This window comes from Zosterops lateralis (genome assembly GCF_965231275.1).
Source record: "Zosterops lateralis genome assembly, chromosome: 1".
Lineage (NCBI taxonomy): Eukaryota > Metazoa > Chordata > Aves > Passeriformes > Zosteropidae > Zosterops > Zosterops lateralis.
Window position 1 is genome coordinate 46,697,386 of NC_139762.1, and position 104,805 is coordinate 46,802,190.

At 40.8% G+C, this 104,805-nt stretch overlaps 3 protein-coding genes across 4 annotated transcripts; 2 read left to right on the forward strand and 1 right to left on the reverse strand.

Annotated features, from left to right (window-relative positions):
- Positions 1-42,277: 42,277 nt before the first annotated feature.
- KIAA1143 lies at positions 42,278-53,890 on the reverse strand. The gene is made up of 3 exons (XM_083867382.1): positions 53,777-53,890; positions 52,153-52,312; positions 42,278-44,740 (listed from the first exon to the last, which is right to left on the reverse strand). The coding sequence occupies exons 1-3, from the start codon at positions 53,882-53,884 to the stop codon at positions 44,529-44,531; spliced, it is 480 nt and encodes a 159-aa protein (XP_083723508.1). The 5' UTR covers positions 53,885-53,890; the 3' UTR covers positions 42,278-44,528.
- A 153-nt stretch (positions 53,891-54,043) lies between these two features.
- On the forward strand, positions 54,044-89,704 carry KIF15 (kinesin family member 15). Its single transcript, XM_083866842.1, has 35 exons — positions 54,044-54,078; positions 56,982-57,024; positions 58,187-58,370; positions 59,462-59,538; positions 60,675-60,712; positions 60,848-60,945; positions 61,331-61,510; positions 62,189-62,398; positions 62,497-62,622; positions 63,979-64,101; positions 64,839-64,962; positions 66,642-66,733; positions 67,544-67,753; positions 68,809-68,986; positions 69,380-69,521; positions 72,497-72,638; positions 72,972-73,160; positions 74,005-74,112; positions 74,775-74,880; positions 75,401-75,566; positions 76,394-76,544; positions 77,539-77,624; positions 78,001-78,076; positions 78,345-78,431; positions 79,391-79,495; positions 80,328-80,450; positions 81,897-82,043; positions 82,998-83,102; positions 83,274-83,438; positions 83,907-84,013; positions 85,891-85,963; positions 86,578-86,615; positions 88,231-88,396; positions 88,757-88,888; positions 89,203-89,704. The coding sequence occupies exons 1-35, from the start codon at positions 54,060-54,062 to the stop codon at positions 89,287-89,289; spliced, it is 4,203 nt and encodes a 1,400-aa protein (XP_083722968.1). The 5' UTR covers positions 54,044-54,059; the 3' UTR covers positions 89,290-89,704.
- Positions 89,705-90,668: 964 nt separating this feature from the next.
- TMEM42 (transmembrane protein 42) lies at positions 90,669-100,438 on the forward strand (the record flags this gene model as incomplete). 2 transcript variants are annotated; one of them, XR_014591132.1, is made up of 4 exons in its annotated part: positions 90,669-90,779; positions 95,424-95,570; positions 96,389-98,767; positions 98,857-100,437. XR_014591132.1 is itself a non-coding variant. In XM_083871541.1 (3 exons), 3 exons carry the CDS (start codon positions 90,669-90,671, stop codon positions 96,527-96,529), a joined length of 399 nt encoding a protein of 132 aa, XP_083727667.1. In that variant the 3' UTR covers positions 96,530-100,438. The 2 variants fall into 2 exon arrangements, 1 of the variants encoding a protein (XP_083727667.1); XM_083871541.1 differs by having other exon boundaries at positions 96,389-100,438.
- Between the last annotated feature and the right edge of the window lie 4,367 nt (positions 100,439-104,805).

The window sequence follows — 104,805 nt, forward strand, 5'->3', positions numbered from 1 at the left end:
CTGAACACAACTCCTGCGTGCCTGACTTTAACAAGACTTCAATAAGACCTTTGCACCAAAACACACTCTGACCTTGAAGCCAGGCCTCTTCCAGACCTGGACCTAACACAAAGGGTTGCAGAGGAGTGAACTGTGAGACCTCTCCAGCATTCCTTGCCTCTCTGCTGCACTGGAGATGATGTGCATGATGTGCAACCCACTGACCTTGGTGCCAGATCCCATCCTCTGAGAACACAACAGACACAACCCTGGAGAGACACCTCTATTGGAAAACACACAAAGAAGAGTATAAGCATGCCACAGATATCCCTTTTTTCTTTCCCTCCATGCCTTTCCAGCCTCTGTACATGACACAGCTAATCATGATTGCATCCTTTGACAGCCAATCAGTGATTTGCATTCTTTTGGTAATTATCCCATCACCTGCACAGCGCAGATAATTCTGTGGCCCTGCTGGTGCCATTCAGCAGCTACATCCCCAGGTTATAAAGTGAAGTGCTGAGTGGAAAATTTTAATGACTGGGGTCTGGTAAAATCTTAAATTGATGGCAATATATGGTGAAGTCACTTAAATAGTGTGAAATGCCCTTCTGGCTGGAAAGGGCTGGATGAAACTGTGGCTGATAAGTCGTTAAATTACATCCCATGGCTGGCTGCTTGTCTTGGGAAGGTACCGGATGATAAGTGCACAAATTATCATTACTGCACGGAGCGAAACTATTTCCAGCAGAGATGATTTGATAAAAGAGAAGTTATTTATCATGATTAAAACTCGTACATTTGTACTTCTCCACATTGAACAGATCCTAAACTGGCAATCATCTTCCTAAAAGGTACCTGAGCCTGATTTAAAGGGTTTTATGACTGTTTTAATGGATGGGGGTTTCTCTCATGGAGAAAGAAGGCTTTAATGGCTAAATTGCTGTGTTTCTCAGAATTATTTTCCCTCTCATTGCAAGCAGCTTGATTCCATCCTTTTTTCTTCATACTCCTTTGTCATATTTGACTTTTCCTAAAAAGACTCCAAAGTAACATTCTTTCACAAATAAGGAGTAAACAGGCTGCTACACACAATAGTAGCAGAAGAGAGCTTTGCCTTCTGCACCTCCATTTCGGGCCCTGCAGAGACAGAAAAGACTTAGATTAATTTTCAGTGGTTGGCTGCTCAGCGATGGAGGGGATTAGGTGGTAAAGTCAGTTTTGGTGCAAGAGAGAGAGTCAGGTAGGTCCAGCTATCACAGCTGGCAGATAACCATTAGTCACCACCCAGAAGTGGCCTTTTGAACCTCTTAGGAGGTAACTCAAATGGACTTCATATGAGCTCCTATGACCTATCATATGAAAGCTTCCCATGAAAGCTATCATACAAGGTTCCCACACAGCTCTCCAGGGTACCACAGCTATGCTGGGCAAGGTGAAGTAGGCAGCATTCAGTGAGATCAATGGATAAATGAAGGGTGCAATTCTCCAGTACGATTACTGGCAGGATCTTTTCGATCAGGTCAGTTAGGTAGAACTAACTATGGAATACCAGGACTGCCAACAGAAGGTGGTGAGATCCATCTCTAGCACCATTATACAGTAGTCCTTTTACAGGGAAGTGCCCAATCATACTGCCAAACCTTTCCCTTTCTCATACCTGAGGTCACAAGGGACTTGGCCCTGTTTTATTCCTTGTAGGATACTGTTAAGCTGATAGTCCACCAAGATAGTTAAACATGGCTCAGCCAGGAGACAAGAATAAGTGCTACACCTTCAGTGGTATTGCCAAACTTGCACAGAGTATGTGAAATCTAGTTTGCTGGACTAAAACCTCTTTCCAATATTTCTTGAAGTCCTCTGAGGAACACATCATTGTTGATATCTTGGCATCAACTTAGATGTTTGCTATGTCCTATTAGTTCAGCAGTGCCTGGTTTAGGCTTGATTATCAAATCCCCTAATCTAACTTCCTGTCTAATATGGGCCAAGGAATAACACACTTGATACATTTACCCTTCTGCAGTTCAGCCAAGCTTACCTGTGTCTGACTACAGTTCCCCTTCAACACAGTCTCAGCCTTGCCCTGAAGTCTTCCAGAGAGATGGTTCAGGACCAGTGTAGGCATCTCAAAAAAAGTACTATTTTAAAAGGGGAAAGAAATTCCACATATAACTATATCATGATAATGCTGCCATATTTACAGCACCAGTGCTTTCCAAAGCCCTGCTAACACATCACCAAAGGGAAAAAAAATGTCACCTTGCTCTGACATGATCCCTTCTGGCAAGATGCACATCCAAGGACTTTGAAAAGTTTTTCTCCTCTTGGATTACAGTAGTTGAAATGCAATTACATATTACTCATTTTGGCAATTTTCTTTCTTTCTTTCTTTCTTTCTTTCTTTCTTTCTTTCTTTCTTTGTTCATTTATCTATATTTCAATCCAATTCTATGCCCATCAAAGTTAGACACTCTTTACGATTTTCTGAAATCTCTGAACAGGTTAAGCCCCAACAACAGTTTATTCACAGGGAGTGTGTTCAACAAGAGAGGCTTAAAAGAGTTGAAATTAAAGATCAGTTAGAGAAGTAAAACATTTTTTCTTTAAATTTTCATGCTTGCTAGACAAACAGGCACAGGGCAGCAGTAGGATTTCATAACTAGCTCACAGGGCTCCTCTCTCTGCTCTGACAGAAGACAGCATGGAATACGTGTCTTCAGCTGCACCTCAGTATCAAACACAGCTCTATCATGCCTCAGCAGAGTTGTGTCTTCTTTATTCAGGAACAAATTCGGCCAAGACTCTCCAGTGAGAGTAGCACATAGATAGCCCTGAGCAAAATTCAGTCCTGTCAAAATGTCTGTTTTCCATCTCCATTAAAAAATCATGTCCCAGTGTATAATCACGCAACTGGCAGAATGTGGATCTGCTTTAGCATGCAATTCATCAGAGACCTGCTCCTTCTGTCCTGACCTCTTTTATTTACAGTGAAGACCAGATCTCTCAGCTCACCACTGGCATACCTGGGGTTTGTGCAGGAGCAGGACGTCATCACTGAGCCTTCAGTGTTACATGGACCAAAGGATAAAGTGGTACCCAGGCCTTGCTGCCCTTCCTGACATCACCAGGAAAGGGGGTAGATGCTAAGAGCAGAAATTGTTGTAGGGACATTTTTGGTGATTTCTATGTTCTGGGGAAGCCCAAATGCTTCAAGGCAAATTACCTTCCATGAGAAAAGTTGAATGGGAGAGAAAATACTTGGGAACTGTCACAGACTAGATTAAGTCCTCATGTGTAACAAAGATTGCACACGAGTATTGCACATGAGTATATTCATGTAGTGGTGAATAAAAACAAGTTGGTGTCAAGCAAGAATGTGCTCTCTTTTGAGAGACACTAAACAGTGTCTCTCAAAAGAGAGCACATTCAACATTGTCTAAATTAGGTTTGGAACAGCACTGCTTACCTTCAGCTATGCCCTTGGGAAGGAAAAGCCAGGATCACCCACACAGCTCTGGACAGAAGTCAATAACTCAATAACCTAGCTGTCCTTTGGCACTTCACCCAGGCACATCCTCATCCACCACCATCACCATGTTGGATGGGAAGAAGGAAAACAAATGGCAAAACACAGAAGCTGCTCTAAAACTGTAATTTTCCTCCTCCAACTAGCTTAAATGAACTAATGCTTTATCAGAGTATGGCTTCCTTACAAAGACAAGACTCAGAAATATTAAAATAACTCCAATATTTTTTAAATTCTAAGAGTGATTGGAAAATACACCTAAGTCTGGTTGAACAAAGGACTCCCCAGCTTGCTCAGCTTGACGTGTGTCTAGAGGACTGGCCCTGGATGAAAGAACATGCTTAAAATAACACATCTGTATAACTGTCTTGCTACCTTGGCATTTTAAAGTTGAAAAGGTCCTTTTACAAACTCATAAAGAAGATATGACTCTGGTTTTCAACAGTAACACTAAGTGTAATTGCTGTCCAATATTTATGTCTGGTGAATATACATGCAGCAAATAACCTAAAACTGCAAACTCTATACCATGAATGGCAGTTTCAGTGTTCATGCACTAATAAAAAATCTTGTCCTTCATTTATGTTTCTGGTCCAATGTATCTCCCTTGTAGTAACTCAGGTCAGAGATGGCAACCTAATACCTGCCCCAATCTGCTAAGATTGCCTTTTCAAGTCCCCAGAGCAACAGGGCAATTCTTGGCTACCCTCTGCATTAGTGTTTCTGCCCCCATGCGGGATGAAAGTGGCTTTCCATTGTCTTTACTCATGGAGATAGAGAGGAAGGGCCTTGATCTCTGCCCAGGTGTCTGCAGTGCTACCTGCAATAGAGGGAATGCCACAGAGCCAGAAGCACTGGCTATGCAACAGAACACTCTAAAACAGATTAAGAAAGGCCATATTGCATCAAAACAAGGGTTTGTTTAGCCCAGTATCCTCTCTCTGACAGTGGTCAAGCAGATGTTTAAAAATAACAGATGCACGTTTTCTGTACAAAGATCTTTCCCTTCTGAAGAGCCCTCACAGCTTCTGCTTGTAAACAGTTTAGGCACTCTCTGGGTCTCAGGTCGTATTTTAGGCACCAGTAGATCCCCTCATCCCACTTCTGTGCTGAATTTTGCTAAAACCATATGCACTCAAGGCTGCCACAGCAATTGCTGACTGTAGCTCCATGAGCCGTTTCTGCTGTCACTGAGTACTGGAATGTGAAACTGAGGACTGTGTTTCACCATTTCAGGGAATCCAAAAAGACCAAGTTTACAGGCTGAAAGCTGAAGTAGCTGATCATGAATGAGCCAAACAAAAGGTACTTGCTGTTTATCCTGTCAATGTGTTACCTCTTCATTCTGCTAAGTGACCTTTGCTGAGCACCTGGAGTCTCATGCTGATGTCTGTGTTCCTCCAGGCCTTTCTCTTCCTCTACAGGATCTTGTGTCAGCTTGCAAGGTCCTGAGCATAGAGAGAAATTAGTTGTAGTCTGAGGGTCTAACAAGCTTCTGGTATCTGGAAAAAGTTAACTACTGATAGACATCTTTAGTCTGTGCAAATAAAATGTGCACAGCTGTCTAAAACTCACCCATATTCTGCTAGGAAATTTACTAGAGATGGTTAACAACCAGCATGTAAATATCAGTTACTTTGTTGTACACGAAAGGCACGTGAGTGCTTAAGATATTGATGAACTGGACTATAAGCAGATTATCCCAATGCTATAAGTGGAGACTAATTTCCCAGTAGAAAAAGCCTTTTGAAATACAAGACAAAATGCCAATCCATTTACTAGTCACATATACTTGAAACATTTGGCTTGTTTTGCTCCCTGCTACTGACTCTCAGCCTTCAAATGATACAGAACTAAGAGGAATATCCAGCATTTAAACAACACATAACTTTCAGATGATCTGCATCTCAAGATCTGGAAATATGGGATTTGGTGAAAAAGTAAACACTTTGATGTAGTTCCATAGTGTATCCAAATTCCCTCCAGAGTCTAAAAGCACAGTGAGCTTTCTCTTGGAGATGACTGCTTCAGGGCAGGAGGATTTCTCCTGTAGACTGATGGAGTAATCCAGGACCTGCTAGCTATTGAGGGCCTCCTATTTTATTCAAGTGTGAAATTCCCTTTGATTTTTGTGTGACAAAGAGAATATGCAGCATGAAACTCTTACTGGAGGGACCTCATTACTTTCAGTTGAAATATAATGGCCAAAATAAAAAATAAAATCAAACTGGAAGGAAACTGTGGAAAATCCCTGGTGCAATTGTAAACGTGTAAAAGTCTCTGTTAGAAGAAACCTCTCACAAATGCTTTGTGGAGAATTTAGAGGGATTGCCTCTTCTTTGGGCAACTCACAGCTCACCTTTGGATCCTATAGGAGGATCACCCAGGCCATGGATTCAGCATCTCTGCTCGTGAGGTCACACACTGGCCACTCAGACCAGGTTTTACCCTTCCTGAAACCCTGCTGCTGGGCAAAGAAAATTTCAGGGTTCAGGGCCAAAGAGAGCACACAGCTCTGGCCACTCCAGTTATATTATCTGCATGCGATGGGATAAAGTTTCTGGTGCTAGGACTGGTTCTGTGTTTTAGCAAGTGACCCTTTAATTTAAAAGAATAGGTACTGGAGCAGAACCCAAGGCACCGTGCTCTACAATGGTACAGCCACTTTTCAGCAAGAGCCTGGGCTGTCACAGGCCAAAAGCCAGATGGTTCTAGAAAGGCACTGAAATCACACAGGGAGGGCTGAGCAAAGGAAAGTCTGACCTGGGGAATTTAATGGGTCTGCTCCAAACTCCAAAATGAACTGAAGACCTGGGGAATATTTCCACCTATGTCTTTGGGTTAAGATTTGGGAGACATTTCAGGAAAATGCATCAGCACATAATAAATCCAATTGAAGTTGATGACATTTAATCACATCCTTAATTCTGACCTCACGCTTACATACATACTTGTATAGGAGGCCAACAGCAGCATTCTCACTAACTTTCACTTTTCAAACCTTCCAGATGATCAGATCCTTACATCACCAGGATTGCCTAATGGGGCTGAACAATACACAGGTTGCCTGTTTAGACATAAATCTATTCCATTCGAAAAAAAAAAAAAAAAAAAAAAAAAAAAAAAAAAAGACGGAGGGGGAGAATAAAAGAAGGAGAGAGGGAAAAATTAAATTCTTTAAAGTGATTTTTCACATCCTTTTCATACCTTCAAATAATGTAATTTCACAGCTGATTTTGGGTTCTGGTTTTAGTTTTGCCAACAAAAGCAGATACATTATATTTAAAGCCATTTAAAGGGCCCCTCTGAGGCAAAACTCGAGTTGCCATGCTGGGCTGCCATCCTGGAGGATCGGGCTCGCCAGCGGAGCAGGTGGTGTGTGGGTCATCCACGTCTGTGTGACAAACTGTGATAATTGGATTGTTTGAGGAGCGGGGGAGGGATGTGACCGCTGTGTACAAACCTCAGAAGGGAATTAAAAGCAAGTCTGCATCCCAGTTAATAGTGCTCTATAAAAATGCAAAGTGGCTAATGATAAGCAAAGGAAGTTCCATTAAGCCATGTGCCTGGCGCAAAGGGGCATCATTGACCCCGCAAAGGATATTTGCTGGGAACAGTCAGGCAGCAGAAACAGGTGCAGAAATAAAAGCAAACTAATGGCTTGTTTTAAACTCCCCAATCTGCAATGTTAATGAACGTGCAAGCCAGGGACAGCTAAAGAGTCTAAAGTGGCCAAAGCATGATTTTTCATACCCATTAAAGTCACAGGCGTGCTCAAAACCAGAGGAAAACTGGGAAATGGCTTTCCTAGCCCTAGCCATTCATTAGCCCTGCACAGTGGTATGCTGTACCAAGCCCTTGCTGAGGTTATTCAGAGTGGAGTGGGATGGAGGGCAGGAAAAGAAACACAGGGAAAAAAAGTTCCCCTCAGCCCCAAGCACTGTCAAACTGCAATGTGGTCAGTGGGGAAAGGAACTCTCCTTGGGCCGATAATGAGCTGTCCTCATTATAAGCTTAGATGCCAGAGTGAACAACACCCTCTTAATAATGCACACATCACTATGACAACCACAGAGTTTGATACCTGAGGACAACTTTATTGTGCTTGTGAAATTTCCTTGTTTTAAAAACAGTATTTATAGGTATCAGACATCGAGTTACCATATACAGCCTCCTCCTCATCCCTTTGCCTTCCTTGTTTCCAAGGCAGGATCGGCCAAAGTGTTTATGTGCAGCTCCTAAGGTTAGCAAACTGCTGTCAAGTATCAGTGCTGGAGTCTGCTGACATAATTATCCTGCTAGCCCATACATAATTAGTAAAGCTAAGCCCAAACTATATTAATACCAGGATTAATTACGGTGGAAGCATAAACAAGAATATTAATGCTATGAAAGTAGCAGTGTGGCTATTCGACAGCCCATATGCTTGTCTGTAGGACCACTAGGGATTGTGTTGAATCGGGAGCTGTGCGGTGCCCTGACTGTAATGAGAAATGAGAAAACTGCTGAAAAATTGATGCCGCCTGCAGATTGCACAATCCGCTGAACAGCAGGGGGTCGGCTTCTTACATCTCCCACTCTCGGTACAATATGCTAATTTCTGCATGCATACGAGTGTAAAAGGAAAGAAGAAAAGATTTCACAAAAGGAAAAAAATGCAAATGACAACCACAAAGATCACTGCAGAGAAATCCATGAGCTTTATATGGATTAACTGTGTTGGAGCTAGTGCTCGACTGAGTTTAACTCTTTCTGTCCTAGACCCATTGGCAGGTCCTTTTTGTGGTGCAGAGGAATACTTGCAGCTCCTTTGTGGGAAGGGGGCCAGGGGGAAGGGCAGTGGGAAGCTGAAAGGAGGGAAAAGATCTTTTTTGCTCTTTTCCATGCTCTTTTCCATTCCTCTTGCTTTAACATTGACAAGGAGGTAAGGGTCTGGAAGCAGAGAAAAATGGACTGGGAGGGGAGTTGAGACAAGGAGACTAATTAAATGTTGGTAGTGTTTGAGAGAATACCACTACCGCCCAGTCTGGTCCAGCTTTGAGTGTGGGGAATGACCAGTAACAGACCCTCCCTAGTCCTTCAAGAGCTCCTCTAACTCCAGGTGCCTCTCAGAGTGTGACTTTGCAGTATGTGGCCAGGAAAGTCTTCCTAAAAAACCCCATACAAAATCCTTATCAAGAACACAGCTTCCCCGTAATTATTTTCTAATTTGGATTCCTCCCCTCTTCCTCCCAGGCAAAAGGAGCAGATGTGCTGTCTGCCTGATGAGCCCATATCTCCTCTGGAGACAGCCAATGTGCTGGTGGTCCTGTGGCTCCCCAGCACACCCAGAACACACAGCACACCTGCAGACGAGTGGGCTCCAGCAGTGCCCAGACAATCCTGCTGCCATTTGCATTCTCCTTGCTCCTAGAGAGAGTCTAACCCTGCCCTCAGCCTGTCCCCTTTGCTGTCCATGGGACTCAAAGGAATTCACCTCTACCACAGTTCCAGGGAGCAAACTGGCCCCTCTGCCTTGCATGTAGTGCTGACATTGTGGGATAAAATCCATAGGTGCAAATCCTCACATAGATAATGGAACAGTAGGTATCCATACAGTTCTGCTCTTCTTTTGGGTGCTGCCAGTGGAGGCCACCCACCCAATGGTTTAAGCCCCTCACTCGCAGCAGAACAGGAAGGCAAAGAGTTTCTTCTTCCCAGCCTGCAGGGGGGAAAATATATCTATGTTTCTGCAATAAGAAAAATCAAAGCCTTAATTTTTTTCCAATAATTAAAGAGATTAGTTGCTCTCTTTTTAGTAGCAGCAGGAGCAGCAGCAGGTGCTGTTACGCTTGGTCCAATGTGTGCATAATGTGGCTTCTGTAAGCAATTGCTGTGTCCAAGCATGAACAGAAACCTCAGGAAATATTTGTCATTAAAAAGTTGCCACTGGGCCTGTGTAACACGGGAAGAGCTTGTGAAAAAGAAATTGTTTGTTTATTTGTTTTAAATAGTTCTGGCAAGAATTTAGCACTCCTGGAAAAAATATTACTACTCTGGCAGCCCAGAACACAAAGACCAAAATGCCTGTCCCACATCCAGCAGGAAGAGAGACGTGCATCTTAGGATGGTCTGACCTGGATAGACATTTGTAGTGAAAAGGAGAGGTGATAGAGGAGAAAAACATGAAGAAGTCCATCCTCCCTCTCCATCTCAATGTGGCAGAGACTGTGATAAAGAAGGAAGACAAATATTTGGGGGGGGCGGGGGTATGTTGTGGCATAAATTTACCACAGTGGGACAACAACCAGTGAACACCCTGCAGATTTCAGTAGCTATCTGAATCTTCAACCCCCAAGTAAAAATATTTAAAATATTTCCATCCCACTGGAAAGTCTCCTATCACCTTCTGAGAACTTCCATCCAACCTTCTGTCTCAATATGTCAGCTCCTCTCCTCCTCCAAGCCTCTTTTACCCCCAGCACTGCTTACATTAATTGCTGATTTGTTTTCCCCATTGAGACTTATCAACTTGATTTTAACCTTTGAATCTGTGATTGCTTGTACACACTTTTCTTCCTGTACCAAGTATTCCTGTCACCAAATGATATCAAGTCTCTTCATTGGTCTGATGCTGGAACATATAAAATCAGGAGAGTTCTCACCTGGGAGACTTTCACAGCAGATCCTCATTCCCATAGAGTGGATAATGCCTTGTAGATCCTGCTGGTGACCTACAGAGCTTCATCACCTAACTCAGCAAGCCAGAAAGCTCTCACCCAGGTCACATAGTAATTGTACCCAATTCAAGACCTCTGACTCTGTAGCAATAGGAGTAATAGCAATAATTGATGAAGAAGAGCAGTTGGAAAGCAATGAGAAACATGCATTTCTTGTCTTTTCTCAGATACTTTTCCTTGAAGTAGAACAAGGGCACTGGTACAAAGAACATCCATTCCTCTAGTATTTGTGCAAGAAAAGTCTCTTTGGGTAGAAGCTCAAATAGCAAACAAATAAGTAAATAAAGTATGAGTTGTTGTTGAGTAGTCATCAGTTGGAATAACAATAAATATTTTAAAACAACATTTCTACTGTATTTGATCAACTCTGCCATTACAATAACCATTCTGAAGTCACACAGAAGTCTAGGATGGCACTAAAATTTCTTTTTCTATTGCTCCGCTTACAGCAGCCTGACAGACTTAAGAATATGAATGCCAGGCTTTAACCTTGTTGGACTTAAAAGTGTTTGGGGAAAGAAAGAAGGAAGCAGTGTGTTCACAGCAGAAAGACTGTCCCCCTAAATGACAGAGTAGCACAAGAAGATACATAAGAGGGAAAAGCCACAACAAAAAATCCAGGCTGGTAGTAATTTGGAGCTGCTACATTTCAGGAAACAAAAAGCTGCCCACTCCTGAGATCCCCACACCAAAGCTGTTAACCAGATCTCACCAGCTGAAGAAAATGTGGAGAGTGCAAAGAGCAGAGAAAAATACCAAGCCAAATGGGGCAAGTGAGAATCCACCTGCCAGGTGTGCTTGTATCACCCACACATGGTATCAGCACCAGGAGCACATGGATTCTGCTGGGGGCAACAGCTCTCAGCACATCTCATCCCCCACACAGCACAGCAGTGCCTGTGCCAAAGCCACCACAATCAGTTCAACTACGTCAGATTAAAACAGCTCATTAAATTGGCCTCTCAGATTTATAATGAAGGTTTTTCCTTTATATGAGCTAAACTGCCACCCTTGGACTATACACCCACTTGATTTGAAACAGAAAAAATGCCTAATTCTCCTATCTGCACTGGTGTGGCTGATGAGCAGTTTAATTTCGGCTCCTACTGCAATTTAATACTGTGGCAGCAAATTTCAGTCTGTCATTTTTACCTCTCTTTTTCTTCTTTCCATCCCTGCATTATCTATGGGTAAAACTGTTCGCACTGTAAAACCAACCTACCTTTTTTTTATTATTTAAACTTGGATCAGGTCATTAACATGGCCAAAAGCCCAGCAGCACAAGCTATCAATCTAAAGGAGAAGCACAGGTGCAGGGACAGAATGCCTGAAACTAAACATCACTTAAACAGGGACTGAGAAGAAAGTAGGAGGAGCCACACATCATCAGAGTGTTCTAGAAACACCAAATCCTGTTTTCACTGGGGAAACTGGTATTTTAAAATCTGTGGCAGGGCAGTGCAGGACTTATTTTCATGAGGGCATGTCCATTTGAATTTGTGCTGAGCTCAGGAGGACCAGGTGAGTTTGCATAATTAACAACCTGACCGTGCAACCTGAATGCAAATGCAGGTCCCAGTGAAGTCAAGGGGAAATTGTTGTGTGTGAAGAAAACAAAGATCTTATATGAGCTTCATATGTGGCAGTGATGAATTCTGCCCTAAAAATACTTATAGGATGGTGATATTTCTTTTCTTTTTTAAAAGCTTCTGAGGAATTTGTGATGGCAATCAAGTACAGAAAGTCAGTGACCATTCCTATGGCTACACTTTGCTGCTGATGCAAAAAACACTCATAAATAAGACTTTTGCAGAGCACTTGTGCTACCACAAGCCCCACTGAAGGCTTTGAAGAAGAAAAAGAGTGAGAAAATGGCAAGATCCCCTTCTGGAGGTTGTGGCAACAACTTGAGCCATGTAGAGACACAAGCCCTACCTCAGATGTGCTAATCTGGCTTCTGGCTCCTATCCAGGGAAGCTATGGTACCACCAGGCCTCCCCTGCCCTCCCTCTTGCCCGGAAAGTTGTGTAGTACTGCTGCATGTGCTGTCAGACAGATGCCCCTTGCTGCTCCAGCCCAGGGAAGCTCTGCATGGCATGGGGATGCGTGGATGTGCACAATATGCTTCTGGCTGTCACTTGGCTGTGGTGTTGCTTTGAGCAGGGGTTTTTTTCTGGATAAAAGGAGCTCCACAAACATAAGTCATGGTTGCTACCCTGGACTGCGTGCAAGCCCTCTGAGCAGGACTGATGTGTCATGGTGGGCAGTTCACTGTATGATGTGACCCAAAGTAATTAAAAGTGGCCCAGCAGGCTGGTGCCTCCCTCCCCCATCTTTCCTCTCTCTCCTCTCACTCTGTTTGCTGGCATTTACCCAAAACAACAGTGACTGATGGCTCTGTGAGGGCTGTCGCTGTTTTCCCTGCCATGATACAGCCATTGATCCTGCAGCATCTGCCAACTCTTCAGTGCTTACACTAATTCCCTGCCTCCAGGTTTGGGGGTTTGTTTCCTCCATTCCCCTCCCCACCCTGAGGCAATAATTGCTGGGAAGTAGAACTCCCTTTCGACCAGCCCAGTGAGATCCAATTCCCACCAGGTCAGCACTCAGCCTTGGGAGTGCTTGTAACCACACACTGACCTTAATCGAGGATGTTCAGCAGAGGGGTAGCCACTTAGTTAGTTCAAACCCTGAGTGCCCCTCCAACATCAGGAACCTGTCTCAATGTTAATTCATGGTATGACCCTAAATATTTCATTTCTCACCACAAACGAGGGAGGGGGGAGAACCACATCAACCACCAAGATGGAGTTATATTCTGGGATTGCAACAGTTGCACCAAGGTCTATTACCAAGAGACTGAGCATGGCCTTTTCTCAGTGCGTGAATGAACTCTCAGGCAAGAAGCACCTACTGCAGCGTCAGAGGTGTGAAGTGGGTCTGCCCTGAGTCAGCTCAGGGTGTGCAAGAGAGTGTGAGCATCTGCCCATAAATTTTCGTGGTAGCAAAGCAATTATCACTATTGGAGCCAAAAGAACAACCACCACCATGGACATGCTACCTTTCACATGGTCAGTTTATCATAAATTAAGCTTTAGACCTACAAGTTACATAAGCAGTATGAAAAACATAATATGAATTGGCCTGGCACCAAAGGACTCATGACAGCCCCATGACAGCTCCCAGCTCATGGGAAGCCCTGCAGCTTCTGTGGACCAAGAGCATCCAGGGGATGCAGAAAACACAGACAACACCATGCTAGTCTGTTTTTGAGTGTCCAAGAGTACCTTTTTTCCTCTCTTCTCTTTTAATGCATGATTGTCATGGTTTGAAAGCAAAATGAGTGAGAGGCTCCAAGTCAGAAATACAATTTAATAAGAAAGGTAAAAAGGTAAAAATAAAATAAATTAAATGCAATAACACAAAGGACCACTGACAGAGTAAGAATACAACCTGAGCAGGATGGTGGAAGCAGTCCAGGTGAGGTGGTCTTCCTGAAGCAGCGATCCTGTAGAAAGGTCTGGTAGCTCTGGTCCTCTGGGAATCCAGTAGGTAAGTGCTGCTTGTACTGTCCCAAATCCCAGGTTATATCCAGGTGAGAATGCTTGGCTCCTTCCCCTGGGTGGAGCATCTCACAATGGGATGATGAGTGTGAAGTGGGTCCTTGATGGCCCATTAAACAGAGATAACTCCTGGAGGGAGTTACCTGTGACTCATGGGCAAGGTGTTAATGGGCCATTAACAGAAGACAGCCCAAAGGCAGGGGGCCTGGGAAGAACACTGTCCCACTTGGTTAACAGTTCATGAAGATGGTGATAGAATAAACACTTTGTGTACATCCTACATTGCAACCCAGGACAATGATATAAATATTGTTGGGAAAGACAGGACAGGAAGGACTTATGAATATGACTGCATGATAAAAAAATACTGCAGATACAAAACCTGAGTGAAATAGGAATGAAAGCCAGTTTCGAGATGTGTGCATGGCAGGCAGGAAGACGGTGATTAAGCTCACAAAAGGACAAGAATGTTGCCTTTCTACTTTGGCAAAAGACATCCAGGAACAAATGCATAAGAAAGAAGTCTGTAGAGAGTAAAATGACATGGTAATGCAGTCGTTCTTATAGGCTGCATGCAAAGTTTGTAGGTTTTGTATCTCACGTTGGTTGGTCAACGTGAATTAGAATATTCAACAGAGAAAAGGATATATTGTATTGTCACAAGAGGATTGCTCTCTTGTCTTGTCCACTCATCTCCTCCCCTCTCTTGTCTTGTCCTTTCCTCCCCACTCTTACTCTCTTGCCCTCTTGCCCTCTTCTCCTCTCTCTTGTCCTCTTGTCTTGTCCACTCTTGTCCCCTCTTCCCCGCTCTTGCCTTGTCCTCTCCTCCCCGCTCTTGTCCACTCATCTCCTCTCCTCTCCTCTCTCTCACCTCGCTTGCTCCTGCTTTCTCCCCACATTTTTCCTCTGCTTCTGCCCCGTTTTTACCCCATAGCTCTCTTCTATCTCTCTCTCTCCCCATTCTCTCTTTAGGGCTTTGCTCCAGCCCAGGCTGGTGGCTGGAAGCAGAGCCCGCTTTACCCACGACCCTTGTAATAATAAAGCCACGTGTTTCTAGAGCATCTCAGGTGTGCAGAGTTCCTTGTCCCTGCCATCCACAAAGAAAAATCACTACAAAATATTACTGCCAACAAATAACAAATATTTCACTATGGTTTTGAATTCATCACTGGGCTAGACTAACCAGAATCCTCCTTACACTGTCAGTATCCTTTTTTTCCCTATTATTTTTATTCTTCTTGGCTCCTATTTTCAGATGGAGCCACATATGCACCAAGTGACATTGCCTTCATGTCACGTAAGCACACGGGTGACTGCTCCACTACTGGCTACTTGTGCATCCTGGGATGTAACCTGCAGGCCTGCTGGCAGCCTGGTGCTCTCCCACATTGCAGCACACCAGGCTGCTCAGGCTAGGCTCACACACTGCCATGCACTCACCACTTGCAATCACATCTGTGAGCTGCTCTGCCCTAGGGAGAGAGAATGACTTTTACCTTCTCACTAAACATGTAGAAAACTATTTTGGTCCAGGTCTTTCTTTTTCAGTCTCTATTACTAACTTATCAACTCTGCTGAAAATATCTGACCTTCTTGATGACAGCCATTTACATATCATCAACTGGATATTCAATTATCTTGAGAGCACATTAAACACGCTGGGATTTGGGAGGAATATTGCAGCACGAGTTTTCTGCCCATAGGAAGCTCTGTTTTTTCAGAGGGGAGGAGGATCAGGGAGCTTGGTGATAGCTGCTTTTGGCTCTTCCTCCTGTGCCATGATGCCACATAGAGGGGAGGCAAGGAGGTGAGGACACATGTGGCTGCCACATTTCAACCCCACTGGGGGTTTTCACCAAGCACCAGAAGCAGCAGCAGCAGATGCACTCAGGACTGCATGTGGCCCATCAGCTGCACTTTTGTCACCATGCATGGCAGCTCGTGTTGAAAGGAACAGTCAGCTGTGCCATTTTCTTTGGGCTGAGAACGCTCCCTGAAATCCAAACCTCACATTTCCTCCAGATGCTCCACTGCTGCTGCTGAGGCAGGCGTGGTGGATGTGGCTGAGGAGGCTGGCACAGCCCTACAGGCATCCTGCAGGCTCCAGGCTGACAGACCCAAACTGCAGCTCACCCTCTGGGGCAGGGGGTGGGCTGGACACAGATGAGCTGGAGAGGCAGACTGTCTTCCTTTAAAGACCACATGGAGGTCTTGGACACCAGAAGGGAGGGCTCCTGATCAGCACCACTCCTCGATGAGCTTTTTGATGAAAGTTTGAATTTTGAAGCAAATATATAGAGATATACTTAGAGGGGATGCAGGAGAGAAATGGATTTTCTTCCCCTCTCCTCATAGTTTTTTGGCTCTTAGACTAAGCTGACTCACATGCAGAGAGCTCCCAAAAGAGGTGGTGGAGGGTCCTGCCCTTAGCCCAGAATCTGTATTGCCTCCCTTCTGCTCGTGCATGCAGCAGTGAGGTCACACAGAGCAAGGACCTAATCACCTGGATTAAAAAAAAAGTAGTGATGGCTTTTCAACCGAGTCAGTCCTGACAGCAACACATCTCCCTCATCCCAAATGAATGTGGCTGTAGAGGTGTAGAGACAGGGAGAGGCAAGAAAAATCTTCCACGTGCACAACTTGGAAGAAGAGGAAGCAAAGAGCTTTTAAAGAAATCTAGCCATACTTATCCAAATATTTCCCTTTTTAGTTGCCACCCTTTCACAATCCAACAACTCAAGTGGTAACTGTTTCTTAGGATTGCTTATGTGATCCCCTTATCTAGGGATCAAAAGTGTCCTAAGATGGTATCAGTTTCACCTGAGGGGAAACAAACCTTCAATTTATTTTCTATAGCTAAGGCAGAGGCTGCATTTTTTATAAAATTCCCAATGAGTATTTGGAGACATCCCCAGTCTGGTTAGATTACAAGACAAACACTTTGTTCAGAGCCAGAAGAACTCCCAAAATATAATACAGTAATAATGAATAGCAAATGTAGGTCAGATGCTCAGCTAAGAAAAACAATCATTGCTTGTCAGCTCTTTGCAGAGCTCAGGTGGTTTACACCAGAAAGGACCAGGCTTTCTCAATCTATCTAAGGATATCTATAGAAGATTTCTTACTTGTCAGGGTGGCATAAAGCTGTTATTGACATGAATTTTGGATACCTGCTCCACTCATGATTAATGAGGCCACAAGTGAGTTATATTAGTCACTCTGGCATGACTGACATTTGGATTTTTACTGTGCCATATCACTGCCTCTTGTTTATGCCAAGGAATTTACAGGCACAAACCCTAAATCTGAGACTTTATTAAAGTTTTCTTTTTAATGTCTTGATCTATACTGATAATTCGTCTTAGCAGAGACCAGAAAGGGAAAATAAATATAAATGGTGCATTTTAAAATGTCTAAGCAACTCCCTAAACAGCAGTTCTGTCAGTCATTTTGATTTTAAAATCTCATTTTTTCCAACCTGCTACAATTGGTAATCCTTGCTGTGTTCCTCTGGAAATCCTCAGCCATCCAGTAGCAGAAAGCCTTCTTTTCAAGCACTCATAATGATATATATTGATAATTGTTTCTTACAAATGTCACTTTTCATGGGATTTAATATTGTAGGTACAGCAAAACCAGCAAACAAACTAGTTGATTGATTGAATGGTGGAAGCAGGATTTTGTATTAGAAAAAGAAATTTTTGCTCTCAGCCAATGTGCAGAAGCTTAAAGGAAATTGTCTGAGGTATGAAATCTCAGCTATATGTTCACATTTACAAGTAGATAAATGTGTTCTAATTAGAGTTGAGATTTCCAGCTACGCAATCCCAGAGGAATTCATAACCAAAAAGTTGTTCTTGAAAAAAAAGTCTTCTCAAGCAACCAGGGCTAAGGACTCAGGTGATCAAAGGTGAAAAGTTAGATTAAACATATGGGTATATGAGAGTATAAATATGCGCATGTGTGCATAACAAATACCCATATAAATCTGAGAATCAATTCAATTTAACATTTAAAAGCTTGTCTCCACAGGAAAATTACACTGCTATAAATCTAAGTGTGAATCTAAACACTTCCAAGCACTCAGCCAGTGTCCTCTGTGGATACCCTTGCTCGGGGGTTGGCTGTGTACTGCGGCGTGAGTAGTTGCTAAGATTTTTCTGCCACAGTCATTTCTTAACTCTCTACCTCAACTCTAAAAGACAGTTTAAGTGATCTAAACCGCAGGCACAAAACATCTATTTATTTACACTGGCTGCTTCATTTCCACCATGACATGGAGTTAGTTAGGGCTGAATTGAAAAAGTGACCACAGGTATCTCTGGAGATAGCTCAATAAATGTATATCGCTCTCACAGCCACAAACTGGTTTCATTCAGGTGAATGTGCCCAGGAGAGTGGGTCTGAGAACACTCTTGACATTTTCATTCTGTTGGCTAAAGGGAGAAGCTGAAAAAAGAGGTTGAAAAGCCTGAGGAGATGGAAGTCTTGTAAAAGCTGCTTCCAACTGTGTGTAAAATGTTTAGCGACTCCAGTGTCATAACAATTCGACACTGAGCTGGCAGTGTATGCCTGTGTGCCAGTTTCACAAGAGGCAAAGGACAGCTTTCCTTGAATTGCCAAGCCTACTCCAGTGATCAGGTATTATTGAAGAGGTGACAGGGGCTGGGACCGCAGGGCTGGGGGTTTTTTTCAGAGGTAGTAGGGCTGTTTTACTCTGTTCCAAGTTAATGACATCTGCTTGGACTAAGATCCTCATGAGGCTCTTACTCCTGTATATTATTTACAGTGTGCTTCTTTTCCCAGGGCCAAATGTCTAAAGATTTTGTGGTTGGTTTTTTTAATAGAAAAATGGCTCTAGCATGTAGAATAATCTCAGTGAAATGAAGGATGGAAATAGAGGCGAGAAGGGTTAGAAGGAGAGCAGATAGGAAAATATCAAGCATAGCTAATAATAAAGTGAAGTGTCCAGATGATTTATTTTCTTTCTTTCACTGATGCCTTTTGACAACAGTTAAATATCAAAAAAGAAGATAGACCAAAACTTCTGATACAAACAGTTCCTCCCTGCTCCTCTACTAAACTTCAGGGAAGTTCAGATCCAAATTTTGCAGCTTTCTCCTTTTTGATATTAAATAAAAAAATCCTAGCATTTGCCACCAGTTACATTCTTCAGCAAATCCATCTGCTGCTCTGCTGTTTCCATGGAGGTTGAGCTCATCAGATTTTGCACTGTTTTGATGCCCATGCACATTTTCAGCAACTTGAAGGCATACCTGAGAAACTGTAGTGACCTTCTCTTCAGAAAATCTTCTGTAGCTTCGTACCTGCACCCTATAAGGCCCGTTGCAATGCAGAGTCTCAAATCAGTCACTTCAGCTAGAGAAGGGACATGGCAAGGTTACAGGAGTTTAGCTAACAACTTAGTCTTTGTTAATATGCAAGCACATAATGAATTTAGGAATGAACTTGTAAATCTGTAAACTTCCCACCTGCTCTTATTATCAGAAGAGGACAAAAGCCTCAAGATGCTAAAAATCTGATGTGGGCTGTTCTTAGTCCTCAGGTTGGTTTTTTTTTATTGTGTGCTTTAGGGAATGGTCAGCCTGCTGTGATGGCCACTGGCACCTCTGTCCTGCTCTGCTTAGCCCCCTCCGGAGCTCACTTCCCTCTCAATTTTGTCAGCATAACTGCACATGAAAGGGCTCTCTAACCCAACTGCTGAAGTGATGAGAGTTACAAAAATAAACATAGTACTGGAAGTGTTGAGGCTGACCCAGATTACTGTGACAGAACTAGGTTAGGAAGCACCTCCAACCTGCAGTTATGGTGGCAGATACAAAGCAGAGATGATGTTTAGCAGGAAAGGAAAAGGACAGCTGGAACACAGGAGTGCCCTGAAACCGGGTTCATCTGAGGCCAGAAAAGCACATTAACCCCTGCTTTAAGCAGTGCAAAATGCTGTCAAGACAGCATTTCATTTCTTAGTTCTGTGAACCCTTTCCTATGGTACAAGCATTTGAGGAGACTTTTCAGTGATAATGGCAGCAAAGCTAAAACAAGCAATGAAGAGAAAGAAGGACAGTGAGAAGCTGGTTAAAAGTGAAAGTTGTCCTTGTTTTATTATCTACTCAAAAGACTCTTCTGAATTATTTACAAGCAAGAGAAAAGCCCTATTCTTCTGCCAAAATTTTAGAAGGAGATGGGTTGTTCTTTTCAAACCAACAGAAGCTCCAGGCTAGCGATGAACCCAGCCATCCCAGCAAACACCTATGAACTGAGGTCCATCTGCCTACTCCACATCAGCATTTTCCCCTCTCCTTGCACTTGTTACAGCAGCCACTTGAGTCAGTGAATGTTAGACAATTTCACATCTCCGGGCCTGACTCTGGTGTTAGAATAGATTACTACAAAGATAGGAACAATTATTACGAAGAAAATAAGCTTTCAGTTTCTTGGAACCCCCCTTCTGTGACAGGTTGCAAATCCAATGGTATCAGAACTAAATGTTTTTCTTACAGAAAGGGACAAAAGGACAAAGCCTGTGCACTTTCTTATTTGGGATAGGGCTGAGTGGAAGAGCAGGAAAACTGGCACTGGAAATTAACCAGCCACCCACCAAGGGGAAACTATATGTCTTTGGGGAGAAAGAGCATGTATCAGATTCACCACAGAAGTCAAGCTTGGGAGAGGAAGAAAAGATACGGAAGACAAGGCAGAAAGACTAGTTCTATTTTTCAAGAGCATCTGGAGCTTTCCTGGAAGGGTGTGTCTTAAGAGAGAAGCTCAGCCTCGTTCAAGGGAAGTTGCCACAAGCAGGAAATGTGGTCAGAAAAAAAATCTTCATCAGCACTGGAACACAATCAAGACATGATATTAAGGGGAAGCTATTTGCATTTGGTAAACAGGTAGTATTAGTGTAACAAAACCCTGCAATTAGGCTAAATGTTCTGGACATCACCCAGTGATGACTTCTTTGCTATTTCTCATGAATAATGAGTTCATATGGTCATACAAAGCACTCATTTAATAGCAACTTCAGACCAGTTTGAGGATGTTGGTTTTGTAGTCACCCCTGGAAAGACTGGGCTCTGAGTCACATCATAACAGGGTCACTGTGCTGTAACTGGTTAAAAGCACCTCTCATTCTTGGCAGCACTCCCCCAGGTCTCGACTTTATGATTCAGGTCATGAGAGCAAGGTGATCAGAGATATTAATGGACATCACATCTAGCTGGAGGACAGAAAGCTGACTGCACACATGAATGTCTCCCTTGAGTGAGTTTTTTTCTCTGAGCTTGGTGAAAGAACTGAAGTGTAAGGGAGAGAACGTCAGTCTCATTCCCAGTAATATTTTATTGATTTACTTCATATAATGTAGTTCAATAACTCATCCTCCAAACAGATGAAACTCCAGCTCCATATAAATAGGTATTAATCTCATGTAAATTACTGTCAAGTCTTAATTAAGCAATAAGATGGAACAGCCCATATAGTTTGATTAATGGCACACCCAGGACATGCACCAGGGCACAGGAAGGCATAGGGCAAGATAAAGGGCTTCCAGTCCACTTGTGGCATGAAATCAATCAGCAGAACAGTAAACCCAAACACATCCTCAGAGTATTGTCATAGTCAAGGGCTCGACTGTTGCTCCAGCCTTGACCATACAACTTCCAGGAGTTTAAAAGAAAACATGGCAGAAATTGAGTCTCTCCAATTCTTCCAAAGCAGCAGACTCTGTGATTGCATTGCTGTTTGTATCTTTCTTACCCATCCAAATAAAATATGCCAGTAATAGCAGCAGAAGCATGGAAGAAGGTCTATAATGCAAGAAACTCACCGAGCAGAGAGATGCTTTTGCAAACCCCTGGAATAGGCCATGCTCCTCAGTACAAGCCAAAAACAATTCTGCACATTTTAGGGGGCATTGTTCCGACTTTGTTTATGGCACTGTAAATTAGGAGGGACTCTATGGAGGTCAACAGGACTAAAAGACTGTGAAATTGATGTGAGGGAAAGAAAGTGGGAAAAAAAGCTCCATATGTTTCTCTCCCTGCACACTAGTGTCAGAGTCTGGTTCCTGGTTTAGCAAAGCATGCTATAGCCCTTTCTATTTCCCACTAGAGAAGTAGACTATTAGCATACAGCTGCACCTCTTAGGAGAGTAAAACCAGAAAGAACCAGGGTTTTGGTGGAGTGGGGGTTTTCTGTTGTTTTGTGTGTTGTTTTTTTTTTTTTTCACAACAGGCAATACAAAATACACAGAAGAGGGAGAAGTGACAAAGCTGGTTCTCAGCTACAGTAATTCAGTTCATTTAGTCAGTGGAATTACACTGACTTACTGTAGATGATCAATTCACCTCAGTCTGCCCCCACTCCTCTTTCTCTCTGAGTCCAGAGAGGTTGAAAGCAAGCACTGAAGAGAAAACAACATACAAGGCTGAAGAAACTCAAGTGGTAGACAACTTTGTGGAATGAGATTGCATCAATATTAACACTGCAAAGACTACATGTCAGAAAGGGAAAAGGCAGACAAAGGACACTCCAATAAAATTGGGAAAAGTTTCCAGTAAAGAAGGCATTGCAGCTGAATGGTTCTGAACAGAAGGGGAAAACATAGGTTTAAGTGAGTAAATAAGGGAGTCCCAGTCTACTCTAAATTCTGAGATTATGGGTTCATAACAATGTGAACCCATTGATCAGTTTCCCCTTTCCTCCTTGCTCAGGATCTTCCTAGTCTGCTTCATCCTGGGGCTCTGCATGCCTTCATTCCCACTGTTGTCCCTCTGACCCTCCCACCACCACAGGCTGCCTGGCATCTCCTTTTGTGTTTTTTTTTCCTTTCCTCCTATGTTCCTTCACCACTGATTTTGTGTGTTGTGCTTTATTAAGACGGGAGGAAGAAAAGAGCCAATTGGCCATTGATTATTGTCACTAAGGACTTCAGCCCCAAAGATAACTGTCCTTGCTGATTAAAGTACTGGCTGTGGCCATCAAATCACTTTCTACCTCAATAGTACTCTTCCTGTCTGCTCTGTCCACCCTTCTAATCCAACTGAAGGAGTCCAGAGCAGGCAGAAAGCTTTGACACTGAAAATCAGATCTTTTACAGGACTATTACAAATAAAGCATTTGTTGAGAACAATTTCTGTGAATCAAATATGGTTGGTTATTTACTTGGGGCAGCTGAAGGAACAACCAGGTCAGTTGTTCCACCACAGCCTGCTTCAGAGAGCAGTAAGCTCTGGCTGAGGTGAGGTGAACAGGCAGAAGTCAGCAACCTTTTCAGACAATTCCACCAAATCCAACGGACAGCAAAAGTCAGTGGGTCTTGGACATGTCAGGATGCCCTGCTAATTTTTCTCCTAACTTCATCACTTTAGGGGTTTTCACCCAAACACCAGAATAATTAGACCTATTTTTTCTATTGCTATTTACTCAGCACTTCAGTTACCCTCCCTGCACATATACACAGACACACTACACCTCCACTCTCCATCTGAGCTACTGGCAGCACAACTGTGTCCAGGCTAGCAAAGCCCTCTAGGGCAGATGTAAGTAAAACCAGCCAAAAGTGCTTTGGGTAGTGCACCTTTTAGTCTGGTTCACTGATACAAATGAACTCTGTCAGGCAAAAAAAAAGTGTTTGTTTTCATGCTTCATGTTGGTTTAACTGCAGCTGCCATAAAAATATAGCTGAAAATGTCACAGCAGAATCACACCCTGACTGACAGTGAAATAACAGCCAATGTCTCCAGGATAAATCTTGCACAAAGTACCAAGGTTTAACTTCCAGGGCAAAGGGAGGCAGGCAGACCAGGTAGGCAAGACTTTAAAGAAAAGGAAAGAAGAAAGGCACCTTAAAGAGAAAGGCACCTTAAAGAGAAAACAATTCTATTATTAAATAGATATTGATTCATGTACATTAGCAGATAGTGCTGCATCCCATTAGCAGTCACTCTCAAAACAGTAAGAATTTTTCTGTTTAAGGCCTCTGGATAAAGCTGCCAATTGTTGAATGGAAAATGCTCCAATAAAAATATTTCATTTTGGCAGAGACAAGGCCACCTACGAGGCTTTCAATTCCCTTTTTTCTCCTCGTTCTTCCTCTTCCAACCCCCTTGCAGCCATTAATTTACTAGCAGCAGCTGTGATTGTCTGAGATATGCAGAAAAGCATAAGACCATCCTGAGCCTCATGCCAATGCTGTTAGTTCAGGAATATTACAGGATTATTTTTTAAGATGTTCCTCCTCCTGTATGCAAGGCTGGAATTGAAAAAAAAAGGAACTTAAGAGGATTTTCATGAAGCGTGTTTGTTATTCATTTTGTTGTTGCCACAGCATGTGGGATTTGTGTGCATTTAAGATATCAACTTAACTGTGTTCCCTTCATTTCATTACTTCTGTTTGCCAGCTGATGGGATGCCAAGGTGAAGTAACTGAATCAAAGAAGATTTAAAGTAAATACCATTTAAAATTTGGGGCAAACAGTGTAATACTAGTGAGGTGGCTAGGGAAGGAGGAGAGGAGAGGAGCAAAAGGGTATAATGTGCTATTTTAATAGAGGGTGCCTCTACAAAACACTAATGCTGAGAGAAACCAGCTGTCCTGACAAAAATCATCACAAATGTTGCCAGAGAATTCTGTTGTCATCAGTCTCTCCTTTCAAAGGGCTGCTGCACTCAGGTTTTATTTGGCTACATCTTTTACGGTGTTCTGAAAGACTTTCCAATCATTAGTTTTCCTTAGGAGGATTACTAAAATAAACTACTGCATTGTGCTGTAGATTTTGTTGTTGTTGTTGTTCCCTTTGCTTTTTTCTCTTTATCAGTTAGGCTTTATCAGTCCATGACCTTGAGATTTTGCCTTTCATCCTCCCAGATTTTTTTCTTTACAGGTACAAGGAGTGTAAAGACTAAAAACTGGATGCTTGGTGTATAAGCACTGGCTGCTTACTCTGTGCTCTTTCCTCCTTGTTTTGGAGAGCCCTAGTAAGACCATTTGTTATTCACAAGGGGTAGGCATGTGATATAACCTTCACTGTTTTCCAGCCAGGTAGGTAAAACTTACTATCACACACCTATTTAAAAAAATCATTATTTGAAGAGAGTGCTCAGTAGTAGAAGTTTTAGAGAAAGGAATGAAATACCCTGTTCCAGAAATTATTGAAATTATTTGGATCCTCAAGAGCTGGCTTCTATCAGGAATTGTCACTAAGTGCATTTAGGGCACTTCAAGTCTACAGCCAACTATTTTCACTCTTTAAAATAATAAAACTATATTTTGTCTGGGAAACATAGTTTTGTGGAGAATTCAGAAAGTAATCTCTTTAGAGCTCCCTCCTTCCTCCATCCAGATTTTGGAAATGCGAGTATTTATTTACAATGGCAAATTGGAAAAGATACGGCCCGGTGAAGGGGAAAAGCCATTGCTACTCCTTGAAAAAATCTTTTCTGAACAGTTTTAAAACCCATAGACCTGTCAAGAGAGCCTTAATTTGAAAGGAAAGGAACTGCAGCTTCTGGAATCAGATAAATGTCCTGTAAAGCATGAAGAGGAGAGTTACCATGCAAAGGCCCGATTTCAAAATGGCTCACTTGGTGCCCTCCAAAACCTGCTGCCTCCTGAGTCACTGCTCCTAATACTGGGTTTAGCCTTAAAATGGCACCAGAGAGCTGTGACCCTCATTGTACAGCTGGGGGGGTAGCTGAGAGCAGGGAGGAGATGGCTGCAGATCTCCCAAGTGCTAAGTTGGTGTCTCAACCACGAGCAAAACCTCACCTCCAAGACCCCTCTGTGCAGCATGTGCCACCTGGCAGTCCCAGCTGTCACCGTGCCACCAGCTGTGCCCAGCCTGCAGCTCTGCCAATGTACCTGCCCCTCTGCCAGCCAGGGACACCACAGCAGGGAAAACAGGGGCAGCAAGGCACATGGCAGGAGTCAAACCACACAACCAGGATCCCCGGAGTGTTTGTGTGTTGGTTGCTAGCAAATGTTTGAGTCCCGGCAGTGACCCAGGCACAGCTGCTGTCGCCCACACCGCTCAGAGTAATGTAGGCCATGACACAAACACACCTGTGCTCTTCTCTGAGCCTTCTGGACATTGCTCTTGAGTCACTGCCCAGGGGCACTGGACAACATGTTGGGAGACCTGGCTGTACGTGGCTTCAGACAGGTCATTCCACTTCTGTGCTTCTATTTTTCAAGCTTTTACAGCTCTAATAATTATTCATAGATTATCACTGAATCTTTTTGTTCTCCTGTTTACAGTACAGCTTACAAGGATGCTGTGTATTGCTCTCAAGTAGTTTCACTTTTTTAACCTCTACTGTTTACAAAAGCCCACTTAAAAGGCTGAAAATAAAATTTCCTTATTGATTTCTTTTCTTTTTCCATTTGGTGAACATTGATTTTTTTTCCTTGTGTTTCTAATGGAGCTTGAAATTAACATGAATCTGTTTGTTCAGATCCCTGTTTGAATTAGTGCAGTTTTAGTAATAAAGTTAGGTAGCTGTTACCTTGGAAACAGAGATCTCTTTTAGCAAACACTTTAACTAACATTAGGCCCTACACGAAAAGAAGTAGTAAAACCAAATTCCTCAGTAAGAGATTGCTGGATGTTGGTATCAGTATTTACCTTCAGCCCATAACATGCCACCTGCCTGATGGTGACTGTATAAAGAAAGCATTAGCTCAGGGGCTTTGGCTGTTTCACATTCTTCAAGTTTTTGCAAGTGCTTCTTTTCCCTTCCCATCGACTAGTGCCATGTTGTCAGTCAGCATTAAGGATTCCCTGCTTCTCACTATCCCTTAATTGCCAAGCTAATCTGAGCTACTTGGCTTAGCTGTGTGATCCTGTAAAGGTGCAGGCATACCGTGTGTACCTCTGATTCCACAGCAGAATAATATCCAAGGCACTGGGCACGATTGTCACGGCAAGACGGCCGCAGGGAGCCAATGATTAGTTGCAGGGATATACTAAACTACTACAAATACACAGGTTTGAACAGTAGCCCACATACTCAGAAATGTATTAGACCTTATCTTCTGCAGAAGTGCAGGAGGGAGCCTCAAGACAAAGATACTGAAATATATGTGACAGTTCTGAGAGCAGTGGCACAAATGCAGAGGCAGAATATATCCCACAGCCAAAATCCAAAAGCAGTTGTCCATATACAACAATTTCACCTGACAAAACAAGAGACAGAGCAGACTGAGCCAGCTGTGTTAAGCTTTATCGTCTGAAAATTGCTAATTACAGCAATTAGATAACATTCAGTTTTCTCAATTTTTCTAGTTTCCAGCAACATCCAATTGGTGCACCAGGATAGAACTACCCCTCTTCCTTCTCTCTCCCAAAAGAAAAATTATTTAACAAAGACTAAAAGTCCTCTGGAAGAGCAGTATTGTTTCAACACTTCCTTCAGAGGTATGATTCATGTGCATGTGACTTTCTTTGACCATGAGGCTAAAGGTGTCTCAGCAATGCTTGCTCAGATTCCAATTAAAAATAAATAAAGCTAAAACACTGAAGGAGAGATGACATGCTGTTCTGCTGAGGTTTGTTGTTTTATGATCGTTTCTGGCTTCCAGTATCACCTTCAAAAAATCCAAAACTTGTAGCTTTGCAAAAACACCAACTGGCAGGTTACTTATTTAGCTCCATGTATCTCTTGTGGACAGGCAGCAGAACAATGAAGAGGAAAAGATAATGCTTAGTGTAACCTCAGCATTAACATATGCAGCATAATAGATGAGTAGCCACCACATTTGAAGAGCAGTTCATGAAGCAAAGTAGAAATGATGTGTGTGCAGGATATAATTACAGCAGTAATGTAATAACATTCCATGTTAGATTATTAGGGTCTATTCTGCCCTTGACATGCCTACATAACTCTCATTAATGGTAATTGAGGTTATGTACGTGAATCAGCAACTGAGCAAATCACTAAATTAATTACATGTAAAGTACCTGTTTAATTTTTTTTAAACCTGCTGATATGTTTGGTCGGTGCAAACGCTTATAGTCCAGAAATGAACTACCATAGTGTGGCAGAGAAGGGATGTGGGAAAGACTACCCAGATTTTAAAACCCCATTAAATAAAATTAAGTTTTGAAAAATAGGCAAGGGACAGTGGGAATATTAATTCCTAGATAGGTCTTTCTGTACATTCTTCAGAAACCCTGGGACTTGGAATAAGCTAGGAGAGACTCTTGTTTTCTGTAGCACCTCCTGCAGAGGACCGGAGCTTTGGTTATCTGGAGCTCTAGTAAACAAAGGTGTTAAACACTGGCTCTGCAGGCAAAGGCGGCAGCTTTTGTGAGTGCAGCCATAAGAGCAATGACAGGCTTGGATAAGGCACACAGCTACTATTTTTTTTTTTTTTTTCCTGCTTGGCAGTCACAACCCCCACTTTCTGTCCAGGAATGCTTTGATCAAACAGATGTGATGACAAGGATCTGTGTGATGACAAAGTCTTTGCATATGGTGGGAGAAATTTGGGCTTGAAATTCAAAGCGGGTGTTTCACTGAAGGGTCTCATTCTGCCAACATTTATCCCAGAGTTTGAAGGATGGGGATTGTTATACAAGAAACTGAATCAACCTTCTCTCATTCTTTCTTTGCTTCATTTTTGGTTTAAGCACCAAGAATTCTTGATATTTCACTACTCCTGAGCTGCTAAAACTGGGTGCAAAGAACAGAAATGGCTTTGGAGAAGCGGGGTGTGGGGGAGTAGTAAATACCCTCCATCATTTGCATCTCTAGTATTGCCCCCTCCTGATGCTGTAATTAGAACAGAGCTGGGTTGTCAGCCTTTTCCACAGTAGGAACCCCCTCGAATCCCCTTCTCAGCTGGGCAGGATCTAGAAGGGATTCCCTCACCCATTCAGCAACCTGAGAAGGCCCGGATGGTCATAAAACTCTGCCACCTGTCTGTCGTCCCCCTCTGGGAGGGGGGACAACTGCCCCACACTCAGACTTCCTGAAATAGAGCAATATACCCATGATACAACCAACAGAGCCCCCCTTGCTCTAGATTAGAAAGGATGCCTGAGCTTTTTAAACCCCTATTTCACATGAAGTAAACAGCCTCTCTGGTTTCATCTGGAGCCCTCTGAAAGAGCAACTTCTGGAGTGGCTTTAGTTACTGGGATCTCTGCTGCCCCCACAGATAGTTTGGGGCCCAGCTCCCTGTGTGTTTGGGGTGGCCCTGGAGCATGTTGGACGTGCTTAGCCATGTAAAGAGGCCTGCCTTCAAAGAGTTACAATTTACAGGATCACTGCCTGCCAGACAGGCAAAGAAGAACTTAAGTTTCACGTCAAGACAGTGTGGACACAGCTGCTGAAGTAAAGCAAAGCTAACCCTGGTCAGCTGCACAGCAGATGGGGTTGCCAATTTAATTATCGGTAGCATTACTTTCTGTAATTCTTAATAGATATTTATACCCATTTATTGGCAATAATATGCACTTAGGAGTACCTTGTCATCACTGGGGGCATAAAGAGGGCCAATCAGAGGAATATGCGAGGTGAGCAGTTGCCCGAGGAGAAGCAGTCACCTTGGCAGAGAAAGCAGAGTGGTAAAATTCCAGCTTTAAGTGAGATCTCTCCTCGATGGCTGTGGCATCATCCCCGGCCTGTAGTGGTTCAGTGGCAAAGCACAGCTGTTCCCACAGGGCCAATTCTTTGTGAGCTGTAAGGAGTGATGGCTCTGCTGTCTTAGTGTCTGGCTTACTGATGTCTCCCTCACTCAGAGAGGAAGACAGACAGCCTATGCAGAAATTATGCTTCCCAGTGGTAGGGAAATAAAGGTGGAACAGAATAAAGGTGTCTAGAGACAAGATCATGTTTCTTTTTCCTCTCTCCCTGGTCTTTGGTATGTGTCTCACTGTTGTCTGGGTGAAACCCCATCAGCAGGACTGTAGCAGCCAACCATGGGGGTGGGGAAGCTGTGCTCAATGCCTCAAAATGCTCAAGAGACATGGTGCTTAAAGAAAGTGCTCTGCTGAAGAATTGGGGGTTGTCATGGAGAGAGAACTGGTCTTTGCCACGGAAAGCTAAAAAGCTAGCACCTAAAAAGCTAACGAGAGTACAGAGAACAGATACTGAGATACCCAAAAAGATTTTTGATGCTTAACTTCAGACATCCATGTTTAATAATACATATATATTTATTTGCTTGAGAAACTAAATGGCTTGTTCATCCCTTGCTTTCATTCAGTGAAGTTTACAGATATCTTCAAAAAGCGTTCAAGGTCATGGGATTGATATTATAAGGAGGAAAGGTGGACCTTATGGACACAGGGCTTTCTGCCTATGTCTACATTCCTAAGTTTTCGGTTCAAAATCTCTTGGCTGCTCACTTCTATTTTAAAATGCAATTACAAAACAAAGAGAAAACAGCATGTGAAAATGCTCATTGGCAGGTTTCATCATGTTTTGCTAAGGACAGCTATCTTACTGTTCTCGTTTCAAAAGGACTGGGCTGGCACTCAAGAGAAGCTGGGAGTAGTCAGGCAGCCACCAAATGGCAGATTCATTTAAATGAGCTGTTCCATATTGTGTACAAGTTTCATCACCTGATGTGTGCATGGATCCTATTCCCATAAGAGGTCAGATTCAGAGATATCAGAAAATCTTATCACCTCCAGAAGGATTTTATGTCTGCAGCATGACTTTATGTCTCCAGCAGGACTTTATATCTCTAGCACATACTGCCTTTTTAAGATAGCACCCATGCATACCAGCTCAGTAAGTATACACGGTCTAATGATTAAATATCCAGGTATCAAGCATCCAGTAGCTGGAAATTTTACTATGCAATTCCACAAATATTGATTAATTGACCTGAGCTCTTCTGCACTTTATAGCATATTAGAAATCACACCTTGCTAGGGCCACTGCTTTTGCATTACCAATTGCAGTTCAGCCTAAATACTCAACTACAGTTTGTTCTGCTTAATAAAATTCTAGGCACATCTATGCCAGGAGATAAGTGATAAATAATGTGTACAGATAACAGGTCAAGGCACTGCAAACAGAGCCAGCCAAATCAAAGAGAACTTGCAAAGACTCAGATATTGATGATACTCAAATTTCAACAGTAGCACACAGAATTATGCTATGGCTTCCTCATACCCATGTGTTATGGACCGCTCCCACTGAAGCCAATGGAGACTATTCACTTAGTTAAGTTTCCAACTGTGTATATAATAATTTCAAGATATAGCCCATAACCAGTTCCCTGCTTCAGAAAGGAGTCTCATTTCCACTATGGTTTTTCTTCACTGAATTTTCAAGCTGTCTGGCTAAGCTCCATTTTTGCTCTTTTTACTGAGTGCTTCACAGACAGTCCCCCATACTCTTTGCAGTTAATCTCCCACCCATCCCTAACCAACATGAGGGGCCTGACTTTGCCTTACCCATCAGTCAGGTCACTAATCCTGGGTCGTGGTGGTGCAGTGTGCAAGTGCTGGTGTGCCTCATCCCCATCCTCATCCTCATCCTCATCCCGGGGGTCACCAGCCTTTGGGCCCTGACACCCCGGGCTCCAGCTCCTAATGGCACCAGCCCAGGATGGCACAGTGCAAGAGCCAGCAGAGGGGACTGGGAGTGCAGCAGGTGCCCCCAACAAGCAGCCACTGCTGGAGACCTGCGACAAGACCTGAGAGAATGGCCTGAAGTTGTCAGGAAAGGTTTAGATTGGATATTAGAAAAAGGTTCCTCACTCAGAGGGTGGCTGGGGGCTGGACAGGCTCCGCAGGGAAGTGGTCACAGCACCAAACCAGAGTTCAAGAAACGCTCTTGGGCACTTGGTGTGATTTTTGGGCCAGAAGTTGGGCCCGATGATCTTTCCACCTCAGGATGTTCTGCGCTGCTGTGATTTCGTGAACCCGAGAACACAGCTTTGTCACCAGAGGAGAGCATCGCTCTTAACCTGTCCCTCGCAGCACTTCGCTCCTCACTCACGGCAAATCAAACGCAAACCCCAGCAGCAGGTGTTACCCTCGATGTGTAGGAGACAGAGGGGACGAGGAGAAAAAGGGAAAACGGGGAAATAGAGAAGCTCAAACGGAATAACCCTGCCAACCCCGGCTGACAGGGCAGGGCAGGGCAGGGCAGGGCAGGGCAGGGCAGGGCCGGGCCGGGCAGGGCAGGGCAGGGCAGGGCCGTGCTGCGGGCGCCGTTCCGCGGGCGGGCAGCGCCGCCGAGCGCTCCCGGAGCCGCCACAGCCCCGCGGGACGGCCCGGGCCGGGCCCGCCGCCCAGCCTGAGCTGCGGCCGCCACCTGCTGCCGGCCCGGGGCAGCGCCGGGGACGGGCGGCCCGGGGACGAGCGGCCCGGGAAGGAGCGGCCCGGGAAGGAGTGGCCCTGCACGGCCCAGCCCGGCCCGGGTGTGCGGCGAGCCGGGCCTCACCGGGGCGGCTGCGCGGCCTCCTGCCTCTCATGGAGGCAAGGCCTTGGCCAGCCCTCGGGAAGGGTTTGCAAAATCCCTCTCTGACGCTCTGTCCGCCCCCGGCTCATTTCAGGCTTCAATGAAGGCAGAGTCTGGCTACAAGGGAGCACAAATCTCCTGGGTGTCTCTGGGAAAGGAAAACCTGTGGGATAGGCCAGTAACAGGGCAAAATCCACCACTTTTTGCTATTCTTTCCCCTTTCCTTTGCTCTTTACATGTTAATAATACTCACTCTGCAGAATAGATCCCAGGCTGAAGCAAATAACATCACACCACTGTAATGTCCCATCATATGCTCTCTGTTAAACACTGTAGTTGCAGACTACTCTCTGCCGTTCCCAAGGAGACATCAAGGCTCTTCAAGAAGGGATTTCTTTCTTCTCTGCTGGAGGTAACAAATTGATGACAGACAAATAATTATCACCATTGCAGTCAAAGAGTAGACAGAGGCTGTTAGGAGTGAGTGGCTGATGAGTGGAGTATGGGAAGAGCCAACACCAGGAGAGAAGTTTCTCTCCTGATCCTCCTTTGGTAACAAGATGTAAATTATATTGCCCCTCATTGCTTTGTTCACATGTACAGGGGCCAGGATACAGTCCTGTGGGGTTTAGAAAAACTAAATAAGGCTGGAGAGGGTGTTTAGTTGGCTAGAAAATATTTATTCCTCTGTACTGGTATTGATTACCTTTAGGTATGAATGGCAATGGGATTCTTATCCTCCAAATGTTCATTCTAGTCAATAACAAAATTAATTTGTATACCAACAAATCCACAGCTATCCAGGAGGCAAATGAGCTCAGCAGATAATAGAGGGGAGAGTTTTGGCAAAAGGGAGAGGGTAGAAAGAAGACTGCTCATAAGAATTATTGATAAAAGAATTATATGTTTAGAGAATCCAATTCTCTATCTTGAAGCACTTCATACATTCACTCCTCAGCGATAACTGCAACCATTTCAATAATCACTGTTTGCTGAAGAAAATTGATTTTAAAATCTCCCTGATTCATTTACGAATTACTATTATATTTTTGGACTAAAGTAGCACCCCAGAGTCTGTGGCTCAGATTAGGGCTCCTCTAGGGTAGGTGCCATGCACGCTTCTGGTGCAAGACTAAGAAAATGGCTTTCTAAGCCTCACAGTTCAACAAGATTCATGGGTATGTATTTGTGCATGCAGTACTGAATGACTGCACTAAAGTCAACACCTGAGACAAAAGCTTTTATTTATTAGAACCTACACAGGCTCTTAAGCACTGAGAGGTGCCTAAAAAAAGCTTGCATCCACACATAAAAGTCTCTGACTCACTCAAACCCCAAATTCTGCTGGTGTTGCAGCCATCATGGACTCTCTGAACTCCCTAGAGGTGCAGAGAAGCTGGGGAAATTGATAGAGTGCCATTCACAGGCATGATTGGACTCTGTCTGTGCCAACTCAAAGCTGAGGGCAGAGAGGGCAACACAGGAGGTTTGCAGAGGTAAAACAAGATGTAAACACCTTAAACGGGTGAGTTTTGGAAGCAGTCTCACATTGCAAATGCTCACTCACACTGGTTCTGCTCAGGAGGGGCACTGAACAGGCGCCTTCACTCCTTGCAAGGCAGATTTGCTGGATGAAGTGTTAGTCTCTGTGCTGGGGCTGTAGGAGGTAAGAAGAGCTGAAGAGCAAACAGCCCAAGAGGTACATGAAAAAATACATTGGGGCACTTGCAATTCAAATACAGTGCCACCGAAAAGTGCCAATATGGAAAAATAAGGCATTAAGAAGCACTGTTGCACAGGAAACATGATAGGAGCAGGAAAGGATCCTGCCGTGTCTAGATAACAAGATTTACCTTCCTTTCAATTTCAGTATTATCTAGTGAGTGAAATGAATGAAACTGCATTCCAGGGTCAAGGGATCTCTTACCACAGACAGTACCCACAGGGAAAAGGCGTGTGTTGAGCAATGCAAAGCACAAAGTAGAAGCAAGTGATGTGGGGAAAATCTGCCCTCAGACAAAAGCCTTTGCCAAGCCAGTGCACCTCAAGTTGAAACTCTGGGGGCACATGGGTTCTGAAGCAGTGACCTGGAGGTGCATTTTATCCCCCACCCCCCATATGCTACCACAGCAGAAGCTGGGGAATGTGCACACGGAATGCACAACATGGACAAGGAACACCAGAGTATCTGTGGTGTTTGTCCATCTACCTCCAAAACATATGAAGGACGAGTCTTGAGCAAAAGAGATGAACAAACAGCCTGGCAAAAGTTACTCTGGACTCTGATCCAAAGCCCAAGGCAATCAAGAGAAGTCCTCTAGGGCAAACCACATGCAGTACCCACAGCTACAGTGCATATGAACATCTTTAACAATGGAATAGCAAAGATACATAGAGTAATGGGTGTCTAAAAGCATCCTGACAAGCATTTCACCATTATGAGAAACAACTGATACCATCTTTCTCTCTGAAGGATGCAGTAAAACAATTTAATGGCCAAATATCCAGTTATAGCACTACCAGATTTCATGGTATAAGCTGAATTATTTTTTTTCACATGCTGGCTTCTGGAAGCATTATGTGAGTGTGCAAAAAGCCCAGCTTTATTCTGGTTTTAATTTTTACTTCAGTTTTTATTCTCCATGTAGCTGTAGAGAAAAACTCAAAGGTCATGAATGCTGAAAGGCCAAATTCAATCTCAAATATATAGTACATGCATACAGATAGATATATACACACACACACACATGTATACATACTACTTCATGGTTTGACAATGAATTTTTTAGAATCCAAATGCTTGGCAATACTGTGATCATCAATGGCCAGGCATGGCCTTTAGGGATAAAAACACATATGGTTATTTAGCTGAACATGAAGGTACTACCAGTCACAAAAGTGATAGTAACAAATTCTTGGCTGCTAGAAACTGGCATCGTTCCACAGAGTTTCATAGATCAGCAGCTGGGTCATGAACTAAATCCAGAAATCAGGGAAAATAGAAAATCCTGGGAATGCAGACTTTTCAGCTTGCTTCACACCCCTCCATCTTTTGTTAAGCATTTTTTTTATTTTTGGCATTTGCACAGAAAACATGTCAGTGTGTCTTTTACAGCACTCCAAGGAAGAAAATTCAAGCTGCTCTGCCTGATATTAAAAGATGTGGCATTTGGTAATATTTGGATGCAATCCAACTGCTAAACTGCTGAACTGCAGTTTGTAATGCAAACACATCTTGAAGGGAAAGAAGCAAAAGAGATGAAAATGAAATTTATCAACAGGAATAAAAGAACATGTGAGCAGAAAGCAGCAGGAGGGATATCCAGTGTCTGAGAATGGAAAGAAGGATACCAAGCACATTAGCAGTGGCATTAGTTTATTTAAACACAGCCACATAATGAAGCTGAGCATCAGTTTCATGATAAATTGGAGCAAATTGAGTGAGCTTTGGAGTGAGTGAGTGAGTGAGTGAGTGAGTGAGTGAGTGAGTGAGTGAGTGAAAACACAGCAAGTAGCCAAATGTGTCATGGCATATGGGATGAGAGTGACCCACCTGGAACATGTTAGATGCCGAAGAGCACTGCCTGCTACTTACTCAAGTGACAAAAAGAAAGTTGCAATATATAAGATTAATACACTTTACAAGAAACAAATTCTCATAACATTAAAAACATCATAGTCTGGTCACAAAAAACTCATAGTAGTGTAACCCACAAGTATTTAGCTGTTGAGCAAGTCCATCTGGGTTACATATATTCGAGTGTTAGTAATTAAAGGTGGGATATCAACCTTGAGCTGATACTTTTTCCCAGATACTGTCAGTTAAAATCTGACTCTTGCCATCACTATAGTGTGTTTTTGCTTTTGAAAGGAATGGTGAGATCCTAGGAATATGACATCAGCCTTTTTAATAAGAGAACCATCGAAGGTAGAGCTGGAAGGGACCTTGGCAAGGTCATCTAGTCCAGCCCTCTGCCCTAAGGCAGGATCAATTATAGCCAAATCATTCCTGACAGAAGTTTGTCTAACCTGTTCTTAAAAATGTCTGGCAATGAAGATCCTCCCCAGGCAATCTGTTTCAATATTTCACCTCTGTTACAGATGGAAAGCCTGTCCTAATGTCTTCCTTAAATCTTCTTGGCTACAATTTAAATCCATTAGTTCTTTTTGTATTCCCAGTGGACACGGAGAACAATTTACAACTTCTGTCTTCGCAGCAAGTTTTATACGTCTGAACACTGGTATCACATTCCTATTCTTTTCCCTGCATCTCCTTTCTCTAGATGCACTACCCACTTCTTTCAGTCTTACAGTTCACATTTTCTAGACTCCTGATCAATACCACTACTTTCTGTTGGAATTTCCAATTGGACTCTATCCTTCTTTTTTGAAGTATAGTGCAGAAAAGTAGACACATCACTCCAGCTAAGGTCTGAAGCAGAGAATAACTGGGTAAGATTATTTCCCATTTCGTCTCCATGATACATTAACTTATAGAGCTGAATTTCCTCACACCATGGACTGTGTTCAGTGTTTAATTCACAGCAGTCACAAATCCCCTCCTGCAGAATAATGACCACTGAGTAAGAAGCTCCCGCTATTTAGGTATATTGTTGTCCATAGAAATTCAGTGGCAAGATCCTGGAGTGTCCCACACTTGACTTCTTTGAATTTAAACCCACCTGCCTCAGACTACCTTGTTCAGGTTGAGCAAGGAGCTCAGTATCTATCAGTGTCATTTCACTGAAAGCAATGAAGTAATATCACTAAATAATTTAGCCCAAGTTGCCCATCCAGTGTAGAGGAATTGAGCAGTGGTTCTTCCAATTAGTACCATGCTTAGTATATTAAGTGTGAAATAATCTGAAGCACAGTATCAGTTTAGAGGAGTTGGAGCAGCTTAAAATACAGAAAATTATACATGAAAATTATAGTTCAGAGGAGTCCCAATTAGATGAAAGGTCTCCAACCTACCTATATCCTGATGACCATAATGCCAAGGGAGAGGAAAGCTCTTTCAATCACTAATAACACCCAAAATTAGGACAAAATGGGAATTGCATCCTATCAGCTCTTTAGTTATTTTTCCAGAAGGGAAGTTCAGTCTATTCATATCTGTAATGTATGAAATTATATTTGTTCTATTATATAATCTCGAAATGTGCCAAAAGGAACCAGCTACAGTTTCTCTTTCTGCTCTACAGGCAGATCCGTCTCTTTAGCAGCTGGAGTAATTTCCAGATACCATGTGATGCAGACAGAACAAGGTTCCTCAGTAAATGGGGCCTAAACAAGAACCCAAAACCACACTGTCATAAGAAAAGGCTTAACTCTACAAGTGCCAGACTGGTTTGTCACTTGAAGTAGAATTACAGGCTACACATCCACTGTTTAAAAGCATATGAAGCATTTAAATGAAATTTCAAAATTTCTCTAAATTTGACCCTCCTCTAATTTTCATTTTTAACAAGTATTTTAAGCAATTTGGAATGATTAAAAATTTACATTGGAATACTAAGTAGCTCAAAAGAACAAGCCTTCTGACTGCCATCACACTCAGACACATAATGCTCACAGGTGTCTTTGAAAATCTCTATTTTCAATGTTGTTATCCATTGGATAAACAGCTCAAACATCACTGGCTTTTTGCACAAAGTTCATCTGCCTGAAATAATTTATGAAAATCATAAAATTGATTTAAGATCTTCTCAGTGCTCCATAAATTTTACGTAGCCCTTAAATTATAAAGCTGCTGCAGCACTCATCAGAATGATGCTTAATCTTTTCTCTCAAGATAGTTGGCATGTCAGAGGAGAAAAGAAGGGAGTTAGGCAGCTGAATTGTTTGCTTCAATCTAACAGGGCAAAATAAAACAGCCTAGACATCAGGGCTCTAGTTCCAGTGAGACTATGTGCATCAAGGTTTTATTGCAAAAAAAAGTTGTTCTAACCTTCCCCTGCCTTTCATTGGTTTTAAACCAGAAAATAGGTTTCATTGATTTCACAGGGACTCTTTTTGCACACATCATCAGGTTTGTGATACTTGAGATGTTCCCTAATTTACAATCAGTGTGTTCTTGTTCTGATACACGACAATAAAATTCTGCATCTGGCCAGTTACACACAGGTATAAAAATAGTGGGCAAAACTCACTTCATCCTTATCAGATAGTCTCTCACAGACCAAAGCTGTGTCAGAACAGGTAGGATTTTTTCTTTTACTAGGGTTTATGTAGGGTTTTTTTCTTCTACTAAAATCAGAGCTTTTAGGACTGTTCAATTATTTTTTAATCTCTTACCTTCTTCAGCAAAGATTGAAAGCATTTCTGAGACTGTATAAAACACAAGGTCAAAATAAAGTCCTAGCATAGAGTAACTATGATTGAATAGACTCCTTTACTCTTAAATTTGGCCTGGTAACATATTAAAAATGCAGACTGCTTTATTAAGATTTCGGTTTGTGCTACCTGACTCAGATTAACAGTATGCTGCTTTTTCTGGTTAAGTCTCGTCTGGAATAGCCCACTCTTCAGAGGCAGAGTGGTCTGGACTTTATTAGACTCACTCTTCTGGTGTTTCATCCTGGGGATCCAGAGTCAGCAGCTGCTAAAGTCTTTTCCTAAGTACTGACTTTACAGCTCTCTCCACTCTCCTGGTAACATTCCCTTGTCTGTCATTCAGACAGTCATCATCTTTAAGGGATGCATTTCAACCTTTCTATACTCATGCTTTTCTCCCACGTAACCCTGTGAGTTTCATCCTTCCTCGTAGGCTGTTTTTGCTCAGAGGTATACAAACCATCTGTGCCTCTAATACAATGTTCTTAAATAGCCTCCAGGCAGATCTCTATGGTTTTTAAGTACTTCTCTTTGCCCTTCAGCCTGCTGTTAACCATTTTCCTCATAGTTTTATAATCTGCCCTTTTAAAGTTCGTTGTTACTGTGCTGTCCCTAAGGGAACAACTCTTTCATGATATCAAAACTAAAAGTGTGCAGTGATCACCGTTATCCTACAGAGGCTTGAAAACACCTTCCTCTAATAACTTCTGCCTCTTACAAGGTAGCTCCCTCTTGCCCACGGCCTTAACTAATCAGGCACGGCACTGAGGACTGCCACCAGAGTCAAGGAAAAGGAATCCTTTGCCATATGGATTGGAATGGCACCAAAGCCACTTCTGATAAGAGGGAAAGAACTGCTTTACCAGCTGTTGCTTTACCTTCAACAAAAAAAAACCCAAAACGTTAACAGTGAGGTAAATAACAGTAAAATTCAATTTTGTGTAATTTTCCTGACTGGTCCCATTCATTTTTCCCAGGAGGAAGTCACTTCTCAGAGGCTGGCTCTCAGATTTTATAGGTTCTCAGCATCTTGAGGAAGCCTACAGGAGGTTGCAGTCACTTATAACCCTATGGTGTGTCTCCCCTGGGTTTAATGGCTGTCTTTGTGACTGCTGCCTGTGAAATGCTCTCAAGGAAGTGGGGTAGAAGGGAAGATCTACAACATGAAAAATGTCTTTGCAGATTAGTACCTTGCTCTAGGAATGGGAATAAAGGGATGATACTGAAGAGGCCACTGAAACACCAGCCCTTCTGTTTGCTGAATGCACAAAGGATTGATTTATGGCATCTTGCCACAGGAGAGGCCTATAGGTTATTAACCAACTTCAATGGACAAACACTTGCTGAGGCTGCACATCATACCTCTTGTGCTGCACAAAAGGTAATGACTCATCTGCAGGCAAGCCTGATGTCCTTGAGAACACAGTTGGCTCTGCACAGCCAAGTGAAGCATTACTTAGTTAATACACTACAGCATAAGGGAAACAATCAGCTGAAACGATGACATTGCTGCTTCCTGCTTCATTTTAAATCTGCAGCTTCCTAACAGGATTATATACTGAAGCACTGTAAAAAAGAACATTAAGTCCTGTGACGAAACTTAAAAATGTGTAATTAAAACCACTAAATACAGGCTTCTTGTGCTCAGTGCCTGCAAAACAGCCTTTGATCCTCCACATGATATTTCTAGGAAAAGCTGGACAAAAAAACTGTAAGAATAAAAGTGACTCACTCCTTTCTCTTTAGGCTAATGAAATGAACTTTTGCAGTAGAACAAATTTGCTTTTATTTCAGAAATACAACCAAAGGCATGCCACCTGCCCACATGTACATTTTCTTGCTCATTCTATCAAGAATGCAGCATTCTTTATTATTCACCTTGATTCCTATCATTTAGAGAAAGATCCCAGTTCTTCAAAGAAATTAAGGTGACAGAGTATTTCACCTCTCCTACCACCATCCAAACATCTTTGCAGTGAAAAAAGCCTCCATTATAAGCATCTGTTGCTGCAATGCTACTACAGTTCACCAGATTTTTTGTGCCTCACTGCTCAGCTAACACCATCAATAAATGTTTTAGTCTTAATGAACTGGGAAATTTCCAGTATTTTATTAATAAAAACTGTACAAGATTCCCATATGAGGTAACAGACCATATCTGACCAAGATTGCTGTATTGGGTAACAAGCCTCAGCTACTCTCACCTTGCTCCTCCAGGACTGGTCTCATACTTAACTGGGCAAATTCCATGAGAAAATAAATGCATATACATTCTCTACGACAGGAGGGGGAAGGACAGGGAATGGGGGCAAGCAAGAGCAAGAGAGAAGGAAAACCCAAGAAAATCGTCCTTTCCTGTCCTAGCCTCATGTTCCAGGTACTTAACTTTGGCTTATAAGAAAGTTGTGATTATTATTTTCCCATGGCCCATTAGTACAGGTGATTGCTTAAGAGTTTCACATTTCTTTCCTCAGTGAACAAGTAATTGTTCTCTTTAATCACAGGTTTCATGGGGAGTTGATAGTGTGTGTGATTTTCCTGGCGTGTCACAGCAAGAACACTGAATTTTCACATGACTACCTGATTAAAACACTTTTGTGCATCACTCACACCTCTTAATATCTATTCAATTAGTTATTGTTAGGTGAACTGGGAGTGAAAGGTCTCCTCCTGGTCAGTGCACTACAAATCAGTCAGAATAAAGGAAAGAAACTGCGTTTCCATATCCACCTTTCTTTCCCCTGCTGTGTTGCCTAAACAACAATATACCTTTTAATTTGTTATTTCCAAGTAAACTCAATCAATTTATTTGCATTCCAGACATCTCTGGATTGCACTCAATAAGCAAAAATACTGCACTCGATACTTTAAGGTAACCCTCCCTTTAACTGGACTTCAGTCTCCCAAGCCTTTCACTAAAAATGCTAACTTTTGTTTAAATGCAATTACTATCCAGAATCAACAAGATCTCAATCTTACTTTGAACAGGCCAGATCAACTGCCTATTTGTGAGGGTTTTAAGGTAAAACCAAATGCCCTCTGGTCTTTGGCAAGCATTTCTCTTGATAGCCGTGTCCCCTGAACTGTCTCACAGCTCAAGAAAAACGTAAGCAAATATATTTCAGTGCTGACAAACAGAACCAGAAAAGTTTAAGTAAACAGCCAATGGTTATTCTTTCAGATGAGTCTCAGCAAGTCAGAGTATTATTGACATAGGCCCAAATACTCTTTTTGTATGCTGGAATGCTACAAGATTACTCATGGATGTGTATGTATGTATGTTTTTCTATGTATTTTTAATGGATTCAAACAAGTTCTAAGTATACAAAATAAATGGAAATACTAATCCCTGGAAACCTTTGGTTCTGTACTACTTCTTTAAATTTCTTCTTCTTATATATATAGAAAATACAGACATATTATGTATTTACAAATCTAGGATGTCCTCATGGGAATAATCAGGTTGTCACACAGCACCTCTCTCACAATTCTAACATGAGACCAGTGCAACAAAACTTTAATAGGTCTGGTTTCAATTTTCTGAAAAGACAACAGATGTATTCATTTTCAAAGTCAGAGTAACATACTCACGCAAACAGTGTGAAACAGTGTGCAGACTTGCATCCAATGTTATGCTGCAGGAAGCTGGTGTGTAGAGAGACAGGCAGCAGGTATAGGAAGCTCAAATATCAGGAGGTAACAAAAAAATCTCATTTCATGTACTGAAATTTTTATTAAAATATCTTTGGACCACTTAAAAGAAACATAATTTATCATTTACTACCAGATGAACAAACTAAAACCAGCTGTTTCACACAGCAACTTGAAATTTGCTCCTTGATGAAGCTTTACAGGCCAAGTAATTTCAAATGTCCTGTCATGCAGCAGAACTGGTTGCATATGGTTACAGAACACACTATACATCTATATAATTTCAAAGTCACAGGTCACTTTTCCACCGCCTTGTTTTCCCAAATCCCATCAGCTCTCAGTGTCATTTTGACTTTGAGCACATCCTGTTACAGAAAAGATATAGAAATGGTCACTTTGTTTCTACACTCATCTGCCCAAAATTGTTACTTTCCCATTATGACCTGGGAGGTCAGAAGCAGAACCAGAGGGTCTTGCCCCAGGTTCACGGAGGCAGGAGATGCCAGGATCCCTTTAAAATTAGCACAGCACTCACACATGCCACTTTTGCTCCTGCTAGCTACTGAGAAGCTGAGGCAGCACAAGGCAGAAGCTCCCCTTTGTTTTGGTCTCTGGGCCAGGGAGGACTTTCTCTTCAGATCTTTTTTTGTTCCTTTCTTTTTCATTGCTGTCACCTGGGATGGCCAACCATGGCACCACAATGGGAAAAACAGAACAGCCTCTGCTCCATACAGTCACTCCAGCCCCCAGCAGAGCTCAGCTGCAGCAGGAGGCGCAGAGTCCACGCTGCCCCAGGCATCTCCCATCTTCTGCTGAGGAGGAGGCCAAGTCCCTCCAGGACTCCAGCCACTGACCAGTTCCAGCTGCCGCTGTTGATGGAGCTGCTGCTGCCGCCAGGAGAGAGACCCTGTCAGGTGATGTGGAGCAAACGGATCAGCAGCATTTGACTGGTTTTGGAGTCCAGGTTTCTTTTTGCTTTGTCCTTGTTCCTCATTGGTTGTTGTTTGGGAGGAGAGGGACCTTTATAATCACGGAGTTTCAGATGCTGTGGTGGTTTTTTCCCCTTTGTTCTCTCTGCACCACATGGTCAGAAAAGGGGCTTCTCCACCAGCTTGTCTTTGTCCCCTGAACCACGTGGTCCTCTATGGAGGCAAACATTTTGGGAGGGGTTTCTCTGCCATCTTGTTTTCTTTGTTCCCAAACAGTCCATGGGATTCAGCTCCTTTGTATGTAGTGCTGATTACTGTTATTCTGCCTGTTGCTGTTCCATTTTTAGTAAACTGTTATTTTTTCACTTATATGCTCTTGCTTTCATCTCTGCTTATTGGTGAAAGGGAAGCAGTTAAATCTAAAAGGGGCAGTAACTCATTTTGGAGTGTCTGGAAATTGTCAAACCAAGACTCACACAGCTATGGTGTTTCTTCACTTAAATTCCCTGTTTACATCTTCTCAGCTACTTGAAGAAAGCTAAATTAATACTTTTCCACAACTTAAAGATTAAACATATGTTTTAAAACAAGCTGTCTGAGATCCCAAATAATTATGAACACATAAGTAGTCAACTGGAACAAATGTACTTTAAAAAAACCTCCAAAATACTACCAAATCACTGAGCTCATCAGTGTCAAAACCAAAGGGCACAATTTCCAGTGGTTTAGGCTTTTCTTGCATTAGTTGATGCCATCGACTAGAATCAAAATCTTGATACCTTGCTGTCACAACCAATTAAAACGAATTTGATGTTTCTTAGACTGCAATCACCAAAAACAGGATCAAGCCTCCATGACTTTAGCAAATGCAGCCTTTACTGCAAGGCTCTGCAAAGAGCTAATTTTGCAAATCACAAATGGAAAGGTTATGCAAACTTTTGTTAAGCTGTGAGAGAAAACTTCAGTCTCTGTTTCACAGCAATGAAGTGTCTCTCTTTTGAATGTCAATAATTATAGATAAAACCCACAAAACTGTCAACTAAGGCTATTCAATATAGAGAAAATACATTTTAGTAATGGAGGGCATTTTAAAATTGATTGAAAATTTGTAAGCTGAATATATACAGTTATATTTGCTACTCATTTGTGACCTCAAATAGCTTTTATATACATGGTTAAATTCTCTTTTAAAATGAAGACATGACATACAGTACCAACTAACTGCAAAGACTTATTAGCTCTTGCTAATTTTATACAATATTTCTTTAGTTGGACTATAACAAAGTAAAAGAAGACTCAGACATCATGCTTCAATTTCTCAAAGCCCTCAATATTATTCAGGTCTATAGATGGGCATGTAAAGCATAAAAAAATACTACCCCTAATCATCATTTTCCTCATCATCGAATGAGAGAAGACTGCTGTTTTTTACTTGTTTAGCTGTACTCTGAGAAGTAGTTGCTTCCTTCTTAGTTTTCTTTGCTTCTTTCATCTTCTTACTTGAACTTACATTGAAGTCCAAAGACTTCTCTGATGAACGTTTGGCTGGTTTCCTGAACATAATTTTTCCATCAGCAGGTTCTGGTTCATCATCTGTAATAAAGAGAGTAAAGTCAGAACTCATCTGCAATGTTCACAAACACATATAGACCTTGAATTAAAATCAGTGAGACCTCTGAGAGAATACAACAATCATGAATATGTACTTTTTGGCCATCAACTCTGTATCAATGAATGTACTTCATGTACACACACCTGCTCCATGGCAGCCAGCCCTTGAAGACAATCCTCCTGCAGTTCTTATAAGAAATGGGGTTTCACTAACCAAAGCTCTAACTCAGAGGAGACTGTGAGCAGTAGAGCTTTTCCCACACATTCCATTCACATCCACTTACCAAAATGGAGGACAACTTCATAGAATGCTCTCACTCTGCTTCAGTATTTGTAAAATTCATGACAACGAATTTACTTATTTCAGAATTATGGCATCTCTTTAAATAACAAAACAGCATATATACAAGAAAAACTTTCTTTTCCCTAACATGTTCTGTCCTGCTGAGGCCACATGGTAATAAACCTCCCTTTTATTATCATAATGGATGAAAGTTTCAGGGTTTCTTTCTATCTGCAGAATCACCCAGCTATTCCAACTGACTAATTTTGCTCTAGTACATGCAGAGGAGCAGACAACAATCTTGAAAACAGGAGAAGTCCCTTCCATAATTATCAGGCAGAGTGGGAAAGCAACTGCATAAGTAACAGCATCAGGGCAGTATTTCTGGAAGATAAAGTGTAATTGTAAAGTCGTGAATCAGACACAAAGGTTCATGCTGCAGTAGTTTGCAATTTTTATAATGTATATGTGACAGAATGTTAAGGAGCCATAGGTTTTGTGCAAGATATTTTTCCTAAATTACTTTTGTGAAATTCATTACTCAACAGAAATGTGTTTGACAAGATTATGTGCTATTTAATTATAAGCAATAAATAACTTTTCTCTTTAGCAGAAATTCTTTCCTCAATATATCAGCACTACAGCAGAAGACTTAACATTTCAGTGTTATCTACACAGCACTGGCTGAAACTCTCTTCAGTGCATTCTCAAAACAATACAACTAATAAATCTGGTATCTTAGGGGTTGTGTGGTACAAATGAAGACATCAACTTCAGTGGGAAATTTCACTTAAAATGCTTTAAGTTTCAGAGACCCTCTTAAGGAAGAAACCTACCGTGAAAACTAGGCACCAATTCTGTCAATGGCTTCTATGGAATGCATACTTCCAAAAGGTGGATTTGGTGATGAGCTGGAGCACAAGGCTTATTGAGATGCAGCTCAGGGACCGGGGGTTGTCCAGTCTGGAGAAAAGGAGCTCAGGGGAGACCTCATCTCTCTCTCCAGCTGCCTGAAAGGAGGTTGTTGTGAGATGGGCATCAGTCTCTTCTCCCAGGTAACAAGCAATAGGACAAGAAATGGCCATGAGGTGAAATTTAGATTGCATACCAGGAAAAATTTCTTCACTGTGAGAGTAGTCAGGCATGGGAATAAGTTGTCCAGGGAAGCAGTGGAAACATCACCCTTTGCAGTGTTCAAGGAACACGTGGCACTTGAGGACATGGTTTTGTGGCAACAAAGCAGTGCAAGGTAAATAACTGGGGCTCTTTGGATCCTAGAGATCTTTTCCAAACCAAACAATTTCTTGATTCTATGATTCTACAGTAGTTTATGAGAAAATACTACTATGCAGAAAATAAACCAGGTTTGGGGAAAAATATTTCAGTCTTGGCACATTAGAAAAGCATTACAATTATGAAGAATTGGCAGCAATAATAAACTGTAGATAAGAAAAGCATAGTTCTCAATGGATCCATTGTGAACTCTACAGAGACTTTAGGTGTTTAGATGCTGTACATGTGATACAGAAGTTCAGGAAGCGCCTACAGTATATTTTGGGAGGGAAGCAGAACTCCTGAAAGCACATCACACCTAATGAATCAGAATACACCATGCATTATTTTTCTCAGAAGCTGGGCCTCCATTTTTGGGCTCAGCAGTTTAATAGCAAATAATTCCCTTTACTAATTCTTGCATAACTATAGTATTTATTTGGAAACGCAGATCTGCTAACTTAAATATGATCTGAGGAACAATATAAGCCAAATTTTGAAAAAAACAAATCTACAAGAAAAAAAGATCTGTAAGAAAAACGCCCCTTATGTGCAGACAACCATCTATGTACTGGAGCCCATTGGAGTGCCGAGTGTATACAGTACCCACACTGCTGTGGAAATGGCACAACCAGCTACTGGATTAGCATAAGGAGCAAAAAAAAAAAATCAAAGCCCATTGGACACTCTTGAACAAACAAACTATTGCATTTTCTTAGAGTGGTAGATTTAAAAACCTAACCCCTTAAAAATGTAGTTCAAAGTGTAGCCATAAAAGAAAACAGATGAACAGCTATGTATTTGTAATCCATGGAAAAACAGAGAACAGAAATTTTAATTTTACTCACAGCTGTCCTGCTACTCACATTTTGAACTGCACAAAATAATTTCATTTTGCCAACCAGATGGAGAAACTGCTAAGTATGTTTGCTATTTGAATTTAAACATGCAGTAAGCCATGGGCACAAACAGCAAAGCTCAAAAACTCCACAAAATGGCAACTAGCCATCAGAGCCACGTCAGCTCTGACCCCCAGGACTACAATACTATTCACAGGTCATTCTGCATCAAAGGAAATTATTTTAGCTCTTGGCCTGATTAAACACTGTCAAAACTTCATCATATGTTCATGGACATTTCTTTCAGCAGGAAAAGCCCAGACCAGCTTCAGAGAGCAGTGTGTGTTGGCAGTGCTTGACAAAGAATGAAGCAGGTGAGGAAACACAGTAGGCCTAGCCCTACCTTACCTACACGTGGAGACAGTGAGGACAGACTTCACTTTTTGAAAGAATTTGATATAGCAGTTCAAGAATTTTGTGTTGATTTGTTAAGATTGTCTTTTCCAGCTGGTAAAAAGACTTCATTTTATCCTTTGTAATTTTACCAGGTTCTTATGTGTCAGCTCTCCTTTTTTGTTTGCATCAAAGACCTACAAAAAAACTGACTTGTACTAAGAAATGCAAAAAAAAAAAAAAAAACAAAAAAACAAAAAAACAAAAAAACTAAAGGACTAAAGAAAGAATCTCAGTCTTGGTAGTTTTTAAAACAGTGTCCTAATAAAAGACTCTGTTAGTATTACAAATTATGGAAAGCAGCATTTCTGGTAAGCACACTGAAACACATGAAGTAGAATACATAAAAGCATAACAGGAGAAATACTAAGATCCACTCCTGACAAATGAGTCAAAAACTACACTAGCACATCGAATTCCCACTGATCTTATTCTGCTATTTACTGGATCACAAACTTTTACACTAGTTGACCAACATGAGTACAGTCAGATGTTGAAACTCACTTCACAAGTGAGATCAATTTAAGAAGCCACAAAGTCAAAAACTTCTTTTAACTTCGAGTCATATACTACAATAAAAGTAGAAATGAGGGTCTTAAAAAGAAATACTGCTCTTCAGTTTTGAGGTTTTTTACTTAGTAACCATTTGTGTAGTTAGCAGCACCACTTTTCAGCAGTTTCTGTCCACGTGGGTCAATAAGGCAACAAGAGGAAACATAAATGGCACCAAACTGTCAGGAACAACAGGAGGAAGAGTGGAACCCATATACGTCTATTCAAAAACAGAAGGTTAGGAAAAAAATTCCAATAACCTGGCAAATTTCTTAATGGTTTCTAAGGTTAGAAGTTCAGGTCAGCCATTTCAGATGCTGCTTCCAGTGCTCTCTAGACATCCATTCTCTATGCATGCCTTTGGAAGCATTTACTCCAGGATTTCAGCACACTGGTGGTTGGAAGATAAGAAGGCGACCCTTGCTTTGTAGTCAGTCTCAACTGTTTTAAGAGTACTTGGAAAAGTTTCCCTTACTTAAATACAGCAAAATTAGCTTTGATTTAAGTTCCTGTTATTTCACATATGATGGAGAGCAGCATTACCTCTGTGAGATGTATCTGATAGAGCAGCTGCTTAAATCAGAACAGCCTGTGCGTATTCAGAAAAAGGGCTCCAATAGCCGAGACAGCAAAGACTGTATTCTCCTTGTCTCTTCCCTCCACTGTTGTTCCCCAGAACCCAGCATACAGAATGAAACAAAAAAAATATTACAAGGCTTTGAACAAGAAAGGACACTTTTTGCCAAATTTGGTCATCTGCATATGTCTGAGTGTCCCAGAGGCCATATGAAGTAGAAAAGCAGTAGAAAAAAAATTGATTTCACAGACTGTAATGAATGCTGGGATAAACTATCTTGCAGTCATTCACATATTTTCTTTTGTGCAAATTTAATTTTTCATTGGACGATTTTTCTTTGTCTCCGAACAGTGACAATTTTAAAAATTATGCATAAAACATTAGGCAAAATCAATGTTGATAAACAAACTATTTTTTTAAAAGCCTCTGAGTCTGTGCTCAGAGAAGAGAAAAATATTTCAATACAGAAGGGTGTTTTTTCATATAAGAAAGGTTTGGTCCTAAATAAAAAAGATCCCTGTGATTCTACTTGCAAAAGCCAACAGAAAAGCTAGGATTTGTTCTGCCTTAGGAAGCAACTAAGTGCAGCTAGGACATTAATTAGCTGGTTTTACCAAATCAATGAAAAAAACGTTTTTAATCCATAAAAGAAAATGCAAGTCATGGGAACATCTGGTGTCTAAAATTAAAAATAAACAAAACCAAAATGAACAAAAACTGTAGCCATGTTAAAATAGTTATAGAAGAAAACAAAGGAGAAAGTATACAGACAAGATATGGGAAATTCTAGAGTAATATCACAATCCTAAACCTGAAGACAGGTCCTTTAAATGAAGACAATCACTACAAGTATAAAAGAGAAGAGGGGCAGAACCTGAAAAACGAGTACCTCCCATGTTTTGAAAAACTGTATCCACAGCAGATAGCAGCACATTTCTCAGGATCTATCAAAGTGCCCCAGCATTGATGCTGGAAAGGAAGATTATCAGTTGGGAAATTTACTCTCCTATTACCTTTTAGCTTCATGTAATTTCACTAATAATCTGATTTGGGACTACATAGTAAGATCTAATAGCCTTTAAATTAATTTGACTTTCAACTCTGGGATTAAAATCAAAGCAATATGAAATGCAACCAAGTCATGCAGCACCAAACTTTCTTGAAACTTCCCATTTTCAGAACTGACTGCCAAAGGGAAAAAAAAAAAAAAAAAAAAAAAAAAAATTCACTCTTACTCCAAACTCTCTTTATTAAACTGGAAGTAAACAGTTGTCGAAATACCTGCGTCAGGCTAGAAATCAAAATTTAAATCTAAAGGTCAGACTGACAGAGCAAAAATGGCCCAAAATACAAAAAAGCCTTCAGCAAGTTGTAGCATAGTCACACAAACCTCCCTTCATTGAAAATTTCACACTGGCTTCTGTCCGTAGCAGAGGAATACAGTAGCACTCACCCAGTTTATTCCCATAAGCCATAAAAAGGAAAAGGACACGAAGACCTCGCATTAACTGCAAAGGCAGATGAATGACTAATAACACAATAATGCAGAACAGAGGGCAGCAATCCCCAACACTCCTGCTACCTACTTCTGTGGATTTTTTCCTCCAAATGCAAGTTATTACTGAAGGGCTGAAGGGGTAATAAGCAGAGGTGACAAAGTCCTACAGGGACTCAATACTGCTATCCTCACTACATGCGATTATGTCTTAGGAATGTCTTTTTCCACCAAACAAGTTCAGTCACTCTATTCAAATACACTTCCATTTCCCACTGTGTATTCAGCTTGGTAGCTCTTTTGGACTTTTTTCACAGCATGGACTCCACCTCAATAGATTCTCATGGACAACTACATCTTTTTGCCCAGCTTTACAAAATCATTTTTCCTCCTACTGTGATCACTCAAAGTTCAAGTTGCTTATATGAAAAGGAAGCCAATGCTCAGAAAGAACTATGACATTTCTTTCCAATAAGTCGAAACTTCTCCCAATACTAGGAGGGTGAAAAGAAATTTTGTGATGATTTTAGAAACTGTGACACCAAGCATCTATATGCATTACACTTCAATAACAAGACGTCAGGAAGTAAGGCCAAAATTGAGCATGTATTCTCAGAGGAACTGAAGTCATATACCTGCTTAGACCTAACAAATACATATCTACCTGCAGAAAATAGTACCTAGTTTATTTAGTTTCAAGCTAACCTACGTTATTAAAACTTAAGATTTCTCATCAATCTGCTTTTCAAAAAACATAAGATTCTCAACATATTTTCTCCCACTTCTGTTACTGACTTCTCCATTTGAATTTTAACACATACGTCTACACAGAGACAGCACGAACCTGAATTTTCAAATCCAAATGGCAGACAAAGAGAGAAGCCAAGAGTGTCATATTGACAGCCATGTGCTAGGCCTCACAGTGTGCTCCAAATTCAGTTGGCAGCTTTTGTAAATAACCATAATGGCACAGAAGACGTCCAGTTTCTATGATTCACCTTTCTATTTTATACTTGTGAGGTTCTAGTTCCCATATTCTTAATTGTCAAGACATTTCCACTAGAGACAACAGTAGCTACATTCAATCTGTCAAGTCTTCTGTCAGCAAAAGATAAAGCTACATTTCATCACACCCTGTGTGATGATTGATGTTTCTGGATGCTCAAAGCACTTATGTCAATCATACCTGAATGATGAATACTGAGAGAAATTCTTAACATAACTCTATCTATCAGCTGTAGCTTCTCATCCCTACTGTCAAACTGCAGCAGCCCCACCCACATCGTTTCCATCTTTCCATTCTGTGTAATTCTTTGTGGCAGAGAAACATTTTTTTCTGGACTTTCCTGGGTTTTGGCACTCTTATATCATCTCTTTATCTTGCTTAATATATTTGCAAGTCACAACACATACTGGGGTTGATTTTAAGCAAGTAATCACATGGACCAGTCAGCTAAGTGAACATGTTCCCAAGCCACACATCTGCAATTTTTTCCACCAAAGCACAGACCTGAATCCCTCTACCCTGATGCTGTCTTTCATGAACTCATAAAATTACCTTTTAAACAGCCACTCTACTATCAAATTTGGCTGAACTAGTCAGTGAGTTCAAAACTGATCACAGGTGATGGCAAAGACTGTGCACTGGAATAACACAACAAAAAATTAATTTAAGGGAGTATTTAAGAGAGGATGGTGCACAATCAAGAAGCACAGAACTATATCATTATAAAAAGCCAGACAGTCTGAATATGTACTTAATGACTTGAGATTAGGAACCACAAGTGCAAATTATTTAGGTGAAAAATTCAGAACTAATCAAAGGCAGTATTAAACAGTAGAAAGCTGAGCACTTATCAGGCCTGCTATTGTGGGTTATCTCTTTGACTACACAAAGCAAGAAATTAGTAGTTTGAAATTCACCTGATTCTTTTGACTTTAAGGCCTCTTTGATTTGCTGTTTAATTTTCATTGCCTCTTCTGCAGTCAAGTCCCCTTTTTTCAGTGTCACCACTTGAGGCTGCTCATCTTCCTTGTCGCTGCCGTTGTCACTGTCATCGTCTGCGAGCGGAAGCTGCTCCCTCTGGACGAGAGAGAAATAAAAGCCATTCTGATCATCACTCCAGCTGTGGGCCAGTTGTCTTTGGTTTCACTTTTGCACAAGGGTTATTGAGGAGACTTGGCACAGCTGCCAGTGCCAGCCCCTTCCAACACACATTGTCCAAAGGACACTCCAATTCCACCACTGAGACATGGCTTCCCATTGAAAACACCAGCACGGGAGTGTGGGCTCCTTCAATTAGAGATCAGACTAGCAGGAACTTGGAAAGCAAGAAATTCATTCCTTTTCTTCACCATCTTGACTGTACAGGCACTGTCTGCTATGCAACTCTAAGAAAAGCTTTAAATGCATGGTTCCAAATCTGAGCCTCCTATGCTGTACTCAAAAACAGCACAAAGGGAAATGTGGGTCTGTGGTGGCTGGATTATTAAACTTGGCTAAACATACTCCTGTTTCTACTCTCAAACCTGTGCACTGGGACAAGAGAGCCAAATGGGGTAATTTTTTTTTTTTTTTTTTTTTTTTTTTTTTTTTTTTTTTAAATAATAAACCTTCTGGCATGGAAACCTCAGTGCATCAACCTGAAGTTTGGCAATATTAGAAGACCTGAAAACTTTATTTTGTAAGGAAAAGTATAGACAGTATTACTGTAATCAACTGATTATATATTATAATATGCTTATAAAAATATATATTGTTATGTATACATAACAATAAGCTCACTTCTAAGGTATCCTGTAAAATCCTACTTAGAGGAAACACATCCAAAATCACATTGGAAGCAGAAAAAAACCAGTGCCTCGGGGAAGGCTGCCTTTTAACAAGCTGTCTCATAACCTACTGCCCCTGCCCTGCCTTTCCAGCCACCATAACACACACACCATGACCACAGACTACAGCAAAATGTTCTGGATTGGGAGGGACCTTACAGGACACCTCCCACCAGGCCAGGGTGCTCAGAGTCCCATCCAACCTGGCCTTAAACAGCTCCAGGGAGGGGACACGGACAATGTCCCTGGGCAACCTGCCTCACCACCCTCACACCCAAGAATTTTTTTCTATAAAACTAACCTAAACTTTCCCTTTTTCAGTTCGAGCCCGTGTTAACTCCTTCCCATTAATTTTTTTACCGTACTTTTATAACACTGTTTCCACACCGCCCCCTTTCTCCACCGCCCTGGGCTTTTCCAGCCCCGTTCAGGCTCGGCCGTGCCCGCTGCTCCCCCCGGGCCCCCCCGGGCCCTGCGGGGCTGCCCCCACAGCAGCCTGGCTGTTGTTTTGGTCCGCCAACACAGAAGCAAAAACAAATCACATAGATGATTTCAGTCTGTTTTAACCGAGCAACTACGGCTCCCCCTCGCATTACAAAACCCTGGGATGTTGTTTCTACGCGAGAAGGCAGGGGCGAGGATGGGCGGGCACCACGGCTCGGGGAGCACCGAGGAGCGGGCGCTGCTCCTTCCCACCCGCGGTGCAGGGCGTTACCTTGGTGTCCACCGTGGGGCCCTCCCGATACCCGACCTGCCGCTTGAAGCGGCTGAGGAAGGCGGGCTCGGCCGGCCGCACGTAGGAGACCTGGTTCCTCTTGCTCATGGCCGCCGCTGCTGGCGCTTCCGGGCGGGAGAGGAGCAGCCCCGCCCCTCCTTCCGGGCCGCCCCTGGCCAATGGCGGCGCCCGCGCTGGCCGCGCGCAGGGGGCGGGGCCGCGCCGCTGAGCGCCAAATTCAAAGCGCCGCCATTTTGGAGCGGCGGGCGGGCTTGGGGTGGCCATGGCTCCCGGCGTGAGAGGTGAGCGGGGCGGCCGGGAACGGACATGGGGGTGTGCCCGCGGCTCGGGGGGCAGGGCGGCTCGGGGGGCAGGGCGGCTCGGGGATGCGGAACGGCTCGGGAATGAGGAAGGGCTGTGCCCGGGGGAGCCCCCCTGTGCCGTGCCCCGGCAGGGAGAACAGCGGGGCCCGGTGTGACCGTGCCGGGGGAGCTCGGTGTCCCCAGGCCGGCGCCGCCCCGGCGGTGTCACGGTGCCTGCGCCCTTTCCCGGAATCGCAGAATGAGCTCAGTCCGAAGAGACCCACAAGGATCATCGGGTCCAACTCCTGGCCCTACACAGCACCGTCCCCAGGAGTCACACCGTGTGCCCGAGAGCATTGCCCGAATGCCTCTTGAACTCCTGTCAGGCTGGTGTTGAGACTTCTCTGGAGAGCCTGTTCCACCCTCTGGGTGAAAAACATTTTTGTTAGCCGAGGGAAGAACACACAACCGCGAAACTGCGTGCGGTGCTTTATTTCAGAGCTCTGGGAGCAGAGCGTCCAGTTCGGACGACCCAAAATTTCCTCTCACCAACATGCTAAAATGAATACAATTTTATACCTTTCTTGGTACATAAGGATTCATGTTAATCATTAAAACCCCATTGTTCCATTAATTCCATCCCGAGGAACAATGGTCTGTGTGATTTTGCACAAGATTTTGGTTGGAGAAAATAATCATATTTAGTTACCAAACTAATATTACAATTGACAATTCTAGCATGCGTCATACTAATGATTGTATCGGTACAGATCCTCCTGACCTAACTTTATTCTTTTTAGAGCCTGTGCGTTCTACCAGGGTTCCCCCTTTCTCTCCCCCCACCACCTGTGCAAAGTTATACTTTGTACTTCATTTAATTAAAACAATTGCATGGAATAACCTCCTGGTTACAGTAGAGCCGATCCCTGTTCTTGGGCCCTTGCTACTTCAGAAATCAATTTAACCCTGTGCTATCATTTTCATAATATCCCACCCAAACCTCCCCGACACAACTTCAGGCTGTGCAAGTACCTATCGGTCTGATTTCAGTTCTTAAATGCACCCCTTTCCTTGATAACTTGTGCAACTGAAGAATAAATTGTTTAATTAGAGGCTAAAATGTTTCTCAGATGTTGAGTAAGTCAGAACAGCACATAAAAAGCTCATGCAGCAGCCAGATATTTAGGTGGTATGAATGTCAAAGAGAAGGTTTTCATATTTGCACATCATTGTTCATTCTGCTGTTAAAGGTGATCCTCTGACAAAAAAAAAACCTGTGTGCTTGTAAAGATTTTATAAACACTTTATTGTTGGAGTATTTTAAGGCATTGTCTTTCATTGTTATTTTGCTTATTTTCTAAATGCGTTTTTGTTACTTAGTTTATATTTTGACTGTATTATGTACTTTCATGTCAGATTCACCCTTAAGTAAAAAGTAAGTCATTTTATCTACCTGTGGGGTAATATGTGCAATCCCCTTGAGATCTGAATCTGTGCAAAATGAGGCTGAAACTCTCAATCAATGAGGTTGGAAAAGACCTCTGAGATCATGGAGTCCAAGTACTTCCTCCCATGAGTCCACCAAAAACCAATGTTGAAGTAACCTTGGCCAGTGCATCAGGCCTGGATACCATTTGTTTAACCTACTCAAACCCCAAGAAGCCTTTCTCAACCTGCTTAGTCAGTTTACCAGTACACAACTGGCCAATACCAAAAAATGTTTCTCCTGATCTTTCACGATTTATCTTAAATCCCACTAAGGAAATGGGGTGTCCAAACCAAATTTCTCCCCAAAGCACCCTATGAACCTCAAGAATTGGAAGTCTCTAGCTCAGTGAAAATAGAGTTTTGCATAATATTTGATTTTCTTAGATCAAAACAAAGACAAAATTACAGATGACACACCATATCATATCTGGTACAGAAATGTGACATCTTGGTGCCATTTCACCTCAGTCTTGCACACAGCACCCAACCATATCCCTCTGCAGTTACCACAAGGAATCTTTCTCATTTGTGGAGATAGTTTGGCCTGCCATTCCATGAAAAGTAGTCCATGTAGCATTGGAAGACTTGCTTTGTTGACACCTCACATAAAAATGGTAGAAAAACAGAAACACAGAGGAAAGAGGTTCGTCGATCAACATGGACTGATTGTGACGATAACTTTAGAGTTTAAAATTTAAGAAAAACATTAATGGCAGCTCTCCTACCTCAAGCTGCTTCAGGAGCTGCACTGAAACAATTGAATCAACTGAGTTATTAGCTAAGTAAACAATCTTGTGCCATTTCCCTCACACTGAGCAATTTATTAACTGGTGTTCAAAGTGTGAGGCATCCAACTCTGCAAAACAGAGCAGCAATCTGAACAACACCTTGTCAACCAGGCCATGGCACTGAGTGCCATTCCAAACACCTCCAAGCATGGTGACTCCAATACCTCCCTGGGCAGCCCATTCCAAAGGCTTATCATCCTTTCAGTGAAGACATTCCTCCTGATGTCCAACCTGAACCTCCTCTGGCACAGCTTGAGGCCAGATCCTCTTGTCCTGTCACCTGGGAGAAGTGTCTGACCCCAACCTGTCTACAACCTCCTTCCAGGCAGCTGAAGAGTAATAAGGTCTCCCAGAGCCTCCTTTTTGCCAGGCTAAACAAACGACACATTCACAAGTGTGTGCATGTTCACATTAAAGGACTGGAGCTTTCTGTCCCCAGCAAATCTTTCTGTCAAAGGAAGATAATTACCAAATATTTTCATGCCGTTTTGTTCATGCACAAAAGAGATATTTATAAGGCTCTCCATTTATTTCCCTCTGTACTGCTCACAGTATTTTCTATTTAAGTGGGGAGTTTTAAGCACTAATTTTATTTTAATCTTTGTGTGTCTCTCTTTTCTTTTATAGGAGATTTGCGTGACTCTTCAGTATCTTCCTTGAACTCACCTAGGTAAAATAATACTGGCCAGTTCCCATATATTATTAATCACATTGCACAGAAAGTGCAAACAAAACCTGCCATAACTTTGTGAGATAATTTAAAGTTTTTTCTTTCAATCTTCATCTGCCTAAAATCACTGCCTTTCTGTCCTAATATCCTTACAGGCTTAGAAAAAGAGTATTCATAATAAAACTGTTGCACTGACATGTTGAGTTCCTCTTGGAATGCTGCCATGCAATAAATTTTCATTTGTCCAATAAGAGTCCAGCTGGACTCTTAGAGTTTATATGAAGAAATATCTCACTAGGAACAGTGAGGAAGCCCTAAACTAAAACAAAAACCAAAAAGCCCTCCTCCAAGTGTAAACTGTGCCACAACTCAGAATGATGTTATACAATGGGAGGACATTTGGCAAATTAATTTAGTGTCTCTTAAATCCAGTATAACATTTTCCCTTTCCTCTGCCACTAGCCAACTGCACATTTCATTCATGAAGACTCTTCCTTCCCCACTTTTAAAACTGTTCTTTTCCTCTCTCTTGTATACCAAAAGTAAAAATAGCAGTTATAATACCCTTCTGCTAAAACTTTTGGAAAAGAATGAAGTAAATCCAAGTTTGCTACTTCATGGAAGAATTTAATTCTTTAATATTTTATGGATGTATTGATATTTATGGCAGAACTCTTCAGAGCCTCGATGTAAGTCATGCACAGTCACTTACTAAAGCTCATAAATGTGATGAAATTGGTTAGGGATGTTTCAGATGCAGGTACTTGATATGCTTCATTTGATTCATTGATCAAGAATTGATTCTTTTTCCCCTTCTTGTGAGCACCAAAGGAAAATGCTAACAACTTTTTTTGCTGGACTGTAGCATCATCTGATCCGTTTGACCATTAAAACTTCCAGGAATAAGACAGGCATCTCATGTTCACTGTGCAACGTGTTCTTTTAGAGCTAAAATTAGATGCCACAGCAAAATTGCATGTAACTGCATGTTCTTTGTTTTTTAAATCTCCCACATTTCAACCTTTAATGATTTAATCTAAAGGTAGTATGATTTTTGGACAGACTTTTGTAAGATTTTATGTCCTTAATCTGATTGTTGTGATTTAATTTTATCAGACAGCTGATCTATTTGAAATAATCTAACGCATAAACATTTATTTAGTGTTGAAGGTGATGCTATCAAAGTTTTTGTAAGGGTGCGTCCCCCTTCAGAGAGAACTGCACTGACCGATGGAGATCACGGCCTGTGCTTATCTGTCCTTTCATCAAATACCATCCGCCTCCATTCCAAGCCTGAGCCAAAGATCTTCACTTTTGATTATGTTGCAAATATGGAAACAACGCAGGTAATCATTTCCAGAATCTCATAACTACTGCTGTTTTTACCCAAGGTTTGGCAACTACTATGCTAAGCCTTTCTAAAGATGCATTAGGTCCAATTTTTTGCAGTGGTCAGATTGGAAATATGTTGTTATAGTACAGGATGCTGCACTGAATTCTGCTCTCTAACAGTTTGGATGTAATTTTTTTTTAATCTGTTATTTTCTTTAATTGGAGTTTGAACTAAAATCGAAGGGCTTTTTGTAAACATTTTGGTAACACTATTAAGATAAAATAAATCTGTCTATTGAGACAAATGTATAAAAATAACTAGTAGCTGATATTAAGATGTGATATCACAGAATATGTTGAGTTGGAAGGGACTCACAAGGATCATCAAGTTCAACTCCTGGTCCTGCACATTTGTACTCAAGGAACTTCAGAGTTTATATTCTGTTTTCTATATTTCCTTCTTAAAATTTTACCTTTTAAATTGCTCACCTGGGCAAGTAATATTGGAAAGAAAATCCTTCCATTTAATTTCTATAATATGGTGTTTGACATTCTGAACATAATTTTAATTCTTCTAAGACTCCCAATTTCACTTAATTTCTGTTCAAAAAACAAAAAACCCACCAAAACTCCCAAAACCTCACCTGCTGTAGGCTATTATTTGTAGCTAGGTTCTTCTTGCAGATCTAAGAGAAAAATGTGAAGATAGATGAGACTAAGTTGTGTAGGTCTGTTATATGCCATTGTGCAGTGGCAAATGTTGAAAGCTAGATTTTAATAAGTGTCACAGGCACTTGGCCTACAGATGGTATAAACTGCATAACATACTCAAAAATAATGTGTATTTGGAAGCTGTTACTATGATGCTGAGTTGTATTATTTCTCTTTGAGTTTATCAAGGAATACAATTTTTTCAGACAGAATGATTTATGTCACAAAGACTTAGGATATATCATTTTGCTGTGAGAGTTCCAGGGGTCATGGTACATGTCTAACCTTAAGGAATGCATCTGTTATATACAATAAAGTTATGGCATAGGAAACACTGATATAAAAGATACTTTAACAGGTGATGCCAAGTGCCTTCTCTTTTCCTTGTCCCCAGGAGTCTGTGTTCTCAAGCGTGGCTAAAAACATTGTTGAATCTTGTATGAATGGCTACAATGGAACCATCTTTGCATAGTAAGTGATTTTTGTAGCAATTACAGTCATTTCACAGCAATGGAAACATTTAAGGAGATTGTGCTAAGAAGCAGTTGGGGTTTTAAGAGCCAGAGCCTGCCTGATGTTACAGTAAACTTTAAAACTGCTTCCTTACTGCAGCACAGCATAAGGAATGTTCTTGCAATATTGAGTGGTATTCCTTGCCCCTCTTTTGGAGGAATCTGTATGTAGGTGTTATGCTTTTAACACTTAAGGCTAATAATGCTGGTGTAAACTCATTTCAATGTTACTGTTACTTACTTTAAAAATAGGTGTTTCATTGTACTGTTAAAGAGAAAGCTAGTGGTTTTCAGTAGATCTGTGGTGCAATTGAATGAAAGTTGTTTTAACTTGATATTTGGTCAGCTGAATTCTTCAATGACTCTTGGCTGCCTTTGGGAGAACTCATAAATGATAGTTTTAACTTTTAGAATATATTTAAGATAGAAATATATCCATGACTAGTAGTATCATTAATATCATTAATAGTAATATCATTATATTAACTCAGTGTTTTTTCATTTTGAAAACTGAGGAAGCACTTTGGTCAGAAAGTGCTGATTTATAGGGCTAATCTAATCAAAACCTTACTGTGGTTTTTTTTAGTGTAGCACAGCTTTTGCAAAACTGTGAAGTCTACTTCGCTACAATATACAAATGTGGGAAAATGGAATGAATTTGCCCTGAACTTTCTGTAGCATGATTAATAAGTACATTCGAAAAAAAACTAGGAAAAAAAAAACTTTTAAGTCAAATGTATCTTTATGTGCACTGAGTGACATAAAGCTCAAAAGATTGACCCAAAAATTAGTTTTATGTATGTATTTGAAAGCCTTCATTTTAATGCTAACTTCCCTTTCCAACAGAAATGAGAGAGAAAATGGTGGGTGGTAGCAGAGACCAAACGGGATTTATCTAATGGGATTTCTTGGTAAAATTTGCTGTTCTATTTTTATACCTTTTTAGCTGACTGATTTCTCAGCTTGCTTCTATCTCCTTATCTTCAGTTTAGAAATTTTTGTTTGCTTCCTTTAAGCTTTGATTTCTCCTTAAAATATGTAGATTAAAGAAAATTTCAGAATAAAGTTTAATCTTTTTTTTTTCCTTTTTGTCAGTGGCCAGACTGGGTCAGGAAAAACCTTTACTATGATGGGTAAGTGTATGAGAGATTAATCTTTTAGTGATTTCTTAATTTTATTTTTTTTTCTCGTGAGATGTGTTCCTCATGTCAACTGTTACTCTTGAGTACTACTAATTAATTACTTTTTTAATTTAAAAATCTCTTTAGGACCGTCTGATTCCGATAATTTCACTCACAGTCTGAGAGGTGTAATTCCACGGAGCTTTGAATATTTATTTTTTCTAATTGAGCGGGAAAAGGAAAAGGTACATTTATTTTACAGTTACTATTGCAGTAAAGTGATGTCTCACAGTAAAGATTAGCCAAGATTGATAAACTCAGTGTGCAGCCATTAAGTTGCCAAGATTATTGCCATCTTGCCTTAAATGTATTAATGAGAAATGCTTGCATCTAGTACTCTACCAAATTATAGTACAGTTTCTTCAGACACAAGTTTGCTTATATTTTGAGTCTAAAAATGCATCTAGGTTTCTGGATGTTGGTTGTCACCTTGGTATCAGAAATGTAAACTATACAGAATATATATGCAATGTAATAGCTTTAGATATGTGTGAAAAGAGATTTGCTGCCATAAAATGTCAGATTTAATAAAGCCAATCTGTTTATAGTGTAAATTACTGTGTTTTTCAGGCTGGCAGTGGGAAGAGTTTTCTCTGCAAATGCTCATTTATTGAAATCTACAACGAGCAGATATTTGACTTGCTAGATTCTGCTTCATCTGGACTCTTTCTCAGAGAACACATCAAGAAGGGAGTCTTTGTTGATGGTGCTGTTGAACAGGTGTTGTCTTCTGCTGCTGAAGCATACCAGGTATTTTTAGGCACTTTTTAATGCTGGACTATTTATCTTAAATATTATTTGGTAAATATTCCTCTTGGATTAAAGCACATTTTTTTGTTTATTTTTTGTCTGACTCTTTCTCCCCCTAACTCCATACTCCAAAACACAAAAAGCTGGTTTAAGGCAATGTTTCCTGACTATCCCATACCTGTAAGAAATCCAACAAGTTCTGGAGTTTGAAATGCCTGACTGGCAATTAAAGTAATCTTTCCCTAATGCTTACTCTACACATCTCTAAAATAGCAACAGAAAACTATATTTTCTGCTAAGTGGGCTCCATGTGTTCCAGCACTGTCAGGTTTATTTCTCCATGAATGATACTCATGGTACTTGTGTGACTTTAATTTGTTTTTAATTATTTTTGTGTACTGCTAGTGTACACCAGTATGGGGCATGCTATGCTTTCAAACAGCAATGGCATTTTTGGAGAAAAGAAGTTAATATTATAACAAGTTCTGCTACTAAACTTGACTGTAGCTATATCTTTTTCACCTTAAAAATACTTCCATTGAAAAACAGTAAAAAAAGTCTTTATACTGGAGATTTTTGAAAGCTGTTGCATGGAGTTGTGCATATGGCTGCTCATGTCACCTGTATGTAAGGAACAGTCTGACACAGTTGAAACTGTGACGTGTTTTTCATGCTTAGGTATTAACTATGGGCTGGAGAAACCGTCGTGTAGCGTCGACCTCCATGAACAGAGAATCCTCCAGATCACATGCAGTTTTCACTATCACAGTGGAATCCATGGAGAAAAACAACGAGGTTGTGAACATTCGGTCTTCCCTGCTCAACCTGGTAGACTTGGCAGGATCTGAGAGACAGAAGGACACCCATACAGAAGGACTGAGGTTAAAGGTTAGTTCTGCAGTATCTGTGGAATCTTTCTCCTTTCAGATGCAGTGTCCTGTTCTATCCACCGAATCCATTCACTCTTGTTCCCTTCTCTTTTTTAGGAAGCAGGTAACATCAATCGATCACTAAGCTGCCTGGGCCAAGTAATCACAGCACTTGTTGATGTGGGCAATGGCAAACAGAGACACATTTGTTACCGGGATTCCAAGCTCACTTTTCTGCTACGGGTAAATCCTCTGGATTTTATCTGCTACCTGGGATGTAGAAAAAAAAATTTCATTGGGCTTTTTTACTATAAAAAGATGAACTCCAGTGCATTAAAGTTGTTTCAATATTGGGCAAGTGGAAAAAAGATTGAAAATTATCTTCTGAACCTAAACAGATTTCTAACCAATCTGCTACTGTCAACTGAAGACAAATCTATTTATTCTCATAAGCTCCTACTACATATACATATTTGGAAGTTTTAATGAGAAAAAAAGCACATTTTCATCCTTGTAATTTGGGAAATAATGCATATCAAAGTGTAATATTTAGAGATGTGTTGAAACATCTGATGTGATTTCCAGAATTAGCTTATGTGTGCTTACGGTTGGTCTGGTGTTAAAGATTAGTTAAATTTAATCTCCTACCTGAGAGCTTATAACCTCTTTTCAAAAGGAGCACAAAACAAAGACAGAAGCAGTCAAAGATTTGTTGCATGTCAGCACTTACCAAAATTCTGTGAAGAGTACATGAATGTCTGTAGTATAATTTTGTGTTATAAAATGGTATTTGTACACATACAGTATTTGTATTGCAACACAGTATTGTGGTCACAGCAAAATTTCTCAATGTTCCATCACAGATCTGTGTAGATTGATGAAACTCTGAGGAATTACGTTCTTCCAATGCAACACAAAATACATAAAAATTGTAAGAGAATTACAATTTTGTGAGCTGTTACTTTAAGTGGTTATTTTTTTGAGGTGTCTATATGGCAAAGAAGGCCACAAACATGGTCTTCACTACTAGAGAAAGTGCCATTGAGGCTTGTGGACTATTCTGTAGTACCAGAATTCTAGTCTTTAGCTATAAATGCTGCCTTCTGAGATTTGAGAGCTACTTGTTTAACAGCACAAAAACACCTGAAGATATGCATGTAAAAGGGAGATGATCATTTTATATCCTTGGTCAAGAATCTGTTGGTTTGTGATTTTGTTTGTTTGGTAGTTGCAACCAGAAGGAAGATGGCGTGGAACAATCAACAGATGGTGTCAAAAGTGATGTGGAAATAGTAATGCTAATTACCAAAATTATTTTTGCAGTTGTTTAGAATTTTTTCCTCTCCCTGCTGTTCAGGTGAAGAAAGTATCTCAATATAGTCAGGGCTTAGAAGCCCCAAATAAAGTCTTAATTTACAGTCAAATCCTTTATACCCACATTTGAAATAAAATTTGAGAAACTTACCTTCTATGTGGATATTTGTTAAACAATTTTCTTTCTGCAATTTGTTCAAAATGATATACAGTATCTTTTAGATGATGGCTTCCTATTGTCACCAAAAGAATGTAAATAAAACTAACTTCCATGTTTTTAAATAGGATTCTCTTGGTGGTAATGCAAAAACGTGTATAATCGCAAATGTTCACCCGGGATCCAAGTGTTTTGGTGAAACACTGTCCACACTTAATTTTGCTCAGAGAGCAAAGTTGATTAAAAACAAGGTAAGATACTTACTTACTGTCTTTATTGTAGCAACAGACACTTGTCATTTAACTTAAATATCTGCAAGCAAGGTAGATTCACTGAAGTACTCCTGTGCTTCCAATAATTTAACTTAATTTAGCTTATTTGAAAACACTAGATTTGCCTGGGGCTTTGGGGTTTTTTTTAAGACAAATTGTCTTAAAAAATTGTCTTAAAAATTTTTTCTTTTTGAAAAGAGCTTGTTTCCTCTTGCTTAGGAATAAAGGACAACAGCTAGAGACTAACTAATGGCTGCTATTAGCATGTATTCATTGTTCTCAGATCTTCATTAGAAAAGTAAGAAAGTAAATCTATACTAAAAATGTAGACTACCAAAAAAATCTCTGATTCAATATTGTTTCTGTTAACTTTTTCTATATTAATCCTGGTGCCCAAAATGTAATTTCTCATGAGTGGGTTTTTAAAAACATGTTGGCATTTAGCTGAAACTGCCTCTGATGTATACTACTTCGTTGGTGAAAAAGGTGTAGACAGAATTCTGCAGAAAACATTACATTTTTTAACCTCTAATTCTACCTGAAGTGCAACTTGCTGGTTTCTCAGTGAATGGAACTTTGCTGTTCCCATAAATTCTTCCTTTCCTAAGATGGAAAGAGTTCTCAGTAACTTTGCTGGTTTGCATTCTTGGGAGTTTTCTCTTATCATGTAAGATTTTTATTTATACCTGTTCCTAATTTTCTCCTATTTATAAAAGGCTGTAGTAAATGAAGATACACAAGGAAATGTGAACCAGCTGCAAGCTGAGGTCAAGAAGTTGAAGGAGCAGCTTGCTCAGCTTACTTCAGTGCCATCTGTATGCAGTACTTCTGTATCACAAGGTAAGAGTTGGAGGTCAGGGAGAACTTGCTACTTCTGTAGTGCAGAAGGCTGGGGGCCTTCATTAAGTTTCTGAACAATTAATATTTTTGTAGGGACTGACTTACAGGGGTTGCATTTTCCTTATTATGGATCCTTATTTCCTGTACTTGTACCTTCCAGAAATTGTTGATGTGGTTTTATTTTCTTCCTCATAAGTTTGGGTACTGGACTATGGTTTTATTATATGATACCTAGATATTCTTCTACTTCTTAAGAGATATGCTGTCTAATCCTTTAAGTAACCAAAAGTTTGCATGTGATTCCTTGCACACTTGAGTCAGAGGGAAGGCACAGTGTTGTATTCTTTTTAAGCTCAGAACTGGATTTCTTCCCCCTCTTCCCTTTTTTGCACCCTCTAGAAAAACCTAAGAGGGATGCTTACTTTCAACAGATGTTTGATTTCAATGTAAGGTGGAAATAGAGCTTTTAGGTAATCTGCCATAAGCTTCTCACTAGGCCATTTTATCTGCAATACAAATCTCAGCAGAGCTTCCCAGTATGTATGTTTCTCACTGAAATGTGCTACTTGATAATGTTTGATTGCAAGGTTGTAAACTTTGTCTTGTAACTGTTACTGTTTTCATGAGTCAGCTCTTTCCTGACCTTGCCAAGAAATAGAAGATACAGCAGGAGAAGACTTCTGTTATGACAGAAGTTAGAAAGCCTGGTCTAATATAAAGCATCTGGGGCTGAGTTTTCCTAAGGAAAAAGTACTTCTCTGTTAGCATATGTGTTTAACCAGTACAAACAAGTCAGAGATGAGGCAGGGCACTGAATCATGGTTCATAAATACATGAATATTGACAGAGGGCTCAATGATAGAGTTAGACCCATGATAGAGTTCTGAGGGAAAACAAGTAATGATGCTTAAACACTTAAAAAGGAGTTTTGAGAAGAACCTAATATATGAGAGCTCTGTTTGTTCTGTGCAGTTAAATTATGTTTGTAATACTTAATCACAGAAATATAAAATTTGCTTTCCAGGTACTTCAGAAACATGATGGCATTTTAAAATATATTAAATCATGATAATGTAGTTATCATGCACCTAATCACTATGGTGATTAGTATTCCATAAATAAGTAGACTTGTCTGTATTAGAATATTCAGAAACACTATTTTAAATTAATTTCTAAGTGGATTATTAAACCCTCTTTAATCCCTTGTGTGGACACCTTCCTTCCAGATTAAGCCACTAATTGTCCACATAATTCAAGCTTATTTTCCTAAATTTCCTTCTCATAAACCAGTCAGTCCACTTTTAATATGTACAAACTGTACTAATAATGGCTTAGTGTTATCAAATTAATTTCAGAGGGATTTTGCATTTTATAGATATACTTAGCTGAACAGACTGATTCTTTTACTTTAATAAAAGTTCATTGCAAGGCTGTTTAATGCTTGAACAACTTTGTTAATTATACAATTATGTAAATTAGCTCTGTTCTTTATCAGCACTTGCAGGTGACTAGGAATTAATGTCTAAACAGTGTGCTCTGGGTTTGGCACATGATCTTTGTGGAAGAATTACACTGTTTAAAGGAATTTATTTGAATTTACTTTACACAATCGTCATGTTATATATGGCTATGTGGTATTTTAATAAATGTGGCATTTGTTTCTTTGACATCCCATACAGATGCTGTTGAAAAAGGGAAGAACAACATAAATTACATGAACAACTTTCTTGAAGCAATGTTATTCTGGGAGAAATCAGAAGGTGAAAAGAAGGTAAGAAAGCACTGATATTTCTAAGTGCATTCAGTATACTTTCTGGTGAGAGACCAGTGAGGATACTGAAGCTGATTCTTAATGATTTTCCTTGGTTTTGAATAAAAAGACTCTGTCCAAAGATAATAAGGTTAGCAACAACGGAATTTAGTCAAATGACATTTAAGACAACATCTGTAGTGCTTAAGGACAATGGTTTAGTGGTGGACTTGGCAGTGATGGATTAATGGTTGGATTTGATGGTCCTAAAAGTCTTTTCCATCCAAAATAATTCAGTGTTTCTATTCTGTCTTTCAAATTCTGACAAGCCATTGAATAGCTATGAGAGTATATTTAATTTTAAGGAGTGGAGTGGCTTACTGGGGTTTTCTCATTTAAAAAAAAATGAACAGAACAAGCTTTTGTTTTACTTAATTTTGAGTGTTTTAATCAACTGTGTTTTTTGAAGCAAACGTCCCAGACATTCTCATTTTATTGTTCTTTGGTCATGACATAGTTCTGAAACAGCCAAAACGTGTTTTTATTTTTCTAAAGAAAATTAACTGAAACAGGCACTCTAGTGATGTGCATCTGAGGAGCTAAACAGAATACTTACTCTGCTAGATCATATTGGAGTTTCTAAGTACAATTTTTGCAACATGTTGTGTAATTTGGGTTCTTGGTATGAACTCTCTACCAATCTGCTGCAAATGACAGTCTCTGTATTCACAAAATTACTATTAACTGAGATTTTGCATGATCTGTCTACCTGTGCATATGTATAAGATGTGCACCTAAAAAATTCACTAATCTGTATATGTACTTCCTAAGAATTTATTAGAAAAAGTGGCGCAGCTAGAAGAATTGTGTGCCAAGAAGGAAAAATTTGTTCAGTCCAATAAAATGATAGTTAAATTCCGAGAAGACCACATTGTTCGCTTGGAGAGATTACATAAAGAAGCTGGTGGAATTTTATTGCCAAAAGAGCAAGATGATCTACTCAATGACTTGAGGGAGGAAGTGCAGATACTCAGGGAACAGGTAAAGTCTTTGGTTTTTCTTTTCTGGAACAATTTTTTCTGTGAGACAGCTCATGTGTTGTAGTGCTGCGGAGGGTGAACAGGCTTCTTAGGAAAGTCAGGCAGAAAAGCAGAGGATGGATGGTGGGTTCCTTTATAGAAGAATCTCAAAAGCATGTGGTTTCCCTATAGAAGAGACAATGGCTGGGTTTAGAGCTTGAGTTTGCATAAGAGGAGAGTTTAGTAAGGGTGATGTCATGTGGGAGCTTGCCACAGGCCACCTGATCTGGGTTATCAGAGGACCAAGTTTCTTTTCAGCAAGTCAAGAAGTCTCCAAATCACAAATCCTCATTCCTCATTCATATGGCAGACTTCAAGCTCTGTGACATCAGTTGAAAGGGAAAGACAGCAAGATGCCAATAATGCAGTGGGTTTTTGAAGGATAATAAACGTGCCAGATGGACATATAAAGGATGATGGGGTCCTGGAGCTGTCTGAAGAACAGCTTTGGGTTATTCAGGTGTCTGGCAGGTGTGGTATCATTTGTGAGGTAGTTTTGAAGAGCAATGAAACCCAAGAGAGAAGGCAAATTCTTGAAAAACAATTTGCTCCAAGCACAAGTAGGGAAAAGGAGTAGTGTACACTACTCTTGGCGGAGTAGTGTAAATCTGTAGCTCGTAATTGAGCTTCAAAGGAAAGGGAGGAGGAGAAGAAATGAAGTTTAGGACAGTCCTTGATTCACTACAGAAACATTACTATGGCTTGCAAGGATAGCATTAAGAAAGCCAATGATAAAACAGAAAAGGGTATTGAGAGCAGCAAGAACAGCATCCTGCTGCTTTATTACCAGTAAAAGAGTAAACACATAAGATGTAAACTGGCTGTCTTAAGAGTAGATTCCAAGGCAGTAAGAAAATTAACCAAAGAAAAATTGAGTAGTTTTAACCACTGTGGGGAACACCTTTTTTCCTTTTCTGCTACAGTTTAATCCTTATTAAAGGTAGTAGAGTAGCAGCTAGATAGCTATAGCATTGTCTGGAAAAGAAAAACTGTTGAATAAAATATTGATTACCACAGATGGAACAACACCCACGAATTGCAAAGTACGCCATGGAGAACCATAATCTCAGAGAGGAGAATAAAAAGCTTCGTTCTTTACAGTCAGTTAAAAAGGCCCAAGAAATTGATGCTCAGACCATTGCAGAGCTAGAAAAGGCTTTTTTGGAAGCTTCAGCCACAGAGAAAAGTACTGGAGGTAAAAATAAGCTAATGTTTTCCAGCTAAATATGCTTACTGTGTTACTGCTGTGTGCAGCATAGTGTTGAAAATGCCTGTCTTGATGTACTTTTGCCTTCCTCAAAGTGGTACCTGAAGAATGATAAAACAATTTTACTTGTATTCATGTTGGCCTTCAAGCAATAGGGAATTTTGATTTGCATCTTGTGAAACTCACCTTGTAGTCCTTAGTTATCATGAAGACGCCAGTTATATTTTTTCTGATTTTCATGTGGACTGTTGCCACTACCTATTTTTGTCAATCTCAATTGCTGCTGTGCTATTTAAAAGCCCACAAAATGCTTTCATTTTAGTAAAACTTCAGGTATTTGAGCTGCTGTGTGATTTCAGAGGGTCTGTGTTTGTTCTTTAGGTCACCGCTTATATTCCACCACCATGGCAGTGGAAGGCAACTCGCTGGCATCTGTGGAAAGGCTGAAAGCTCGTCTGCTGCAGACCCAGGCTGAACTGGCAACTTCAAAGCAAGAATATGAAGAATTTAAAGAGCTAACCAAGTGAGACAAAACAGTATTGAAATATCTGTAATCAAATGGTTTTAAGTAATTATTCATATCAATTTTTGAAAGACTAAGATTCTGATTATGCCAACTAGGCTTGTTCTTTGCATGTAAGAAAGGGCCAGGTTAAGAATAATGGCATGGACACACAGGGGATGTTCCTGTTGAACCTGGTTATTCACAAACTAGGGAGCAACCATCATTAAATCTGAAGGTACATCTACACTGCTGCAGGTTTCTTTGTCTTTTCCAAAGCCACTCTTGATAGTAAGATGCAGAAAAAATGCTTCACACCATGCAGGAGATGGACATACCCTTTAATTCTGGTAGCCACCTGCTTAACAGCACTGGGAGAGTTTGGCTTAGTTTCCATGTAGAGCAAATGTTTTTCAGTAACTGAAATATTTCAGGTGGAGGCACTGACAGGAAGTAGGAGTTGATGGGGTAGGGAAGAATGAGAGGGAATAGTTGGGGATTTGTTTTTGTGCAACAGTAGTTTTTAATATAATCACTTAAAGTCTGCAAGTTTGAATCACCGTAAATGCAGCACCCCAGAAAAACTCCGTCTGACCTGTTGGTTAATTTTTTATCTCAATTTCAAAGATTTTTATGAAGGCAATAAAACTGTTATCTTGAGTAGGAACATCCATGGACAGCAGGGAGAGGGAACTCTGCAGACCTTAGATACTCTTGAGAGAACATGTGGTTTTATTGCAAGGGTCGTGGGTAAAAAGGGCCTGGCCTTCAGCCACCAGCCTCGCCTGAAGGGGAGTCCCAAAGGGAGAGAGGGGGAGAGAGAGAGAGAGAGAGAGAAAGAGAGAGAGAGGGTAAGAAGTAAGAGAAGTGGGCCAGGTAAGAGAGGTAAGAGCTAAGAGAGTCAGAGGCAAGAGAGCCTTGTTACAATACATTATATCTCCTTTTGTGTTGAATATTTTTATTTACAGTGAGATACAACCGGCACGAGATACAAAACCTACAAACTTTGCATGCAGCCTATGAGAACTACTATATTACCATATCATCCTATATTCTAAACTCTAAAGACTACTTTTCTTATCTACCTTTTCCTGGATACCTTAGTTGGGCTACACCATTGGATCTCTTGGTGTACCTTTGTTATCATTCCACCCATCTTCTAGCTAATTACTGTCTTCCTGCCTGCCATGATCACATCTCAATGCTGGCTTTCATTTCTATTTCACTCACAGGTTTTATATTTTTAGTATTTCTTGCCAGGCAATCATATTTGTAAGCTTTTCCTGTATCATCTTTCCCAACAATCTTGAGACTTGTTATGGGAACAAAGGTTTAATTCAAATCAGAACAAAAACATGGTGTCAGTAGTACATTTATATCCGTTTGCTTTGGCATCTAAAAATGAGGTAAGAGTCTACTCTGCCCTTATTAATGTAGTAAAGAATTTACTGTCATTGTTCTCCTGGAGGGCAGCACAAGATAATGGGAATGGCCTCACTAATGCCTTCAGTGTTCATATGCATGTGAATAATACATGACTTCACTTGATTAACCCAATTTCTGAAAAATTCAGATCTTGTAAGTGCAGATACAAGAAAAATAGCATTTCCAGAAAATGTAATGCAAACCTGGAAGGCAAAAGAGACCTGATTTTTTTTTTTTTCATTTATTTTAATTGTACCTAACAATGTTGCTTTCTGCCGATTTCAGTGAAATTAGAGTATAATTCTAAAAGCATCAGGCACAAATTTGCCTCCCTACTTGTATTTTTTCAAAGTCGCTTTTAATATCCTTTTTGCCCATTGAGGCAATTGTACAAATCTGTATTTTATTGCTAGATTTCTGTCTAGAAAATCCTATGAACTTTATAAATAATAGTATTTTGTTCTACTGAGGATATCAATTCAGCAGTCCACCAATTGTTCCACATCATTGATTGCAGTAGTCTATTTATATTTTGATATATTGATTACTTGATTTTTCTGCCCATTAAATATATTTCTATTTTGTGTATTCCATGTTTTGTGAATGTCTTGCTTTTTGGTAGTATGTATGTATTTTATTATCAATTACCAACATTTTCTTAGTGGAGTGCAGTCAAATGGAAATGTGTTTTTCAGCCTCTGGAGTCACTAAGTTTCACTAAATTTAAACTTGTTTCCATTTTCGGAGTAACTGAAACTTTACATACAAGTGTAACTATATGCTGTAACTGAATAAAAGTAGAGTAAAATAGCAATTTCACAAAAACATGTGCTAATTATTCTGCTGTCCAATTGCAGTCAGAACTAAAGGTCTACTCTGTTCCCTAAGTTTTGCTGCAGATGCCAAGAGTGTGAGGGAAAATGACTGCATTAAACTGCCAAGAGATGAAATAGCATGTTTCCATTTGTCTGTAGACTTTGACCCTACCATTATGACAGTAATGGCAACTATCACAGTAACAGCATGTAGCTCTGCAAAATACCTAGTGAAAATTATTTCTAAATTTCTGCTCAACTGTTGGATTTCAGTTAAAGTACTCTTAGAGGGCAAAATAATCTTAACATAGCAGCACTTAAAAAAAAAAAAAGGTCTTTAAAGGATTTTCTTTAATCCTTGCAAGCTCCAGTTCAGACTTCTCATATAACTGGATAACATTTTTAAAGCTTAAAACCATATTGGTATGGGTGATATCACTTTCTCATAAAAGGAGCTGCAGAGGTCTCAGCTTATTTCTTACCATGTAATGGATTTTTTTTTCTGACATGTTTAGTTATCCATCTGCTTGCTTCATTATGCAGGCACAAATAAGCTGCTTAGCTTTTTAATTTTTTATACGTTATTTTTACTTTTTAATACAGCAGTGGTGGCTTTCTTCTCAAAATAATGCATTTCAGTGTTTGGGTAAAAGTTCAGCTGCCGTTTGCTCATTGGCAATACTGCAGCATATCCTTACTGATAGGAAGGCATACTTGTGGAGTAGTTTTGACAATAGCAAAATACTTCCTAAACAGGAAAAAACAGATGGAACTGGAATCAGAGCTTCAATCCCTTCAGAAAGCAAACCAGCACCTTGAGAACATTCTGGAGGCAACCAAAGCACACAAGCGCCGAGAAGTCTCTCAGCTACATAAGCTACATAGAGAAAGCCTTAAGGTATGAGAATAAGTTTATTTTAGGCCACACATACTTACTCCTCAGTTGTACAAGAGTACAGACTGTCATTTGTGTGATCCCTTAGCCTAACTAGTTTTCTGGAATGTTCTCCATAAGTGATAAACCAAATAGGCTACTTTTCTGTTCTGGAGTATTAACTGAATGACTGCTGCGGTCATCAGATGACAAATCTGAAGAAGTAATAGTAGTTCAGAACTAGCCACTTTAAGCATTTTATGTCATTATTCTGCTTATAAAGAAATACAATACCAGACAAAGTTTTAATTTCATTTTACAGTTAAAATAAAGACTGCTTTGTAATCTTTGTAACAGATCATAACCACTCCAACTAAAGCTTACCAGCTGAGGTCTCGCCTTGTGCCGCGAATAAGCCCAGATTATAATTTTGAAGATTTTCAGCTTTCTGAAGAGATGATGGATGACATTCTAAAAGAGCCAATTCCTCCACAGATGAGTGAACAAGCATGTGAAGCCATTGCTGAGGAGCTCAAAGTAGCACAGGTGAAGGTTCCGAATGAAAAGTGAAGTTTATGTGCAACTTTATTATAAACCAGGCTTTGCCATGGGTACTTCCCCTGCACCAAGTGCATTTTAATTTGCATGGGAAACTGAAGTCCCTCATTAATACTTAACACTAAACAGTTCTCTATACATTGTACTTAAAAGAGGATTTACAAAAACAAAATGCTGAAAGTGATTTGAGGGTTGAATGTCATAAGTAGTTTATTGCAGGATGTTTATAATTTTTTCTATTTAAACCTGGTAACTTGTCTTTGAGGAGTCCACTTTTTAACTTGACAGCTACATTTGGAACAACAGAAGCTTAACATATAATACTGCATTATTTGAAGAAACCTGCCAAATAATGCTTGTCCACCATTATACATTGTCTTGTATCTTTTCTAGTGGGCAGGAAAGGTCTTTTGTCACATAGAAGAGCACTATAAATTTATCTGAACTACTGTCTAGAAGCTGAAACTAACTTCAGGGCCTCTTTGATGCTTACTGTAGTGCAGAGATCCTGTAAGGAGTTTAACTAGTATATGTTTTGAGTAGCTTCTTTTTAAAGCTTATTTTTCCAAGATAAACATGTGTCTGAAAACAAAGTGTTTGTTGGATTCAGTCCTTGTATTTACTGGATTTGCTTGTGTTTTGTCAGTTGAGTTAGAAATAGGAGAAATCATCTACTTAAGATACTGGTTTATTTTTGAGTGTTCTGTTTTCTGTTGGTTCAGGTCACAAAAATAGAAATTTGTTGACTTTTTAATATGCACAGACTGCCACACAGCGTGTGAAAAAAAGTGCAAGATTGGTGCTCTAATTTTGAGTGTCTGTTATGTCACAGGAGCAACTGAGCATAATGCAGACAAAGCTGGATGAAGAGGAAAGCAAGAATATAAAACTCCAGCAGCATATTAATAAACTGGAGCATCACTCTGCACAAATACAGGAGGTGAGAGAACAATGTAATATAGGTCTCATGTAACTGTCATACAGTTTGACAAATTTACATGGCATCATAACTCAGGGCTGTGCAGGAAGACAAGGACTTAAAATCATGGAATAATTTGTTTTGGCTTAAAGGTCATCTAATCCAACCCCCGTGGAGTTGGAGTGAGCAGAGGAGGTTCATTTAACATAATACTGCAGTTTTGAGTTTGGTTTTGTTGTTTTAAAACTTGTGAATCTGAGTCTGCTTGAGCTTAAATATAGGGGTTTATTTCACTGTTGGTTGGGTTTGGCCAACTTAATGATTTCTGGAAAACAACTGTAGTAACAAAGAAATTTTAAACTTTAGATTGCTGAAAATACTTGTGTCAGTAGGAACTACCTATTAAATATTTGCAAGTCTTGTGATATCTATGATATCAGCTCCTAAGCTGTCGATTCCTTTTAAAGGAACTTTTTAGATAAGGTAATGTCTTCAGTTATATAAATTATTTTTTCCTTGGTCTTTGAGGAATTTCAGAGTCACCAAATACTGAATTTAAAGAAAAATGTATTTATAAACAGTTGATGAAATTATTTAGTACATCATTACATTATTGTTGCAGTGTATGACTTACCCACTCCTACATTTCCTTCTATTTAAAAAACTTTACTTTTCTTTTCAAGCTTCTTTCATCTGAAAGGAATGACTGGAGTAAAGAGCGCCAGGAGCTCCATGAACAGATAAAATCACTTGAAAAGCATCTGCAAGAAAGTCAAAACAAGACTGATAGTAAGTCTTTGTAATACTAAAATTTCATTATAAGTTTTGAGGAGTCTTACTGTTTTAAATCAACAATATCATGTGCTGAGTAACTATTTGGGTTGTTAGACATACTGCTTTGATTTTCTTTTTTTTTAACAAAGAAAGCAATTTTTAATATTTGCAGATCATCTTTGCCTAGTCTTGCACAGTATACAATATTCAAAATGGTTCTGTCTTTATTTTAAATGTGAAGATATTTAAAGTATTTAAAATGACAATATTAAATAAAAATTAAAACCTCTGTTGTCTACGGAAATTACAGTGATATTGTCTGGAATGTTTTTGATTCACCTTTACTCCTTAAAGTTAGTGTTTCATTGACCTTTACCGTTCACAAAGCCTTTTTGTGTGTGACTTTTGAGATTAATTCCACTGAAAATGTTCAGAGGTTTGTGAGACTTTCCCAGCAGGTTCTGTAGCACTGTGTGTCCTATATCTAGCACAGTTTTCAAAATAATGTGTAAATTATTTTGGATTTTTTTGACAGTATTAAAAAGTGAAGTCCATGACTTGCGCATTGTCCTGCAGTCGGCAGACAAGGAGCTGTCCGCTGTAAAATTGGAATATAATGCCTTTAGGGAAAAGCAAGAGAAAGAAGTAAGTCAGCTTTCTGGTAGACATATGGATGTACAGTTCCAGCTGGACAGTGTCAGGTATGTTGGCAGTTTGGTACAATGCTTTGTCATCCCTTCTGGGTGCATCCAGTGGTTTAGTCATCCTCTCCTGTATATGAACTTACACTTTATATGTTTTCTTTAGAGTTGTTTTGTGTTTGTCCTTTGCTTGTTTGTTTGTTTGGGTTTGATTGGGGGTTTTTTGCTCAGCTCTTTCATGCCTATTTCAGGCAATATGGTGGAATTATTAAAAAGAAAACAAAATGTTCCTGCCTTAATTTAGCTTTCCTATATCATTTTCTCATTAAATAGGATATATCTATAAACCTAAGTTAAGTGAACAGTTTGTCAGTTTGGTCACATGAAGCAGGTGACATAATGATGCTGTTTTAAAAATACAAGCAAAAGGAAATCATTAAAAAGTAACTGAAGTTTGAGCATCAAAGCCAGAAAAGCTCATAGCCTTCTATGATAATTGCCATTATTAACAGATGATAATCAGTATGGGTTTAAATTACTAATGTAATTTAGTTATATTAGATTTTGTTGCTGGTTTGTTTAGTTGTGCTTTGGTTCTATGTTTTGGGTTTGACTTTTGTTCCTGGAAAACTTAACTGCACTTTGCATTATAGCAGGTCATGTCTTAGCTGAAGTAATTTTGAGTGAGACATTGTAAGACCAGGAACCCGGAACTGAAATTAAATGCTGTGGTTGTATTGGTGTGTTCTATGCTTGCAGAAATGCTGTTTGGAGAGTATTCTTTCTCTCTGTATATTATTTGAATATTTTAAAATACAGTTGATTGGAGTATTTTTATAAGGACACAAACCCTTACTAGATTATTTGGTCTGTGTTTTTTTATGAAGGCTAGAACACGAAAAGATTCTTGAAGAAAAGGCAAGCCTGCAGGATGACTACGACAATTTGCAGGAGGTAGCCAAGTTTGAGACAGACCAGCTGAAGCAACAACTTGAGGACAGGAAGCAAGAAGCAGAAGCAATGAAAACTGAGCTTTGTGTAAGACACTCAAGGATTTTAAAGGACTTGATTATACAGAATCCAGATTGCTTAATTCCAATTATTGTATCACTGATAACATTCCTCAGTAGTAATAGGTTTCTTGGTGATTTCATTTGGAAGATGTACCCAAATTTTTTTTTTCAAACTTAGTGCAAGATTTTTGCAACCACAGGCTATCAGAAATATCCAACAGCATCATGAATAGTAAGTTTTTAGGCTGAAGAAATTGCTCTGGAAATGCTGAGGGAGATGGGTTAATTAGTAAAGGAATAAGAAGCTTCTTTGGACAAGAATCCTGACATTGAAATGCTTTTATCTCAGGGCTAGCCAAGACTACCCTAATTATTCTATCTTTACAAAGCAGTTTCTTAAAAATTTTCATAGTGGATGTGATCTTGTTAAAATGATCTATGGCTTGTGGTGGATCACTGTCCTGCAGTTTAGTTGATGCTGTCCTTGAAAGCCTGTCAGACTGCAGTGACTGCAAAACAGCAGCAAGGTTGCTCAAGGGCTTTTGCAAATAATTTTGCCTGCATTTCTGCAGGGTACACAGTGCCTGCTTGGCAAGTTAGATATAAGTTTTCCTTATTAGTGTTTAAGAGAATACTGACAGATTGACTATTATTGGTTTAAATTCTGTATATTTCAATATTTTGAACAAATATAGAATTTTAAAATGCCCTTAAATCAATTTATAATTGAAAACTCTAATTTTTCCCTTTTCAGCCTTAGATATTGAGGAACATCGTAGCTATATGAAATTATTATTAATGTCAGGTGAAAAGATGCAATTATCTGACATAAAAAGGGTTTACTTTTGAACTTCTTCAAGACAAACTAAAGAGCTTCCAGTTTCCAATTAAGGTTTTGTGGGGTGGTTGGGTTTTTTCAGTCACCTTAAGGATTTGTTTAGATTTTTATTTTGTTTTAGATTGCTCTAGAAACCTTACATTCTAACTTCTTATAGCAAACATATATTTTGATATTCTAGAACCTTTTGCAGCTTCTGAAAACAGAAAAAGAACATAATGAAAAACTAACATTACAATTACAAGAAGACAAAGAAAACAATTCAAAGTAAGTTTTAATTAGCAGTGGGGTTTATTTTCATCTGACCTCATTGGTGCTGTATGTTGTATTCAGATGGAGATCCCATTTGTAGAGGTGTTTTTCTCCAGATGGTTTTTTTATTCAAATCAGAACAGCAATCAATTTTCATTTAAAGGAATTTCATTGTATAGTTTTTCATGTCAAAGATAAAATTCTGCCACTGATAGCAGTGTAAGGCTAGTAACTAAAGTATTAGTCTTTTGTATAGCACTGAGAATGTGATAACTGAGGAACTCTTAAAAAATTAAGTGCAAATAGAATAAACTAATACCACTGTGTTCTTGTTAAAGTTCTGTTACATTTCTAGTGAGAAATATAATCAAAACATGTTTTTATTCACCAGGGAACTCTTGAAAGTACTTGAAAAAGCACAAGTGGAGAAACCATTTTCAGAAATGGTGACACAGTGTGAGCAGCAGGTACAACAGCAGATTTGAATATGTAAATTATGTGTTCATGGCTTTTCTTGGGCATTAATAACAATTTTATTGGTGTACTGACTGTTAGGTTGATTAACAGCAAAATAAATGTAGAGTGCTCAGGCTACATACTGTTTTGTTAAGCCACTGGTTAAGTTTTTTAGGTAAGGTTAACAGCTTTGGGTTTGGGTTTTTTTCATAACTTGGTGCTTTATAAAACACACCAAAGGTAGTGAAGACTCTCCTTCACAAATATTATTTCCTCTAGGAAGCAAAACTGAGGACATTGGAACAGGAGCTGGCTGCTGCTGAAGAGACTATTGCTTCTTTGAAGAAGACGAATGATACAGATAAGGTTTGGGCTTATTTCTGTTACTGATACACTGTCTTGTGGTTAACTATGTTCTGTAGTAGAGATGAAAGACCAAAGCCTTCCTGTACTGCTTAGTAATTTTGTGCTTTTAGGCAATCCTGGCTATATAGCCAGGTAAAATAAATCCTAACTTTTCCCAGCACAGAGTTTGCAGAGAGGTAGGAAACTGGTATGCAGAGAAAAGACAAGCTGACTGAAGGTTAAACAAAAAAAAAAAAAAATTGAAGGTAAAATTGTCTACTGGACAAAACATTCAATGCCTAAACAATGCATAGTTCCCCAGATGATTAATAGATCCTTCCAGTCAGGGCTCTGTTATAATGGGCAGATGGAAAAGGTAAGGATGTAACTGTGTGTCACATTATTAATAAAATCAAAGCACCTCTTTATGTAAAGACTTGCAGTATGAAAGCTTAAATAGCCTGAGTTCTCCTAGTGCAAGCATATGTGCTGTCTGTAAAACAGGCATAAGAAATCACATGGTGCATTTACTACCTGACGTGATGCAATGGTAAGTATTGCTTTTTCCATCATAAACCCAAAAATCTGACATGCATGAGGTTAGAATCACCTGGTGTTGTCAGTGCAGTGGTGTTTCTTCAATGTGCCCTTTTCTATTACAAACAAATGTACCCTTAAATTATAGTAGTTCTGTTTTCCTGTTAGTAACCCATTACAGCCTAAGACTAAATCAGCAGGCCAGTCTTCTCTTCTAATGAACACTGCAGGTTATTTAGTTCTTAGTTTATGTGCCTAGAACAAAAGCCAGCAATTTAGCAACAAATTTTCTGTTTATTCTTCGCATGTGCCATTTGATGACTCATTTTCACCTGATTGATTGAAGTTTGGAATTGCCAAATCATATACCAAAAAAAGTCCAGTAATACATAATATGGATTTTATATGGATTTTATCAGGATTAATTTTTTTTTATGTTGCAGGAAGTTGTAACTGACTTGATGAGACAGATCCAGGAGCTGAGGTCTTCAATTAATCATAAAACTGAGTCCATAGATGGGCTGACAAGAGAGCTCGAGGATATAAATGTATGTTCTGTCATTTTGAAGGACACGGTATTGTTCTTTAGAAATGGGAGGCTATGACATGTCTTATCACGGGTCTCAAATAGTATAATTTGCTGTAGTGTTTTAGAAGGAAACTTCTTTGTTTTGACATGTTGAAATCTTCTGAACATTTTATGCCTAAGGCTGTCTCAAAAACTGAACCCTCTCCACCTGGTGGGTAAAAAGGGTCTCTGAAGGGACCTATTCACATCCTGTAAACTCCACTCAGCTGACAGTCACATTTAGATTTTCTCAGAAATTGGCAATTTAAGATCTCAACAATTGAAGCTGAACTGTTAATTCATTTTTGATGGAATGAATTTTTGTTGCTGGTATTACTATATTCTACATCTGGAAACAAGTATAAAGAACTAAAACCGTGTATTTGAATAACTATGAATAAATATGATGCTTCTGCTTTATTAGAATAGGTCTGGTTTAAAAACTGATGGAGCAACCAACAGAATGCTTTACATAATATGTGTCAACTATGAATTCAAAAGGTTCTATAGAAAAATGTTGATGTTGATTTCTAAATATGGCTATCTCTTTAATAATGGTTTTAGTGGGTAATATGTATTGTGGTGGCTAATTCACATTAACCTTTTTGTATCATTCTGACAACTAATCTCTACAAACAGTTTGTATAATTTAGCAAGTAAAATATATCATTCTGGTTTTAGTCATTGACACTAATTTTTAAATGTAGTTGTCTTCTTAAGATTTGTGATGTACATTTATTTGTCTTCTGTTTGCCAGCTTTACCTTTATGTTTTTCTAAAATATTTTAAATTTAATTGAATGCTTTTTGTAGCACAAGTATAATATTGTTCTGGCTGCAAAAGAAGAAAGCAAGAGAATCATAGAAGATCAGGAAAAAAAGATTGAAGAACTGAAAGAAGCCTTGGAAGGAAGAGAAATAGCTGATAACATTGAGGTAAAAAACCTTAATGTTGGTGTATTATGATTATTTGTTCAACGACACCAATTGGATGTGGTTTTGCTTAAAATGTTCATGTAAAACTTAACCTCATTTTAGTTCAAACTATAGCTAGTTAAGCTGTTCTTAAAAGAATTTTCCATGAGATACCTGACAAATTCTGTTAAATTATCATGTTACTTGACATAAATATTTTATAAGCTACTTCATAAAAGCCTATGCTAAGAGCCTGGTTTAATTTTGTTAAGGCCACTAAGGAATCATCAGCTGAATTTAATGGCAGCTTTAGATGATGTAGCTGAGAAATTAAAATAGGTAGAAGAATATATTATGTTCTGCAATGTCTCTTCCCCCACTGTACTATATTCAGCAGTATCTTTTCTTTACTCATAATTTTAACTAAAAGCTCCACCTGCTGGAAACAGATCTAGGGCACACATTTGATTCAAATGGTGTTTTGCTTTTTAATATTGTATCGTTCTTTAATTCTGCCTTTTCTCTTACTGCTGTCACCATTATTGTTTGGAACATGTCCATCAGTCAAAACACTAGCACCTCCTTACATTTAATTTCTACAAGATCATCTGTGATTAGGTTTGCTAGTCCAATCATATAGCACCAATGAAGTATTCCAGGGAGGTGTGTGTTTCTCAAAGGACATTAAACATAATGGAAATGTGTTTTAAAGTAAACAGACTGTTAATAATCATATCTAAAAGTGACATTCTGAAACCCAAAGCTGAGTTGTCTGGCAAATGGATCACTTTGGGATTTTCAGCTTTTTTTAACCTAAGTGCCAGTTCCTGTTTCAATGTTATCCTTGGGTATATCTGGCTCCTGATAAAATTATACTGTTTCTCCTTTACTTTATACTTCAGTTACTAATTTCTTCATGTTTTCCTAACTGGACAAGAACAGGTGACATTTAAAATACTAAATGAAGTTTCTTCTTACGTTTTAACACATCTGCTTTAGGTATGATGCCCCATCAGATAGGGTGGGAGTATAGATCCTAGAATAAATCCAAAGGTATCTGTGGAATATCAGAGCAATAAAAAAGCTGTAATCACTTCAGTGTGGATTAAAATCCTTACTTTTTTTTTTCTGGTTTCTTATTTAGAGAACTGTGTATCTTTTTAAATACATATTATATTTTAAAATAGTGAGTAATTCCAAAGATCTTGTGCTAGAATCTTAATTGTCACTACACTGAGGAAAAGTTCTCATTTTTGTTCTGCAGCCAAAACCAAGGATATGAAAACATGCTAAAAATAAATTTATAGATGAATTCTTGCTACAATTCATGATGAAAAACTAGAAGGAAAAGGGAGATGCTTGTAGCTGTTATCAATCTTGGCACCATTGACAAAACATCTTGAAACAACTGACTTAGAGCAATAACTTTAACATTTCTTTTTTTACTCATCCAACGACTTAAAATAGAGGGACCTTCTGTGTGAAGAGTTGCGTCATACTGCTGACCAGCTGATAAGTCTGACAGAGGCCTCTAAGAAACACGATGCACTGCTCCAGTGTGCACAGGAAGACATAGCAAAGAAAGAAGCTGTAATCCAGGAACTCAGGGAACAGGTAAAGCTAAGAAATTTTCACAGTTAGCTCATTGAGAGAGAACTGTGGTCAATTGTAGCTTCTGAAAAAGGTTTTGCTTGTCATTTTAGAGTATCTGGTACATAGTACTCTTGGTGAAGAGAAATGCTCTTTCTTGTAAAAGGAAAGTAGTAGCTCAAAAACTTCTGAACATGAATTAGATAACTTTGTTTTGGAAATGTTGTCTAGAGATCACAAAAATGTTTGCTCTGATAGCAGACTAAAATTATCAGTACCTATAAGAGGAAAGCAGCCTCGGGTTATCAGCAGTGTAACCTAGGGGATTACTTTTTCAACACTTATCTACAAACAATATCATTATGCAATAGAGATAACTGGTGAGCTCTATAAATTATGCAGTGGTTCAGAGCTGCCGCAGCCTAAATAGATATGTAAAACCTTTGTTCAAATTTTAGCTACAGTTGTCACAACTATCATACTGCTAAGTAATATATTTGTGTTGGCAAAGACTCTAATAAGTTATTTTTTGAAAGAGGAGTTATTTTGTTAAGTTAGCATATCCTGTTGGGGAAACTGATCAAATCTATACTATACTATCACTAAAATCTTTGTATGAAATAATGTTTTGACCGGTAATGTTTGTTAACCAAGTTCATAATAGTTTTTTTTCTCCTGTCTTAGCATGCCCTTTGAAAGGCAGATTGTGTTACCAAGGCAAGAAAATCAAATACTTACAAGAACAAAATTCAGATGAACAATAAAGTAATAAGATGTATAGGTGCTTTCAAAAATGCTTGTTGCATACAACTATTGAAAGTTTATCAGTGATTAACTAAATATAGAAGAGTGAAGTCTTTGTTAATCTAAAATAACTTGTGGTGTACTTAAGCTTGCTCAAAATAGAGATCTGAGTGCTATTTTGTTTCCTATTTTGTGTGTATTACGAGCTACTTTAATTCTTACTGTTTCTAATAGTTGGACAAAATGACAGAGGAACTGGAGAATAGGAAGAATGAATATGAACTGAAAATGAAGCAAATAGATTGCTTTGTGGACTCATCTTCAGTAACATTTCCTCAGGTATACCATTTGAGAGAAACATTTTCACATAGTTTGTAATTATTGATGATTTGTCTGCCAGGAACTTTATTAATTTATGTCTCCAATGAAGTATTAAAACATGTAATCTATAGGTAGGGAAAACAGTCCTTTACTAATAGTTGGTGTGGTTTGGTTTTTTTGATTTGCCAGTGTCCAAAAACACCTCCTAACTTTGATGTGAATTTGGCCAAGCTTTTGGAAACTCATGAGCAAGAAATAGCTGATCGAAGGGCCTCAGCAATAAACCTGGAGCACCTTGTGCATGAACTGAATGAAGAACGAAGAGCAAAAAATGATGAAATTCTAAGGCTGAAGGTACTGTGAGTTAATCTCTGCTGGCAATTTGTAAGGTCAAAATGAGACAGACTGCAGAGTTGAGTTTTTTTAATGAGCTCTGCTTAGTGATATGTCCATTAAAGCAGGAAGGCAGTTTTTGGTTTTCCTTTTACCTGGGCTGGGAACAAGTGGTGACAACTTGCATGCGATGTCTGTAAATCTCATTTTCCCAAGGACTGTGCTGTTTTGTGTTCATGAATGTCAAATGGTAGCATCATTTTTGCTGCTGAAATAGTTCTCAATATTTGCTGCTGAAACTATTCTCAACAAAGTTTCTAATGCAACTATAGATGGAAGGGTGATGCAGATATTTTCCAGAGAACCATGCTTGTTTTCTGACAAATAATTTTTGTCTTCTATTTTACTCAAAAACATGTTCAACTGGAAATGAAAACAGGAATTGCAATTTGGTCTTCAGATAAAATGTTTCAAATTTCACTTGCTTAGGAACAATTAAATGAGTTGGAGAACTTGCGTCTGGAGATGCAGGTATTGGTGGAGAACAACAGGAGTTTACAGAGCCTTGTAGAAGCTCAGAGACCAAGCAAGAACAGGTAAAGTAAAATAAAAAAATGAAAGATCTCTCTTGAAATAATAAAGTTTACAGGTTTTATGTGAAATACAGTCTTACATTGTTTGCCTATTTAGAGATTGACTCAAACTTTTCTATGAAGATTATTTACTGACTTGTGAACTTTATAGCCCTTTAAATCACAAGTTCTTAAATGCAACAAAGTTTTATACAGGGAATGGAAACAGAATGTAAAATCATTATATGCATAGTAATTCCCGGATATTACATATTGCCAGGTCACTTGTGTAGTTATGGATCCAGTAGATAAGGAATGTCCAAATGAATGCAATGCAAGTTTCAATATAGACATAAGTTAAATTTTAAAGCCTCCAATATACAATTAACCTTTGGTCTATTCAAACCACAATTCCTACCAACTAAAAAGAGCAAGGAATTCTTAGCACATATTCAAATTATGTCCCAAAGTCCCAAAACAGGAATCCAGCAAGTGAGGAACATAAAAGTAATGCTTTTTGTGTGGATGAATTTGGTCTGGAAAACCTACATAAACTGTGAAAAACAAAGCCACAGATTCCTGTGTTCCATGGCATTGTAACCATTGTTGTTTGTCTGTGATTTCCAGTTCAATTCACAACACAATCTCAAATATCTGTTGCAAATTAAGCAGAAAGCCTTAGAAACAGCATCATTGTTCAGCAACCTACCTGATTTGTTCACAAGATTTTAAGTTACTGAAAATAATGGGTTTATTGTAATTTGATACAATTATAAAACTCTTAACCAATTAAGTTTTTCCCATATGGCACACTACAAGGATGAAGTTGGTTTGTGAGTTAATTGTATGTGTTTTCTTATTTCCATCCAATGTCATGTTGATTAAAAACTAACAAAATAAAAATAGTGAGTAGTGAAATAAAAATCAGTGAAGTCTTTTACCTTCTTAACTTGGCAGAACCACTGAGCAGTGATCTTGTAGGAAGTCTTTCTGCAGTCTCTATACACATGAACACTGTGAACTAATAAAGTATGTCCCTCCATCCCAAAGCTGCTCTTGTGGTTTAACCCCAGCCAACAGCCAAGCCCCACACAGCCACTCACTCTCTCCCAGTGGGGGGAGAATCAGGAGAGCAAAATCTAGAAAACTTGTGGGTTGAGATAAAGACAATTTAATAGGGAAAGCAAAAGTCCTGCGCACACACAAACAAAGCAAAACAAGGGATTAATTCACTGCTTCCCATGGACAGGCAGCTGTTCAGCCATCTCCAGGAGAGCAGGGCCCCATCACACAATGGTGACTTGGGAAGACAAACACCATCACTCCAAACATCCCTTCTTCCTCCTTTTCCCCCCTAATTTATTATAAACTGAGCATGATGCCATGGTCTGGAATATCCCTTTGGTCAGCTGCGGTCACCCATCCTGGCTGTGCCTCCTCCCAACCTCCCATTCACCTCCAACTTCTCAGCCAGTGTGGCAGTATGGAAAGCAGAAAAGGCCTTGACTCTGTACAAGCTCTGCTCAGCAACAACAAAAATGTTTCTACATCATCAACCCTGTGTTCAGCACAAATCCAAAATGCAGCCCTGTAATGGCTGCTGTAAAGATGATTAATTCTACTCCAGCCAAAACTAGCACAGCTGTCTAACAAATGGTTGCATATTTAGTAAATGTGTAATTGTTTCCTTAAAACATTAATTTCTCTATACTCTGATGAAAGAAAATGTGTTTAGAAGTTTAAACCCTTCCAGAGTTGTTTCATTATGTTCAGTGTTTTGAGTATGAACATGTATGAAAACAACTGCATGCATTTACTGGTTTAATCTGGATAACAACTGTTTTTACAACTGGTTTCCTCTGTTTGTGAGAAACTTTTTTTCTCATTCTTGAATTTCCTAGTGATCAGAAACATCCTGACGTTCAGTACCTTAAAGAGAAAGAGGAAGAGATTGCTGAAGAGCGACTTGCCAAGGTATATTATCCTTCTCATGGCAGTTGCTGTTGACCTGCTGTGAAGTATTAATGTGGGGGTTTTTTGTTGGTTTGGTTTGATTTTTTTTGTTTTCATGGCAGCAAAACAAACATCAATTTCTACTGAAATTTAGCAGGCACAGCCTGATACTTAGCTCTTAGGATTTCTATCTTGGCCTAACACCAGTGAACTGGGTGTCAGATTGCACAATTAGCAAAAACAGATTCAGATTGCCAAATCTTTCCAACTTCCCCAGAGTTGGAAAGTGAAGATTGTGTCACTTTCTAAGGTCAGGGCTCTGTCAAAGGGAAGTTAATGTCACAGGAGAAGTTTCCATGGATGTCCCAGACAGAAGAGCCCCCTGTTAGAGCTCTGCCATGTGTGAGTGGGCAGAGACATTGCTGTGGGTCAGCTGTGCTGGCATGAAATGAAAAATAAGTGCCTACAGCAAAGAGATGAACTTAAAGTGAATATTAGAGATGTGAACTACCAGGTAGTAGGATGATCTGGAATGAGATATGTAGTATCAATTAACCGACATATTTTTAAACATATATATATATGTGTGTATATTAAACATTAAGACTGCATCTAATATTTTTGAACTTTTACAGAATAAGGCAGTGGAAGAAATGCTGAAAATCAAAACAGAGTAAGTCTAACTATTGTTCCTTGAACTGGAGACTAGTTAGAAACTAACTAATTAGTAACAGAAAAAAAAGATGTATTTAAGCAATAGAAGCCCAAGATCTGAAATGACAAAAGACATAATTTGGAAGTGTTTACACTTCTGCAAGATATCTTGAGTTCTTACTCTTTCTCATCAGTAGGTGGTAGTAGCACCTATTACTACATAGCATTATGACAGGACAATATTTAATGGGTAGAACCTTAAAAACTTAAATTGAAAAGGATGTTTTTAATTGCTTAAAGTTATTTATATGCAGTGAATTGTAATTGCATTCCTTTTCAAATTAAATTGAAATACTGTTCATTTATTTATTACTATTATACATGTTTTATATTTTTAAACATAATGTAATTATTTGGATTTTATGCTATTTAAGTTCCTGTGGTTCAGCTTGAAAAACAAAAAAAAAATTATTATTAGAAGATTTCTAAATTGTGTTTGCACTATTGGGCAGGTAGTCCTCAAAATTCAAGTGTTTCATACCTTGGATGGATAATAGCAAAGAAAGAAAATACTGAATCAGTAGATTAAAATTAGTTTGAAAATGTTTGTCCTGCTGTTCTTTTCCTAATCTGCATTGCTTCAGGATTTATTGTGGCTTAATCTCCTAATATGTGAGTTATTTACATTTGATGAAATGCTTTCTATGTAAGTAACTTCATTTAAGGAGGAACATAATTCTTACGCACACAGTCATTTCAAAAGGAAACTTACTTAAATTTTCCAGAAACCTTGGTTTGAAAATTAGGGATTATATTGCTATTTGATGCACTGATTTTGCATTCCTGTCTGGTCTCCAAAACATACTTTATACCAGTGCTACAATGTGTCATACAAGCAACTAATGGACAAAGAGGGAAAACATTTTCTCATCAAGAAAATATCTTGACAAATGCAGCAAATGAATACTGTTCACAGATCAGGTCTTAAACACCACACTTTAGTAAAACAAAACTGATGACAAAAATTTATTGTATGCAATATCTGAATTGATCTCCAAAATTATTCAAGCTCATAGAAACAGTAGACAGGCATAGTTTAATATTCTGTGACCTCATATGCTGAAAATGTTTTAATTATATCCAAAGTGGTACTCATTCTGTTACCAGGCCAACCAAACAGGCTCAGACCATCTGAACTGCTCAGAGATGTTTTTGGGCAATGAGGCTGTTGAAGGAAAAGCCTCAGACAAACAAGCATTTTAGAGGAAACCTGAAGAGCAGCTGAGTTTAGCTGGAAATTTTACATTCCTTAGGTGAATTAATTCAAAGCGTTCTTGTAGGTGAAGCTTCTGTTTTCAATCATGAGTGGAGTTGTATATCCTGGATTGCAAACAGCACAGTTCCCAAAGAGAAGAACAGCTCAAAAACAGTGCCTAGTTGATAGTATAAAACACAAGAACTGTGAAGCAGAATGAAATTTTTCTTTTCTTTAGCACTAAATTCTAAGGCAAATAAAATATCTCAAAATAATGCTTTTAAAGGAGCCTCCTTCCATGTCCAAGACTGACTTAGTAATGCAGTTGTATGACTGTTATGTTTGTTTTTAATGTTTTATGATTCTTTTATATTGACAGACTAGAAGAGACCAAAAATATCCTCAGAATCCAAGAGAAGGCCTGTCGTGAAATGACTCTGGAGATGGAACGAACAAGGACTTTGGAGCTCAAAGCATTTAATGAGAAAGAAGAAATTAGATCAAAACTGGAGGAAGCATATGAAGAAAGAGACAGGATTGAAAAGGTTACATATACATAATTTTTTGGTCATCTTTACAGGAGAATCTTATTTAGCAGAGATACAGCTGTTTTGTTTTGCAGTTTAGTTGTATTTGTGATGTTCTCTGCACTGGTGAAAGTCTGGATACAGAAATCACTTAGTAGTACAAATCATATGGTGCTCTTTTTTTGCACTTTAGAGTGATCTAACATAGCATCTAAGGAGACATAAGACAAATATGTATTTCCTGAATGAACCAACTCTTGCATCATATGTTACAACAAACTTAAATGTTAGTATGTTAATAGCTCTAAGGAGCTATTACTTCTGAAAAGAGAAGGAGAGGCTACTGCTAAGAGGTACATAATGTATTTGTTATTACAGGAAATAGAATTGCTGAAGAAGCAAGTTGACTCGCTTGCTGAGGAGAATGGGAAATTACTTGGTCATCAAAACCTAAACCAGAAAATTCAGTATCTTGTGAAACTGAAGAAAGATAATGCTAAACTTACAGAGGTAAGTTGCAGTGTAGATTACAGATGAAGTAATGGCCTGAGGTAAGAAAGAGCTAAGCTTTGAGAATGAAAACTAAAATTCCTGCTCTTCTGTTGGAGAGGAATAGAACAGAGATACCTTTGATTTTATGCAGCTGAGTACATCATGGCTAATGTGTCTCCTCACAGGCCCAGACAAGGATCTCCATTTTATTTCCTCAAGTATATAGTATATAAAACACTTTAACAACTCTAGATATTGCTTGTGTAAATTTTTTTTTTAAAGTGAGGATGATTTCCTTAATATACCCATGGTTTTTTTTCTCTGTTTTACAGGAGGCTGAAAAACTACGAGTTGAAAACGCTTTTTTGAAAGAATCAAAAAAATGTGACATTTGTAGGCATTATGATCAGCTGCAATGACTCAAATAAAACTGCAGAGCCATATTTTTAAAGTGTACAGAATAAGCAAAAGTCAGTTGTCAACTCTGACTTTTGTTGTGGTTCTGGAATAATCAAATTATTTTACTTTGCAGATTTTTTTTGCTGGTAATAACACTAAGTGAAGATTGTTATTCCAGCTCTGTGGGCAGCTTTCAATGACATTTTAACACCTTTTTGTAATTTTTCAATTTAAAAAAATAATTTTGTATAGTTGCTGGGTAGATACTTCCTTGAAAATTCTGTACCTTGCCCAGGAAAAGCTTTCTCACTGGGAACACACCTGGATTTTTGTCTCCTTTTGTGCTTTTATTCAGGTTCCTACCTTTTCTGAAATGATACATTTTCCATCAGAGCCAAAATTCAAAAAGCACAATTTCTTTGTGTTAATTTCTTTAGTTCAACATAGGATGATTTCCTGGGTTGCTTAAAAATAATTTTCATATTGAACTTTGTTCAATAAAACATAAATGTGAATTTAGTTACAGGATTGTAAATAGTACTATAAATACTTTTTTGTTTCTGTTCTTTCTTTATTTGCAAATAAAATGCTTTTCAAACCTTTTTTTCTGTTAGTGTAGACTTAGAGTTCAATATTAGCACTGTAGGAAATTCTCAGTATTTTACAACCATTTTCTTATCAAAGAAGTGAAAAATGTTAGGAAAGAAGATGTGAAAATATGCAGAACATTTTAGGAGTACAACGTAAATTCATTTAATCGCACTTAAATATTTCTTGCAAATAACTGAAATGTTTTTTTACTGGAACAAAAAAATGTTGATTTCTACAGCAGTATCAAACTGGGGAGGGGTTTACTGGCACTAATCCTATCATTCTGTGTTCTGGTTAATTCATAGAACACTGGTTTTGACCACAAGCGCTGGGGCAAAAGGAAATAAAAAGGAAAGATGTGTCTGGTAAAGGGCAGGATGTACCTAATTACTTTCTACACTACTTGACCGAGGGAAAGAAGCATTTCTACCACTGTATCTATGAATTTTAAGTTGTAGATTTGTTCCCACTTGAGATTTGAAGCACAGAAATGAAAAGCTGACCTGAACAGGAAGAGGTGTTGGGGTATGAGTCGCGGTGGGAACTAGCACGGACCAAGAGGGATTCATCAAAGATGCTTTAATTAACGACTGCCATGTTCTAGGTTTACAACTCTTCCTTTCCTGTCTGTTTCTGTACTATTACCCTTTTCCTGTGTTGTATGCGGCCCCGGCGGGCGCTGTGCCAGTGTGTCAATAAAGCCTTTGTCCCCAAGCGCTGCCCGCCCGCGCCGTTCCCTGGCTGGCCGGGCCCGCCCGCGCGCGGGGCGGCGCTGTTCCTGCGCGGGGCCATCGGGCCGGGCCGGGCCATGCGGGCGGGGGCCGGGGCGGCGGCGGCGGCCGCGGGGGGCCTGGGGGCGGCGGCGGCGGCCCTGGCGAAGCTGGCGCTGGGCACGGGCGGGGAGGCGGCCGGCGGCTCGGTAAGGAAGGGGGCAGGCGGTGCTGGGCGCCCCGAGCTCCCGTGCGGCCCTCACCCCGCAGGCGGCACTCGGCGCCAGGGCTTGCGCTGCTCATCAAGGCGGTGGAGGGCGAGGAGCGCGCTGGTTCTCCTCCCGCGCTCCCAGAGGCTGCCCCGGGTTTGCAGGGAGAGGGGGCGGTGTCGGGGAGCGGGGCCGTGAGTCACCCCGGGGAGCCCGGCCTGGCGGGGTGACTCATGCAGGGGCCGACGGAACGGCGGGGGGAGCGCGGCGAGTGTGGGGAGCGGGCCCGGGACGGGAATGCCCCGAGCCAGGCCCATCTGCACACCTTCTACGTCAGTGCCACTTTAAAGCAGGATGTTAGTATGACTGAGCATCAAATGCTCATTCGCAGCCCACTGTTTTGCTGATAGCAGCGCACTTCTCCCTTTTATTCCCTCTCTGTTGGGCCCTGACCAGAGCAGAGAGGTGGAGCCCTTGATTTCCACTGTGCTTCTCTTCGGCTGTTCTTTGGTGATGATCTTTATCTCGGTCGCGTTTCACAAACATCCATGTGCTTGACGTGACATGGGGCTGCTGGCCTTTCACCTCAGAGATGGTGTCCTCACCTCCAGGAGTGACCTGGCACAGCAGAGGCGGAGATGGGCCAGGTCATGTGTGAGTGGGGAGAGGAGGAAGGCAGAATTCATGTATCCTAAAAGCCTTTTGGGGAGATTCATTTCGGTCTAGGTTGTTACTCATGTGGCAAATGTGCATTTCGATTTGAAATCCAAAAGGGAACGCACAAGGGAAACTAGATCTGAAACAAATCCAGCCTTGCACCAAGGGAAAAAAAATTTAAAAAAAAAAAAATTGACTTGTGTGATTATTAGAGGGTTAAAAAGGCAAAATCTTAGTACCTGCCAGTCCTGTTGATCCCTTCTGATATCTCAGAAAGGGTGGTAGAAAGGATTGTAAAAAAAACCAAAAAAACTGGTACTTCTCCCCCACCCCAAAAATACCCAAACTGTGCTCTGTACTGCAGAGTGGCAGAGCATGGAATTACTGAAAATGCTGACAGGATCTTTTCTGAGTGTTTTGCTGTGTTGAAATGTATTAAAATATTTCCTATTTGTTTAGGGGGACCTTTTTTTTTCTTTTGAAGTGCTGTGACAAATTGTCATGTCATTGGATAGGAGTGTTGTCAGAAGATCAAGGATGATAATCCTTCCCCTCTACTTTGCTCTAATGAGGCCACACCTGGAGTTTTGGGGCCAGTTCTGAGCTCTGTACTGCAGAAAAGCAATGGAGCTACTGGAGAGTCCAGCAAAGAGTCGTAAAGATGATGAAAGGACCAGAGCGTCCCTTCCCTGAGAAGAGACTGAAAGAGCTGGGACTGTTCATCCTGGAGAAGAGAAGGTTCAGGGGGATCTTTTCAACATGTAGAAATAATTGCAGGGAGGGCGCACAAAGGATGAAGCCAGGCTCATTCTAGTGGTGCCCAGTAACAGGACCAGAGGCAATGGGCACATGCTGAAATACAGGTGGTTCCCTCTGAACATCCAGAAACACCTTTTCACTGTGAGGGTGACCAGGCACTGGCCCAGATTGCCCAGGGATATCGTAGAGTCTCCATCCTTGGACATGCTCAAATACTGTCTGGACATGGACCTGGGCAATCTGCTGGAGTGATGAGGTTGGATCAGATGAGCTCCAGAGGCCCCTTTCAACCTCAGCCATGCTGTGATTCTGTGACTGTTTCTTTTTTCTCGGCAGATCAGTTTCTTTCACTTTTCAGGTCTATTCTAAGTGACAATTATTAATTAAATTGATCAGCTTAGCTGTAAAACACCAAGTTTTGTGTAAATACCATAATCTTTCTAGTAGCTTAAATTGCACAGGATTGTAGATGCATAAGTGTTTCAGAGGGCTCCCTTTGAATACTGCATGCATGTGGCAAAGCCATTTCTGCAGAGCAGCTATGAGGGGACAGAAATTCAAGGGGTTTTGTGTTGGAGGAAGAGCTACAGAAATCCCACAATACGTGTAATAGCAGCTGTCACTCGTGCAGTGTGGAACATTGCAGCAAAAAGTGTATTGACACTTGTAAGAGCTGATGATGCAGGGTAGGAGGATACTCCACGGCACCAGAGGGATGGATTTCCTGGCCAGAAGGATGTGTTGTGGCCCAGCCTGAGAGCAACCTGGCCAGGAAGGGTCATTGCACTTGAACAAAAGTTCTTTGCTTTCTCCGCTCCCCTGCCAGTCGTCATCTAAAATTACTTCTGCCACTTCAGGAGTGATTCTGGATTATCTGAAATGTACACTGAAATTAATCTTTGCTTAGAAAAGCAATCGGAACAGTAATCCTTGACTCATTGGGGTGGCTCAGCTGAGCCCTTAGCAGGGGAGGAATTTATCTCCCTCCTTCCTTGTGGGGAGCGTGTGGGGATGTTCCTGTCTCTCTGTCTGCGTAGCATTACAATGACCACTCTGCTGCCCTGGGCACAGAGGAACTTGACCTTTCTCTGATAAACCTTCCTTCTGGGCATGTGCCACCTGCAGCTGATTTCCCTGGCTCTGCATTAGGAGATCAGAAGAAGCCACGAGTTCTGGGTCACTTTTGAGGGTGGCATAGTTGCTGTGATGGTGGGAGGAGCCAGCTTTACTTTGCCACTGGTGGTCTCAGACTAGCTCAAGTCTGGCAAGATCTCTGGAGGTCTCTAGTCCAAGCTCTGCTTACACATGACCTTCTCCAGTTAAATTTTAAGTACTTAGAAGGTTGGAGAGCCCATGACCTCTATTCTAGTGCTTGATCACTATTGCTTTTCCTTGTAACAGTTTTCATTTGCTCCAAACTTTACTTGTTGCCTCTTGTCATATCCAAATGGACCTCAGAGAAGAGCCTGGGCTCCATCCCTCTACACCCTTGGGCCAATGGTTGAAGGCAGTAACAAGATTTCTTAAGGTTTTTTCTTTACCTCAGCAGCCTGCTCTCTTTCTGATCCAAAATGACACTCAAGATTGGTGAAACATAGAGAATTGTTTTCCCCTCTCATCCCTACGCCCAAGTCTGCTTACTCACTAGAAGTGTCTGGATGTGCATAACTCCCCAAGGAAGGTAAAACTGCCAGGTCATACAGGCGGAGGGTGAAACTGGGAGGCAAACCCCATCCTGTGGTGAGCCCTAACACAGCAGAAGTTTTCTTTTTCAGAGGAGCAGTAGTAGCTGGGCATGGTTGTCCTCCTCACCCACCCACACAGGGTTTGCCAAGGTCAGTGGGAAAACAAAGCGATTTACTGATGGGAATCATTCTGAATCTTTTCTGTTGCCCTGATCAGTTGCAAAAGTTGGAGACCTTTGCTGGAAGTGGGGCAAAATGAGGCCACACACTGGCACCATTCCTCACTGGAGTAGGATTAGCCTTGTAGAGTTTGTGCCAGCCATCAAGCATGAATTTGCTTTGCATTGTTTTCCTTTTAACTTTGTACTTACCGTATCACTTAAAACTGTGGGCTACCCCACTGCTTGCAATTAGCAATTTCTTCTTCTGAGTGGGAGCAGGACACAGTTGGTGGACACCATTGATTAGGGCAGCTGGCAGGAGGACGCTGCAGCCATTCCCACAGGGCAGGTGTCTCCTCTGAGCTGTACTCGTTGGTGGCTTCAAACCTGCTTTTCTGTCTGCCTCAAGACAGATCCCACCATGGACTGAAAGCTGACAGGTTATGAAGCTGTGATTGCTGTGGGCTTAGACAAAGCTTTGCTTTCACTTGTCACTGTGAGAGTTGTGATCTGCCTGCCTGTGTCTTTACATCAACTTGGTGTCTTTACATCAACTACATGGTACCCAGTGCTGGGGAGAGGGCCTCAGCTGCTTAAACTAGGAAGGGGTGTGGGGTACTGTGAATGGTGCTGGCTTTTTAGGTGCAACTGCCCTTTTTCAGACTGAAGTAGTTACACATCTAGTCAGGTTGTCTAAGGAAAGAGATCTTTCTTGAGGCCCTTGAATTCAGAATTGGTTTTATTGATACTAAATGCTGGAGCAGAGACCCCTCAGTAAACCTCACTACTCTCCAGTGAGTGTGCAAAACAAGGCATGAAGCCACCCAGCTCTTCTTTTCCTCCTGGAGATCCTGCTCTACCCTCACTGCAGCAGTAGTGCAGCCAGGTCCTGGGAGGTCATAAGGACAAAGTGCATTGGCACCACGCAGGTCTTGGTTCACATTCACAACAGTTAAGTTCTGGAGCACACACAGTGCCAGCAGGTGCATCTCTGGTGTTTGTCAGACTGAATTTGACCCTTTTCCATACATCACATGCTAAGTGAAGGGCATTTATGGGCATTGTGTGTGGCACAACATGAGCTGGAGAGCTTTCTGCAGTTTGGTGTCTGGCATGGTAGCTGCTGTACATTATCCCAGCACTTCTCAGCTTGTAGTGTGAGGCTGGACTTGCAGCAGGGCATGGCAGGCTCACAGTCTGTCCAGAGCTGTTTCCTTGTTTCCATTTCCTTCTGTGATTTAATATATGCATCTTCATGTAATACCAGCTGTAATTCAGTTTTAAAATCCCACACCATTAGGTATGGCTCCAAAGTGCCCATGAATTATTGAGATTGAATAAGTGGGAGATGAAAATACAGAGTTTTCTGTTCTGTCCTGCAGCTGCCAGTGTTGCTTCGCCTCAGCTGTGTTGGCCTGGTGTTTGTGTGCAATGCAGTGATGTGGACAGTCTTCACAAAAGCCTTACGACTCTCCTCCTCCTCAGCTGCTGCCTCTGTGACAACAACAGCCTCCAACTTCATCTCTTCGGTGAGTAGACCCCTTCCCCAGGTGCTGAAGCCTGAGGAGCACAGCAGGGTGGGAATGGCCACGCTGGTTGTAGCTCATCTCCCAGTGCAACCAGCATTCCTGACCACAAAGGGAGAGTTACAGGCAGATGTGAAATGATTGTGTCAGACCTCAGCTGCTCTGATAATTGTTCACGGCACAGGTCGTGGAAGTTTCCTGAGTGGTACAGGAGCAAGGGTGCTGCTGCCCAGCACAATGCCTTGCAGCACCAACACAGTCTACTGAACTTTTCTAATTGCCAGTGGGAGCTGGAGCTGGGAGCTTTGCTTTATTTTCCTTTTCCTTCGTAGTACCTCACTTGTGACAAGCCAGAGTCACCCTACCTGAATGTGAAGATGCATCACCTCTAGTGACAGCAAGAGTCTTTGAGCCACAGGTTTTTTCCACTTGCTTTTCACTCATGGCAGCAGTCCACCTTGTTTCTGTGCTCCAGCTGGCAGACAGCTTCTGGTGGTGTCCAAAAATCAGCAGTAATAATAAATGTCCAATCAGTGGGAGATTTGGCTCCTGAGAAGTGCTGGAAGAGCAGCAAAGCACATTGCACATCTGCCAAATCTTGCTTTGGGACTACAATATGGCTGTGCTTCCAGGCTGGTGGTGGGGTTGGTCATCTCCAGCATCACCTTCAGCAGCCATTCCTATTGGTCATCCCAGTAGGAGTTTCCTCAACCAGGTTTTTTTCAGGGCTGTCTCTCCCAGAAGTCCTCACAGCTTTGGCAGCTCAAGAAGCCTTGGGGCAGCTTGGCCCAGCAAAGCTTTGTGTCTCTCTTTTCCTTCAGGCTATCCTGGGAAAATTGCTCTTCGGGGAGACGTGGACACCTCTGTGGTGGGTCGGCCTCGCCGTGACAGTCTGCGGGCTCATGCTGCTGCACACAGCTGCACCCCAGCTGGTGCAGGTCCCAGCGGAGAAGAAGGAATGATAGCTGCTGGAGAGGTCACAGTGCCATGCCACCCCTCTCCAGCCTGGCTCGTGACGACATCCCCAGTCCTCAGCAGCCTCTGAACAAATCAGGCACCGAGCTGCTAACCCCTGCCCACTGCTCACCTGCTGACTTGCAAAATCGCTTGGTCATATCGTTCCTGGTGGTGGTGTGGTGGCAGTGACAGCCTTGAAGGGAGCTGGTCAACTCTGAGTCAGTACTGTGAATATCGGGGCCAGAGGCCATCAGCCACTCCTCCTCTTCACACCCTCTGGCTGTGGAGCTTTCCCAGTTTGGGGAATGCTGAAAGTAAACATGGTGGTTTGTCGAAGGTGCTTGTGCATCAGTTTTTTTTCCATGAAAGGACTATCCCAAAATAGAAAAGCAATTAGAATTAGATGCTGACGCAGAATTTCTGCTCTTCTGTTCCTGACTTTCTGTCTCTTGAAATGGTTCTATGACCACTGCTACCTGTAAGGTTGTGGAGACTTTCATTAATTCCTTCAGCTTCCTCTATCAGTTACATACACCTTTTAACTTGCCATTTGTATCTGACATCTAGAATTTTCACTTACCCATTCCTGACATGTGACTCACTGTAAGATTGCTGCTCTTTCCTTTAAGCCCTTACCCAGAATAGGGTTTTGATCACTCTTCCTGCTTTTTGTAGGTCAAACTAATACTGGGACAATTCAACAGGCAACCTGCTTTCACTTGGAGTGTCCATGTTCAACATATCCCCCATCCCCACTCAAGTTGACAATTGCCTTAATGTTTGGTAAAAGGGAGTTTCTCAAGCCATATTTTTTCTACACCTCTGGATGATGCTTGTTCCAATTCTCTGTGTTTCACCTAAGTTATTCCCATTCATGTGATCTGATCAACCAGATCACTGGTATCCAGGTATCTGCTAAATTTTGCATCAGTGATTGCTTCATGTTCAGGTGTCAATTTGGTGAATGTGTCACGAATCATCATTTGTAAGGTATCGGCTTCATTCCCCTGCCCAATTCTTTTTTTTTTGCCTTGGAAATTCTTCAGTTGGAATCATAATTAAGAAATATAATGATGCCTATAAATGTATGCATCATGCTGGTGATACCACTTGTTTGCTCTGGGCTTGCCAGGTTATCTCTGTCATCTTGTAATGACAAAAGGTGAGTCACAGTTGTGGCATATGCAGAAAACCTAAGGACACATTTCTGTGAGCGTCTGTATCAGAACCTGTCAGGTCTGTCATGACTGGTAGGTCTGTGCTGTGTCAAGTGTAAAATAGACTTGTGGATGGAGATGCCACTGGAGTTGGGTTTGTGCCTTTTTCTTCTTTGACTCAGAAGAGTCACTGTCTCACAGAAGAGGCCAAGAGGCGTTTGCAGCATTCCCTGCCATTCTAGCTCACCACATCCGGCAGCCATGTCCCAAGAGGGGCAAAGCCTTTGCCTCTCCCCTCAGTGTGCTCTCAAGTCTTCCCGTCAAAGGAGGGATCTGCATATGTGATGGGGGAGAGGGCAGAGTGCTCTGATGGCAGCAGTGGTAGGGTGGGACACATCCAGTTGCCTGGGAAGCTAAGACCTGATATAGAGACCAAGAATCTCTCATAGGTCTGCAGACCTGACAGTCTGCAGTCAGGAACCGTGCATTTCTAAGTACGTCAGATCTCCTTAGATATTCATAAATTATGGAAAATTAATGAAGCCTGATTTATTTGCCCTTGTTATTAACCCTCAGCCAGCTGTAAGCCATGGTTGCCTTCATGCAAACAGCAGTAGAAGGACTAGGCTCTGTGGTTAATTTGGCAGTTGTCCCATTTCCTTGTAAACCATTTGGAAAGCTTTTTAACCTGGACTATCTCAAAACTGGCATTTCTTTATTACGGTCATTGTTGGAGGTCAAGGTTTAGGAGGTGTTTCTTAAGAAGTGGAAGGTGTGCCGAAGGTGTGAGCAGCACTTTACTTGGTGATGCTCACTTTAAGGCGGATGAATATAAACCAGGGCTGTAAATTCCCTCATAAATACTTGAAGGTGGGAACAGAAGTAAGTTTACCTCCAATTCTCATGGGAAGAAAAGATTGCCAAGAAGTGTTCATTTTATGGCAGAATCCCACCTCTCTCATGTACACAGTTTGGCCATGTCTGCCATTGGGGCCAGGGCTACAAGAAAAACTGGAATCACTGTCTGGTAAAGCAGTGCACTTCTGATAAACCATCCATGTGGGATCGTCTAAAATGTGGCTGAAGGTAATAAAAAAAAAAGTGGGGGGGGGGGAACTTCCAAAATAAAACTGTGTTCAAAGCTCAATATCTGATTTTTTTTTTTTTATTTACAGATATTTTAGACCACACGCACACAAAAAAAAAGCAATGTGAGACTAGCAAATGACCTGGGTTTGACAAGTCTGCGGTTCAGAGGTGGTGAACCTTGTGAGGTGGCTGAAGATCATGGCCAACTCCAAGACTGGTTTACTGGGGCAGAAGGTGGGTTATCTTTATGTGGGAGCTACAGCACTGTGCTTGCATGGATTTTTTGCTCAGTTGAGATGAGGTATTATTAGAGAAGAACCTTGAGCATATGTTTCCACTCAAATTCCAGTGAAATACACTTCTGTGTGCACATCTCACAGAAACAGTGCTATATCTACAGCACTGGTGGATAGGGGCAAAGCCAGGGACATTGTCTACCTGGGCTTGTGCAAAGCATTAGACACTATCCTGCATGACATCCTTGACTCTGAATTGGAGACATGGATTTGATCCTAGGCACACCTACAAGTTGGGCAGAGACACAGAGACATGACTGACAGCAACCTTGTGGAGAAGGACTTATGGGTGGTGGCTGACCAGAAACTCAACATGAGCCAGCAGTGTGGGCTGCCAGCCCAGAAAGGCAAACAAATCCTAGGCTGCATCTAAAGGAGTGTGGCCACTCTGCTCTCATGAGACCCCACCTGTAGTGCTGCATCCACCTCTGGTGTCCCTGACACAGGAAGAACATGCAGCTGTTGGAGCAAGCCCAGGAGGCCACAAGATTGATCACAGGGCTGAAGCACCTGCCCTATGAAAGCAGGCTGAGAGCATTGGGGCTGCTCAGCCTGGAGAAGTGAAGGTTGCATGGAGACCCCATAGCAACCTTCTAGTATCTGAAGGGAATACAGATACTAACAGGGAAGCCAGAGAGGGACTCTCCATCGGGAACTGCAGTGATAGGACGAGGAGTAATGGATACAAACTGTAAGAAGGGAAATTTAGATTCGATAGATGGAAAGAAATCTTTTCTGGAACAGATTGCCCAGAGAAGCTGTGGATGCCCCATCCCTGGCACTATTCAAGTTGGATGGAGATCCAGGTTGGATGGAGCTCTGAGCAGCCTGGTCTAGTAGAAGGTGTCCCTGCTCCAGGCAGGGTGTTTGGAACTAAGTAATCTTTAAGGTCCCTTTCAACTCAAACCATTTCATGATTCTGTCACCTCCCAAGTGCTGGCTGTAATGAGTCTGTCCTACACCTACCTCTCATTCTCAAACACAACACTTAGTTTTTCAGCATCTTGTTCATCATCAGGCATGGGCATACCATGTCAGTAAAAAGTAGAAGAAGCGGGTACATAGTTAACAGGAAGGCTCACAATGACACTCAGAAAGATTTGAATAAGAATACTTGAATTAATGGTGGGAAGCATTAGAAAAATCTGTTGTATAAACAAAGTCCAGGAGTATTGTATTCTAAGGTAAACAATGTCTCATATACCTTTACAAGGAACAAAGCCAAATGAAATAATAGTTTCAGTTGAACCTTAAACCATAATTTGACTGATTAGATAAGGAAATATACATAAAAAACTTTTAAATGTCCCTGTTGCCATTGACAAGGAGGCACTGAAAGTTTGTACAGCATCTCAGACACAGCATATATTGAAATCACTTGAAGGATGGTATGTTTGCCCAGATTATAACTATTTGAAGTAGATGCAATAAATAAGTTTGGTGACTTGTTCTGCCGAGTTTGGTGTATTAAAATTTTTCCAGGAATTTGACTCAGTGCTCTCTGTTGACCCATTCAGAGACCTTAAATTATCACATTGCAAGAGTGTCCCACACACACACATAATTACATGATCTTGCAGACAGTGGGGTATTTTCAAAGAAGGAAGTCCTGTGGTGCAACATGCCAGAAGAGTGGCTCTGACCTTGTCTGGCACAGAAAAAACCATGAAATTAGGAATAAATGGGTACTAATCCTGACATGTTCAGGGTGCTCTTCTGCAGAAGAGCAGCAACAAACCTTCATTTTGGGGATCTGAGAAGTGCAGAGGGAAGGCACATAATATGGGCATTTATCCACAGCAAGTGGTATGGTGCCTGCAGCTCACCTGGTCTTGGAGAAAAATATGAGATGAGCTCAGGTCAGTGGTAGAAGCCTTCCCAGGAGAACCAGGGCTTTGCCCCTAAAAATCAAGTGTGTAGAGTGTTGTACCACGTGAATTTTTAATGGAAAGGATTGGAGAAGACAACATTCCCGAAAATGTCCTCTTCCTGAAGACAGAATAAAGTACTTTAGATTGTAAAACAACACCTAGTTTTAGGCAGATGGTTGTTGGGCTGAGTGTTCCAGTGCCCTTTCTAAGGCAAGTCTTTCTAGATACTTTAACAAAAAACAAAGGTCAGCAATTTGCTTGTAAAATCTGAAATGGGGTCCTGGGCCATGGACAGGGAGGAGGGGGAGGTCCTGTGGGTTGGGCAGGGGCAGCCAGTCCCGGTGGTGCTCTCAGAGTCCTAACATAGTCAGTGGTTCTACCTGGAGTGTTTTTTCCAGTGCTGGACCCCCAAATTCAAGAGGGGTGTAGGAAACTGGTCTGGCTCAAGGATTCCAAGATGGCAGGGGCCAAGGAGGAGATGCTGAGGGATGTGGGCATGTTGGAGACAAGGAAGGCTCACATTGACCCAATTAGCCTTGGAAAGGATTTACAGAGGCAGCATAGAAATGGCTGGTACTAAACAAGGCAACAGGCACAGGTTCTGTCTTAGGACTTTCAAGCTGGCCATTGGGGGAAAAATGTCACTAGGAGGTTAGTTGCCTATAGAGGCAGCAGAATCTCTGCCCATGGAGGTTTTGCAGACTCAGCTAGACGAAACCTCAAGTGACTCAATCTAGCGTTGGTGACCATCCCATCTGGGCAGACAGATGGATTTCCTGTGACCTAGGGGCCAACTTCATGATCACCACCATCTATAGATGTTTCCACTTATAAGTGGAAACTGGTTTGACCTTCTGCCTCCATGTTTAGCAATTCCCGTTAGATCCTGCTGTACCACAAAAAGGAAGTTCCTCCTCGAGGCACCATGCAGACCTAGGCTGCCAGAGGCTTGTATTCCAACCACAGAAACTGTAATAGACACTTGCATGTGCATTCATAGCCTGAAAACAAATTTATCAAAGTAGAAGGACTCCATGATAGCGAAGTGCTTTGTGAATCTGAGCGTTTGCTGGTTGAGGGGATAGCCAGGTGAGTGCAATGTTAGTGATGGCTCACAGGGCTGGGCAGTGCTGACCAGCGGCAGCCCCCCAGCCAGCATGGGGTGCCTGGAGGGATGACGGGGGAGCCTGGACCTTGTGTTACTCCATCCCATTGCTGCATGCAGCACCAGTGACCCATGGCCAGTAGCAGCACTTGGCACACACAGGAGACTGTTTGCCCTGGGAGCAGCCAAACAGCCAGCCATGCTATTCACTCTCCAATGAAGTTTTTTGATTTCTGACTGTTTAATGACATTATTAGTAGTTTCAATTTTTCCTTGAGATTTAAGTAAGTGTGTCTGTGCATGGCTGCACTAATTGCCAAGATTTCCTAAGCAGCTCCCTTCATGCCCTTGAAGTCCTGAGGGGTTGCTTGGGCTGGGTTAAAGCCTGGGGAACTCCTGGGTGGGGCGACCCACTCCCATTTTGCTGGGGGGAGATGATGCACACTCTGCTTAGCCCTGCACTGGTTTTGCACAACACAGAGGCTCCACTGCACCCTGAGGGGATGAATCCATGACAAGGGAAATAAGTGAGAGGGAAGGGCTGCAAAGAGTGGTAATAGGTGGGGCGCTGTAGATGGTGCTACCACTTTTTGTACATTTTGAACCTGTTGCTCAGTCTCACTTGGCTCAGAGGTCCCTGTGAGCCTGTGAGAGTCGGGGCTGGGGCTCGGCCATGTGAGCAGCTCGGGTCCTCCCTTGGCACAAGCAGAGCATCTCTGGTTTTGCAGCGAGAGGTGAGAGTTGGACAGCTCTGCTTGGCACCGTGACCTGCAGTATGCAATGTCTGAACAGCAGCCAGGGCTTCGACCCTAATTGCTTTCAGTAAATTAAGGCAACACTTAGGGAGAAATGAGCAGTGCCCCAGGGAAGGATGAGGCATTACAGATATATTTTCCGGTGCCAGTTGACTGTTTCCTCATCTAGATAGGAGGTAATTTAAATGACTTGTTCTATTCAGGACTCCAGAATTAGGCAATCACAAGCACTGATTCTGCCAGGAACCAGTGTTGCATGAAAATGCTTCCTAGAAAACCCTGGTGGTCATGGAGTGGAGCATCATGAGCTGCTGCGAAGGACAGTAGCCTGGATGCTGTGGGAGTGCACTGGCTTGGTTTTTTTCAGGGCAAATAGCCACAGATCCCTGGGCTCAGTCAGTCCCACTATAGCTGGAGACTGCCCCTTGACGGATGCATCCAGGGATGGGACAAAACCTTTGCACCTGCTGTGGTTTTGGTCTGCTCTGGTGCAGCACATGAGCCAGATCCCCAGCACTGTGCAGGACCATCTCCTCCCTGCAGACCTTGGTCTAGGAAGTTTCTCCCTTCCCACCACGTGACAATTTCTGCCAGTTGCAGTGCTGGCTGGCGGGAATGCGGTGTGGCTCAGTGTCACCTGCAGTCTGTAGACCGTGTACATCTCGATGTATATAGACACACACCCACACAGACAGGTGGGAGAAGCTGTTACACCTCCCCTGCAGAAAAAAAATGTTACTCGAAGACACTGGCATGCAAGTTTCTGTTTTCTCACTTAGACATTTGCAACCAAACACATATCCTGTAGGTGGGAAGGTATTCTTTCAGTATTTTCCTTGTTCTCTGGACCTGTTTTTAATACATGGATAAACTATTTTATCCCTGATTCAATATTTGTGCTGTTGCTTTCCTTGCCCTTACCATTTATTTTTGCAGCCCTCTTTTGCTTTATTTTTCCTCGTACCTTTTCATATTGTTTGCTTTAGGTGTAGGCTGTGGGTATGTGTTCACACTGCAATCAGTCAGTGTGGTCATACATGCAAGCAAGTTCATGGGTCAGTGGCAGTAGGGTGGATACAGCCCTGGAATAACTACACCCACCTTGCTGGACCCTTTCCAAACACACACTCTAGGTTATGGGATGGCATGGTGAGGGGGGTCTCTGCTCATCTGGATGGGATGAAGGTGTGAGGAGGGAGTTAGCAGGCTAGAGCCATTCAGACTGCAAAAGAGACTGTGGTGCTTTGTAGTAGGGGGTGAGAAGGCCTTGAGTTCCATGGAGAAAGTAAGCTGAAATAATGGAGAAAGTAAGCTGTCACTTGTCTCCTCTGCCACGAGGATGGGGGCCACAGGAGAAGCCAGAAAGCATCAAAGCCAGAGGAGCTTCCTCTTTTTACAATGTGTCATTTGGCTGGGGAATCCCTGCCTGCAGGAAGCAGCAGAGCCTAACTGGCTCATCAAGTTCAAAAAGTGGCAAATATTTTTTTTAAAAGCTACTGTATGGAAAAGGTGACGTGATGAAGATCTTTCTTTGTAATTTATCGCACAAAATTCTAAAGTATTTTGCCAAGAAACAGAAGTACCTCATGCTGAGTTATTTTAGACTAATACACAATATCTCAGCACTGGAACATGCATATTTCAGTGTTTCCAGTGTAACAGTTGTACTAGAACTGAGGGTCAAGAAGCTGTAGTACTGAAATTCCAGGTAAAACTTTCACACGTTGTTGCTCCATATCTAGACTGATATTGCAATTTTGCCTTTTGCACTTTAGCCAGGAAAGGGATCTTAAAAAATATTTTAACATCATAGCATTTTGGTTTGCTCTTAAAGTAACTCTCTCTTTTGTCAATGGCCTAAAACCTCAGTATTTGGGCGCACAGAACTTCTCCTTCAGGCCAGGGGGAGTGTTTTGCTTGAGTAGCCATAAGTCTGTGTTTGATATATGTGGAAGTATGGTTCCTGTTTGATCTTTGTCTTTGCCTTCTTCAGGAGCAGAGCCCTTGT

Excerpts from the sequence above, each read along its gene's own strand:
- KIF15 (XM_083866842.1), top strand. Across the intron at positions 84,014-85,890 it reads CAGAGACCAAGCAAGAACAG|TGATCAGAAACATCCTGACG; the intron begins GTAAAGTAAAAT and ends TGAATTTCCTAG. Across the intron at positions 88,889-89,202 it reads ATAATGCTAAACTTACAGAG|GAGGCTGAAAAACTACGAGT; the intron begins GTAAGTTGCAGT and ends TCTGTTTTACAG.
- KIAA1143 (XM_083867382.1), bottom strand. The coding sequence starts at position 53,884 with ATGAGCAAGAGGAACCAGGTCTCCTACGTGCGGCCGGCCGAGCCCGCC. Across the intron at positions 52,313-53,776 it reads GCCCCACGGTGGACACCAAG|AGGGAGCAGCTTCCGCTCGC; the intron begins GTAACGCCCTGC and ends TCTCTCGTCCAG. Across the intron at positions 44,741-52,152 it reads CTTAAAGTCAAAAGAATCAG|ATGATGAACCAGAACCTGCT; the intron begins GTGAATTTCAAA and ends TCTTTATTACAG.